Consider the following 144,179-nt stretch of genomic DNA (forward strand, 5'->3'; position numbering starts at 1 on the left):
CAGCAACAAGATTTCTTCATCAAATTTATTAAGAATTACATATGAATGCTTCTCTTCATTTCTCTTATGGCTATCTGAACAAATTAATTTCACTTTGTCTTCTGCTAAAATATAATGCTACAAATATCTCCTAGAAATTACCTTTTGTACATTCTCATGAGGACACATAGCCCTTGGAACATAAATAAAATTATGTTCATTCTCCTTCATCCTTGTGGCATTCTTCATTGGTTTTCTTTCTTTCTAACTATGCAACCTACAAACACACATAATTTTTTAGTTCCAAAATGACATGGCTTTGTAGCCTCATTTGATACTTCTTGCACCATTTTTTCATGTGTATCCTCATTCTCCAAATAATATATGAGACTCTCAGCGAGTCCTTCATCAACATCGTCTTCATCATTTTCATCCTCTCCAAGGATAGATTCTTGTTCTAGTGTACAAATGTACATTGTCTCTTTCTCACTTTCTTCTATCATCATTTCCTCATGAAGAACTAAAGTTTCCAAGTTTCCCATCAATATTCATCTACTGCATCCACTCTAAAAAATCCCTCATTAATATCCACACACATGTGTTCATCAACCTTGGGTTGTTCTTCCATGGTTGCGTTTATCCATGGCACATAGTCTTCACCTTGACTATCCCGTGTCTTCATTCCAACCGGTATAACAAAACTTAGTGATTGTTCCTCTTCTCTACATAGAACAAAATCAGTGCTCTTTCCTTAGTTTGGAACAAATTTTGTATTCATACACCGATTATTAAATTCAAAATCATCATGGCTTATATCCTCCATTAACATGTCGACCATCATATGTTGATTGTCCACACAACTTATGAGACTCTCAACTAGTCTCTCAACAACATTTTCTCCATGTTGGTCTTTAGTATCCAAATGGCCCATGATATTTTCAGCTAGTCTCCTTTCAAAATTATCACTCTTCCTCTCTCTTCAAGGTTTTCCCCTTGTTTAATTTCACAAAGAACTTCTTCTTCAACAATTGTCCTTTGTTGTACCTCAACTCCTTTGAGATTTTCCTCCAACTTAGCATTTATCTTCTATTAAAACTCCTTGAGTTTATTCATCAATTGAGCATTTAATATCTAGCTTAGCTTCACATACAACAAATTCCATTTTACTTTCTTCCAGAGACTCCATTTGTAACCCTGGTCTTCATCATCTCTTTGTAGTAGTTCTCTCAAAGTCTCTAGCTGTAATTTAATTTCAGCTACTTCTTTATCAATTTTTTCCTAACATGATCTACTATGGCTTCTTTGTGAACCTTTACTATGACTCCGAGTAGTAAAAAATCTCCTTCTTATATGAGCTTGTCCCTGCTCACTATGAACTTCACATAAGCCACCACAACAAGTTAACTCCATCAACTTGTTTGTAAATACCATACTAAGTTCTTCCATGCCTAGTTCTCTCCTGGTATTTCTACTGATGCCTTCCTTAGTAATCTTCATTTGAGCACTCTCTACTCTTATGTATTCTGCATGCAATTTACTCACCTTCTTCCTCTAAGAACTTTTCTTGTCCTCTTTCTCTATTGCAAGGTTCCTTACCATCATCATCAAGAACTCTCTCTATTCTTGGTTACATCCATTAACTGTAAACATCATCACAGCTACTTGTAATTAGTAATTAGTTAAAAAAAGACCATTACTTTACTATCTAAATCCCTGTTGGACATACATCATTGTTGTTTCAGTCTTATTGTTACCTCTACCTTAAATGTTATAGTATTCTAATGTCCTTTACTCAAAAAATTATGTTTTCTTCAAAACAAAGTTGATTTACTTCCTCCCAAAGTAGTTTTTCTTCCATACACTATATTCTTCATATTTCCATCATGCAATCATCGATATTCAAATTTAATAAGGATAAAATAAGTTACCTCAATTAGATTTTCAAATCTAATTCTGTTCCTTGCTCCTACTACAAACTGTGAAGTTTACTATCTTCCTTTCTTTCAGAATTCCATTTTGTAGTCACTCAATCATATTTATCAAATCCGATTCTACTCCATGCTCTAAATTTCATCTCCAAAATTTTTCTTGCTTGTTTAGTTGTTCTAATCTAATCACCAAAGAATGTTCACGCTCTGACAACCAAGGTCACTCCTGCAACAATATCTCCAATCCACTCCACACATAGTTTCATATTTACATCTAATTCAATAATATTTCAAGAAACATTTAACCTATTGATTCAATATTAGAATATTAATTTATTATGATAAATTATATGAGATACTTTTCTCTCACCCTCCCTTACAAATCTCACGTCATACACTGCACTTAACAAATAATGTATACAATAACGCTTTGACACTCTCATTTAAGCACTTGTTCTAGTGTTTTAATCCTTCATGTTTATACCCATATAACAATGGATTAGACCCTTAGTCACATTCAAAGCCCAACAATAAAAATACCCACACAACTAGACAATACAAAAGTAGACCAAAAGGGGATTTCAGATTGTCATGCAGTGTTTCAAAATTTAAACTTTTTTATCAGTCACTACAAAATTATTTCACAGTGCCCGTTTCTAATTCACTTTCCAGTCTCTACAAAATAATTTCGTAGCATTGTTCACTATGAAATAATTTCGTAGTGCTCGTTAAAATTATGTATAACAATTTGCAAGAAGATGAAACAACCCGACTCTTTTCCAAAATGATTCTTCGCTACCCAGATTTTCTACTCAACATTGTAAATACATTATTTTACCTTTCTTCATCGGATTTGCAACACCACAACAAATTTTCCAATTAGAAAAATGAGTCAAAGAGGATCTAACAATGTTCCCAAAACGAGGCTCTTTGTTCTATTGTAACAAAACTCGAATTATTGTAACAAACATGCATTCACTACGCTAGAACATAGTGAAAGTTCCTCCATAGGGTTTTAAAACCAATACAAAAAGAATTCCGAGGATATATGAAATGTCACATAGTGTTTGAAGCTACAGGGTTCAGATATTTAATGTCAATCGATTCAGCAACCTAGAGGTTTTCATAAACTGACCAATATCAATGCATAAGAGTAAAAATTATGAAAAACTAAGAATTCACAATAGGAAATGATTCAATGTAACTACAGAGCTTCAATTCATTTGGTAACCGCACAACGTACAACCCCAAATTGTTGTTTATTACACCATTCACACAAAAATACCTTCCATTCACACAGATTGAACGTACAGGCATCTGAAAAACCTCAAAACTATATTTACACAAAGAAACAATGAGTTCCTCTCTTCTCTTCATCTCTCCTCCCTTCTTCACCTCCACCTCTACAGCTTCTCCTCTCCTCACCCCTCATTTCAAACACTCTTTTTTCTTTCCTAAAAGGGGTGGACTATGAAAACCAAGAGTCACAAAGGGTGAATTGCTTCCCCTTCTCCATAAAATAGAGGAAACTAAAAATTATATTTACATTAGAAAATAACTTCTCCATCTTATTTCTAAAAATCAAAACTCACTTCCTAATGTAAATATTTACAATTTCTTCTGAAACATTTAAAATTACCTCTCAAAATTACCATGTGGCTATCCCATCACATTGGTAAGCTCTTGTCCAGACTCTCACATCTTATGCTCGTTCTATGCACCCACATCAAAATTTCCAAATGGGATTCTCAATGCCAGCTCAAGATAACTTGTAGAGTTTTTGACACATTTCTCCTGCTAAGAAAGTGTCTCAAGCTAGTTATGTTGCCTCATCTTGTCAACCTTCTCATCTTGTGAACCTTCTGACTGTGGGAAGGATTTCTATAATGAACTAGCCAAAGATTCACAAACAAGAGTCAATTTGAGGTTTGGTCATGTCTACAAATTGTTTGATGAAATCCTTCATCCAGCAAGCCTGTCAAAGGGTACGACGCTTGAGGGTCTTCAAATGTTATCAATTTTAGTCAGGTCATTGTCCAAGGATTCTTTGTGTTTTGAGGTAGAACATGAGGATCTAGTAGTTTTAGTAGCTTCCCACATCCACCAAATTACAAGTATTCTTGTGGGAGTTTTCAGGCTCCTCTATGAAGGGAGGTTGTTGAAGATGGAAATTGATCTCAAATATTTAGGCATTAAAAATGACGCTTCTATCTCCCTTGTTGTAGGTTTGCGAGGAAGTTCCAAGGGTGGAAAGGATTCTTCTTCTACAAGGATCATGTCTTTCAAAGAAGCCCTAAATCCTAGTCCTAGTCGTCAGACTCTAAAGGATCTCTTAGGTCAGGCTTTCATGGTTGAACATTCATCATATATCCAATGGTAGAGGTGAATGAGATTAGTAGTAAGAGAAGAACAACAAATTTCGAAATTTAGGAAACTATATGTCACTCCTAGCTTTTGGCATTTTCATTCTAGGAATGGGTCCACCAGAATTGGTCCCAAACCCAGATCTACTTTTTTGCTCAAAGGGATACTTTGTAGTTTTCTTTAAATATTTGGAAGAAATGAAGAAGTTTTTTGATCTGGGGCCCTAGTTTTGGGGTTAAGCTCGTCTTTAAATTTAGCCATGGTTCCTAGAGTTTAATCCTCTCACTATAAATTCCCTATGTGTTCTAGTTTGGGTTAGGCTACCAAACTTTCCTATTCAATAGATCATGCTAGAAATCATAGAGGATATTAGCGACTCTATAGGAAACTTTATCCAAGTAGATAGTGAACGATTGCCAAAATATTTTGCAAGTTATGTTTGGATATGCGTGGAAATTGACCTTAATGAAGTCTTTCAAGTCAAAATCATCCTTAAGAAGGAGGGAAAGGAGTATTTCCAACCATGGGACTACACAAATACTTCCTTTAGGTGTAGAGTTTGCCAAAATCCTTTTCACATCTAGAATGAATTTCCCTCCTCGGAAGAGGCTTATTGTAATAAAAAATTGAAGGGACACTATTGGGGCTAGAATGATCCAAAGGTAGCAATAGAGTCCAAGAATCATATTGCTTAAAGGAAGAAAAACTCTCAAAATCATAAGTCATCACCCAACACCTTAGTCTCTTAAGATTTCAGAAAGACCCTAGCTGCATCAACGTAACACCCATCAAGTGAAAATATTTTGAAAAAGGACAACAAGAAATCTTTAAACATAAATGCATTGACAATTTGTGTGCAGAAAGCATAACCACGAGTCTGATAACTCTGTTAGTGAGAAAGATCTATAGGATTTGTTTGATATTTTTGCTTTGTTTTTTTCTCAGAAAATTTAGGAAAAAAAATTATACTCCAATGTGCCAAATGACTTGTCTCCATGGATTAATGTTTATAAAAAATTTCATAAAAAGGAAAAATCCATGAATCTCCCTAGTTTTCAAATCCATACCTGTAGAAAATGTACTTTAAATTATTTGTTTTCCTAATGTAATATAGTTTTCTGGATTTAATAAAATCCAAAATATATATATATGATTTTATTAAATCCAAGAAATCATATTACATTAGGAAAACAAATAATCCAAAGTATTAGAAAGCACATCACATAATGTGTATATTAAAAAGTAAAAATGTACAGATCATAGATATAAGATTGAGGAAGTAAAAATGTACAGATAATTTGGGAAGGAATTTTTATTTGATCCACAGAAAAATTTAAAACAATAGTCATATGAACAAGTTTAGAATGGCACTATAATGGTTGATGTAGGATTGGTTGAATTATGTGGTTAATTTCTTTTATGTATTTGAAATTAACGTACTAGAATTATGGAAGTTAAATTGTATGTGGAAGTTTGAAACATGTTGGACACTTTACTCATTGCTAAAGAGTTTAGAAAAAGCTATTGCATTTTCCTTTGTGTAAATCGAAACAAGAGCATGTAAAACGTAAACCAATTGGTTACTCTTCATGTTTATATTCACTCAGTATGGGGATTTTATTCAGCTAGCTTTAGACATACTTTGTGTAAATCAGAAACAAAGACCTGTAAAACATAAATCAATTAGTTACTTTACATGCTTATATTCAGTCAGCATAGGGATTTTATTTAGCTAGCTTTAGACATACTCCATACTACTAATTCAAATAATTGTGAATAAAACATACCCAATCACAAATAAAATAAATATGGCATTGTCATTCTGATGTTCATTCATTAATTACATAATTATTATCTTGTTATAAACTATATTAAAAACCACTATTTTTCTTTTTCAATGTATCCAGTTTTTTATATTTTTAAACATTTTCCTTTTTCCAACTTCAAAGATATGTTAATTAAAATATAATAGAATACTTTTTTATAATTTCTAAATTTATTTATACATTGAAAAATTATAATTGAAATAATAAAAATTTTCAATAATGATGAAAAAAATATCATAGCTACATAGCTACATAATATCAAAGTACACCCTGAAAAGGTTAAACCCTTTAAAAGTGCTAGGTTAATAGACATTTCGAGAGTATATGCACTTTAAGAAATTCAGTCTGTCAATTGGATGATGAGCAAAGTGAGAAAATAACTTTCAATTATTAAATTACAAAGAATGGAGGTAAGTTTCAATTATTAAATTTATTTGTAACAAGAAGCTATAATGGACATGAAGGTTGTACAAGAAGAAGAAAAGTTTTCAGAAGAAAAAGCATCAATAGATTTATATTAAGATAATATAAAAAGTTTGATAAGATACAAAAGGGAGCAGCTCGAGAAGTTATAATAAAAAAATCATCCCAAAAAGATCATCTCAACAGCCATAAATATACAGGTGTGCAAAGAGAAACACCCAGCACATAAAACAAATAGCAGAAAAAAGAGATAAAGACTGAGAGGAACTAGTCACAGATTCAAAGGAGTGTACACATGATAGCAGATGCCGAAAGAAACTTGTTGCATTCTATATATGAGCCAAATAAAGAAAAAATGACAGATATACCAAGAACAAAAAAGACACAACTACCATAAGATTAACCCAAAACTTATTTGGGCGGATTTCTTGGGACTGAATCATAGATTGCATAAATATTATGCAGTATAGACTTGTAAGGGATCTTTGAGTCTTTGAAAATCTTGTAATTTCTCCATTTCCACGCACTCCATAACATAATGACTACCAGAATACGCGTAGGCTCCTTTTGCTTGCACCTCCACTCAAACGCTGCATGGATAGAAACAAAAATAATATGAGGAAAACCAAAAGAGGTGGCTAATTCATACCAGATTTGTTGGGAAGCCTTGCATTGGAAGAACATATGAAGATTTGTCTCCTCGTCAGCTTCACACATCGAGCACCTACTTGGTCCATGCCAACTCCTCCTCCTCAAGTTATTCCATGTCAGGTTCTTATTGTTATACACCAACCATGAGAAGAGAATCATCTTAAGAGGTCAACCCAATTTCTAGAAAGCCATCGGGAATATTGATCTTGAGGACGAGGCCTTTGCAGCAACAATATCAGAATAAATGTCTTTTACTTGAGTTGTCATATGAGTATTTGATAGTGACCATGTTAAGTGGTCTTTTAACCGTGAAAGTAGAATCCCACTCGATACTAAAGCGGCTTTGACATTATTCCAGGATGACCACAAATCAGTTGGAAAACCGATATCAGAGGCATCCTTCCATAAGGGCGAAAGGCCGCTCCAATCAGAAATGAGCTTGTCCCATGTAAAATAACCAATCCTATGAAAGGTAAAGATGAGATTGTCTAGAATGGATATGCTTCCCTGAGAGCATGCAATAAGATCCAAACCAATTAAGATATTTTTCCTAGAGAACATCCTCCATTTTAGATTCTTCAAAAAATATTTCTCGAACTTCCTGAAGCTGAGCCATATGGCAGATCCTTGTTTAGTTCCAATTGCACCTATTCTAAACCAATATTCTATTCCTTTGCCTTTCATATATTTTTGCTTTATCGTAATACTCCATGGACCATCCCCAAATATTCCTCTCCAAAGCGATTTGCAAACAAGGGCTTTCCCAAAAAGCCTCAGATCCATTAGTCCCCAACCCCCAAGATGCTTAGGCAATGAAATACTGTCCATTTTGGAGAGATGAAATTTTCTTGTTCAGATTTGGCTCCCCAAATAAAGTTAGCCATGATCTTGGTCATGTTTTGAATAATGCTAGCCGGAAGGATAAACAAATGTGCCCAGAAAACTGCCAGCTGCAACAAAACAGATTGAGAAAAGATGACTCTCCCTGCCAAGGATAAGCATCTATGTTTCCATGCTGATATCTTCTTAAAAAATCTATCAATCAGCCACTGCCAGTCATTCCTTGAGTAAGCTTTAGCTTTGAGATGAAAACCTAAATATATGAGGCCTTCCTTAAGCGATTTTGACTCTATACCAAAAAGCTGAGAAATCCAATTTACCATTTCCATATTGGTATCATTGTGGTATAGAAAAGATTTCGCTTTGTTTATAAAAAGCCCCGACGCTCTTTGGAATCTTTCGAGAATATCTTTTAAGCATATCCATGATGTTCTGCATAACTATCCATGATGTTCTGCATAACATTGCAAATAAGAGGACATCATCAACAAAGAGGTTGTGTGAAATCAAGTTGTGCCTGCAGATCTTAATAGGTTTTCACTTGTTTTCAACAACCACTTTGTTGATGTGGGTGCTCAGGGAATTCATGGCCAGAATGAACAAAAGAGGCAAGAGAGGGCATCCCTGACGCAAGCCTCTCTTCTTGAAAAAAATGAGAGAGAATACCGTTGATGATAACCGCATAGTTTATATTAACTATACAACCATGACCCATCGAATAGAATTGGATTTCAAGCCAATCTTTGCCAAAAGACTTTCAATAAACCCCAATCTAAGCAATTGTAAGCTTTTTGCAAATCAATTTTCATAATGGCAGCTTCTGTATTATGAAAGGACATAGAGTGCAGGCACTCCTAAGTATTGGCCACGGCATCCAAAATATTGCGTCCCGATACAGTTGCACTCCTCTCCATGGGGATAGATAGTCATCCCAGGTATCGGAATCCTCTTCGCAAAAGGCCCCACCCACAACCGAAACCAGGAAATTCCAGACCTGGTTGGATTCCCCACGCTACTCGTGTGGATTGGAGACGGTGGATATTTGTCTTAGTTTCGTGCAAAAATTTACGTCCATGGAAAGAAGAATCCTGGCGAACATTAATGCATTCGGATAAAGATTTCAACTCATTATAGCACCAAATCTGCTAGTACTGGCCTACTTGATTATCTACTTTGTTAAAAGGCATAATGAATCCAAGAAACGTCGAATGTTCCATTGGTATTGCATGACACATTGAATTTAGTTTATCTTATTTTGATTTGATTTACCGAATATTTGGTAATTTATATAGGTGCGGTCAGATGAACATAGGCGCAGTCAAATAATTGACGGTGGCCATACTCTCAATCTGATTACAGAATATTCCACGAATCAACAATCGAAATAAAGATGTCGTTCAATTTCTCCCTATCTGTGTCTGTGATATTAACTGAAATGGCCATAAATAAGCATAATGATCCTCGGCAAGTATCAAGTAAATACATGGTTTGATAAATTAGGATGCTCCAAAACTTCTATGATGTAGTTATCTTTAATTAAGATGTGAAATTTTGTGCCATGCACGTATATATTTCAACTCTAAGTGCAAGTGGGGTTGTGGATTTTATTTATTTATTTATTAATGAATGGCCACGATCAATTCTACTCTGTATATTTTTAGTCTAAAAATATAATGCACCATTGGCGTTAGTGAGAGTCGAAATAGCCGTAAGTTCTTTTAAATAGTGAGATGTGAAATTTTGTGCCATGCACGTATATATTTCAACTCTTAAGTGCAAGTGAGGTTGTGGATTTTATTTATTTATTTATTAATGAATGGCCAGGATCAACTCTGCTCTGAATATTTTTCGCCTAAAAATATAATGCACCATTGCGGTTAGTGAGAGTCGAAATAGCCGTAAGTTCTTTTAAATGGTGGGCATTATAGTTACCAAATCCGTCCGAATTGGAGTAAAAATTTCGGAAATTAGTCCATTGGAATCGATCAACGAAACTTCGTTGAAATTCGATTGGGTTCGTTCACAATTCTCTTCGTTTGAGCCCGCAAAGAAAGCAACACTTTAACGTAAGAGAATATTTCAACATAAGAGTGTTTTCTAAGAAGTTAAAAGGCCAGGCAAGTTAGGACACGTGACTTTTCTTTCAGTCTAAAATGAAGCGGCCAGATGTGCTTTGGCTTTATGAAGGAATCCCTTTGCTCAGCGGCCAGATGTGCTTTGGCTTTATGAAGGAATCCCTTTGCTCATGATAAATAGGTAGGTCTCAACGTATTGAAAATTGTGTCCATTTAAAATGAAAAATACAAATAATTGTGAAATTAGAAATTTTTTTTTCAATTTCATTTATGTTTTCGGAGGGTTGGAAGGCCAAGAAACCATGATTTGTAGTGCTGATTTTAAACCAAACCAAGAAAGCAGGGAAAAGGAATGGGTCAAAGTAAATGATTATTTATTTTGACAGAGTATATATAAAGAAATTTAAAATGGTGATTTTCTAAATATGTATTTATTTATTAAATGCGAATTTTGGACAAACAAGTTTTGATACTAAAAAGGCATGTTAGACTTCTTATATTTAAGTTTTTGGAGGGAAGAGTGTTGAAAAGGAAGAGAAGCTAAAACACAAATTCATCCAAAACACACGAGCTGCGTCTCTTTTATTGATCATACAAAACTTGATTCTTACAATGAACCGGGTGAAGAGTATTTAACATTTTCGACTAGTGACTTGCCTAAAATATCTTGACATGCAACCACACACTAAAAGCCTGTCACTTAACTTGACTTGAGTCAACGCTTCAACACTCAACACTCCTCACTCAGTTAACTGACTCTCTAAGTTTAGTCAACTCCTCATGTGGGAGTAATTAGCTTATTTTAACACTCCGCCTTAATTATGCCTGCTAAACTAAACATGACTCATGACAACTCAAACATGTGTTAAAAAGTGATGTTGGAATTAATAAAAAAACCCACTGGTCAGCTCTACGAAAAAGAGTCTGAACCAGGAGAGTCTGGCTCTACAGAACACTCTACATTGTTCATGTACATTACACATTATATAGCAATCATAGATGTAGGAAAGTTGGAACCATAACCTAAGAAATAGAAACTAATTCTTATCCTGAGGTCTCGTGAACCAACTCACTATTCTAAGATATTTTCCATTATCTCTAACACTCCCCCTTAATAGGGAAGGGATTCACAAATAGCCTAACATCTCCCTAAACATTTCAAATTTAATACTGCCAAGAGGCTTAGTGAAAATGTCTGCAACATAATCACATGTATTACAATATACCAAATGGATTTATTTTTATTGCACGCTCTCCCTAACAAAGTGGAATTGTGTATCAATGTGCTTAGTGTTTTTGTGAAACACTGAATTATTAGCAAGTTTGATTGAACTCTGATTGTTGCATCTAATTGTTGTTTCATCTTTCTCTTCTTCCCCAACATCTTGGAGAAGTCTCCTCAACCAAACTGCCTCATACGTTGTAACACACATAGCTTGATACTTTGCTTCCGCTGAAAATAAGGAAATTGTGTTCTGTTTCTTGCTACTCCATGTAATCACCCGAGATCCAATGCTGAATGCATAGCTTGTTATGGATCTGTAGTTGTCTACATTTCCAGCCTAGTCTGAATCTATAAATCTTGTCAATCTAACATCATAGGAATCAGTATAAATAATACCATAGTTTACAATACCTTGTAGATACCTCAAAACACATTTCGCTGCATGCCAATGACTCTCAAGTGGCTTTGACATGTATTGACTTAGCACACTGACTGCATAAGCCAAATCTGGTCTAGTAGTGGTCAGGTAGATTAGGCTCCCAACCAACTATCTATAAAGTGTTGCATCTACCTCTTTAGAGCCATCCTCACTTTGTAGTTTGATGTTCTGTTGTAATGGTATTGCTGTAGGCTTACACTGATCCACCCTGAATCTTTCCAGTAGACCTTTGACATACTTACCCTGGGACAAAACTGTTTGTCCTAAATCTCTCCAGATCTCAAGACCCAAACAATATCTTAATTCACCAGGGTCTTTCATCTCGAACACCTGTGACATTTTTTGCTTGATTTCTTTGATTACAGCAATAGCATCACCTGTAATAATTAAATCATCTACATACAGAGAAATCAACACTATGCACCCATTTTCATTTTTCATGGTATACAGATTAGGGTCATTTTTACTCTTGTTGCAGCCAAGTTGCAAAAAAAATGAATCAAACTTTTCATACCAGGACCTGGGTGCTTGATTTAATCCATAAAGATCTTTCTTTAATCTACAGACTAAATGTTTTTTCCCTTTCTGGTCAAACCCCTCAAGTTTCTCTAAATAAACTTCCTCTTTCTATTCTCTATTTAAAAATGCAGATTTTACATCTAGCTGGTGAATCATCCAATGTTTCTTAGTAGCTAAAGCAATCAACATTCTGATGGTATTTAGTTTAACTGTGGGGCCAAAGGTTTCTTCATAGTCAATGCTTTCTTTTTTTGAATACCCCTTTGCTATCAATCTAGCTTTTAATTTATCTACGGTTCCATCTACATTAATCTTGGGTTTATACAACCATTTACAACCTATGGTTTGTTTCCCTCTAGGAAGTTCAACCAGCTCCTAAGTGTTGTTCCTGATTATAGATTCATATTCTTGTTCTATAGTTGCTTTCCATTCACTACATTCATTTGCTTCCTTATAACTAGAAGGTTCAACAACATTCATCATACTAGTTATAAAAGCATTTTCCCTATATCTTGCAAGCAATTGAGCTTTCCTACATGATCTCCTGAGTGGTGGGTAGCTTCAAACCTTGTCTGATCATCATTTTCTTTTCCTTCATGCTGCTGCTACTACTACTGTATCTATTGATGTTGCTGTTGTATCTACTAGTGCTCATCATCTACCTTTGTCTACTGATCCTGATTGTTTCCTGTTTCTTCACTTTCTTCTTCCACCGAGAACGGAATATACCATTCCTCATTGTGCTTATCAGATTTTTCATGACCCTCCTCATGGAATATGACATCTCTACTAACAAAAATCTTGTGAGTAGAGGGATTAAATAATCTATAAGCTTTATATTGTGAACAATACCCTATAAAGGTACATCTAATGGCTTTTGAATCTAGTTTTATTTTGTCTTCCTTTGGAATATGGGAAAATGCTTTAGACCCAAATCCTCTTAATTGTTTTACTGTAGGCTTAAATCCATATAATTCTTCATAAGGAGTTTTAAACTCAAGACTCTTTGTAGGACTCCTATTTTTCAAATATCAATGCTTCAGCCCAAAAACCATTCGAAAAATCTTTACCTCTCAACATGCTCCTAGCACATTCCACCAATGTTCTGTTCTTTCTTTCTGTTACTCCATTCTGTTGGGGACTATGGGGTACTGTGAATTGCTGTAATATCCCATGGTATTTACAATACGTGATAATCTCATCCTTCCTGTATTCTCCCCCTTGATCGGAGTGAAGAATTTTTATATGCTTCCTTGTTTGCTTTTCAATCATGTTTCTGAACTGATTAAAGTATTCAAATGTGTGACTTTTATTATTCAAAAAATATACCCAAGAAAACTTTGTGCATTCATCAATAAACAGTAAAAAATACAGTGCACCTCCTAATGACTTTGTTTGCATGGGTCCACAACGATTTGTGTGCACTAATTCAAGTATATCTCTCTGTTTCTTCTCTACTCGAACAGGGAATTCTTCTCTATGCATATTTCCTAATGTACAAGCATCACAATCATTATGTACTTTTTTTAACATAGGAAGGTCTCTTACCATTTCCCTTTTCTGAAGTAATAACAAATCATTGTAGTTGATATGACCAAATCTGTGATGCCACAGCTCTTCTGTAGTCAAACTCGCTGCTATCAAGGCTCGAACTGGTGTTGGTGTTACATCCAATTTGTACAGATCTCCTGTTCGATTTCCTGTAGCAATAGTCTTTGTGCCATCTAACATATCTTTAATATAACATTTAGATTTAAAAAATTCAAATTTAAGATCTTGATCTGTAATCATGGATATAGAAATCAAGTTCTTTGTTACATCGGGCACATACATGACATTATGAATTTGCCTTACAATACCATTAGGTAAAATGGCAGAAATTTTCCCACACCCTTTGATTTTATGACCTCTATCATCACCTAGGTAGATTTGTGCTCCGTCGTTGATTTCTTTAAAATCTTCGAACCATTGCTTGTTCCCTATCATATGTGTTGATGCTCCTGAATCTACATATAAAATGTCTGCATCAACATTCTCACCAAAGTCTGCCATGAACAACCTGAAGTTCTGCTGATGATTACCATTCGCAAGATGACCTACATGTTCTTTCTACTTCTGCTCTTGTTCATGATATTGCTTATTCCTACACTCCTTAGCTATATGACCAAGTTTTCTCAAATAAAAAAATTTAATTTTAGAGTTGTTTCTATTCGGATGCATACCTTGAGTTTGATTTGGTCTTTTCTATGAGTTTCCTCTGTTTTGTTGTTGTGGACTTCCTTTTCCTTTGAAGAAGTTCTTCTTCGCCATCAATGCAAGATCTGCACTCTGGGTCTTCAGAGTCGATCTTGTTTCTTCTTCCTGCATCAGTGTTCCTGTTAGTTCTTCAAACTTCAGGATTTTCTCTCTAACATTTATCCTAGTGATGAACATTTGGTAGTCATCAGTCACACCATTCATGGTAATAGTTACAAGATCTATATTTGCAACTGTATCAGCAATGTTTGCCAATTTGTTCTTCAAATCTTTGATCCTTGCTATGAAGGCAAAAATTGTTTCATTCTCCTCCATCTTCAAGGATAAGATCTTGCTCTTCAGGAACAGAAGGCGATTTGTATTCCTGATCTCATACAGATCCTTCAAAATTCTCCAGATTTCGCTTGCTGATTTACATTCTCTGGTGTGTGGTCTAATGCAGTCTTTCACTGACATCTTCAACAGTGTCCTTGCTTTACCTTCTCACTTCTCCCAATCTGGGACTGATGCTAATCCAGCTGTTGGCTTCTACTCATCCCCATTTGCAATCTTCCAACCACTTTGCACATCTAGCAGACTCTGCATCTTGAATTTTCAATTCGCATAATTGGAGCCATCGAGCTTGTTATGCTCATTTAAGTATGCTTCAATCATTTAATTATTCATCTTGGCGATTAAAAAAAAATTTGATAGGTAAAAACAATATATGTTAAATTTACCCCAGATCTGTGTCAAAAATAGAAATCGTTGGTCTCCAATACTGTTTGATCCCACAGCACATACACAAACCACCGTGGCATCCTTCCCGGCCTTTACCACGGCCTCATCGGCAGATTGCGACCTCCAGGCAGCCTTCTGTCAGCAGCCACCGCCAAGACACAACCTTCTCTCAGCCTCCACGTAGCCCCTCTCTTGTTTGCACAGTCGGCATGATTTAGCACCACGGACTCGGGAAGTTCTTTGCGAGTGTACACGACAGATATGCGACGATCAGCAAAATAAAAACACGCAGAGTGTTACAGTGGGATCAGCGCAATTGGCCCTCCAAACCATGCGACGATTTCGCCTCAGGCGCGCCTTTCAAATCCTCCACTCAGCGTACAAGTTCCTTCGTCGTGTAGCTCTAATACCATGTTAAAAATTGATGTTGGAATTAATAAAAGGAACCCATTGGTCATCTCTACAAAAGAGAGTCTGAACCAGGAGAGTCTGGCTCTGCAGAACGCTCTACATTGTCCATGTACATCACACATTATATAGAAATCATAGATTTAGAGAAGTTAGAACCATAACCTAAGAAATAGAAAATAATTCCTATCCTGAGGTCTCGTGAACCAACTCACTATTCTAAGATATTCTCCATTATCTCTAACAACATGCCTATTGGTCTATGTCTCAGCTAGGCTTACAACACCCAAATTTCTTCTATGAAACTCAAACACATATTTTTCTAATGACTTAGTAAATATATCAGTCAATTGGTCACTAGTTTTACAAGGCTTCAAGTGAACATCTCCATTGCTCAAAAGTTCTCTATTAAAGCGATATCTAGTATCAATATGATTACTCTTTTGATGAAAAATACTATTCTTGGATAGTGCACTAGTTGAGGTGTTGTCACAGTATATTGTTGTTGATCCCTTTTGTTTCTGCTTGAGTCTATCAAATACTCTTCTTAACCATACTGCTTGACATGTCGTTGATGTTGCTGCTACATATTCTGCTTCTGCCAACAAAAGTGTCACAATGGGTTGCTTCTTAGATGCCCATGAATCACACCTGAACTAAGATGGAACACATAACCAGAAGTGCTCTTCCTATCATCTGAACTTCCCACAAAATCACTATCTATGTATACAATTCCTTTTTTTGCTTGCATACATTATGCCACAATCTCTAGTTCCTGCAATGTATCTTAGAATTCGTTTTCATGCTCTCCAATGTGTCTTTTGGAGTCTCGACAAATCTGGAAATCAAACTCACTCCTTGCATGATATCCAATCTTGTATCTATGAGATACATGAGGCTACCAACCAATCTTTTGAATAGAGTTGGACTGTCATTTTATCCTACATCATCCTTGCTTAACTTTGTACCTGTTGCAACTGGTGTAGGGATAGGTTTTCAATTTTCCATCCTGAATCTTTTCAACAAATCTTTGACATATTTATTTTGACAAATAAAAATTCATTTTTTCAGATTGCTCAACTTCTATGCCAAGAAAATATTTCATGAGACCAAGATCTTTCATCTCAAATTATTTCATCATGGCTACTTTAAATTCATATAACTCAAAATCACCTGTAAAAATAATGTCATCAACATATAAGAAAACACTCCAACTTTGTCCATGTTCATTTACCTTTATGTACAAGGTAGGCTCAATGTTGCTTCTACAAAATCCATTCTTAATCATGTAGTTGTCAATTCTGCTATACCAAGTTCTAGGCGCTTGCCTCAGTCCATAGAGCACTTCCTTCAACCTGTAATTTTTTTTTTTCGTTACCTTCAACTTCATAACCTGGAGGTTGCTGCACATAAATTTCTTCTTCTAGAATTCCATTCAAGAAGGCTGATTTCACATCCATCTGATATAATTTCCACTGGTTCTGAGATGTTGTGGCTAGAACTGCGCTTACTATATCCAATCTGGCTACTGGAGTAAATGCTTCTCCAAAGCCTATTTGTGGTCGCTGCGAGAATCCTTTTGCTACAAGTCTTGCTCTAAATCTATCAATTTCACCTTTCTCATTCAACTTTGTCTTCTACATGCACTTCACACCATGCAAATTTTGTCCTTTGGGAAATCAATCAAATCCCATATATCATTCTTTTCAATAGCTTCAATTTCTTCATCCATGGCTTGCGCCCAATTTTCATCTCTGGTTCCTTCTTCAAACGAAGAAGGTTGGAATGACAACAGTGCAAAATTTGAATTAACATCCAAATCATCATATATATCTTTAGGACTTCTCATATTTCTCTTACCATTGCTTGATTCATCAGCTGATTGATTGTTGGGAGAATCTCGATCTCTTGATCTACTTGAAGATCCATGCTCCTTAGAAAATCTTGGAGTCCTTGTTGGTGTGTCTATGTTTGGAGTCTTCACCTGTTATTCTTGTTGCTCCTTTTCTGCTACATCATCTTCTTCCATCAGTGGAACTTGAGCATAAACTATTTTGTCTATACTACCTTTCCATGACTCTTGTTCTTTGAACACAACATCTCTGCTAATTATGGTCTTCTTGGTGACAAGTTTATACAATTCGCAAGCTTTTGATTGCTCACTATAACCAATAGATATGCATTTTTCACTTTTATCATCCAATTTGCCTAATCTTTAGGCACATGTGCATAAGCTACACATTCAAATACTCTGAGATGAGATACGCTGCAAGACATACCTAGTCATGCTTGTTCTGGTACTTTGTTCATAACGCTCTTTGTAGGAGATCTGTTGATCACATAAATAGCACATGCAACTGCTTCTACTCAATACTCATTAGACAAGTTCCTTCTTTTCAACATGCTTCTTACCATGTTCATAATTGTCTTGTTCTTTCTCTCTCCTACACCATTCTGTTGCGGTGTGTACCTGGTTCTAAACTATCTTCTGATTCCATGTTGTTTGTAGTAATCATGGAATGCTTTTGAGTCATATTCTCCACTAAGATTTGACCTCAATACCTTGATCTGTCGATCACTTTGGTTCTCTGCTAAGGCTTTGAATTCTTTAAACCTTGCAAAAATTTCAAACTTCTACTTCAAGAAGTAAACCTAAGTCTTTTTTCTATAATCATCAATGAAAGTGAGGAAGTAACAACTTCCACCAATCAACCATGTCCTCATAGGTCCATAGAAGTCTGTATGCACTAGCTCAAGAGGTTGCTTTGCTCTGTATACAACTCCCTTTAGAAAAATTTCACAGTGTTTCTTTCCCGAGATGCAACACTCACAAGTACTAGCAGGTTCTTTGATGGGAGGTAATCCTTTGACCATCTGTTTCTGCTACAACAATCTTAAAACAGAAAAGTTCAAGTGCCCAAACAAAAGGTGCCATAACCAATAATCGTTAGAACATGCAACTGTAAAAGGACTGACTTGATCACTGTAATTCATAATCAGATGAAAGAGTTTGTTCCTCGTCATCTGCACCTTCGCTACTAGCTGCTTGCTTCGAGGCTTGTCATATATAACACATTCCTGAACTTGAAAGATAACTCTGTATCCTTTCTGTGTCAATTAACCAACCCTTATCAAATTATGTTTGAGACTAGGAATATAATATACCTCTGAGATTGTCTTTGGCTCCACTTGCTTGGTTAGAATGTTGACCACTCATTTTCCATCTACTTCAACAGTCTTATCAGTCCCCAAATTTACCTCTGTTTTCACAGATTGATCAAAATTTGCAACCAAATTCTTGTTGACTGTCATGTGGTTACTGCAACCACTATCTGATAGCCACACACTAGCAGAAGGTTCATGCATGGTATGGCAAGCTAAGAACATAGAGTTAGTACTCTATGGTTCCCTTGATCAACTATTTTCTTCCTGCAATCACGAGCATAGTGACCAAATTTATTGCAATAATAACATCTCACCTTTGATTTATCAACTCTTTGATTATTGTTGAAGCTTCTTTAGTTGTTTCCACTTTCATGTTCATGCTCATCTCGGCCATCTCTCTGACCACCATATCTTATGCCTCATCCTTTACCTCTCGATCTACTTTTTCCTGACCTCTATCTCTTGAAATAGAAACATGACTTTTGAAAGCAGTCTCTAAATTGGAATCCTTATCTTTTCCTATCCTTGCCTCATGCAATAGAACTGATCCCATCAGCTCATCAACTATTAATGACGTCAAATCCTTGGCTTCTTCTATGGTTGCTACCACAACATAAAACTTGGTAGACAAATATCTAAGGACCTTTTCAACCATTGTTTGATCTTTAGTTTCTTCACCATATATTTTAACTAATTTACTACAGTTATGACCCGACTCCTGAAAGAATCGATGTCCTATGTCTCCTTCATCTGCAAACTTTCAAAATCTTTGCTAGTGTTCTGCAACTTAACAATATTGACTTTGGCCATACCTTTATAGCTTGTTGCCAAAGTATCTCATGCTTCCTTAACTAAAGACGTGATCATAATCTTCTGGAACACTGCTCGTTCCACTCCATGCTGGATAAGTTGCAATGCTTGTGCATTCTTCTTCTTGTCTTTCTTCTATTGTTCCCTCTCTGCATAATTGAGAGCTTATTCGGTTGCTTCATCCTTAGGTTCTGAAAACCCAAGCTGGACATAATCACAAAGATCATGAGCCTGCAAAGTGGTCACCATATTAATGGCCCACACATCATAATATTTCCCCGTAAACGGTGGGAACTAGGGCTAGAAATTTGAGAAAGCCATCTTTCTTCAAATATCTCCTCTTAAAAAAGCCTAATTTTATCTTTTTTTATAATCTTGCAAAACTCCTCATATTCAAATCAATTCATCGCAGTAGACTAAAATAATAAATCCAAATATAATATTTCTAATAATGTAATCTCCATCTTTAATTAAATCAACCATTTTAAATTAATAAAAAATTAAATAAATATAAATTATAGTTCTACCCAAATATCAAATAAACTTGGCCGACTAAATCAATTCATATTGATCCTTTCCAGAAGCTATATGCATATATAAGTTTAGCTCTATGATACATCATTCATTTTCTCTTAAACAATTAGCATATCCGCTGAGGATGGACTCACTTGAAAGTCTAAAACGTTGGGTTAAATAAACTCTATAAACAATTTATTCCTCTCTTATTAAAAAAACTCTTGTTATACAAAAACCCATATATATATATATATATATATATAACTTTAATATAAAAATTTTTATTTTTTTTAATATAAAAATGATTTATATATAAAAAATCTTTATAAAAAAAAAACAGTGATTCTGCCTTTTCCTCGTACATGACAGGGCTTGGGCAACCCCAACACAAAATAAACTACGCACTTAACCCAAAATTTTGAAATTTTAGAGATTCAAATTTACACATAAATTGCGCGATTTATAATGTTCGACAAATTTGCAACGTAGTTTTTTTTTTTTTTAATTACTGATTTTCTTTTCTTGGCTCTCTTCTCACTGGGTCTGTAGTCATCACAGATCTTGTGATCCTTCCTTAGCTCTAATACTGCAGATCTTGTGATCCTTCCTTAGCTCTAATACAAATTTATTGGAAAGGCAGAAGTTGAAACACAAATTCACCCACAACACATGAGTTGTAGCTCCTCTATTGATCACACAAAACTTGATTCTTACAATGAACTCAGTGAAGAGTATCTAACGTTTTCGACTAGCAACTCACACAAAATATCTTGACATGCAACCACACACTAAAAGTTGTATATCACTTAACTCGACTTGACTCAACGCTTTAACACTAAATACTCATCACTCAATTAAGTGACCCTCTAAGTTTACCCAACTCCTCATGTGGGAGTAATTAGCTTATTTAACAAAAAGCAAGTTTTGATTTTTATTTCTTTGTGTGGGTAAATTGTATTTCTAAAACTGTTTTATATCATCTAGACCTATTAGAAATTATTCAAATTTTATTCAAATTTTAAAATGAATTAGGAAAAAAATAATTAAAATATGTATATTCAAGTCAATATATATTATCAATCTTTTTCTAATTTTTCTTTTTTTTTAATTCAAATTCAAACATGGTAGACAGGTTAAAGTGGCACTTGAAAACAACGAAATGATTAAAACCATTGAGCGGTTGAATCGATTACACGAGGAAACTTGGGCGGGAGTGGAAATAGTCGTATGTTACTTTTAAATGGTGGTGCATGTTAACATGGTTGTTTGGAATTCAATCAATTTCACCGTCCTTGTCTTTAAAAGATTAAAATAACAAGCTTGTTTGGTTTTGACTAAATTTGCTTATCTTGCATGTTTGTGAATTGTTCGGGTGTGCATCTCGCGTCGGTTAAGCACGGTCTGTCTCGCTTCTGTTGTAATGCGTAGGCTTGATCTGTGTTGGTTCCGTTGGTGTGTGCCGTGTTGAGTAAGACGACGGCCACCTTCATGTTTTCGTAATGATTTATTTGTCAATTTTTTTATATAATTATATAGTTATGGTTTTTATATATTTTAGGATGCAGGCATTTGTAATTCATAATTAAAAAAAAGACTGGATAAATCACATGGCTGTTTTAGGATTAACATGTTGAACTTCTATTGAGGTTCATCTTTTTTCTCCTAATAATGATTCTCAATAAGACTTTGAAATATGTGGATCCTAAAACAACAATAAAATTTATCTAGTAAAAAAAAAATCAGATAAATCACATAGTTGTTTTAGGATCAATTTATTTCAAACCCTTATTTCATTGTTTTAGATCAACCTGTTTCGAACTCTTATTGAGGTACATCTTTCTGCGGGTGATAAACTTCAATATCGATAAGAGTTCGAAACAAATCGATCCTAAAACAACAACGATAGTTATCCAGAAGAATTTTGTTATAGTTTTTATATAGTTGGATTAAATTTTAATAGTTGATTCATATACCGGAAAAAAATTATACTGTTGCAAGAGATTTATATAGTAATAGAAACCGAGAACAAAGAATATAAAAACTAATAAAACCTAATAACAGACAATATACCAACAATATAAAAACTAATATGTAGTAATAGAAACTGATAACGGCGAATATAAAACATCACAAAGTAAAACAGATACTTTCGCAACAGAATTATATATTCATTGTTCGCAGAATAATAGAAAATGATAACATAGAGGAGTAATAAGCTTTACAAAAAGTAAGTTATAAACAAAGGTCTGTAGCTGCCAAGTTCGACCATGTAACAATAACGAAATTTTGTCATCCACACAGGCTAGGTAACCATGAAACCAAAACCCTATTCTCATTCGAGCAGTCAACCAAAGGAGAGAGCGTGTTGTAAGCACAACCACACCTCCATTAAAAGGGGAACCCAAACAATATAAATAATAAATATAACTAAGAGTTAATAAAACCTAGAAAAGCTGAATTGAAAAGACAGGTCCGAATTGTTGCTATTGGGATTCTTTAGAGCGTGCACCGGGAACTGCAGAAGGATAGAAGTCAGGTTTTCAGCTAACCCGGCGACCGCAACAAAAACTATGAACCTTAGTGATCGTTGAGACAATTGTACCTGTCGGTAGGAAGAGGCTTGGGTTCACCTCTTGTCGACCAAGGTATACCTAGTTAGGGCAAGAAGAAAGGAAAAATAAATTTAGGAAAGGAACACAAAAGTGAAATAGGGAGAGTTTTTCATGATAAGGTTCGAAAAACTAATTATTGAAAAGTCTGACTTACTTGTAAACACCACAACTGGGCTCGATAGATGGTGAGTGACTATGATTGAAAAGAAGTAGTTGTTAGATTCTTTAGAGGGAGCGCCTGCCCTTGCCCTTGCAATGTTCTGCAAGAAGAAAAATGATTTTAGCACTTTTGTTTAATTATGCCTATTAAAATTTAAATTAATAGAAAACTGTAAACCTCATCGAAAGTTGACAGAAATTTACACATTTCTTCCTTATCTATTAAATTAAAATATGAATAAATTATTATATAGAAAAATTAAAATATTAAAAAATTAATAAATTGCAAAATTAAATAAAAATGAATACTTAAAAAAGGAAAAATTAGTGAAAGGTTAATAAATTAAATAAATAATAAAAAATATTAAAATTAAAATTAAAAGAAGATATTTATATGAAATAAAAAAAATAAATGAACAATTCTAAAATAATGATGATGATGATGATGGTTAAGGTCCATTGAGGCTAAACTTTGGTCTATCAAACCTAAAGAAACAAATTATTTAGTTTGATTTAAAATTTTATTCCTATGGTCAAAAAGCTTGGAGAGAAGCCTCCCAAGCTCACTATAATTTTGACATCTTAAAAGGCTAGGAAGGTCAGTATTGCAACAAAGATTATGAAACTGAGATCCAATGTGGTTGTAAGCGGGGCACTCTAAGACGAAGTGGTTTTCATCCCCAATGTTCATATTCTCACAGAGATGGCAAATCCTTTTTAGGAACTGCCCAACGACCTATTTCACTATGGAGCTCATGAGAGTTTGTTCTAATCTTCACTATATCAATTTTCTAATAAATATTATTAAATTAATAATAAAAAAGATTTTATTAATAATAGAAAACATTATATATTATCATAAATAAAAATTAATAATATATATAAACAAAAATATTGTTATTAAATAAATAATAAAACAATAAATTTAAATAAAATGAATTATCAATAAATGGAGTTGTCTTTAGTACGGTGGGTTTTTCGTTCAAATTTCTCTAAAATCCAGCATGAATTTATTGAAATCACAAGTTACTTGATGGGTAATTCTGTGCAATCAAAGTACCCTAGGGGTTTTCCATGGTGTTGATATATAGTGAAAAAACTATAACACAAATAAAAATTTCACCTTAAATTTTTCCACCAGATTCCGGCACCGGAAAGTCCAAAAAATCACACTAAAAACAACTCCTTAATAAATCAATCCATCAAGTACCAATGTTTTGAATTATTAATAAAATTAAAATTAATAATATTATATAAATTAAAATATTATTAATTAATAAATAATAAATATTAAAAATTAAATATAAATAAATTGAATTATTAATAAATCAATAATTAAAAAATGTATAATTTTTTTTATAAATTATAAATTAATAATATATTTTTTTTTCTACGTAAAACTGCACTAATTTATATTACAAAAATCAAAATTACATCCAAAATTACAAAGGGCCGAAGCCTTGCATCTCCAAAGAGAATTTCCCAAGATAGACCAATCTAAGCAGCAGGCAAAAAAGGACCTGTTTCTTTCCTCCAACATAACCAGCATATTGTAGACACATCGGGCGTTTGAGCCAACACAACGGACTTGTGACTTGACACGATGAACACATAACTGAACACATTTGACACGTAAACTAACATAGTGGACACGCAATCCTTCGCGACAGACATTGACTTCATACCAAACAAACAAACGCCGAGAACAGAAGGAACTGGATGGAGAGCAGCATTCCTGGCCATGGGGGCAGCGGCTTCAGAACTAATCCTCATCAGCGGGAGGGATGTCTTTGTGCACCAAAGCGATGCAGTCTTGTTTGAGTCTAGCATCTTCAACCATGTCTAGGGTGCCTGAGAAGTAATGTGTCGTATGTGACACTCCTTGATTTGCTAGCCGATCTGCTACCTGGTTAGCAGTTCTTCTTACATGATGGAAGGATAAGTTGTGGGGAGCGTGGAGTTTTTCCTCCAAGGATTCCATACGGCTTAGCAATCTCCAGCTTTTCGCTATCTTGACAGCCTTTGCTCCCGCCTGCATTCTTTTAGCTGCCTCTATTAGAATGAGAGAGTCACCTTCTACCTCCAGAGGGGAGAGGTGGTGCTGTTCAGCTAAACATATTCCTTTCCAAAGACCCTCTAGCTCCACTGCATTATTAGTATCTTTCCCTATTGTTCCATAGTATACAAGTTTCTCTTTTCCATTATGACCACGAATTACTCCTCCAAATCCTGCTGGGCCAGGATTGCCTTTGGCAGCGCCGTCGAAGTTCAGCTTGTATGCGTTGAGTGCCGGCGGGGACCAAGATGATGGTGAAGCGGATCTTGTGGACGGTTTAGTGGTGGTCTTGATTAGGGATTTGAGTTCTAAATTCCATTCCTTCAAAATGCGACGCTCCTGGGGGACTTCTGGCATATCATTATCATTCCATACTCTGATGGCCAGAGTTTCCTGAATGTTTTTTTTGAGTGTGAGCCAAAGATCATCGATGGATCTAGAAGTGCTATTGAAAATTCTGTGGTTGCGCTCCTTCCAGAGGGTCCAATACAGAAATCCCGGTATGATGCGCCATAAAGAGTTGAGGATCCTGCACTTGAAAGGGTGTTTTTCCCAGGTCCTTATGGTTGTCGTTATGTCCTCCATTCTGGGGTGAGCTCTCATGTTGCATTTTTCGACTTTCTCCCAGATTTGTTTTGCTAATGGGCATTCTTCCATTAAATGATGGATGGTTTCACAATTTATGTTGCAATTTGGGCATCTGGATGGCCCTACCATTCCTCTTTTTATCAGATTGTCCCAGGTAAGAATGCGCTTTCTGCTGAGTAGCCATAAAAAAGTTGAGATTTTGGGCCAATGCCCAGCTTGCCAGACTTGTTCCCATAGTTGATCTTTAGCTTCCTGGAGGTTGGAATATCGCAGGTGATGAGCTTCTTTGGTGGTGAAGGTGCCTTTGGTTGTGTAGCCCCATCTGAGTTTGTCTTGCTGATTGGAGAGGCGGATCTTCCTATTGTTGAGTTCCTGTTCAATGTCTGTATACTCTTCTCCCTGCCAATCTATTTGCCAAAGTCTCGCCGGTTTCCATGTTTGGAAGTCATGGTTCTGAGAGGGCTGCCAGAACTGGTGTACCAAAGGGATGCTTTCTTGGTTCATTTGAGCCTGCCAGAGAGGTTTGTGGAACAGATTGGCTAATTTGGGAAGTTGTTGCCACGAATCTTCCCAGAATCTAGCCGCCTTGCCTGAGTGGAGTTCCCAGAAGCTATGATCTTGGATGAAGCGACTTTGTGTTTTTGCATTGTTCCATATGAGTGATCCCGGCGCAGTTGGACTGATTCTAATGAGGTCATTCCATTGACTTCCTCTGGCATATTTAGCCTGCCAAAGTTGGGCCCAGGGGGTGCTTGGCTTGGAGACCCAGTTCCACCAAATTTTAGCTCCCATGGTGTTATTGCTTTGAAGCGGATCTCGAAGACCTAATCCTCCCTCAGATTTGATTTTGCATACCTCTGTCCATTTAACAAGTGCCCATTTCCTGTTCAGGCTTGTGGATCCCCAGAGAAAGTTTCGCTGAAGATTGCGTATTTCTTTTAGAACCCCTTTTGGAGCTGCTAAGATAGAGAATAAATAAAGCGGCATAGCTTGTAGAACTGATTTGATGAGAACTAACCTGCCGGCTAGATTTAGAGCTCTGAAGGTCCAGGATGAAAGCTTAGATTCTAATTTGTCCAGTAATGATCTCCAGGACACCTGCTTAATTGCTGAATCAGTAAGGGGGGCGCCCAGGTATTTAGAAGGCAGGTGTGAGATTGTGAAACCCAGAATCCGAGCAATAATCCTTTGCAAGGATGGGGGAGTATTGAAGAAAAAAAGCTGAGATTTCGCAGCATTAACAGAAGTGCCAGAGGCTTCGGAGAAAAGGGATAGAAGAGACTGAAAAGCGGAGGCTTCTTTTGCTGATGGATGCCCAAAGAGCATAGTATCATCAACAAATTGTTGATGCGTTTGAGGAGCACGACCATGAAGGGAAATACCTTTAAGATCCTTAGAAGAAACAGCCGATTTGAGGAGCCTGCTTAGGCCTTCCGCCATTAAAACAAAGAGAAAAGGTGATAGAGGGTCCCCCTGCCGGATACCACGAGAGGGTAGAAAGGGAGGTGAGGGGGATCCATTTAGAATGACAGAGAAACTGGGAGATGAGATAAGGTTCATGATCCATCTGGACCAGGTTGCATTAAAGCCAAAAGCTAAGAGCATTTTGTGAATGTACTGCCAGCTAAGCTTATCGAAGGCTTTAGATAGATCGAGTTTGAGAAGCATACCAGGTTTCTTGAGAATCTTTAAAGAGTGTATGACTTCATTTGATAGAATAATTCCATCCATGATCTGCCTACCTTCAATGTATCCTGTCTGTTCTGGAGAGATGAGCAAGGGCAGAAGCGGTTTGAGTCGGTTTGCAATAACCTTTGAAATGAGTTTATAAATCACATTACAGAGCGCTATTGGCCTGTACTTCTCAGGTTTATTTGAGGCAGCTTCTTTGGGAACCAATGCAATGAAAGTTGAATTGAGGGCAGGGAGGACCCAATGCATGCTGCGTGATTCTTCCACCAGATCCCAAACTTCAATTTTTATGAGATCCCAAAATTCATGAAAGAAGTTGGCTGTGAATCCGTCCGGTCCTGGCGCTTTTCCGTCTTTAAGCTGGGCCATGGCGTCTTCTACTTCCTTTAGTGTAACATGCTGGAGCAGTTGAGTATTGTGATCCTCAGTGATAATTCTAGGAATATGCTGTGTGATAGCTTGGATTGCCTCATCTCTATTATTGTTAGGCTCCTTTAGAATATTCTTGAAGTATCCTGTGAATTCTTTCTCCATTTCGTCATGAGCCTCCACTCGTTCACCCTGCGAATTGTTGACAAAGGTGATTTTGTTGTGCATGCGCCTTTGGATGGTAGTTTTGTGGAAAAATTTGGTGTTTCGCTCACCCTCTTTGAGCCAGCTTATACGCGACTTTTGCTTCCATAGAATTTCCTCTTGTTTTTGTCGCTCTTCTATTTGATTACAGAGGAATTGCTCCTGTTGAATTTGTTCTTCTGTGCGACCTTCCAGTATGAATCTTTGTTGTAATGCTTTCATCTGCTGTTCTAGTTTTTGTTTACTCTCCTGTATGTTGCCAAAATGATCTCGGTTCCATATTTTGAGAGTTTGCTTTAGATGTTTCAGTTTTTGAAGGAACTGATACATCTTAGCTCCTGCCGGCGGGATGAAGGAAGTCCAAGCTTGATTAACCACTGCCTTGAAATTGGAGTTAGTAAGCCAGAAGGCTTCGAATCTGAATGGTCGATTGTTGCGAGCACCTGGTCTGGACCATTGGAGAAGAATGGGCCAGTGATCTGAGCCTCCTTGTGGAATGATTTCGGCACTGAACTCTCCTCCCAGGTGAATTGCGTTGTCCGAAATTAAAAAACGATCTAGTCGTGAGGCAATTTGGTGAACCCCTTTTCGTTTATTCGACCAGGTGAAGATGCCATTGGAGGTGGAGATATCCATGAGTTGATTGCCTTGAATGAATTGCTTGAAGCTGCTACTATCACTATCGAGCCTAGTGCGGCCTCCTTGCTTCTCTTCCATAGACTTTATTATGTTAAAGTCGCCTCCTCCTATCCATAAAGGAAAGTATCTGTTTTGATTAAGGCGGGTGATCGTTTCCAGGAGGTCCAATTTTTGCTGTATAGCTTGCGGGAAGTAAACATTGGTAATATGCCCATGGATGTTGGTGCCAATGAGGTGGAAAGTAGCTTGAATGAGATGCAGAGTGGCATGAAAATTATCAAGTGATACGATCTGTGGGTTCCATAGAATGGCTAGGCCTCCAGAGGCTCCGGTGGCGTCCACTGCAATTGAGCTGCTGCCTGCCCAAACTTTGTTGCTGAGACTGTCTATTGTTGTGCTACTGCATTTTGTTTCTTGAAGAAAGACTATTGCTGGTTTTTCTTGCATTATCAGGTTTTTTATCATTCTGTGTTTAGAGGGACTATTGAGTCCTCTTACATTCCAAGAGATGAGCTTCATGGAGACGGAGATTTGGTCTTGTAGAACTTGGTCAACTTGGGGAATTGCCCCGAATCCATGAGTATTTCACCTACTGCTATTGTGCGCTGTAGATCTGTTTTTCTGCCCCTTTTCTTTGGTTCTTTGAGTATTTTCCTTCCATCCCAGTGACTGCCTCCTTGGATGCCTAGACTTTTATGATGTTGTACCCTTGTTAGGACTCCTTCAATTTTGTCTACTTGCCAGGGAGGGATTGAGTTGTATTCTTTTTGCTTACAAGCTGCCTCCAGTTTGGATATGTCAAGCTTGGATATGTCGAACTCTTCTAGATCTACATCTGCTCTATCTTCCTCCATGTCATTTGAGGCAATGAGGGCCTCCTCCATTGATTGTTCATGAAGACTCAGGGCTAGGGCTGCGTCAAGCTCCATGTCAGAAGCTTGTGGAGTCTCGTTCAGCCTGGATTTTCCTTTAGAAATGATTAGGGGTCCGCCCTCTGAAACAGAGATGGGATTTTCGGGGAGGGGAAGATCAGCAGATTTAGAAGTGGCTGGTTCGGAATGAATGAGGGAAGACTGGGTAGGGTTCTGCTGTTCTGGGTTATCAGCGGTGGGACTGAGTTGAATATCTTGTGAGGTGAGAACGGAAAAGCGGTTCTGAGGAGGCGCCTTGAGGGTATGAGCAGGATTAGCTTGGTTTCTTTTTGCATGTCGGCGACGGGTAGGGATCTTTGTGAAGCCATCTGGGTCCAAGTTAGTTTCACTGGAAGGAATTTTGGGCTGCACATTGGTGGGACAGTCGCGGAAGAGGTGACCATGCTCATGGCATTTTCGGCATCGAAAAGGGATGTGTTCATAATCTAGAGTCTGTTTCCATTCATAGTCATCGTGAAAGAGACTTACCGTGTCTGCTAGGGTCTTGGTTAGGTGCATCTTGACGCAGATCCTGGCATAGGAGGTGTATTTGCGCATCTTGGTTTCAGTAGCCACTTTGATGAAGGTTCCCAACTTGTTGCCTATGTCTGCCAATGTTTCTTCTCGCCAGTACTCCACAGGAAGGGAATACATTCGGATCCATACAGGGGCCCAGCTGAAGTCTTCTTTCTCAGGATTGAAACGGGGCTTCCATTCCGTTAGATATAAGCCTGAAGAGTTGAAGAAATACGGACCGCCCTCGAATATCCTTGTTTTGTCTTCTAGACAGTTAAAAATTGCTGTGAAGAAGCCCTTTGGGCCAAGCTGTAAAGTTACTTGTCCTTTGGGCTTCCATTTAGAGGCTATCCAACCTTGTAAGGCTTTCTCTGTGGGCCAGAATCCCAAGAACTTTCCAATGAGTGCATAATCTTGCATAAACTGGATTTCCCCATTAATGCGGTGGCTTGGCAGTTCGACCTTGATCGGATCTGCTGCTTTTGGTATACAGGTAGCTGAGGTCACTTTGGTTGGAGAGGCGCCAGTCGTGTTGTGCCGACCATTGCTTGCATCGTTCTCCACATTCTGATCTGAGTTCGTCTGTCCTTGCGTCCTTTGCTCTTCTTTTTCCGTTTCTGAGTCTGCATTTGCAGAGTGCTGTATTTCGGCCTTTTGTTTCTTGTCAGAGGAGGGAGTCCCCAGTGGAGGGGAGGCAGAGCTCTCCCCTCCAGCAGCAGAAGCCATAGGACTGTCAGTGGCGGAACCTGCTGCAACTGGCGCAGGTTCGAGCGGCGGCGTCTAGGGTTTCGAGTTTTGAACAGGGTAATCGCTTCAGCATCAGAGCGAATGCTTCAAACATTTAAAATTCTATAAATTAATAATATTATATAAACACAAATTTTATAAATTAATAAATAAAGAAATTAATAATAATTTATAAATTTAAATAAAGAAATTAATAATAATTTATAAATTTAAATTAAGAATTAAAGTACTATCAACTAAAAAATTAAACAAAGTTTTAAAAATTAAAATAAATAAATTATTAAAAAATTAAATTAACAAAGCTAAGGCATAGAACAAAACTAAATATCTTATTAAAATTTTAAAAAAAATTCGCAGAAAATTCCCAAAAAAATCATATATGGTTTGGATTTGTGCCCAAAGGGGTTTCTACGCAGATAAATTGGGCATAAGAAAAAATAGACAGTTTTACAATAGTCTTTACAGAAAAACAAGATTTTACAAGAGTCGAAACTGTAGAGCAGAAATTGAAAGCTTGAGCCGAAATTGAAACCCTAGAGCTGAAATTGAGAAACTGAGACTAAATTGACACCCTCAAGCCGAAATTGAAATTGTGAATTGAAAACTTGGAGCCCACTGGCTATTGCAATATTCTGCAGGAAAAAAAAAGATGATTTTAGATATAAGTGAGGGTTTCGCCTAACCCGGTGGTGATACCAAAAACTTTAAACAAAATAAAATTTCCTAGCGTCGAAATTAAAACCCTAGAGGCGAAGTAGAAACCCTAAATTGAAATCCAAGGGCACAATGGTGTTTGCGCTTTCTGCACAAGAAAAAGATGATTTTACAAGAGCGACAACCCTAGAGCCGAAATTGAAAAGCTGAGCCGAAACTGAAACCCTGGAACTGAAATTGAAAACCTCGGCTGAAATTGAAACCCTGGAGTCAAAATTGAAAACCTGGGCCGAAAGTGAAATCCTTTATTCGAAATTAAAACCCTGAATTGAAAACCTGCAGCGCATCGACCGTTGCAATATTCTGCACAAGGAAAAGACAATTTTAGAAGAGTCGAAACCGTAGAGCCAAAATTCAAAACCTGAGCAGAAATTGGAACCCTAGAGCTGAAACTGAAAACCAGAGCCAAATTTGAAACCCTAGAGCTGAAATTGAAACAGTGAGTTGAAAACCTAGAGCTTTTGAGAAAAGAAATTGTTTAAATTCTGCACTTACTTTTGAAGGCCACAACTGGGTTCGAAGTGCAAATAAGGAGTTCGGGAAGAAATCCTCCAAGAGCTGGAACCACCACCAACGGATAAGAAGTACAAATAAGCAGTTTGGGCGGAAACCCGATGGCCTGCAACGATATGCTAATATCTGTTGTGAAAACCCTGGAGTTGGGCAGATGAAACCGTGGAGTCGAAGCCCTTACGGGTGGATGAAAATTGCAAATGAAACCCCAGAGTGGAACCTCTCAACAACAGATTATATAGACAGTGACAAAATAGTTTAAATAACACAAATAAAGATTTCACTTCAAAATTTTCCACAGGATTCCAGGAAGTCTAAAAAGTCACACTAAAGGCAACTCTTTAACCAACAACATTGGATAGGTGAGATGTGGATATAAATTAGGCAACAAATATTTTGTATGGTTGCGGAAGGAGATCTCAGGAAGGTTCTAGATATTTATATGAATTTAAATAAACCTTAAATTTAACATATACCAATATCAAATATTATATATGTATATGTGTAGTCTAACTTATAGATGAAATGACTTGTTTTTAGAACAATTTTTTTGGTCAATTTTAATCAAATAAGACAAAGATTTTTAAAAACTTGAACTTAAATTTTTTAATATGTAAAATTCCAGTGCCAGGGTTTTTCAGGGTGTTGAATCTATTTATGCATTAAAAATGTATTTGGAACAACAAAAAATCACAACATTGTTTGAGATTGTAGAGTTGGATTTATATCATTTTATTTATAAGTTAGAATATATATATATATATATATATATATATATATATATTCAAACATTTGTGTATATTTCCAATAATTGAAATAGTCAACCACAAAATAATAAAATTATTTTAGTTTTGTTTAATAAAAAAAAATTGTAAGCTTGGTACTTCCTTTCTTTTTCATTAATTTTCATAAAAATGAGCAAGATATATTCATCACCATAATGGTTAGGTGGCCTCAACCTGCCCAGAGGGAAACCAGATTTGTTGACCACCACCTAACAATATGATAAGCAGTCCAACAACAATATAGAATCAGTTTAGCTATCCAAGCTATCAATGTCTGATTGTCTTTGAACTTCCTAACATTTAGATAACTATAAACATACTCGAAATACTGGACATACAAAAACTACTGCATATACTATAAAATAAAACAGAGGGGAACCATCACATTATTCATCTTGTACATAATCAAATGGGGTCAGATTTTTAGCAATCGATCTGGGGAGTTCATATTGTAGCATGCAAGATATCTGCCTCTAAATGCGACTGAGGCAGCCACTTTGCTACTGTAGCTGAAATTTTAACTACTGAAAATATTGACTGTAATCCGAAACTGTCGTGGCTTGCGTGACCAATCCTGAGGTGATATGTTCCAGTGCTTTCATTTGGAGGATTTTCATCATGCAATACAATTGCAATGTCTGCTTGTATTTAGAGGTGCGACCCCGGGAGTGGACTGGATTTGGAACCAAATCCTACCATTCTTCCAAATCTGGGTCGAGAGTACCTACTTTCTCATTAAGCTCAACTTCCCATTGAGCCATAAGTTGGTGGATTGCGGTCGAGCCTGCATGGTATGTTGTCACTATGTCTTCAATTATCTGAGAGGTGGGATTCTGTCCACAAGGTTTACTAGAGGAGGAGCCCCAATTATAAGGTTCTAATTTAACCTATTTCCCACAACCATTAGAGCCATGGGTGTCTCTACTTTTTCCAGCTACTGCACGAGTCATGCGGCTTACTACGAAATACCCAACTATCAACCTGCAAACACTTAACTGAAAGACCAACAAGCAACCTCGAGCAAGCCAAAGTCCAGGACCTGAGAGTGTCCAGGGAATGCCCTCTACCAGAGCACCTGTCAGGATAAAGATTGTTAAGAGCCACATCTTAAACAAAACTTAGAATCATTGCCAGTTACTTGTTAGGGCCCTAACAGAGAAGAAATTGTCGTAAGCATAGGTCATATAATATTTAGAACTATTGAAGAAAGAGAGAGACGTTAAACCAATCACATGCAAAGGCCTTAATAGGGTTCGGCCAAAACTGCGAACTTGCATATACAACCCATATTAGATATGTCAGTAGAAGAACCAGGTGAACCATGAACACCTCAAAATCCTAAGAACACCCATACGAATTAATAGAATTCCGTAAAGAATCATCACATGGGTAAGGAAAAAAAAACATTTATCATACAAAGCTGAGACAACTGAACCTATATCCTAGGACCAATCCTTCCTTATTTGCCTGAACATCTTAGATCTTCGATCCTCTAGAGCCCACAGACATGAGAAATTTTCCATGATGCAGAAAAGGAACAGAGAACTAAGTACATACCCGAGACAACCACGCAAAGCCAATAGAAGGTGAACTAAGGTTCTGCAAGGGGACGACACGGTCTCTTGTCGAGGATGGCTGAGCTCTCCGTCGCGTTGATACTGAACCAATTCACCAACAGACAACTTACCAGAATGAACACCACAAAGGCCGGGAGCATGCCGCATTGAAGCCTTATTGCCACTTTTCCTCCTCAAATTAATTACCTTTCTACGAACTGCTACCATACCATGCAAGTGGAGCATGTGGAGGGTGGTAGAAATCTATTGTGGGATCCAGACACAATCCATTATATATTGAGATTTTCAATATGTACCATCACGCACCTTGATCGAGAATTTAATAATAAAAAAATTGTAAACAAGAGATTATTTATTTATTTGTATTTTAAATAATAAAATTTTGTATTTTTTAAAACTTAGGAATATATGAAAAAGGGGAGCTTAGATTACATTCTTATGTTATTTATATGATTTTGATTTCATTGTTAAGTTATCCCATTTATGTTTTTAAGTTATTCTAGTTAAATTTTATTTGTAAGTTATGTTAATTACATTTTTTTTATATTCATATCAATTTTTTAGATAAATATATTTAAAACTTCATTGTTAGGTAAATTAAGGTTTTTTATTTTTATTTTTTAATAAATTTAAATTTAAATTATATAAATATTTTAAAAAATATTATCTGGCCAACATTAAACTATTGAGTTTGGATTGAGAACGTTGTATTGAATTTGCTAGTGGGGTTAGGTTAATAGTAATATAATAACGAAACTTTGATAGCAATAGTGTAATAAGTATAAATAAACCATACAAGTAACAAATTATATAGGAACATAATAATTTAATACACTATTATATATATATATATGAAATTGATGAATTTAATTTATAATAAATATAATTAAATTAAATTTATTGTATAAATTGTGTTATGTTCCACATTAAAGAATTTAGTAGTATTAATATAAAAAATTATTTTATTGTTATTGTTGTTAAGTTTTTTTAAATAGTATTTAAATTCTATAGAAATTTAAAAAATATAAATGAAACAACATCAAACAAATAAACCAACATTATACAATAAATTATTAAATATTATAAACAAAAGCCATACCAAATATTTAATATACAAAATCCAATATAATATAGTTAAATTTATTATATAAATAACGTTATGGAAGCTTTTTATGGACATTAAATAATAAGAAGGTCAAACATGGTCATGGTGAATATAAAAAGTTTAAATTTAATAATCAAAATTATAATTTTATTTATATTATGGTTAATAAAAAATAAATTATATAGAAATATTTTAAAAATATAAGTGAAATGAAATATCATTATATATTTTTATATATAACTGTGGTTGAATATTTAATGATGGTTTAATTTATGCCATTCAAAAATAAATTAAACTAAATATTTTATAAATAGTTCGATATTATGAATTTTAAAAGAAAATTAGTGTTGGACACCTAATTTGTTAAAGGTTATGATGTGGAATTTACAATCAAAGAGAGTTTAAGAGACCATTTGATATATGAAAAAAAATAGTCATAACCATATATTATAAATGTATATTTGTAAATAATAAATGAACCACATAATTATCTTATTTGTTGTCTATTCCACTTGTGTTTTTAACAAAGTATTAGAGCGGGAAAAGAGCGGGAAAAGTTTGACCCTGCTCTGATTTGAGCGGAAAGAAAATTGTGCCCTTTGTTAGACCTGCCCCTCTACTGCTCAGATTTGTGACTAAACCCGTTTTCAGCTAGATTTGAGTTGGGTTTCTATCTACAAGTTCCTTTTAACAGTTTTTTTCCTTTATAAATCCTACCATTAAAACTCTGTTCTACCCTTTGTCCGCTCAAATTTAATTTCATAAATCCTACCATTAAAACTCTGTTCTACCCTTTATCCGCTCAAATTTAGTTTCAGATTCCTTTTGAATCTTAAACCCGTGTGCACATTCTCCTTCTTGTATGTTGAATTAAACTCCAAGTGTTAGTGTTTTGTTGTTAAATGATGGTCAAATTTCTTTGATGCTTTAACATGTTGTGATGCTTCTCAGCCTTTGATTGAAGTCCAGTTCGATGTGTGGAGAGGCCGAAATGATGCGGGAGTGTTGACTTGAGTTGAAGACCATGATGGGTTGATTGTTAGAAATATGCTCAGTGCCTTTGATTTGGTCAGTCGTGCTATACATTGAAGACTGTGGGTTAGGTCGCTCCTACTGTGCGTTGAAAACCATTCTTTCTATATGCTGCATTGGTGCATTAAACTCTGGCACCATTGTTGAACACCGTGAACTTGTTGAATGGTATGACAACTATGCGTTAGAACCTACTATGTATCATATTCCAGATATGTGTACTAAAATAGTGTGAAGCACGTATAGCATATTGAATGCCCATATGAATTATGTGTGTTGGTCATTGTATTTGGTGTGTTGAATTATTATGGTTTGGTTAGAGTGTGCATATTCATGCTCTTTATATATATATATATATATTCTCTTTCATATGTATTTGAAATGTTATATGTTGGACAATGTGTTGAATGTTATATGAACTGTGTATGGTTGGTATGGGCATATGAAGCTTATATGTGTTGAGGGATAAGTTGGTATCATATTATATATTTATATAACAAGTTTCCTTTGCTTATATATTTTGGAACAATTGGTGTTGGTTGAAATTTTGAAATGAAACCAAACACAATGTTATTGAAATTGAGAGCTAATATTCTTTTTAAGACAATTGCAACATGTTGTATAATACAATTGTGATGACATTGTAGTGTGAGTGGGTGTCGTTTTTTCCTCATTGGTTCATAGTTGTGATCAATGTTTGAAGTGTAAGTTTGAATTGTTTATAAAAATGGCTAAAATTGATGATGCATTAGAGTTGTTAAATAACCTCATTCATTCCATTTTTCATGATATGGTAAATATAAGCAAGAATTCTCTCTCTAATATTCAAACTTGTTTGCAAGATGTATAAGACAAAATTGATTTCTTGTGGCTTGAGTCACAACTACAACAAGATGAGCTACAACAACGTAGTCATCATTATGAACTTTTTTTTGTTCAGAGAAATCCTCTCCTTGAGATTGAGACATAATCCCATCAACTACCAAAAACTAATCAAGTCATTGAAATAACAGAGTTGCATGCAAATGTAGAAATTCAGCCTGCACTTCGCAAACCCATCATCAAACCTTAGTAAGAGCTTGTCAGAAAAAATGACAAAAATTTATGTCTTGGATATTACAAGGAAGTATCCTTACATACTCCAAATTATTCAAAACCCATCAAATCTTAGAGTGTTGGATTTCTTCAGGATTGTTCTTCAACTGTTTCTGCTCCTCCTCCACATTCACAACAGATTGTCAAATGCCAAAATTGTAACAGAGTCGTCCATGTGAAATATCGTTGTTTTCATCTTCATCCGTGTGAACATTGTGATCAACAAACTCATCATTCAGACAAATGCATAAAAAATAAGCCTCCTTCAAGAATAAAGATTCACCTATGATGGACTGCTTCTTGGCAATGGGCTTCAACAACCAAGAAGATATTTTACTCATATCATAGAATTTGTTCATGAGTATTGAAAACTCTTGAAGTTGAGGTTTCTTCATCTTCTCACCTTATATCTTACATGGAAAGAATCGATGGTCATCTACAAGTTTCAAAGATAAAGCAAGCGAGCCTAAGCCACAACTTGAATCCAATGTCTGAGCCTAAATTTAGAGTTGTAGCCATAGGCACAGAATCCCATGAGCATGCCTTAGGCTGGCGGCCCTCCTTAAACCACAATAGGTTGAGGCCACCCTTTTCCAATTTGATGGTCTCCCACTTCAAAGCATTAAGGAGCACTTCCTCTAGTAGAAAACTTCATCTTCTTGCCAAATTTGGAATATTTCTGGGAACTAAACTAAGTGTTTGAGGTTGATACCTAGATGGTATCCCTTTTCAAAACAATAGGGAGCACTTCCTTTAGGAGAGGACTTCAACGAATTTCTAGATTTGGAAGAGTTCCAGGAATTTCACTAAGTGTTCTAGTGTTGGTGGTCATCCTTAAAACATCATCAGTTGAGACCTATAGTTCTCCCACCTTATGCCATAATCTTAGATAGCACATTCAACCTATTTTTGTCATGCATTATTGTATTTTTCCTATTATATCTCTCTTCTTCGACTCATATATAACCCTTCGGATTAAGGGGGGAATGTTGGACACCTAATCCACTAAGGTTTATAGTGTGGAATTTGAACAGTCAAAGGGAGTCCAAGACACCACTTGGTATATGAAAACCAAGGTTCATAACAATGTATTATAAATTTATATCTTGTGAATAGTAAATGAATCCATTCGATGTGTTTTTAACAATTATATATAAAAAAACTATAGAATAAACAAAATCTAAGACATATATAAAATCTAGGCAATATAAAAAAGTTTGGGCATAAAACTAAAGTATATATCTTATCAACATTGCAAATAATATAAAATTGTTGGATAATACTTTGGTTCAATATGCTTATTGTTCAATTTGTTTGATTGAGACATATTGGTTTTTATTAAACATATTTTGACATTTTTAATATGATAATAAAGAAATTTAATATGACAAATATTCTTTGACATTTGTTTTTTGTTATATAATATACAATATTTGATTTGAGAAAGTTATTCATTTTCCCATAGATCCAACTATTTGGAATTTTCTACCATTTGAGATTATTAAACTTATATTTTATTTTCTTCCTTTATCAGTGCTGATAAGATTTTGATTGGTTTGTAAACAATGGAGTGTTGTATTGAAAAACCTCATTTTCCTTGTTGATTGCAATCGATGTGCCAAGTAAGAATTTGGATTTATTTCCTTTCCAATTCAAACTGATCATAAATACCTTTTTGAATATTATCTTAATGAAAATCGAAACATAACTTCCTTTATTTTTTCTTTTCTTCATTTTGGATACAAAATTCAATATACATTTGGATCAATGATTGTGTTCACTATGCTTGGAATCTTTTCAGAGTCAAACAAACATTTTGTAGTGAACCCTTTTACAAAGACCTTTAGAAATCTTGGAAATGTTTCTCTTGGGGAGGGGGGATTCTTCTTTTTGTTGGAAAAATTGAGTTCACCAAAATATCATTTGGTTATGCTCATATATATCTACAAAAACATGCATTCACATTTTTTTGTTTCTAGCAACATAAACATGGTTTGGAAGAGGACAAAACTTCCTCTTGGTGGCATAACATCCTCAAAGGAGGTTATCTTCTATAAATGGACATTTTTTTCTGATTATATTTAGACCAAGATTATGATGATTCCATACATATCATTATACTATCTATTGGTTGGATGTTATAAAAAATCAGCGGGGCTTTTTGTTTGTTCCTATTGTTGACACACGATGTATGTCATTAACATTGTACAAGAACCAACTTCTTTGTATTGTTAATAATGGTTCTACGTCTATTTGATCACTTAAAGAAATTGAAAATTTTCAATTTGGCCGAAATTGCATTGAACGAAGCTTCAAGTATTTTAAAGATGATTGGGTGTTCAGATGGAGATTGTTGGATAGTATTTCTATGGATATTAATAAAAAATGCCCAGGGTACCTTCCTTTCTATGCAGTTGAAGGAAAAGTACTTATGTTTGATTAGGTGGAAGTTCGATTAAAGGTATATGATTTGTTGAGTGGATTATGCACACCTGCAATTATTGACAATGTATCTATCTTTGAAAAATCTAGGTTCTATGTGTGATCAATTTAACATTTATCTTATATAATTGAAAATGGAAATATTTTCTCACTTGTTCCAGATATCGATTCTATTGCTAACATCTCGCCATCACTTGTGGATATCATCCTTTATGCGTAGAGGCTTTAACATGTTTCCTATTCCACATTCTTAGATATCTTATCTTTTTATCATATTTTAAAACATATTTTGAAAGTTAGTTTCATACCAATTTGGATTGTATACTTAAAACATAGTCATGTAAATTTTGATGCGAAAAATACTGAGAGGTGGGAGTGGTGAATCAATATTTTAAAAATCACTTAAACCTTTCAATTTGTTATTCATATTTTGGTACGCTACTGTCATTAAGTAAACTAGCATATGTAAGCGATTATGATGAAGGAAAACTGTGTATATCTAGTTAGCATAGTTTTCATATATTTCATCATTTTTTCTAATTTAACAAGTATTTCATTACATCATTAGCCTTTGATTGAACATTATCCATGAGCAGTGAGAAAATAATAAATAATCACACATAAGAAACACATCAATACATGAGGACACCAGGATTTTTATGTGGAAACCTAATGTGGGAGAAAACCACCAATGTCGTCATCTATGTCTTCATCTTTTATTATAAAGTAAAACATCTTACAATATTTTACTGGTGCAGAATCATGCCAGTACACAGGTCTTCACCTACAGAAGGCTACAACCTTCACTCGTTCTCCAACACCCACTAGAAGGGAGCTCCAACCCCCTGATCATGTTTACCGACACCCACCAGAAGCGAGCTCAAACCCTCTGATCTGATTTACCAAATACGATTGGAAGGAAGCTTCGACTTACTCACTGAAGAATCCAACCCTCAACACCCTTTTAGACCACATTTCATAATATTTCATACTGGATTCACCTGATCCAAAGCATCAAACCTACAGGCCACTTTTTATCTTTAGACTAGGCCCACTACCATCATTTAAGCCCAATACGAGATAACAATACTAAAAACAATCACTGTATCAAATTACTTAATAATTGAACCAATAAAATCATAAAATCAATCACTAAGTCTCAATCAACTATTGTAACTGATCAAACTAAACCATAACATATCAAATCAATGCAAAAGTACTACAAACCATGATCAACCATATGCTAGAATATATATGCTATTGTTCTAAGTCATACTCATCTATGTACACACTTCTCCTTAAGAGGACCTGTGTACAAATCTCAAAATAATGACAATTGAATATGCATATCTGTACTACGTAATTCATTACTCAATCAGAGATAGAACCCATCACATATTAGTGAACCAAATATAGAGCATCACACAGTAGCATCACCGCTAGTCAACATATCATTCCATAAACAATTCAACCCAGCCAACAATATCAAACACAAATTATCATAACAGAGACTTCATCGATAAAAAACAAAAAACATAATAAAATTGATCTAACATCATTAACAACTCATACTGCAAAACCCTAGCATATGTATGTGACTCTTATAAATCATATCCGCATATGTACATTGTTATCATTCACCACACCTGCGTATAGATATGACCATACTACAGAATATATACATGAGTACCTAGTAGAAGATTCGTGTATGTACATGACTTCTCAGTGTTAAACCCACGTATATATCTATAATCACATAGACATGCCTTTGCTGCAACACACCATCTGTCAAACCCAAATCTCAACATGCAAACTATTACAAACACACATCATAATATCATAATCATAAATCTATCAAACCATAAACACATTTTTTTAATATATGGTCATTGCAAATTTATTAGATTTGATCCATCTCCATGCTCCTTGTTGTACTCCTATTTCAGATCAATTCATTCATAAATAATCAATTACATGCACACTCTAACACTTGATCTACATCTCCTTATATAGCATAAGCCTTTGCTAATACACTAGGCCAATCTTTTAGTAATGTTGGTGGTGTTCCTTGACGGGATCAAATATTCATTGCCGTACTCAATACTATGGGCCAATACCATGGTAAAGACCCCTAGTATTCATAACACCATGGTGCAAAAACTGTATGCGACTTCTCCTCATCATACTTGCATATGTATGTGGTCTTTGTTCACAAGGCCCATGTATATTTTCCAACACTTCACCTTTATCAATCATTTGTCCCTGAACTTATATTCCTTTGTCCAATCTCTTTGTCACACTGCATAATCATCATGTTGACATCTTTATCAAGTATTTTTCCATCGAGGACAACACATTAATCATAACTACAACAATATCCCCATTTGGACTTGATGGAAACCACTTTGGTGTTTGGTCACCACTACCTATAGAAACCTTTAGACACATTTGTAGACAAAACAAGCTTCTCTCCAAGAATTGTTCTCCATACACCTATATACTCTCCCCCTTTGACATCAAGGGAAAAGGGTTGATCGATGTTGAATGAAGACTTCTTGCTCCCTTTGTACAAAGGACCTCTGTAGGTATGATCTATTGAATATGAACATTGACCATGCTTCCCCTGAGCATATGCTGAATCTTCAGGAATATTTTCAAGAGAGTACATGACTCTATGAATCAACCACATATTACATTTCCTATCACCAAGGGCTCATGCTTATATCAATCACCCAACACAATGGGGTTACATTTTTTACTCAACATTAAATAAAATTCCCAAAATGGGATTACATACATAATTGACTTGACCCCCAATTGTCCAAACATGATTGAATTTTAAAATTATTACATCATGGTCCTTTACATCAAAAGATAGATATGGCATTTGTGATAAAAACCAAATACAAGTACCTCCACCATGTGGTAGAAAGACCATACTAGTCATCATAGGATCATGTAACAAAGATAGCAACAATATGAACAACCACATGCACATCCTCATCATCAAGATGCAAGATAATACCATGTAGCTTCAATATCATCAACATGTGTCCAAGTATGCAATATTATCAAATTGTAGCAAAACCATAAGATTGTTCCATAGAGATTTGTTATCAACTCATCCCCTTGACCTTATCAGGGTCAAATTTCTATTTCCCTTTGTAGAAGGATCCTCAATCCACATACATAATATACATATAGATATTTTACAACACAAAAACATATCTCTTCATGCATCAACAACATATGTGAGAACCAAGAATATCATCATAAAATAAGGTAAGGCAATATCACCATGTGACAAAATCTTTCAAGCATTAATATGTGACTAAATGTGAAAATTCGCCAAGCATCACCCAACAGTTTTAGCAGTAGTATATCAGTAACCATTCTTTTATATTCATGTAACCTGCGTTTTCCTCATAGGAATCAATACCATTCTTGGATCATTATGCCATCATATGCATCTATCAAAGATAAGTAGAACCTTCAACATCAATCAAGTGTATCAAGAAGAATCATCACACCATAGGAAACTAAAGTGATCATCCATAAGATTACTATTTGCAATTTATTGATATCCTATGACATAGCAATATCTAAGAATTCATCATCATCAAAGAATTCTTAGATATCAATATCCAAGAATTCATCATCATCAATGAATCATAAGACTATGCAATCAAGCTTTGTTAGTAATCCATCTCCTTGATCTTATATTATCAGTATCAACATGATCTATATATGAAGATCCACAATCCTCAAGAAACACACCATATATAGCATAACATCACCATGTAACATATGTGAGAACCCAGAACAACACTATATGCATCATCCATAACTACACCATATGAAATTGATGCATCATTGAAGATATAATGACAAAAACACATAATTAGTGAGTGAAACTAATCATCATCAATCAATGTCAATAAGTACCATGGTATGCATATCTTCTTCATACAAATATAACCAGCATCTAATACTTCATCATCATTAATGACAAAATAGCAGCATATGTCACCTCAACAACATCTACACGTCATCATGCAACAAGAAATTCTCAAGAAATCATAATGCCAACATTGCACCGCTAGAAGCATAGTAATGCCCCCCCTGAACCTGTGTCATCTATTCATTGCTAGATCTAATCATATCCATATTCATCAATCAATAAAGCCATCATAGGAACTAGAGCAAAAATGTCATATTGCATCAACTCATAAATCATCATAAGACAATACTACTTATAAGTAGCATATGAGCATCAAGAGATTGTAACCAACCAAAGCCAAAGAATAACTTACTGAATCATATCAGAACCTCTCCCTGAGTCTGTCCCATAGTTTCTTCATCTCAAATAAACATATGTGACTTTCTAGACCAAAATTCACGTATATACGTGACTCTCCTTTATGAGATTCACGTACAAAATGTAAGATGTTGAACCCTCGTAGCCAAAACTCCCCCTGAACCTGTATTATATGTTCCTATTTCAATGTTACTACATCAGATGCACTATCAGTAAGATACGAAACATGAATATTAAGTCAACATGGGAATATTGATGAGCCTAGGTATTGCAACAATAATGTTGCAACTCCTAGGGCTACTAACTTTACTTATCAACTAGGGGTTCGTAAAAACTTGGAGGTGAAAATGCTATATGCACAAGTAAAAGTGAAGGTCCTGCATGTTGTCACTGCTCATCTGGCAAGAGATCCTAGGGGTTCCAAGCTAGACTTCTATAGGGTCAGAAGAATCTTAATTCTTTGATGGAAGCAGAGGAAATCTATTCTAAGAGAGAGCTACTCTGCCGCAGTAATGAAGAACAACATGTAATGCTAAACCACACCATAACCTAACTAACCATCTAAATAACTATGCTAAACAGAATTTCTAAATCAACACTAACCTAATGCTGCTATCTAAGTTGTAGAGGTAAAGAGCATCAAACTATACTAAGGTGTAAGAAAAGAAACTAAGCTAAATCGGTTGTCAAGTGAAAGAGAAATCATAGGTCGAAATAAATGAAAGGAGGATGTGAGAAAGCAGCAGTGCATAAGAAACATTGCATCGATCAATGAGCAGAAAATGAATGGCGGAGATCTTATCTCGGGTGATTTAGTGAATAGGTGAACGAACAGGATAACAAAGAAGATGAATGGTGGAGATCTTATCGTGAGGAATTAAGTGGATGGATGGATGAACAAGGTAACGAAGCATATGAATGACGAAGATCTTATTGCGAGGAATAAAGTGAATAGATGGATGAACATGATTAATCGGCAGATGAATGCCAGAGATTGTATCGTGGGAAGAAAACATGTGGAAATGGTGGAGCGGGTTTCGAAGGCGGTAAGCAGTTTCTCGCGCACCCTCAAAGCTGTAAGATGTATTTATGAATTTCAAGCGATTAGCCTAATTAAGCAACACGTAGCACAAGAAAACCAATTTTCTCGTGCTCTTTTGGGTGGATAACAATCATGTAAGAATCCACACGAGATTGCACGATAGCTGTCGGAACAGGCTAAACAGATCAATAATGGAGATTAGGGCACATAAAGTATTGAGGTAACACAATAGCCATTGGATCAAGAGATAGATCGACGGTGGAGGTTAGAGTGCATAAAGTAGGTGGAAGACTTCACATGTGATGGTTGTTGCATAAATTAATGAATCAGACGGTGATTGGTCAGGTTTGTTGTGGATCGAACGGTGAGGAAATGATGCATGAAGAATTTGTTGAAGGAGGTTTCAAAAGTAAACGACATAAAAAACTAGTGAGGGTGAGGATGGACCGAGAGTAATGGAAAAAGATGACAGTGAAGCAAAACAAGTAACTGCATCAAACAGCAAACTCCAAAGCTCATGCGAGAACTAGAAACCCATGTTTTTGGGGTTGCTGAAGGGTCTCTTCCTCAAGTCATGGTCCCAGAGGGAGGAGGTGAGGCCGAGACACCTAGGGACAAACTTATGGTGATTTTTTCCTCGTAGATAAGTTTCTAACTAAAAGAAGACACAAATAGAAGTAAACTAAAGCACAACCGATCTACTCTACGCTACTGTATTGGCAATGCAGTTGCTTAAGCAAATGAACAGAACCAGGAATCTACTTAAGCAAATGAACAGAACCAAGAATCTAATTAAGCAAATGAACAGAACCAGAAATCTATGCTATCATACATGTATAATAAAGAGGATCTTTGGCTACTCAGATTGGGACCTAACCAAAGAGCTTCAGCCCTCTAAGTTAACTCAGTGCTGGCTCAAAACAAAACTCATCTTTATTATAAAAACCATGGATTACATAACAAAACGGTCACAAATCTTGTAGCTCATAAATAAAGTAGAGTTTTACAATAAAAATTTGAATCCTACTGAGGTCCTAAGCCTCTCTACTTATACATCTGAAGTCTCCAACGACTTCTTTCCTAATTAGGGAGGCTTGGCTCCCCACTCAAGATAAAATGGTTTTATGTCCTTCTCACTTGCTCGGTTGTCTTCTAGTCGTCATGATTTGGTTGTTTGCACTCCGAGCTGATGGGGGAATATTCGAATGGAGGGGTAGTAAATGAGGAGGATTTACCTCCTATAATTCCTCTCCCTTGTCCCGTTGTTTGACCAGGCTCTTTGCCATAGTTCCTTGCTTTTATCCTTTATTCCAACATTTTTCCTTTCTTTTATCCTTTATTCTTGCATTACATGCACATTAGACCACGAAGCAAAATATCCAACTCTAACTCATCTCGTAAACAAAATATAATCAAAAGTATGCAATAAGTTGTGAGAATAGTTGGTTTGACTAAGCTAGGAGTTGAATTAAAGCCAATTAAGGCCCATATAATTACCCAACGATGAGGCTCATCATCACCCCCCTACTAAAAATTTTGCTCATCCAATGAGAAACTTAGTAAATGTCCATGTCCTTCATGGCTCTTGTAGCCTCTCTGACATCCCATGAATCTGGTGTGGTCCCTTCTTCTTGTTTATATAAGCCTACTTTCCTTTCCACTTCTTCCCACTACTTCCTTTCCTCTTCTCCTTTTCTCCCTGCTAGCATCCCTAGGAGTAGTGGTGGACTAAGTTTTAGGCCTATCAAATTTGACCTTCAACCTTTACGTTGATTGCTTATACATAGGTGTCTTGTTGATCGCCTCTCTCAACCTTTGAGGGAAGTGATATATTTTGATCTTCAAGCTCTGTGTGTGTGCATTCCATCTCATTTACCACGCATGTATATTATCATCTCTTAGCAACCTAAACATATCCTCAAAATGTGAAATTGCTTGCTCCTGGGCAGCAAGATATCTAGGTTCCATCTGAGGATCATTTGTAATTAGATTATGGGTGTTGATTAGGGCCATGGGATTTGATTATTCAACTCTGATGAAAAGAGGTTCATTTTTCTCTCTGGCCAATATTCTTTTCATCTATGCAACCCTTGACTTCTCATGGTTCATCGATGATGCCAAAGCTATTAATTGTAGATCTCCTAGCTCTGCATTAGGATCCCAAATATTCATGTTTGTGAGGGCCATGTTGTGAAAGTAAAACTCAGCCATTTTGGCATACTTTGATCACAGAGATCAATAAACTGCCTGCAGTCCTAAAATGGCATGGTTCCCCTTTGTGCTAGAGTTTTAATCTGACATTGCAGCCATTTTTCTCTGAGGTAAAGAGCATAGGATTTAGCTGGCATCCTACACTGGATGGCCTCCAAGGAGAGGCTGGCCATATATGCTAGTTGGTTTTCCCTTTCCTACAGTTGTCCTCTCAGGGGCATCTTGAGACACCCTAGGTGACTCCTCGTGTTCTTCCCCTTCTGTTTCAATGCCTTCTTCCTCTTTGTTTCAGCATCATCCTCCTTCTCTTCTGCTTCATCATGTTCCTCTGTATTAGTTTCTTCTTCATCCATCTCATCCTCTGCTAGTAAGTCTCTGAAGACTGACAATTTTATAGGGATCCTAAGGTTTTTGGAGGGCATCCTCAGTGAGGATCCTAATCAACCCATGGTGAACTAACTGTTGGGAATTTCATTTCTTTAATTTTTTGCTAGAGTCCATCAGTGATTGCATCAAAAAATAGGGTATGCTGAGTCTTTGGTGAGCTGGTGTTTCTACCCCAAATCTTAATTCTTCAACCATCCTAAAATGGTAGCCATAAACAACACTATATCTACCCTCACATGAGATGTATTTGTTGAGTTGGTAGCCTACCTCACTCCATGGGTATGGCAGATTGTCCCTCTTTGCTCCATTTTTATCCTCTGTGGGTTCTTCACCTATTAAATCTTCCTGTCATATTGCTTGTGGGGCTTGAGGAGGAAATGAGAGGTGTGACATAAGAATTTTAAATTCAGGAGAAAACAGAGTTTCTTGTGTATGTAATCCACTAGCTTTTAGAGAACTTCTAGTTCATTTGCTTGTAAATGCGGATGGATTTTTAGATCCTACCTCTTTATAATGGTGATATTCCCTCTTGAACCCTTCTCTACCTATCCTATAGATTGCCTCTGTGGACTGTTTCTATAGGAATTCCTGTGCATGCTCCTGTAGAAATTCTCTTGCAGAACAATGGATCCTTGCTTCTGGTGGGTGGCCAAAGTTATGATAGCTACTCGAGTGAGGGAGTTTCAAGGAGGTATAATGCATTAATGCATGCAAAAAATTGTTTCCCTTTATACCACCTCATCATTCCCTCTCCTCAAAATCAGCTCCCACTGTTGTTAAATCTAGTTAACCACTTCTTGTCCTACTCCTCCTCTGTTCTTTGAGTTGACTGCAGCCACGTGTGAGAGGACACCCTACTTTGTATGTAATGACTGAATGAAGGTGGCCAAGTTAACTGGCCACCTTTTCACTTACAAACCAACTACCTCTTAACCTTTACAACTTTTGATCAAATGATGCATATGAGTGAATGAGTGGGATAGTTACCTATGGTCTTGATGCCATGCTACATTTTTCAAATACTAGAGGTGTTGCGTTGTATATTTGTTGCATGGTCATTCTTCTTCCTCCTCTACTGTCTGCTGATGGTTTCTTGGATTTTGGAGGTGTCTGTGACTGGAGATCTGATGTTGTTGCTGTTGTGTAGCTCCTAGATTACCACTTGGCAATGTTTGGTGTCTCCCTTAGAATTTCTTAACCATGTTGCTGGTTAGTGCTGTGAGTATGTTGTAATGCATGGACAGAGGGAGTATGAGTGTTTGTGGATGTAGGGATGATGGTAATGGATGAGGTGAGGGGTTATATCATGTCAAGAATGAATTTTGGGGACCTTACCAATCTACCATTCAGGGGATCCTGTGGAAAACACAATCTTCACCTAAATTGAAGCAATGAAGTGAAAACAATGGAATTGATGGAGGGATGCATCGTAAGGAGTGGAGGAGATGAATATATGTGAGGCAAGGTTCCCTTTGAATCTTCTCTTTGCTCCTTGATTGTCTGTCTCACCCACATGCAAATAACAATTATGTCTTTTTTTCTTATTTCTTTTATTATTATTATAATATATATATATATTTTAAAAACACCTAGGCTGCCTCAGAGAGGTTTTAACCCTAGATATCTACATTTGGTGCCTCAAGGAAGGTTTTCACCCAGGGATCTTCTTACTCTTTTTCATTTTTTCTCATCTTTGGGCCACCTCACAAGGTTTTCAACCCAAAAATGGGACTTAGGCGCCCCATGGAGGTTTTCACGTAAATCTTTATTTTTTTCTCTTTTTCAGTGTCCATTAACAAGCAATGGAATGGCTTCTTCATCTATAGTTCTGATTTTCACTGAACCATTATCATGGCATCTTTCCACCACATAAGGTCTGAGCCATGTTTTCCTTAGCTTGCCCTTGAAGTCTTTAAACCTAGAATCATATAACAATGCCTAGTCTCCCTCTTGAAATTTCTTCTCCTTAATATGTTTTTCATGCCAGATCTTCCTCTGAAGCTGAACTATCTCTGTATGTAGGAGGGCCTGCATTTTGAATTCATCCAAGCCATTCAAATGGATTAATCTTTCTTTTTGTGCATGAATGAGATCCAAATCTAGTTGGGCCACCATCCTCAATGTGTTATATTCAAACTCAATGGACAACAAAAGCCTTTTTCCCATAGACCAGCTCATGGGGTGTAAATCCAATGGTGGTCTTCCATGTTGTATTATAGGCCCAAGTGGCCTCAACTAGTCTCTCTACGCAATCCTTCTTGCTGCTTCTCACTACCTTGGTTAAGATGTTCTCCAATGCCCTTTTGGTCACCTCCACTTTCCCATTAGCTTGTGGATGATAAGGAGTGGAGGTCCTATGCTTGATTTTGTGATGGCTGAGCAGTTCTTCAATCATGTTGGAGATAAACCGGCTACCTTGGTCTGTGACTAGCTCTCTAGGGTACCCAAATTTGTAGAATACATTCTCCCTGAGGAACTCAACCACCTTCTCTTCTAATCACCTTGGTTTCAGCCGACTTAGTCAAATAATCAATGCACAAATAATGTGATTCTTTTGCTTTGAAGGAGGGTTGATAGGCCTAATGAATTCCATGCCACACTTGTCAAATGGCTTGAAAGTCACTTGAGATTGCAGGGGAATTCCATCTCTTGGAGTAGGCTTTCCCATCCTCTGGCAACGATCACACTGACTAATGTATTGTTTCACATCCTGATGAAGAGTAGGCCAATAATAACCTGCTTGCAACACTTTTAATGTTTTCCTCTTTGCTACAAAGTGACCTCCACAAGGCCCATCATGATAGGTCAGAGGGATGTCAAGGACTTCCTCTTCCCTCACACACCTTCTCAATATTTGATCTGGGCCAAGTTTGAAAAGATTTCCCCCAATCCAGGTGAAGGGGGCGCTCTTCCTTACTATCTTGCTCTTTTCTTTGGAGGGTAAGTTTGGTGGAAACTATGCTGATACCAAATAGTTTGCTATATCAACAAACCATGGGGAGAGAACTGAAATAGCAAACAAATGTTCATATGGTAACTGGTCATCCACCATTCCTTCTTCACCTGCAGACACATTCATCCTAGATTGAAAGTTTGCAACAACATTTTCCTTGCCAGGCTTATCAACAATAGTTAGATCAAACTGTTGTAATAAGAGAAACCATCTTATAATTCTAGCATTTACATCTGGTTTGTTCATTAAATATTTTATTACAGCATGATCAATATACACAAATGTTTGATAGCCAGTAATGTAATGCCTAAATTTGTTTAATGAATGCACAACAACAAGGAGTTCCTTTTTGGTCACAGTATAGTTTAGCTCAGCCTTTGACAGGTTATTACTGATAAAATAGATGGCATAGGGCAATTTCTCCTCTTCCTGACCTAAGGTTGCTCCTATGGCTTTGCATGAGGCATCAACATGAATATGAAAAGGGAGAGCCCAATTTGGGCCTCTAAGGAATGGTGCAGTGGTTAAATTACCCTTTAGAATGTCTAAGGCCTCTTGACAACTCTTTGACCATATAAACTCAGAATCTTTGGCCAACAACCCAAACAAAGTAAAGGCCAACTTGCTAAATTCCTTCATGAACCTCCGGTAGTATCCAGCTAACCCTAAGAAACTCCTGACATCTCTCTGCTTTTATGGAGGTGGGACCCTTTGGATGATTGTTATTTTGTTTGGGTCCACCTGTAGTCCTTGCTAAGATATTAAATGACCTAGCACGGTCCCTTCAGTCATTAAGAATTCACATTTTTCTAGACTAAGAGATAGGTTCATTTCAATGAATTTGTGCAATACGTTACCTAGGTTAGTCAGGGCTTCTTGAAAATCACAACCATAAGGTGTAAAGTCATGCATATAGATTTCCACAACATCATGTATTAATTCATCAAAAATACTTAAGACTTCTCTTTGGAACATGGCAGGAGCATTGCATAGGCCAAAAAGAAGGACCCTATAGGAAAAATTACCCCAAGGACAGGTGAATGTGGTCTTATCTTGGTCTTCTGGGCAGATTTGGATTTGGTTGTACCCACTGAATCCATCTAGGAAAGAAAAGAACTTCTTCCCTGCCAGGCCATCTAGCACTTGGTCAATGAAGGGTAGGGGAAAATGATCCTTCTTTGTGGCTTTTTTCAACTCCCTGTAATCTACACAAATCCTCCACTTACCATTTTTCTTGGGAACTAACACTAAAGGAGAGACCCACTCACTGTCTGAGATAGGGTAAATGAATCCTGCATCTAGCAGTTTTTGCAGTTCTTCTTTGACTATGTCTTTAAGAGCTGGATTCATCCTCCTTTGTGGTTTCCTGACTAGCTTGCAACCTTCTTTGATGTATATGTGGTGAGTACACACTAAGGGGTGTACTCCCTTCATTTCATTGTAATTCCAAGTGAAGGCTTCTAGATTCTCTCTCAACATGTTGCACAACTCTTCCTCTTCAAGAGCAGACAGAGATGAATTAATTTTCAAAGTTTTCTCTGCGCCAAATTCTACAGTTTTGAGATGGTGTGGGTTGGAATTTGCCAAGCATAAGTCAATTGGATGATTATTTTTGGTTTCCCTTACTTCTTCTTCTAATGGTAATAAACTAGGAGTTAGAATTTGGAGCAGGTGTTCAGTTAAGTCATCCTGATCTTGCTATCCTCCTCCTATGGCTTCTTCCAAAACATAAAGTTTGGCAGAATAAACCTCATCTTCTTCCTCCTCCTCCAACCATAAAGGTAAATCATGCTCTAGGGAAGGTTCAGAAGGAGGGTATAGGACTAACCGTTTGGAAATATGCCCATTCTTGATGGTCATATCCCCAGCTCTGCAGCTAATGTAAGCATCAATTATGGCCAACCATGGCCTCCCAAGGATGAGAGGGTAACCAGTAAGCTTAGCCTTAGGCTGGAGAACTAGAAAATCTACAGGGTACTTCGAGGAGTCAATGGCGACCATCACATCCTCCACAATTCCCTCAGGGGTGATAGTGTAATGGTCTACAAGTTGCAGAACTATTGTGGTCTTCGTCAATGACCCTTGGAGGTTGAGCTTGAGCATGGTGTCCTTGGTCATCACATTAATGGCAGCCCCAAGATCAATCAGAGTGTGTGGGACAATGGTGCCATTAATGTGCACATCTACTACAGGGCTTCCAAGGTCCAAATATTTTGGGCATATTACCTACCCCAGCATTAAGTCAAAAAACTGCCCAATGACATTAATGGTAGGGGAATCCCTTTTTCTTCTTCCTAGATGCTTGAAGCACTTCTCCTTAATCAGTGTATTGTAAATTAGAACATCTTTGATTTCTTGGAGAAGGGGGATCTTTACACATAGATTTTTCAATTCTCCCAGAAGTTTAGTTTCTTCTGGGGTAGGTTGGAGTGGTTGGGCTAATCTCTTAGGAAAGGGTGGATTTACTTTAAGGTTTCTTTCCTCTCTTTCTTCCTCAACCTCCCTATGTGGAGGGGGAGGTTGGTTATCAGGGATAATTCTCCCAGATATTAGGTTGATCTCCTGGATTTCTATAACATAAGCTGGGTATGATGTCTCTCCACTGTATACTTGTTGAGCCTACCTATATTTTGGGTTTGGATTTGGCTAGGCAGGCATATGGGGTTTCTTGGGTGGAGCAGAGTGCAGGAGTTGTGGTTGGGTAGGTGGTGGAGGCAATAGGGTTGGAAAATTCTTGAATTGGGGCCTCCACCCTTAGAGTGGGGTATTCCACTAATGTTGTGACTGAACATAAGGTTGAAATGACTGGCTAGCTAGCTGGGAATGATACTAAGATGCATAGGACCAAGGAAGGGGTGTAGACCAGGAAGGATGAGCAAGGGGCCCCCAAGAAGGTATAACTATGGTTTGGTTGGGGTTGTAATATGCATGGGGTGACCCTTGCATACCCTATTGGTATGGTCTAGGCCCAGGAGGTCTCCTTTGGTTGATGTAGCAAAGCTACGCAGTGACCCCTTCAACTCCTTGATATACAACTTTCAGTCCAGGTAAAGAAGGGCACTTGTCTGTGGAGTGGTTTTCTTCACAGATTGAGAAAATATTAATAAAGTTCAATGGAATTTCGTTCCTAGGATGTCTCTCTACTTCCTCTTGCTTCCTTTTGATGTTCATGGTGTCCAATTACAAGGCAAGGGTTTGCAACATATCAGTTTTGAAATCTTCCAGCATATTTCCAATTTCACCCTTGATGGATGAGTTGGAGGATGGTGTACTGGACATAGGTTGACTACCCCTACCCCTTTTCCCGGTTTCCCTAGCATAGTTTCTAAATACAATCTCCATGTCCTCATAGGGTAATTGGTAGATATATCATATGTAAGGTCTAGAAGATCCTCCCTTACTCCTCTAAGCAGAACCATATTCAATGAATCAAGGTCAAGTGTGCACCTGGCCCTTTTGTAATTGAGATGGAATCTTGTGACATAGGAAAGTTCCCTCTGTGGACAGAGGCAACCCCTCTAGACCTAGAGTGGGTCTAGTCATAGCAAAGACAATATCAAAGAAAATTTCCATAGAAAGTTGATGCCATGAAGGCTTACCTTCAAGTCGTCGTTTGATGATGTCCCTATTATGTTGCTCCAGACCACGTTCTTCTAATCACTTGTACCTGAAAACAACATGCAGAACGCAATAATGAACATGATAGAGTACGACAAAAACTATCTGCTTAAAAAGTCAAGGAGCTTCAAGCTATCATTATGCAATTCGACATATGATATACGAAATAAGTAGTTGATTTGTATTAATGTAAATTAAAGTAGAACTTACAACCAAGCCTTGACATCGTAAGCCTCCTTGAAGTGTCGTGTCAGCATGTCTTCACAACAATTCACTCAAAGACTGCCTCCCAAAAGAAGAATAACTCTCTCTCCAACCCAAAAGGCTAATGCTAGAACATTCTTACAATGAAGAAAACTCCTCTCAAAACCATCCCAAGCTAAGTTATATGAGAGGCTACTTCCAAACTCTAGCAAAAACTCTCTACTCTTACTATTGAAATCTTGAACTCTGAAGCTAGCTGATCTCAGTCATGGAGGAAGTATTTATAAGAGGAGAAGCTTCCATAAAGGATGGGAGAAAGAGCTTATCTCTTTGATAGGTGTTAAGAAATTCACTGCATAACATAAATAATTACTAAGAGGAATAAATATAAAAATAACCAGCAACAACCATAAACTCATAAACACAAATGTTTATCCCAGAAAAACCCAACCTAATAAGATCTCATTAGCATTGGCCAAAACCTTGGCCAATTCGACCAAGTGAGCCTTCATCGCTCACCTCCAGGTCTTGCCTTACAATGAAGTCTTCCCAACCTTTTATAGGCTCCATTACATGAAATACCATAGGCAAAAAACCATGGGTGCACAATACCATGTGCCCCAAAACCATCACTATTTAACCTGGTCAACTTTGACTCTATCCCGAGTCAAGTTTACCTAACAAGAGGTTGCACAAAAGGTGGAAAAACCATCTCAAAGGAGAGAGGCAAGCTCATCTGATCCAACAACCAACCCTAGGACCGCCCATGAAGCTGATACACTTCGAAGCTTCGACAAGTTGTTTAAAAAACTTGCCAAAAGTAGTTTGTCGTGAGTGCAACACAGAGACAGAGTGAAGACTTCTCTAGGGCTAGTGCAATCTTGGCCATCTTTGTAAGTGGAACAACTGTTGTCCCGTGACGACCCAAAAATATAGGTAAAAAAGGGTCTGCTCCAGGAGTACTGAACTGAAGTATTCTTCCTGAGGTGACAAGGAATACATTGACACATAATTTGCAACATGACAGAAGGCAATTGTCAATAACATAGACCGGCAGTGTCCAGAATTAGGGAATACGGGGTCAGTGACAAATTACTGTGTAATAGATGTCTCCTAAAGCATGAAGGCTGAGAGAGTGGGAGGGGTGAAATTCTTTACGAATCCATAACTGAAACAGAAAACCATTGCGGAGAACCTACAAACACAAGTACAACTGATATCTTTGATACAAGAGTACATAGTGAAAAGAAATACAGGTGCATAAGGCATGGGCGCAAACATCTATAAGATAAACATAAATGACCTGTGGTATGGATGCAGCCATCCAATCAACAGGACCATATGAAAGACTCAGGTATGGTCGCAGCCATCCAATCAAAAGAGTCATGTAGAAAAGCATGAACCAATCCATGTAACCTGGACTTGTGTAATCTAAGCCCAGGGTCTTGAATCCAAACCCAATCATGGTACAAGTTCTAATATTTGAATAGATGTGCTGAAGTCGAGCATACTAGAAAATTGCTTGATTACTGGTCAATGATGTAAACCGTTAACAAGCGCGAGAGAGACCACCAGTAATGGAAATGGTTCTCAAGGCACTGCTAGTACAATCAACAAAGTGTGAATAATGATCTGAAGTCAAACACTCATGAAATCACTCGATCGAAGGCCAATGATGAAAGCTTATCATCAAATGCGAAGAACTTTCCATTAATGCATGCAAGCTCCAAGGTACCAAAAAGGAGTCTCTAGATCAACTTCCCGGATAATGAGCTGAAGTCGACAGGAAGAAATCGATCGAAGGAGGGCCATATTGTTCCCCACATCATCGAATTGAGACAAAGGAACAAGATGAATGTGGATGAGATAGAAATTTTGAGGAATCTGTGTAAGGATACAAATTTCAGAAGGATTATGCTCTTGAACATATTGGCGACACGACTCTGGAGTTTGGCAGATCAAAGGTCATGATGATGTGAAAAGGATCAGAAGGAATGAGGAAAAATGGATAATCCAAATCCCGGAAGGCCAATGATAAAGTGAGGATATCCCAACCCGAAAGGAAGGAGAAAGAGTGTCAATGTTCAAGAGCGACAAGCTGCCGTAATAATTAATACAACCAACAGAATACTTCCAAATTTTCCCCCACCATTTCTGGTGAGTACCCCAATTATTTTTAAAACACAAGCTTGAAGGGGATAGCATATGCTTGTAATGTAAGTTTTTCCTTCGGACAAATCTGACCTAGTCAGTTTTAACGAGCCCTAGTGTTGTGGGGAAAAATGCCTATGCAGGACGATCCTATCCACCGAAGGTGTGACAGTGCCTTAGCAACAAATAGAGACAGCTATTCTAGTATTCTTCCTTTATGAATTAAGAATGAAGAGAGATGGATGGACTAACCGGTGTCTTCCGTTTGTCCCTCGATCCAGTTTCTCTTCTCTTTGGGAGTTCCCAGCTACTTGCCTTCTCGCTCGCCCAGCTTCAACAAGTTTCTGCAAGATCACAAGAAGAGAACACTACACAAAGACATAGATTCATATTCATAACTAGTTCAGGATTAGAAATAAACTAAACATACTAATGCAATCATACATCAAAGATACACCAGTATATAGGAGAAACCAAGATAGCTTTATTGATGAATAACAAGGTTCAGGAAGAGATACAACCCAGAGGGCTCCAATCTAGCATCTCCTTCCCAGCAAATGAAATTCCTATCTTCACCTTCCTTCAAAGCATTAAGCACCCAATGATTCTAGTCTCAAACCAATAGCAATTCTTTGCAATAACAAAATTCCAGCCCCTCTAGATCTCATGGAGGAGAGATCCATATATAGATGTTTGGAGAGAGGATGAGTCAGCTTGAGATCTGACTAGTGTCCTCTCCCTCTGTCAGTTCTTGCTTCCACTTGGAGGTTCTTGCTTCCACTTGGAGATTGAGAACCTCTTACTCATCACTAGTCGAATTCACTGAGGCAAGTGTCATTGAGGAAGATTCTGGAAGTTTCCAGGGTCTTGACACCTTGTTGAATGAACTTTCCATTTGTCAATTCCCACTCAGCGCACCCTGGTAGTGCTTCTACCTGCGTTGCAGTGCAGGCAGCCAGTGCAGACTTTGCATTTCAGCGCAGATAGCTAGTGGAGCCTCTGAATTGATCTTGAATTGACTTGTTTTTGAGCAGTTTCTGGTGGAGAACTTCTGTGAATTTCTATGGTTTGTTAGCATTGTTCCTCTAGGGGTAGGAACAACATGTTTAGGGACTTTGGATCCCTTAGATTATGGACATTTCATGCTTATAGCTGTAAGGCACAAAAATGTCTATAACAGTTGCCCCCTAAAGTATGAGGCTGTTTATCAGGTGAAATGCTTTATCAGGAGGATCCGAAGTTCATTCATTGCTGGGAGGAGACCTGTAATACAATACAATACAATACATTATTTTTCATACTGCTTTCATGATCTAGCTGAGGCGGGCATTCTCATGCTCAGCTTTATAAATTCATTTTTCTGTACATAGAACAGACAACCGTCTAATGGTAGACTGATAATTTTGATGAAATTATCATCCTTTGGGTAGGATGATTATCTACTGCAATGATGTACATGTCAATGTCTTTATCTTTCCTGAATATATATCGCGGCCCGGATGGATGAAACTAGATCTGGGGTCTTCAAACTCGTTCGATCTTCACTCTAAGTACAAGTCGATCCATGTGAGAAATTTTCTGAAATCGAACATGGAAAGACATCGCTTGATTACCGGTCAATGAGGTAAACCGTTAACAAGCGCGAGAGGAATCACCGATAATGATAATGACCCTCAAGGTACTGCAGTACAATTCACGTGATGTGAATAAAGGACTTGGCGTCGAACACCACACAAAATCTTTCGGTCGAAGGTCATTGATGTATACATGTCACCGGAAGTGAGAAACTTGCCATTGAGGCATGCAAGCTTCAAAGTACTGAAGGGGTTGTTCCTAGATCAACTTCTTGGATAATGAGCTGATGTTGACAAGAAGTGATTCGTCAAAGGAGGGCCTTAATGAATCCCACATCAATGACACGGAACGGAGCTAATGATTTTGATGGAGGTGAAAACGATCTGATGACATATGATTCAGGGTGGCGGTCATGAAAGGATGAAGGATAATGTACGGCAGTGGATGGGACACGGTTGACTTCTTTGAACAACTTCTCTTGAACATATGGCGACACTTATGTGATGGATCGGTAGCATTACCCCAAATGTGGATGGTATGGCGAGACCATGGTGATGTGACCAGTGAATGAAACAACCCAACCCGACTGTGGTATGGAGGAAAAGTGTCATGTTCAAGAGCGACTTGCTACCATCAAAGTTTTCTTGAGTTTCTCCCAATTTTTCCCCAGTCATTGCTGACCAATACCTCTTTATTTTTGTCAAGCTTGAGGAGGATAACATATGCTTGTTCTATAACTTGCCCTTCGGGCAAGCCCATCGCTATGTTTTAACGAACCTAGCGATATTGAAACTCGTTCTCGTCTAAAGACAAGTTTGTCGCTATTTAATGCTTTTAACGAGTCTAACGACAAAGATAACTCGGTCCTTTTCATTTTTAGAGAGTCTGAAAAGGTACGTAAAGTCAACTCCGAAAGTCCTTTTTCGTCATCTAATCCCTTAAGTCCGAAAAAGTATAAAACAATACAGAAGGGATGAGCTTTCGATAGTTTTAACGAGCCGAACAAAACAAGCGCTCGATCTTTTTGTGCAATAATCCCTCAGGTCGAAAAAGATTAAAATCTAGAGGAGGGATAGCTCTTCCGGTCGCTTTAACGAGCTGGAAGGCAAAAACTCGGCAATCTTTTCATATTTTACGAGTCAGATGAAAAGAGCTTAAAGAAGACTCGTCTTTTGAGGAAAGAGTTATAAAACGGGTTAGCAGCTGATTCCAGGTAAGGCTTGGAATTTTCCAATCACGGCAGTGTCACAAGGATGGCTAGTGAAATCACTCTTCGCAGCTGTTCCTCAAAATGGGTAAACAATCATATGGAGGTGAACGATCGGCCAATGGACAAGTGGAGGTGACGGTGCAAACACGACCAAGGTTTTAATGGCTGATGATATTACATTCACTGTGGTTATTTACCAGGATAGTTCATTTTTTAACGAGCTTAAATGCAGGTGGAAACATTTGCTCGGTCTTATGTTTATTTTTTAACGAGCATGAACTATGTTCTAAAACCGCTCGGATCTTGCATTTATTTTTTAACGAGCATGAACTGTGTGCTAAAACTGCTCGATTAACCCAGTCATATGATAAGAATGTCTCATTAAGATTCTATTTTTTATGGAGATTCATCTCACAAAGCTTTGCTCTGGATCCTTTCATTATGCAAGTTCGGAAACGACTAATCCTACAAGTTTAAAGGGTTAGACCTACAGGTTTAAAGGGAGGACCTAAAAATTTTAAAAAATAAATAGCCACCCCTTGCTTGCACTCCAAAAGGTTTGCATGCCCCCAGGTATAAATTACGATTTCAAGGTTACCCCTTCTTAGTCCAATAAAACATTTGTTTTACCGGGAGAGGCCTACCTCTTTCAGGTTACCCAAAGATTGTCTCGTTAGTATTTCAAACAAAACACTTCTTCGGCGGTATCTACCGAGATAGACAAAGGTGAGTGACAACGTCTGTCAACTCACATAACTTTGAAAAAAGAATCTTATTCTAAAATAACCCCTCTTCCTAGACGGATGGGGTACAGACTAGTCATATTCTCCCGCGGAAACCTACCTTATACCCAAAGTTTTCCTGCCGAAGCAGAGCAGGATGCATGCCCCCTGGGTTCCAGTCATATCTTCCTGGATTACTCGCGCTCATCAAGAGGACGGACCGTGGGTTGAGACATTTCTTGCGTGAAGAGACCATTTAGGGATGGTAGATGACTATTTGCGATGCGTGATCTGGGAAATGAAATTTGGTCCATGAGCTTGACCACTCTTCCTTCATGCGGAAAACACATTACTCTAAAGAGTGAGGAGACGATGGCTCCCATGAAATATATATAGTCTCATCCAAGGAGTAGGTTATAATCCAAGGGTCCTTGAACGACCATCACGTTCATTTGAACAGTCTTCCCTTTCAATGTGATAGGCACATTGGGGAGGATCCCTAAAGGTCGACTGGTTCCTTTATCAAAGCCCGTCAGATTTCTCATTTCAGGCAAAAGCGCTGGCGAACCAAGCGCTTTCCAAGCAATAGAGGAAAGGATACTCACAGATGCCCCCTCATCAACGATGGTGCCAGTCATTACCATTTTGTATATTTGAACGATAATCCTGAATGGTATGCTTGATGGCAAACGGGGTCTGCCTAGTTGGTTCCAGTCGAACGAGACAACTAGGTTGCTTGGTGGTGGGACCGAATAGACGACCAGGTATGACTCTGACGAAGTTCCTTCCTGCGATAAAGGAATGGGCAAATTTCCCCCTTGTTCGTCGGAGTCTGTGTTGATGAAGAGAATTTGGACGGTGTCGTCTTTGCTCTCCTCTGTGATGGTATCATTCGAAGATAGAGCCTTTGAAGGCAAAACCGGGTCAATTGCCGCCTCAAGCTTTTGACTTTCGTCAGGTATGGATTCAGACAGTTCATCTTCAATGATAGGTGCTTCGGCTGACCACCTGAGCGGGCCAGCCGGGTTCTCAACTACTGAAGGACTTGGCAGGAGTTTTTGATATCCAGGAGGAAGTTGTGCTCGTAAAATTGGGTGGTCTTCCAAAACTCTTTTAGCCTCGTCTAAGAAGGGAGAACAGTGAATGGCATGGTCGCCTTCACACAGTTTGCAGGGAAATCTAGCTTTCCCTCTCTGTCCTGTGACTTCACTTTCACTAGTTAACGGTGAGCTGTCAACATGGCTATCAGAGGTTGACGCCACCGAATTGTGCAAACGGGGAGACCAGTCCCTTAGTATCCGAGGGATGTAGGGACAATCTCTGTGGAAGTGGTCTCCCTTGCATATGACACATGGCGATTTAGGCCTAGTCAGTGCTGTGTGTGGATTTTTGCCAGACGAAACTTGTTTGCACCCAGTCGCTTTTGGCTCCTTCTTCTTCTTCTCTTTCTTCTTCTTTTCCTTCTTCTCCTTACGAACTTGGTTTTTTGTTTTACCAGCTCTGTCAAGCGAAGAGGAAGGAGGAGAGGAAGAATTAGATGAAGTAGAAGGCTGGTGGGCAACTCTAGTCTGGTCTAACTGTTGATTCGACTGTTCAGGAATAGTGGTGTTCTGAATGACATTGGTTGAGAAGAGCCAGACCGGAAAGCCAATTGTCAGTCCTGGAAGTGACAATGTGGCCATGTGGGGCGCACCAACATCTCCCCAAGAGGAGAAGGGACTAGGATTTCCACCAAGGGGAATTCCTTGGTTGGTGTGCTCCATTTTCTCAACCTAAAGATCAACGCAGGAAGAAGGGGTGATTGTTCCGTTTAAAATAAATTTTAACGACGCTTTAGACACAACTTGCTTTTTCAATTTTAAAGAGTCGAGAAAAAGCTAAAGATGACTCTAGTCTCCTTCGATGTTTTAACGAGCCCGAAGTGACAAATGCTCGGATGGACTTTTTCTGTTACAGAGTCTGAAAAAGGCCAAAAGGAACTGCTCTGGAGTTCTAGGTAGAGGGTGTGCCAAACTTTTCGCAAAACCGCAGAATACTTTTTAAGGTACGGGCGGTCAATCTTCCTGAATGCTGTGTTTAGTGCATTGCGATCAGTAGGGTGGCCGACACGACTTCCTAAGGATAAAGGTTTTATGCCTATAGGGGTCTCCCAATATATACTCGACGGTACATGGGAGCACAATCCATACTGGCGCTATCGTCCCTCAGGAGGAATCACCCACCATCAGCAAGATCGACAGTCACCAGGCTTTACGACGCCGGAACACGTCTCTAGCCTAGACCTCTATGTTGTGCGTTAAGTTACAAAGCGTTGTTAAGTTCATTCAATTTATTTTAGGTTGATCTTTTTAGAAGTTTGCCTTTTGAGGTTCACCACGAGATGTATGATACAATTCCTAGATGCAGTCTAAAGATGATAAGCAAGCTTTATATCTTTTCAACTATGAAAATCCTAGCTACAAAGGGAAAAGAAAGACATCATCTTTTCTCAAAGAGAAATCAGCACACTCTAATGCACTTTTCCTAAATCAAGCATGCAAACTATCAAGATGCAAATGCACAATGCAGGTGTTTGTTTTCCGCTTTCTTAATATTGATGCCTAAAAAGAAAGCTTTTTGTACAACTTTGAATTTGCTTTTAAATGACAAATACAAACAAGTTTACTTTTTCGAAATCAGAAAGGGTAGAAGAGATTACAACATTTTACGACTTTCGAAATGAACACTTGTTTCGACACTTAAAAGAGACAAATTCAAACCAAAAGCAACAGTAAATGTATAATCAACTGCAAACAGCCAATGAACTCTCTCCTAAGATCACAATCGACAGATCTGAATCAAGGGTTACAGGATGATTATTTCACTCTTGCAAAGGAAAACTGTAAATGACGCCACAAACACATAAAAACACTCACAGTATTTTTGTACAAAAGGAGGCGGAATTTAAGCAGGGAAAAGGAGTTATCAGATAGGTATCTATGTTGGTTACAGGCTGCAAAAAACAGAGATCAAAACAAGGCAAAACAGAGTAGAGAACCCCAGCTTCACAAGGCCTAACTGTATCAATGCACCCTCAACACAGGGGTTTTGACATTCAGCGCAGGTAGCCTTCACGGGACCTGCGTTGAAATGCAGAACCTCTTCACAGGGTCTGCGCTGAAGGAGAAATGAGAGTTTCTCACTGGGTTCTGGGTCACAGTTTGCTATTTAATCTATAGTTTCAGGCCAAATCGAAGCAACAAGCAAGGTACAATCAAAGGGATGCTTTGAGGGAGGATTAAGATCTATCACAAAGGATCATCAAATAATTTGTGAGTCCATTGTTCAGATCATAGACAAATCCAGTGATTGGATCAAAGCAGCAACTGTCTACTTTGCATCTGAGAATAGCAGATGCAGTTCGATTGTTGCTGTTGAGTCTATGAAACAAACAATGATAGAGACACAAATAAAATGACTAAACAGATCTCCCCAGCGGAGTCGCCAATTTTTTGTGGGGAAAAATGCCTATGCATGACGATCCTATCCACCTAAGGTGTGACAGTGCCTTAGCAACAAATAGAGACAGCTATTCTAGTATTCTTCCTTTATGAATTAAGAATGAAGAGAGATGGATGGACTAACCGGTGTCTTCCGTGTGTCCCTCGATCCAGTTTCTCTTCTCTTTGGGAGTTCCCACCTACTTGCCTTCTCGCTCGCCTAGCTTCAACAGGTTTCTGCAAGATCACAAGAAGAGAACACTACACAAAGACATAGATTCATATTCATAACTAGTTCAGGATTAGAAATAAACTAAACATACTAATGCAATCATACATCAAATATACACCAGTATATAGGAGAAACCAAGATAGCTTTATTGATGAATAACAAGGTTCAGGAAGAGATACAACCCATAGGGCTCCAATCTAGCATCTCCTTCCCAACAAATGAAATTCCTATCTTCACCTTCCTTCAAAGCATTAAGCACCCAATGATTCTACTCTCAAACCAACAAGAATTCTTTGCAATAACAAAATTCCAGCCCCTCTAGATCTCATGGAGGAGAGATCCATATATAGATGTTTGGAGAGAGGATGAGTCAGCTTGAGATCTGACTAGTGTCCTCTCCCTCTGTTAGTTCTTGCTTCCACTTGGAGATTGAGAACCTCTTACTCATCACTAGTCGAATTCACTGAGGCAAGTGTCATTGAGGAAGATTCTGGAAGTTTCCAGGGTCTTGACACCTTGTTGAATGAACTTGCCATTTGTCAATTCCCGCTCAGCGCACCCTGGTAGTGCTTCTACCTGCATTGCAGTGTAGGTAGCCAGTGCAGACTTTGCATTTCAGCGCAGACAACTAGTGGAGCCTCTGAATTGATCCTGAATTGACTTGTTTTTGAGTAGTTTCTGGTGGAGAACTTATGTGAATTGCTGTGGTTTGTTAGCCTTGTTCCTCTAGGAGTAGGAACAACATGTTTAGGGACTTTGGATCCCTTAAATTATGGACATTTCATGCTTATAGCTATAAGGCACAAAAATGTCTATAACACCTAGGAAGGAGAAGCTTGGTTGCGTCATGATGACAAGTCCAATGTCGTCAAGTTTTAACGAGTCCAACATAGGTAAAACTGCAAGTCTTTTTCATATTTAGAGAGTGTGAAAAAGACACGGAAAAGAAAACTCAAAAGGTCCCTTTTCATAAAATTTTCCCTAGAATTCGAAAAGGTAGAAAACAATACTCAAGGGAACCTATTGACCATGATAGATCAACGTATACTTTTTTCGTAAGTAATCTATCCAAGTCTGTAAAAGGGGTAAACTTACACTGGGTAGATGACACTTCACATCTTTAACGAGTTCAAAGAAATAAGAGCTCGACAATATTTTCATGTTTCGAGAGTCAGAAAAGAGCTTAAAGATGACTCCAAAAGGGACTTTTCTATGTTTTTACCGAGTCCGAAAAAGTATAAAATACAACTTGTAAACCACCTTCACCAGAGCATTTGGAACCTGTTGCTGCACAAAAAGCAAGTGTAAGGTCTATTTTCGATGTAAATAAGCATAAAATATCGAAAAATAGACTTAAAACCCTAGTTGGCTAAGCAAAGCTTATAAAATGCCCAAGTGGTAAAAGAACAAATTACTTTTCACTTTTACCTTGGAGTAGAAAAAATTTACCCTTGTGCACTACAATTTCAACAACTGATTGGAGGAGTTCCAGAAGCTTGTTGGCGAATCCATCCAGTCCAGGTAGGAACCACACCCTTTTCCTACATTTTCTGATAGAATGTATCTCATTTTTGAAGTGTTTAGCTATGATTTAGAGGAGGTTTGTGGACGAGAGTGTCCGCAACGGTCGGTGCAAGTTCCCAACTCGGGACCGCGGAGAAGTAGATTTTCCAACAGAACGAAAATGAGCTCTTCACAACTATACACAAAATAGTTGCGAAGAGCCCTAATTTTCCAAACTGTGGATTATAGGTTGGTGCACCTGTTTGAAAAATAGGCGTGACAAGCACTGAGAACCAAAATTCATCGAATTTTAAGCAATTTCTATAGATTTTAAACACAATTATGGCATCAATAATTAAATATTTGTGGGTTTGTAGGGAGAAAAGCATGGTGATCGAATGGAAAGAGCGAGAACATAGAAATGATGATGTATTGGCCATGGGGGATCCAAATTGCCTAGACGTGCTCAGGAATTGTGGGCTTCTGAAATTCTTCATGGTACTGTGCCTGAGAGCACAACCCAATCTACTTCAGTACCTGGTTGGAGCATGGGATCCTAATGAAGGTAGATTCAACATTCGGGGGTAGGAAATAGAAATCGATGCCAGCGACATCTATTTCTTGACAGGGTTATCACGGAGGGGGGAAAGGACCCGAATGACAAGTACCTGGATCACAGGAGAGACAATGGATATGCTCATCGGGAGAATGTGTCCAAAGGCCCAGAAATCGGACAAGGGAGGTAGACTAAAAATCACAACAGTAGCTGACTTGTCCATGAGATTCCTCCTTTCCACCATCACTAGAGCAACTAGTTTGCAGGCCCCGCATGAGGCCACCAACACTCAACTCTGGTTGGCTGCCAACTGCCTAAACCCCACTATATTCAACTAGGTAGAGGCGGTAGCAGAAAACCTCAAATGGCAGCTGAAAAAATGTCGGTGAGGGGATACCAAAAAGTTTGGATATGGCTCGATCCTCATACTGTTCATCCTGGAACGACTTCGCATCTTCTAGAGACAGGAAGTGACCATGGCAAGGCCACCACCACGAGAGCTGCGGATGACTCGCTGGGCCATTTTGATGCCTCGAGGAGGCGGCGGCCAATAGATGTCATGGAGACCAGAGTTCTTTGAGTGGCTAGATCACCAACTCGTTGTTGCAGAGGACTGGCCATATGCTGGGACAAACTTCAGAGGTGATCCAGACCTAGTACTCCCTCCTGGGGAACACTAGGATGATAGAGGTAACAAACTCATTTTTGGATTTCGAAAGAGTTTTATAATTTTTAATATGTTTTATATATATGTCCTGATTATTATGTTTCAATATTTCATATGTTGGACGCAAAAGACCTGTAGGTTTATCTCCCATTGCTCGCAAAGTCAATAGGGAGTTCGAGCTACCTCCTCCTAGGGGAGATGTAGAGGATGAGATTGCCTGAGACCTGGAGGACATGATGGAGGGGATCCCAGACTACGCGGGATTCTAGGATGTCCCTCGATGGTACCAACAACACATAGCAGGAGTGTCGAACAAGATCTATTGATTGCTTAGACATGTCATCCAAGCAATGATGTGCTATAGAGAACATCACGCAGATTAGACCCCTAGGTTTATTTGCTGCAATTTTGAGAGACATGTTGTCTCATGATGTAACCTTAACACATACATGATATATATTACATAACTATGTTTTTTTTATGTACATATTATGTCTCAATGTTTACTTTTGCAAATGTCGCAAATGTCTACCTAATACATGATTTTCTACTGCATCTGTTAATGTATTTAGTCTTGTAGGAATATACTGATATGTAATGAAATGAAAATTCCTCTCCAGTAAATGAACACGTAAATACAACCTTAAAATCTAAGGGTTTCTAACAGAATAATGCCTATTGAGCTGGAGAACAACAAGTTGTGAATCTAGATTTACGATCAAAGTGTGAATATTGAAGGCAGTAGCCTCAGTCAATAACTCAATAACTCAATAACTGCACTATATTCAATGACATTGTTCGTAGTACATCCTAGACAAACACCTTGAAGATCCACCAACTCACCGTGAGAATCATAGATAACCCACACCGTGGAGGAAAGATTCTGAGTACTGCGACAGGCACCATTAGCAAAACCAACATAAGGTGTGACAGATATCTACATAAGAAGAAAAAGGACACAATAAGAAAAGAACGCTTACATACCAAGCCAAACATGTACAAAAATGAAAACACACTTATGTACATAGAAATGCATGAAAGACTCATGCATAATACTTCTTAAGATAAAGCATGTTTCCGAGCTTATCTAAAGGATTGCCTTCATAATCAATCAGCTCATAGGCACCTTTTTGCAAAACATGTTTTACAATGTAGGGCCCATGCCACATAGGTTAAAATTTTCCTGCCCCTAGCTTTTCATGAGCTTAATCATACAACAGGACTAAATCCCCTTCAATGAAGGAATGTGGGTTGACCATCTGATCGAAGTGAGCTTTCACTCGCTTCTTTTGTGCCTCAATGACCAATGAAGCAAGTCGACGAGTCTCATCAAGCTAAGTAAAGAAGACGCTCCTCCACTAGAGTGGTATTCGGAAGTAATTCCATAGCTAATTTTAGAGAAGGGATTTCACATTCAATCAGAAGGGTAGCTTCCAGACCATAAACTAGCTGAAATGTTGTAAATCGATAGCATCCTTAACTGAGGTTTGGTAGGCCCATAGAGCTGAAAACAACATCAAATTCCAATTGGACTTATGCATTCCAATGGTATGCTGAAGCATGGTAACCAACACTTTTTTTACTGCTTTGACTTGGCCATTGGACTGAGGGTAATATGGCGTCGAACTGTCGTGATGCAAGCCCAACTGGGATGTCAACCCGTCCATCATGTAACTACAGAAATGAGAGCCATGATCTATGACGATGGCTTGAGGGACTCCGAACCTAGCAATCACATGATTGAATAGAAATTGAGCAGTTTTCTTACTGTCATTAGTCAATGTAGGAATTTCTGTGGCCCACTTCGTAAAGTAATCAACGACAACGATGATATACCCCATTCTCCCGGGCCAAGCGAGGGTTATAGGTCATAAAATCAATGCCCCACTTTGAAAAAGGGCCAACGATAATGACAGGATGTAAAAGAGAAGGCGACACATGCATTGTGTGCTGGAAAATTTGACACGCATGACATGAACGGACGGTAAGAATGTAATCCTTGAAAATGGATGGCCAAAAATAACCAGCAAGAAGAATCTTCTAAGCAGTGGCATAACTAGACATGTGACCACCACAGGTGCCAGAGTGACAATCATTTAAGACTTTCCCAGCTTCCTCGAGGGCTAAATAGCGACGGAGGATAGAATCAACTCTAACACGGTATAACGTGTCTTCAATAATACGATATGGTTGAGAATTTTGGCGAATGCGTCATCGATCATTCTTAGACAAGTCAAAGCGAAATGAAGACATCTAGAGGTAAACGATGATGTCACCGTACTTGGGATTAAGGGTACTAATCAAGAATAGTGTATCGTCTGGAATGCAGTCCTCTATTCAAGAGGGAGCAGAAGCAGATGGCAAAGAACAAATCAACTCAGCGAAAACTAGTGACTTCTTGGATTTGGCAGTAGTGAATTCCAAATCAAACTACTGGAGGATGAATATCCACTTGAAGTATCTGTCCCCCAGCAATTGATGTGACAAAATATATGTCATCGAGTTGCAATCAAAATCACGGTCGTTGTATGCAACAAAATGCAATGATGAAAACGTTGAACAACTTGAACGGTTTCCAAGGCCAACTTCTCAACATAAGAATAGCAAGTCTCAATGTTAAGAAGGTTGCGGCTAAGATAATATATGACATGCTCTTAACCATCATCGTCGTTTTTTACTAGAACGATGCCAATGGTACTATCAGCGGCAGCTAGATAAAGTGAATAATCACGGTGATAGTTAGGTGGACGCAACAAAGGAGCAGAAACAAGAAGGCCATTGAGTTGCTCAAATGACTTTTGGGTGATGTCATCCTAAATGAATGGAATGTCATGCTCAAGCCAATGCGTATAACCTTTAGCGACCTTGGCATAGTTAGGGATGAAACGACGTAAGAAATTAGCCTTTCCTTGCTAACTCTAAAACTAGTGCAAAGTGGCAGGAGGAGGGAGATTCAAAATAGCTTTGACCTTGAGTGGATCAAGACGAATACCCTCCTAAGAAATGACAAACCCAAGGAGTCTGCTGGACTCAACGCAGAAGACACATTTGTGCCGATTGAGACGAATATTATAATGTCTACAACGAAGAAAAATCGGACGGAGGTGGTATGTATGGTCTACGCGTTTAGCTGAATGAGCAGGAAGATCATCCAGATAAGGCTGAAAAATGTTTCTAATATCATGAAAGTCATAGGAAATTTCTCTTTGAAAATTTGCACCGTCATTCCTCATACCAAAAGGAAGCTTTTTATAAGAAAAAGTACCCCATGGACAAATAAAGGCAGTCTTGTGCTGATCAGTAAATAAAATATTGATCTCGTTATAACCAGAGAAGTTGTCCATAAAAAAAAATATTTCACTCCCAGCACAGTCATCAATAAGTTGTTCAATAAAGGGAGTGGGGTAGTTATCTTTTAGACATGCACGATTAATATCACAATAATCAACACAAACTTGAATATTGCCCTACTTTTTAGTCACAGGGACAATGTTAGAGACCCAGTTTGTCAATGGAATAAGGTAAATGAACCTAGCCTTGAGAAGTTTTTCAACCTCTCCTTTAATGGCAGCTACCTTTCTTGGGTGTCCATCAACTCCCATAGACTTGACCAAAACTTCCCAACAAATCGGGAATCTTAATCAGATACAATGGAATTGGGTAACCCAAAATAAACCCATACATGCTGAAAGAACAACTTTGCTATTTGTTCAACTGTAATCTGCTTGTTACAAGGTATTAACATACACATTTTGCTGAACCTGTCCACAATAACATATAAATAATCATGACCTTTTCTAGATTTTGGCAGTCCCCCAACAAAGTCGATGGAAACACTTTCACAAGGATGAGAAGGAACGTGAAGTGGAGTGTACAAACCTAGTTCTTTATTGCTGGGCTTGCTTTTAGCACACATGGTACACCCTTTAATATATCTAGAAATTGTTTCATGCATTCTTGGCCAATATCAGATCTTTGCAGTTGTGCAACTATTTTACTTACACCAAAATGACCTGATATTAGAGAAGTGTGTGCTTCTCGGATTATGTTAACTTTTTCAGTTTGAGGAATGCATAACTTTCCCAAATGATATAAGAGTTGGTCCTTAATATGATAATCCAATTCTTTTACTTCTTTTCCACGACTTAAAGTTGCATATACATCTTTAAAATCTACATCTTGAGCATATTGTTCAATGTAGCTTTCATGCAACACTGAGTTATGCTTAAGTATAGTAGATGCATTTATGATTGGTCTGGACAACATATGTACAACTTTATTATGTATGCCTTTCTTATATCTGATGACAATATGAAACTGTTGTAGAAATCCCATCCACCTATAGTGTCTTGATTAGTGTAGTTTAGTTTGTGAGTGCAAATATTGAAGTGGTTGATGATCAGTATGTATGACTATTTCTTTGCCCAATAGGTAATGTTTCCACTTTTTCACACTCTGTACTAATGCATACAATTCTTTATCATGTGTGGGATAATTAACTACTGCAAAATTAAATGTCTCGGAATGATAACATATGGGTTTACCATGTTGCATCAACACTGCTCCCATGGCATAGTCACTAGCATTTGTTTCAATCTCAAATGGTCTTTGAAGATCTGGCAATGCTAGCACTGGTGTTGTACTAATTTTTTCTTTCAAGGTGTTGAAGGCTTTCTGTTGTTTGCCTCCCCACTGAAACACCTTGTTCAATCCTATCAAAGCATGTAAGGGCACTGCAATCAAGAAAAAGTTAGCAATAAACTTTCTCCAATATTGTGCTGCTCCTAGGAAGCTTCTAACTTCTGTAGCAGATTTGGGTTTAGGCCAGTTCACAATGACTTCAACCTTAGAGGGATCTATATTCAATTCACCACCCCCTACAATATGACCCAAATAATTTAAAGATGTTTTGCCAAATTCACATTTTGACAACTTCACATAGAGATTTTCATTTTTGAAAACATCTAGAGTCTGCTTTACATGCTTCAATTGTTCTTCCCATGTTTTACTAAAAACAATAATGTCATCTAAATATAAAATTACAAAATCATCAATAAAAGGCCTGAGTACATCATTCACTACTCTCATGAAAGTGGCAGGAGCATTAGTTAAGCCAAAAGGCATAACTAGCCATTCATACAACCCTTTCTTTGTTTTGAAAGCAGTCTTCCATGCATCTTGTTGTGCTACTATGACCTGATGGTAGCCACTACGTAAGTCTAACATGGAAAAGTAAACAACGTATTTCAACTGATCTAATAGATCATCAATGTGAGGAAGAGAATAATGATTTTTTATCGTTATTATATTCAGTGCTCTGTAATCAATGCACATCCTCCACAAACCATCCTTCTTTCTCACCAACACGATTGGAGATCCACATGGTGATGTGCTTGGTCTTATGAACCCTTTTTCGAGTAGCTCCTGTACCTGCTTCTTGATCTCTGCATTCTCTAAAGCAGATAACCTATACATTCCAATGTTAGGCAATGGAGCATCTTGCTACAAATGAATATCATGTACAATTTCCCTTTTGAGTGGTGGACCTTTAGGCTCTTGAAATAAGATATCATATTATGAAACAACTTTTTCTAAATCAGCTTTCTGTTTAGCATCACAACCCTCAAATACATTGGTTTTATCAGTGGTCTTTTCCTTTACAACCAATAATAAAAATTACTTGCGTGAATTTACAATTCTTTTCATCTACCTTGAGTTAATGAGAGTGTAATTATTTTTAAGCTGGTGAGCTCTTAAAATATATTCTATTCCATGTTTTGTGAGTTAATACTTATTTTCAGCTCTATAGAAAATTTCATTTCTATCATACAAGTAAGGACTTCCTAAAACAATACCACATATAACCAAGGGAAATATATCTAACTCAACCTCATCTACAAATGTTGACCCAAATGCAAACCTAAGTTTACATTGTCTAGTAACTTGTAGCCTTGCTTTATCACATACCCAACCTAATGGATATGGCTTCTTGTGAGGTGTGGTTAGTAGTACGAACTTCTTTACAATTGCTTCAAAAATCAAGTTTACATGTGAACCACTATCAAATAAAGTATCAATCTTTTGATGCTTGTAAATAACTCTAATATGAAAAAGCTCATGTCTTTTCCTCTCATTTTCTTCATTATCAATAGATTGTGCAGAATTACTACTAGATGCTTTAGAATTTTTACCTTTGATACCTGTAGTTGTGACTGTTGTTTCATCACCTAAGTCTGACCCCAAATCTTTCTGAATGGCAGCAACAGTCTTCTTCTTCTTGCCATAGAACTTCTTGGGTTTCAGCTTCGGATGCAAAGACCAGCAGTGTTCATCATCGTGTCCACCCTTCTTGCAGTGAGTGCATGAAGGTTTGTCTTTCTGTACAACGTTTGCCTTCCTCTCTTTCCATTTTTGCTTCTTCTTTTCCTTGTTCTTGCTTGCAGTGGGTTTTGATGATCCCCCAATCTCTGGGTTCACATTCTTGCCTCTAGCCTCTAGATGTGTAGCCTGAATTGATACCTCATCTATGCTAGTAGGGTTAAACATGAGAATGGTGTGCCTCAAATAACTATGCAGCTCACCTATATACTTCAACAAAGTTTTAGGTGAGTCTAGAGAAACTCCTAGAATTAAATCTCTTTTACTAGAGTTGGCGAAGAGTTTTCCAACTCTTCATGGCTTGCTGCATATAATCTAGTGGATAGAACTATTTTTAAGGGCAGAAACAAATTCACTCCAGGTAGAAAAAATTTTACCATGATTCTTCAAATCAGCTTGGGTCCTACCTTCCCACCACACTAAGGCAGTTCCTCCAAGGCAAAGGCTGGCCAGCTAAATTTTACTATTTTCTGAATCAATGTTCTACACCCTGCAATACAAATCAATCTGTCTAATCTAGTTATCTAGTTTTTTTGCATTTAATTCTCCGTCATATATTGGCAAATCAAATTTTACATCTAATTTAATCAAAGATGTTTTCTTCTTTTTATTTTCAGGGCTAGTAGGAGGGGTTGATGGAGGAGGCTTTTCTCCTTTCCATTTTCCTTCTGAATGGGCATCTAGAAGAGGTTCCTCTGCTCCTTTTCTTCGTTTGGGTGTTGAGGTTCTTGCACCTCGATCCTTCTTAAATTCCCGATACATTTCTTCCACTATGGCTCTCATGGTCATGAAATTGTCCATGAACTAAGAGTCTGATTCCAAGTGAATTTCTTCTGCTACTTTCCTCCTAGGATAAACTCTTCCAATTTCTGGGTTAGCTTCAACCAGTTCTCCTTCTCCTAATTTGAGCTTTGACCTAGTTAGCATTCAACAATCCAGCACAAGCTTGTCTAACCTTAGCAAACCTAATGCTCTGATACCACTTGACTTGAAAAGAGATCTAAGACAATTATTAATGTATTATAGACTCATGTGGCTGGATTTTTCCTATGTTACTTTATGCAATGGATCGATAAGATTGTGAAATACATAGACAATGAAGCAGTTAAAGAACATAATAGACAACACACATAAACACAACAATTTTAATAAGTAGTTCACCCAACACTCCTGGGCTACATCTCATGGTCTAGCCTTCAGTGGTGACCTCTCCATTATGTCTTCAGAAGCAGAGTTTTTACAAAAGTGAGCTCAATTTGAGTCTAACACAACAGATACAGAACAACAAGGCTTCACTTCGATCCCCCAAGTCTTTCTGAGTACACAGACTCTCCTCAATGACTCTTTGCCTCTGTTTTCTCTCTATCTCAGCACTGTTTGTCTCTGTCTCATGTCTTCTGTGGTTTTAAAGCCAATTGCTGTTGCCAGTTCGTTTCCTCTTCTCAGGCTTTCTGGCTTCCAACCTCTATCCACTCAGATCCCCCTCTGAGCGTTAGCAATCATTGCTAAACGCCTTCAGGGATGGTGGCAACCTATTCTGTAATGGAATGGGTCATCAAGCCTTTGAAATCCATAGACACAGCATTTTCTGTTTACACAAAGAAACACTACAAAACATGGGAAAATCCGCCAAAACACTGTTCATCAGACTTCAAATACTCATAAATCCGCACTATATTCCTATCGGGTCCGCCTTTATGTTGCTTATCACATCTCCACCATCGATTTGGGAGATTTGGATCCAACGGCTATGGTTCATTTCGGGCGGCTCTTTCGTATGGAGGCTAACCGCACAATAAGGGTGGTTTTCTATCTCCTTAGCCTAGACATGTGGCAGCTAGTGTACGGCATCGGGCGGAGCCCTGCCCAAACCACTTACCACCTTTGGTGCGCCCGAAATTCCACTTGTATTGTGATTTCCCTTTTATATTTAAAATACATTAAAACATGAAAAATCTCATAAAATGGCTTTAGACGGACTTGAAATAATGTACAACAACATTAATAAACCCTGTCAGGTCCGGTTTCATCACCTTGGTGCTTTATCCTTTATATTTCGTTTACTTAACGAAAACGCGAAATACAAAGTAAACCCTATTTTCTGGATCTCAAAATATATCGATTATCGTTTATAATTTGATTGGTCCGACTATCACATTGTATATATATATAGTCTCTCTCTTCTGTGTAGCTCTGATGCGATATTGTGATGCGATTGATCGTAATCATACATCGCATGTACCCCCAAGCTGTTTGCAAGTGCTCCATTGTATTTGCCAATCGCGATCAGTGCGGGTCAACATGGGCCTTCGATCTGTCTGCTTGATCGACGGTCCTTGTTGACTTGCGCTGATCACGATCGTAACTATCATGTGATAGCCCCCAATTGCCTCTACTTGACATCACCGATTGCAATGTGCTTATCAGATCTAGACCGTTGATTGGCCAGATCCAACGGCTCTCATGCATCACTGCCGATAACTTGTTTCTCCATTGTTTCTTACTATTTTTCACTGCCGATAGTGTTATCTGCATTTTTCAAAGGTTTTCTTTATGTGATAGTTTTGATCTTTTTAGAAGATTTTGAAGACTTTAGAGAATTTTTGGATCCATTTTGGATTAAATCTAGAACTTGATCAAACGGTGATGCCTTCTCCATTCATGAATATGATCAAAGATGTGAGTAGACATATCCTGTTTTAGATAGGTAATAAGATGAGTTCCCATTTCATAGCGAATCGATAACTAAAAATTTGTAAGGAATGCCATCGCAAGAGAGTTAAAATCTTGGAAAGTCCCATGAGCGAGTTCAATGTACCACTTTGCGGAGGAACCAATAAGAGTCCTTTGGAAAAGACGGAGACGAATAGAATCGTCAAGCCAAGAATTGGATGAACACCAAAGGTGACAAGTCATGACATGTGCCTGGGGATCTTCTCCGAACTTGCCTTCAAACTTAGGATAGTCACCAGAGATCTTGGTCAGAACAGGTGGCCAATATGGATTATGAAGTATAGGATCATTTGTCAATTTCGACAAATCGGGCAGTTCCAAAGTCACAAGAAATGGTAACTAAGGATTGAAAGACATCATGGGTCTTTAATAAGGACTAGCGTTAGGGTTACAACCAGGTCCTGGTTGTCCCCATGGATCTTGTCCCAGAGGATTTTGTCCATAAGGGTTATAGTTGAGTGGATTGAAACCATACCCTAGTTATTGACCTAGATTTTGACCACCAACAAACCATTGATTACTAGCTTGACCAACAGGGGCGGCATACAATTGTTGAAAATTCTGATAAGGATTAACTTGATGTTGCTGATAGTTCTAATATGGATTACCCTGAAGTTTCCTTTGGGGTCATTGAGGTATTTGAGGGCCGTATTGAAACTGAGGCCAAAACTTTGCTTGGGGCCTAGGTTGTATCTAATAAACAAGTTGAGCTTGGAATCCAAACTGAGCCTGGGGACCGGGTTGACTTTGTGGACCAGCTTGAGCTTGAGGTCCAGGTTGCATTTGAATACCAAGTTGACTAATAGCTATATTGACCTCACCAAAAGGTTTTCCTTGCTGAGAAATAGGTTGGCCTTGTTGGAACTGGGGTTTACCTAACTAACCAGAAGGTTGTCCTTGCTGAGCAAGAGGTTGGCCTTGATGGAACTGAGGCTGACCTAACTGACTAGAAGGAGGTCCTTGAGGTAAAGGAGGTTGTCCTGAATAAGCAAAGGATGAACCCGTTTGGGCTAAAGGTTGTCCCTGAATGGGTTGTCCTTGTGAGCCCAAAGGTTGTCCCTGCTGATTATAAGACTGACCTACTGAGGCATAAGGTTCTCCCCGAATGGGTTGTCCTTGTGAGCCGTGGTAAGTAGTGTGATTCCAGGAAACCGAAGGTGGAATTTGATTTTCAACTGGAGCTGTATAAGGAATAGTTCCAGTATAATAGAGATGGGCTCCACGGTGATCGTAATAGTGTAGAACGGAAATTTGCCAAGAGCCTAGAGGGTTGTAAGTTGGATTTTGAAGAGAAAATATATATTGACCATATGAAAATCCCCTCGGAATGGAATTCGAGGAGATAGGCACATTACCATAGGTTGACTGACTCTGAATGCCAGAGGTGAAGGACCACCATCAGCGGGTTCCAAATATATCCCAGTAATAGGGGTAACCACCAAGGATGTAGTAACCACACTAAAAGTAGGAGCTGAAGATGCCACACAAATAGTGGGAATCAATGGAACAGATGTAACCAATGTAACTTGCATCTGAGGAATGGAGGTCGAAGCCGACTGAGTAGACATGAATAGTCCTGAAGTTGGAACCGTTGTATGAGACCATATAAAGCTCTGGTGCAGAGATGTAGAACCAAGTATATCAGCCAGAGCGCAATAGCAAAGCTGTAATGAAACATCCAGAGAGGTGTGAAAAGAGAAACCTTCCAGAGGAAACTGATATTCGCATGTCCACACAAGGCTCTCTTGACTACTAATAGGATTTGATTCATCCATGTCGGAAGAGGCCATAGGAACCGAAACACCAGGGGGAGTAGACGGAGGATCCTCATCTAAAAATTCCAAAACTTTTGAAGGAGTCTAATTGATATCACACCTAGAGCTCGAGAGGCAAGAGGATGAACACTTGGAACAATAGAAAGAGATCCACTAACAGATGATACCTCAAAAGAGACAGGGGAAGAGGGCTCTCCGTCACTTGGTAAAGACGACGGAACAGATGATTCCACCAAGATGGACTAAACTCAAAATACCAGGAGAGAAGATGTAATTAAGAGGGATTCAAATTATTTTCAAGGGTATTACTCATGATGTGGTCAAAATTAATAGGTAGGATGTTATCATGGGAAAATAAATTTTATGACATTGGAACAAAACTTTTCCTTTTCATGTTTATAGAGTCGAGAAAAAGGACAAAAGATGACTCTAGTCTCCTTCGAATTTTAATGAACCTGAAAGGAAAAGTGCTCAGATGATCCTTTTAATTTTAAAGAGTTGAAAATGAATACCTCCCAACGAACCAAGAAGTACGAGTAGGCTATCTCCCCGAATGCTGTGTTCAATGTATCACGTCTGCAAGGCGGCCGACTCGGTTTCCTATGGATAATAAGATTGTAACCTAGTGGGGTCTCCCATCATATACACGATAATATAGGGAGCACAAGTCCATACTAGTACTTATCGAATCAAAAAAGGAGGAATCACCCAACCTTAGTGAAAACAAGAGCCACTAGGTTTAAATATGTCAGAACACGTCTCTAGCCTAGAACTCTAGATATAAGCGTTAAGTTCAAATGCTTTTTTAGATTAATTCAATGAATTTTAGTTTTTAATGTTGAATTTTTGTTTTAATGTTGAATTAAATTTCAGTTTCAAGGCCCCACCAAATGTATCGTCAAAAGCTCCTAGAATGCAACTAAATGAGTGAAGAAACCATTTATTTTCAATGAACAACTAACTAAAGCAAAGTGAGAAGTTCATTTCAAAGCAAGCAAAGTGACAAGCAAGCAAATGCAAGCAAACCAACCAAGAGGAGAGAGAAATGCAAGCAACCTAATTAAGAAAATGAGCAACACATCCTTCACTTTTCAATTTCTAAATGGAAAGAACTTACTAATGCAAAAGATTGTTCATATTTCCTAACAAAAGATGAATGCAATATTTTGATTTTTCAAATAAATGACAAGAAACAAAATGAAAAACTCAAAACCATACTAGTTTTAAGCCTTTTTCAAATGAAATCACTCAATAAATGTAGAGAAACATTCTACTCTAAAACGAATAAAAGACTCAAAACCAAGAAGATGTTTCTTTTGCAAAACTGGGAAGCTTTCTCACTAACTTGGAAGTAATGTGATCTATGCCAAGTGAAGGAAGGAAACCAAACGAAAAAGACTTGAAAAAATTGGTAACCAAATGTAACATACTAATCAGGAAGATGAAAAGCAATTAATAAAGAGAATACTCAAACAAAGCAAGGGATTGTGCCAAACATAACCCAAAGATCCAAACGAACAAGTAACCCAAGAAAAACTAATGTTTCAAGAAACCCTAAGGTAAACAGGTCACACAGTTCAAAAGGAGAAATTCTAAGAGAATGAGACTTGAAATCAGATATTCTAGCAATCCACAATTTGACACACAATAAAAGGCAGAAGAGAAGCTCAAAAGGATAGGAAAAATTGGCCAATCAGCAAGAAAAACCTCAAAATTCAAGCCTACAGGAATCTTCGTGAGTGTAAAGCTAATAACATGCACCGACAATGAAACATCGCACCTCCTTAACTAGCAACTTTGCAACGTCGTCGCTAAAGTACACTAGTTAACAACGTCGAGCTGATTTCGGGGCTCTTCGCGACTGTGAGGCGATTTAATCGCCCCAAACAAGATAAATCGAAACTAAGCAGATACCACAGGTGCGACTATCTTTGCAAATGTCATAAAATAAACTGCGACAACCCTAATTCAAAGGAGAAAATTCAAAATCCAGCTGATGGAAGGCTAGATCTATCACCTATGATAGAGGGAAGACTACCAGGAGTAGTCAAACAACCCATAACATGAATAAATCATCCAAAAAGTAAAGGAGACAATAAATAAGTAAAACAAAATCGAATCAAGAGGAAAAAACAAAAAGGCCCCATGGGAGTTTCCAACCTGTAACACATGCAAGTTCCCTTTGCAGACAGAGGCAGCCCCTCTAGCCCTAGAGTGGGTCTAGTCACAAAAAAGACAATACCAAAGAAAATTTCCTTAGAAAGTTGATGCCATGAAGGCTTACCTTCAAGTCGTTGTTCAATGACGTCGCTGTTGTGTTGCTCTAGCCCACGTTCCTCTAATCACTTGTACCTGAAAACAACATACAAAACACAACAATGAACATAATAGAGTACAAAAAAACTATGTACTTAAAGATTCAAGGAGCTTCAAGCTATCACTACACAATTCAACATACAATATAGGAAATAATCTGTTGATTTGTATTAATGTAAATTAAAGTAGAACTTACAACCAATCCTTGACGTTGTAAGACTCCTTGAAGGGTCCTGTCAGCATGTCTCTGCAAGCATTCACTCATATATTGTCTCCCAAAAGATGAATAACTCTCCCTCCTACCCAAAAGGCTAATGCTAGAACATTCTTACAATCAAGGAAACTCCACTCAAAACCATCCCAATCTAAGTTATATGAAAGGTTACTTCCACACTCTAGCAAAAACTCTCTACCTATTGAATTCTTGAACTCTGAAGCTAGCTGATCTCAATCATGCAGGAGGTATTTATAGGAGGAGGAGGTTATATAGAAGATGGGAGATAGAGCTTATCTCTTTGAGAGGTTGCACAAAAGGTGGAACAACCATCCCAAAGGAGAGAGGCGAGCTTATCTGATCCAACAACCAACCCTAGGACTTCCCATGAAGCTGTTACACTTCAAAGCTTCGACGAGTTGTTTAAAAAACTTGCCAAAAGTAGTTCATCACGAGTGCAACATAGAGATAAAGTGAAGACTTTGCTAGGGCTAGTGCAATCTAGGCCATCTTCGTGGGTGGAACAACTGCTGTCCTGTGACGACCTAAAAATATAGGTAAAAAAGTGTCTGCTCCAGGAGTAGTGAGCTGAAGTATTCTTCCTCAGGTGACAAGAAATACATTGACACATAATTTGAAACATGACACAAGGAAAATGTCAATAACATGGACCACTAGTGTCCGAAATCAGGGAATGTAGGGTCGGTGATAAATTACTGTGTAACAAATCCTTCTTCATAGTCTTCTAAGGATTCATCCTGACCTATGGTCATCCTGAAAATTTCTTTAGTATCCTTCGATGTATAGTAGTCCCTATATTTTTTGTTAAAAGCCTGTTGCATCTAAGCCCAATTTGTAATGTTATCTCTAGGTAAACCCATGAACCAATGCAATGCTGCCTCCTTAAGGGTAGACGGAAACAATTTTAACTTTTTCTCATCATCTGTATAGTAATAGCTTCGGCACATAACATCAAACTCAAATAGGAAATTGGCAGGGTCCTCTGTGGTCAGGCCATGGAAATGAGGTAGAGCAAAGGGGCTTATATTCTTCATCTTAGTGTCCCCATTGTTATCCCTGATAGGGAAGGCACCCTCAATTCTCTCTCTATTCCCTCTATCATTTCGATTTTTAGCCATTGGTTTAGTAAGAATGGGTTCTTTCTCTTCTTCTTTCCCTGTAGGTTCTTCAAATATGTAAGGTTGTTCACCTAAAGGTTCTTCCAATTCACAGTCACCGAAGAAGAGAGAAGGTTGATTGTTGGATGCAGTGGGGGTATTTGATAAGAGTTTCCCTAAATTGTCCCTATTCCTACGAGGCATTAAAGGAAATGTTTTTCGGTGGGTTTTTGTAAGATTTTGTTAAAGCTAGAAAGTACTTTGCAGAAATGAACTTGCTGATTGAATGAAAACCGCTAACCAAAAAAACTACTTGCGAATTGAAATTATACTTGTAGAATGGAAAGGAAAGCACATAATGAAAAAAGAAAGAAAGGAAGCTACTATACTACTTATGTAGAAATAAATTAATGGAAGAAAAGTGAGGATAAGAAGTATAAGAAAAGAAAGTTGGAGACTAGAAATAGAAGAAAGCAGTAATCACATTCTACTTTGGCACCTCCTCGACGACTACACCAAAAAGTGATGAGCCTAGGTATTGCAACAAGAATGTTGCAACTCCTAGGGCTACCAGCTTTACTTATCAACCCAGGGTTTGTACAAACTTGGAGGTGAGAGTGCTATATGCACAAGTAAAAGTGAAGGTCCTACCTGTTGTCACTACTCGTTTGGAAAGAGACCCTAGGGGTTCCAAGCCAGACTTCTATAGGGTCAAAAGAAGCTTAATTCTTTGATGGAAGAAGAGAAAATATTTTCTAAGAGAGAGCTAATCTACTACAGTAATGAAGAAAACAACATGTAATGTTAAACCACACCATAACCTAACTAACCATCTAAACAGCTATGCTAAACAGAATTGCTAAATCAACACTAACCTAATCCTGCTATCTAAGTTGCAGAGGTAAAGAGAATCAAACTATACTAAGGTGTAAGCAAAGAAACTAGGTTAAATTGGCTATCAGGAAGAAGATCAATCAGAGGCCGAAATCAATTAAAGGAGGACGTAAGGAAGCAGTAGTGCATAAGAACCGTTGGATCAATCAACGAGCATAAGATGAACGACAGAGATCTTATCGTGGGGGCTTAAGTGAATAGATGGATGAACAGGGTTAATGAATAGTATGAACAACGGAGACCTTATCGCGGGCGATTTAGTGAATAGGTGAACGAACAGGGTAACAAAGCAGATGAATGGCGAAGATCTGATTGTGAGGAATTAAGTGAATGGATGGATGAATAGGGTAATGAAGCAGATGAACGACAAAGATATGATCGTGAGGAATTAAGTGAATGGATGGATGAACATGATTAATCAACATATGAACGACAGAGATCATATCGTAGGAAGAAAATGCATGGAAATGATGTAGCGGGTTTCAAAGACGGTAAACAGTTTCTCACACGCCCTCAAAGATGCAAGATGTATTTCTGAATGTCACGTGATTAGCCTAACTGAGTGACATGTAGCACGAGAAAACCACTTTTCTTGCATGCTCTATGGCAGATAACAGTCATACAAGAATCCGCGTGAGATTGCGTGGTAGCCGTCGGATTAGGCTAGAAAAATAGACGATGGAGATCGGGGCACATAAAGTATTGAGGTAATGCAATATCCATTGGATCAAGAGACAAATTGACGGTGGAGGTTAGAGTGCAGAAAGTAGGTGGAAGACTTCACGCACAATGGTTGTTGGGTAAAATAATCAATCAGACAGTGATTGGTCAGGTTTGTTGTAGATCGGATGGTGAGGAAATGATGCATGAAGAACGTGCTGAAGGAGTTTTCAAATGAAAACGACAAAAAAAAACATTTAGGGTGAGGGTGGACCGAGAGTAATGGAAAAAGACAACAATGAAGCAAAATGAGTAACTGCATCAAACAACAAACTCCAAAGCTCATGCGAGAACTAGAAACCTGTGTTTTTGGGACTTCTCAAGGGTCTCTTCCTCAAGTCATGGTACCATAGGGAGGAGGTTACGCCAAGACACCTGTAGACAACCTTACGGTGATCTTTTCCTTCTAGCTAACTTGCTAATTGAAAGAAGGCACAAATAGAAGTAAAATAAAGCACAACCGATCTACTCTACGCTACTATACTGGGAATGTAGCTGCTTGAGATAATGAACAGTTAAACCATAAATATATGCTATACTGCTGTAATGAAAATGAAACTACTTAAGCAAATGAATAGAACGAGAAATCTATGATATCATACATGTACAATAAAGAGGAGCTTTGGCTGCTCGGGTTGGGCCCTAATCCAAGAGTTTTAGCCCTTTGAGTTAACTCAGTGCTGGCTCAAAACAGAACTAATCTTTATTATAAAAACCACAGATTACATAACAAAATTGTCACAAGTCTTAAAGCTCGGAAATTAAGTAGAGTTTTACAATAAAAATATGAATCCTAATGAGGTCATAAGCCTCTCTACTTATACATCTGAAGTCTCCAATGAATTCCTTCCTAATTATGGAGGCTTGGCTCCCCATTCAAGAGTTTTATGTCCTTTTCACTTGCTCAGTTGTCTTCTAGTCCTCATGATTTGGTTGTTTGCACTCTGAGCTGATGGAGGAATATTCGAATGGAGGGGTAGTAAACGAGGAGGATTTACCTCCTATAATTCCTCTCCCTTGTCCAATTCGAGTTTTGACCAAGGTCTTTGCCATAGTTCCTTGATTTTATCCTTTGTTCTTGCATTTTTCCTTGGTTTTATCCTTTATTCCTATATTACATGCACATTAGACCACAAAGCAAAATATCCAACTCTAACTCATCTCATAAACAAAATATAATCAAAAGTATGCAATAAGTTGTGAGAATAGTTGGTTTGACTAAGCTAGGAGGTGAATTAATGCCAATTAATGCCCATATAATTACCCAATGATGAGGCTCATCAAATATCACTGATCCTAAGGACCTGAGAATCATCTTCTGCTCCTCATGAGTTCATGTACCTCACATCACTTCTGAAGTCATTGTGAGAAGTATCCTTTTAAGAACAATGTACTGGAGTAGAGATCATCTTATTTTACTCTGATTTTTAATCCTCCTCATTCCTGTGAAAATTCAGTTCTTTAAACATGTATAATTTATCTGGATTTGTGTATCCTCTTGATATGAATTTTCTAGTTTCTTCATCCATAACCTTGCATTTCGTTGATGTAAAAAAAATTATATTTCATTTATCGACCATTTGACCTACACTTAGAATATTCTTCTTTATCCCTTGAACTAATAAAGTATCAACTGCTCCTCTATGTTTACTAATTTTGGCTATACCTTTTCCCATAAATTTTGTTGGATTACTATTTCCAAGAATAACCTTACCATCTTGACTTTTCCTTAGAGACTTCATCTTAATCTTATCTCCAGTCATGTGATGAGAGAATATGTTGTCTATGTAGCATTCATATTCATCTTCAAATGAGGAGAGAGAAATACCACACCTTACCTTTTCTTCTTCTTTCTACTTATTAAATAAACATTGTTGGATCCATCTTTCTAAGGTATTTTGACATTATCTGATTGCTTGCCATGTTGTCTTTGGCAATTCATTAGTTCATTCTTTTGCTACATGGCCAAATTTATTACAAGAATAACATCTTATATGACCAGAAAAGGGAGTAGAGGAATCATAATATTTTTTTCTCATGTTCCTTCTATTGCATCAATAGCTTTGTGACCATATATGTTGCAAGGAAAACAATGTCCCTTAAAAAAACGTGAGTACCCGGGAGTTGATGATATTCTAGTGAAGCAATTATTTTCTTGAGATCGAAACAGTCTAATTTTGCAATTGGTCACAACATGTCCATGATTATGACATATAAAACATTCAACATTATTGATCAAAGGAAAAAATCGATTAAACTCTCTATTATTGGGAGAAACTGATTTATTTTGAAAATTCATCTTCTTTGGACATTGATCTCATTGACTTCTTACCTCTTTGATAGGAATTTCAGATTTCATAATGTTATCTTTCAAGATCCTTGTAAAACCTTGTGAACTAGATTCTACTTTTACAGTTTCATGAAAACCAAGAGCGGATTTAATGGAGGGAGACCTTTGACTGCTAAGAATATTATTAAAAATCTTAGTACTATCTTGAAATATCAAATATTTATCCTTTTCTTCTAATTTACCTTTTAGAATGTTTAACTCAACCTCTATTATTTGGTATTTCTCTTCCTTTTCTAGGCACTGCTTCTTCATACCTTCTTCAACATGTCTTCCTTCCACCTCTTGGTCCTTTAATTTGACAATCTCTTCCTTCATCGCATTCCCTTCTTCTTCTTCAAATTATTGAAGTATCTCTTCATTTCACTTGCCTGATTTTTCAAAATCTTCCTTTAGAGAGATGATCTCAACTTCAAGACCTTCATAATATTGTTTAGATTCTGTTAGGTTCCTATACCAATAGGAGACATAATTTTGAATGATTAAGGTTAAGCCTTGTAATATTGTACATACATTTTATTTCTGCAAATGTTTTCCATATTATACGTATGTCCTAAAAGAAAAATCAAAGGACGAAAGAATAAGAGAAGGTCAAAAAGGATGAAAATATATGAATTCCCAAAACAAAGAGACCATGAAAGTGCGCAAGTCCAAATGCCACTACTATTTATTTTTCTGCATAATAATGATTGTGTGCAACTTATTATTCATGCCAAAATCCATGTTAATCAAACTATTTAATCTTGGTCATTTCATGTTTTAAATTTTATGTCTATACTTAGAGAATCAAATCTAACCAAACAGTGTAATCTTGGCAAATCACTAGATAGGTAGAATGAATAAAAGGAGCTCATCAGTTTAATATGAGCCCTTCAATGATATAAGATTAGAATTAGATAGTTTACTTTGTAAAGAAAAGAAAAAGATTGATAAGGCTTTGCTAGCCTAAATTCACCCTAATAAAGTGAAGAAAAAATGGTAGGATGAGTAAGTGGGTAAGTAGTAGAAAGGTTGCAGAATTATCACATGATTACATAAAAGCACTTATGTCATTGTTTTGAATGAACCTTTCCAATATGCATAAGTAGAGGACAAAGCAAAAACAATGGTTTACAATATGATTTAATTAACACCCCCTCATTCATTTTAACCCCTATGACACTTAATAATTTCCCTTTCACAATTAAAATATTAATACCTATAGTTCTTTAAGTCAAAGAGGCTCAGAGCATTTCTCTGACTTCTGGTGGGACCGGACCCTCGGCTTGATGACTTAAGAAGGAAGGTGTTAAATTCCCTTATAAATAATTCACCCCCCTCACAAAACCCCTTTTCCTAAGGTTAAGTTCTCTTGCCTGGGAAAACCCCTTTATAAACATGTTTTATGTGCAAAACCAACCAAATAAATTTATCCTAAGTACTAAGTATGTGGAAAGCACACAAAATTTCATATACCTAAGTACAAATACCCCTTCTGCTCATTTCACCACATATTAACTTTTAATTAAATATATAAAAATCCTGAAAAACCCATTTTCCCATATATATATAACCCCCCTTATATAAATTAACCCCACCCCTTAGTTTATTTATAAACTATATTACTACCACATAATCCCACAAATATATTAAATCCCACCCTCAGTCTTTAATCCCATGTTAAAGATTCCCTGACGAGATTAAGCTCCAAGTTAAACTCATACCACCGGTGATTAAACCCATGGCCCCCCCAAAATCTTTATGTTTAAATCGTCGCGCAAGTTCACCTCCCGACCACCATACGATCTCCCTCCCCCTCATCCAATGGCTCACATCCATATCAGGCCAACCCATGTCCACCATTTAACTACCTGTGACACAAGTAAGTTCCCTCTATGGATAGAGACAACCCCTCTAGCCCTAGAGTGGGTCTAGTCACTGCACAGACAATACCAAAGCAAATCTCCTTAGAAATTTGGTGTTATGAAGGCCTACCTTCAATTCAACGTTCGATGAAGTCCTCATCGTGTTGCTCTAGCTCCTGTTCTTCTAGTCGCTCATACCTGAAAAAAACATGTAGAGAAACCCCACAAACACAATAGAAAATGACCAAACAATCTACTTGAAGAGTCAAGGAACCTGAAGCCATCCACATACAATTTAACGCATGATATAGGAAACAAGCTATTGATTTGTATTAATATAAATCAAATTAAAACTTACAACCAAGCCTTGACATCGTAAGACTCCTTGAAGGGTCCTGTCGGCATGTCTCCGTAAGCATTCACTTGTGAACCTTCTCCCAAGGGAACATATGACTCTCTCTTCTGTCCAAAAGGGTTAATTATAGAATGCTCTCAAGCCAACTCTACTCAAACATCTCTCAAATCAAAATACAAATGAATTTGATTTAACACTCTAATAACACTCTCTACATCTACTCCTCTCTTAGAAACTTGGAACTATCAAATTAGAACTAACTATCATCCAGTTACATCCAAGCTAGCTAATATCATTCATGGAGGAGATATTTATAGGAGGGAGAGGTCCAATTATAGAAGGAAGGAAGAGCTTATCTCTTAGGAGAGAGGTGAGCTCAACTGACCCAACAACCAGCCCTAGGACTGCCCATGAAGCAATTTCATCTCGAAGTTTTGATGAGTTGTTGAAAAACTTGCCAAATCTAGCTCGTCGAGGGTGCAACATAGGGACAGAGAAAAGACTTTGCTAGGGCTAGTTTTCACTTGACCATCTTCACGAGAGGGACAACTTCTGACTCGTGACGACCTAGAAAATTTGGTAAAAAGGGTCTTCTTCAGGGATAATGAATTGAGACACTCTTTCTGAGATTGCAAGGAAGGTAATGACACATAATTGGCAACATGACACAACACAGATGTCAGTAACATGGAATGATAGTATTCTGGATCAGGGAATGCAGATTCGGTGACAAATTATTGTCTAACATATGCCCCCTAAAGAATGAAGGCCGAGAGAGTGGGTGGGGTGAAATGTTGTATGAATCCATAACCGAAACAGAATGTCCTTGCAGAGAACTTATAGATGCAAGTACAACTGATATCTCTAATACATGAGTACATAGTGAAAGGAAACACATGTGCATAAGGCATGGGCACATCCATCTAGAAGATAAACATAAATAGTCTATGGCATGGATGCAACCATCCAATCATAAAGACCACAAAAGAGACTCAGGTATGGTCACAGCCATCCAATCAAAGGAGTCATGTATAAATCAATCCACGCAACCTAGACTTGTGTAATCTGAGCCCATGGTCTTGAATCCCAACCTGACCATTGGACAATTTCTAATATGCGAATAGATGTGTTGAAGTCAAGCACACCAGAAAATCACTTGATTACCGACCAATGATGTGAACCGTTAACAAGTGCAAGAGAGACCACCAGTAATGTCAATGGTTCTCAAGGTACTGCTAGTACAATCCACAAAGTGTGAAAAATTATCTGGAGTCAAACACTTTTGAAATCACTCGATCGAAGACCAATGATGCAAGTCTTTCGTCGAATGCGAAGAACTTGCCATTGAGGCATGAAAGCTCCAAGGTGTCAAAAAGGAGTCTCTAGGTCAACTTCCCGGATAATGAGCTGAAGTTGACAAGAAGCGGCCAGTCAAAGGAGGGCCATAATGTTTCCCACATCATCAATGTGATACGAAGGAACAAGATGTTGTGAATGAGACAGAGAATCTGAGGAAGGTGTGTAAGGCTACAAACTACAGAAGGATTTAAGATCTTGAACATATCGGCAACACGAATCCGAAATTTGGCAGCATTTTGGTACCAAGGGATCAAATTCATGATGATGCAACAGGGATCAGATGGAATGAGGCAAAAATGAATAACCCAAAACCTGGGAAGGCCAATGATAGAATAAGGATATCCCAACCTGACACCAAGCAGAAAGAGTGTCGATGTACAAGAGTGACAAGCTGTCGTAATAACTAATACAATCAACAAAACGTTTCCAAATTTTCCCCCACCATTTCTCGCAAGTACCCCAATTATTTTTGAAACACAAGATTTAAGGGGATAACATATACTTGTAATGTAAGTTCATCCTTCAGACGAATCTGACCTAGTGGTTTTTAATGAGTCCTATGAAGGAAAAGCTCGATCTTTTCATGGTGACAAGTCAAATGTCGTTAGGGTTTAATGAGTCTGACATAGGTAAAACTCAGAGCCTTTTTCATGTTTATAGAGTTTGAAAAAGACACAGAAAAGAAAAATCCAAAGGTTCCTTTTCGTAAATTTGTCTCTTGAACCCGAAAAGGTAGAAAACAATATCCAAGGGAACCTACTAACCACAAAAGATCAATGTATACCTTTTTCGTAAATAATCTATCCCAACCCGAAAAAGGGGTAAACATATATTGGGTAGATGACGCTTCGCAACCTTTAATGAGTTCAAAGCGACAAGAGCTCGACGATGTTTTCAAATTTCGAGATTCAGAAAAAGAACTTAAAGATGACTCTGAGAGGGATTTTTTCGTGCTTTTAATGAGTCTGAAAAAGTATAAAACATAACTCGCAGGGTAGTCGCCAAGGTTCGCGAAACTTGTTACTGCACAAAAACAAGCATAAGATCCATATTTGATATAAATATATGTGAAATAGACAAAAACCCTAATTTGACCAAAAAGACTTATAAAAGTGTCATTTGGTAAAAATAAAATTACTTTTCACCATTTTACCTCAGAGTGAAAAATTTACCCTTGTGCATTCGAAATTTCAACGGTCGATTAGAGAAATATCAGTAGCCTATCAACAAATTCGTCCGATCTAGGTAGGATCTAATTGATTTCCTACATATTTACATAGATAATACTTCATTTTTTGATGGTTTAGCCACCTCCAAGGAAAGATTTAGGGCCGTCATATGCATAGTGGTCATCGCAAGTCACCAGCTCGGGACAGCGACAACCCAAAATCTTCTACAGGGAAAAAACAAGGTCTTCGTGACTGTACACGGAAAAGTCGTGAAGATCCTGATTTTTCTAAATGGTTGATTTTGGCTCAGCGCACCTATTTGAAAAACAGGCGCGCCAAGCACCGATTCTTAATATTTCTCAAAACTAAAGCCATTTCTTTGGATTTTAAATACAAGCAAAGTACTTATAATCCTTTATGTGTGTGTAGGAAGAAAAATGGTGATTGAGTGGAAAGAACGAGAGCACACTGGTGATGATGAACTAGCCATGGGAGACCAAAACTACCTGGATGTGCTCCGGAACTGTGGTCTGCTGAAAATTTTCATGGTGCCTAGTCTGAGGGCACAACCAGACTTACTCCAATATTTGGTTGGAGCATGGGATCTGAATGAGGCTAAGTTCAACATCTGAGGGCAAGAGCTGGAGATTGAGGCAGCAGACATCTACTTCTTGACAGGTTTGTCATGGAGGGGGGAAAGGCCCCACATGATCAGGACTTGGATCACTGGACAAGCTATGAACATGATGATGGGAATACTATGTCCAGAGGCAAAGAAGTCAGATAAGGGCGGAAAGCTCAATATTGCTACTATCAGAGACTTGTCTCTCCATGTCCTCCTCTCGACCATCACTAGAGCAGCTAGCTCACAGGCCCCACATGAGGCCACCAAAACCCAACTTCGGCTGGCAACCGACTGTATGGATCCCACCATCTTCAACTAGGCCGAGGCCATGGCTGATATCATGAAACAACAATTAAAAAGGTTCCAATGAGGGGATGTAAAATAGTTCAACTATTGATCCATCCTAGTATCATGCATCCTTGAGCGCCTTCCTATCTTTCAGAGACAGGAAGTAGTTGTAGCATGGTCGACTCCACGGGAGCCACGGATGACTCGGTGGGCACTGTTGATGCCCAGAGGAGGCAAGGGTCAACATATGTCATGGAGACCCGAGTTTTTCCAATGGTTGGATCACCAGCTTGTCATTGTCGAGGATTGGGCATACACTGGGATAGATTTTAGGGGTGATCCGGAGTTAGTACTCCCCCCTGGGGAACACTGGGACCACAGAGGTAACAAATTTTGATTTTTTAAATATTTTGTAATTTTTTATCATTTTTTATATATGTTCTGATCACTATGTTTCAATCTTGTAGATGTTGGGCCAGAAAGGCCTGCAGGTTTGTCTCTGATTGCTCAGAGAGTTGAGCGAGAGTTTGAGATTCCTCCTCCTGGTGGATATGTAGAGGACGAGATCACTCGTGACCTGGAGCGATTGATGGAGGGGATCCATAACTACGCAAGATTTGAGGATGTCCCTCGATAGTACCAACGACACACAACAGGTGTGCCGGGCAGGATTCACCGACTTCTCAAACGTGTGGTCTGAGCAGTCGTGTGCTATAGAGAGCACCACACAGATTAGACTCCTAAGTTTAATTTCTACCATTTTTTAAAGACATGTTGTCTTGTGATGTAACCGAACACATATTTTTTGAGCACTGCGATGTGCAACACTTATATATATATATATATATATATATATATATATATATATATATATATATATATATATATATATATATATATATATATATATATATATATATATATATATATATATATATATATATATATATATATACCTATGTTTTTTGCTATATTGACTTATTATGTCTTTAATGATTTACTTTCATAAATGTCTCAAATGTTTATCTAATACATGATTTTCCAATGCATCAGTTAATGTATTTTGTCTTCTAGGAATGTGTTGATAGTAATATAATCAAAATTCGTTTCCAATAAATGAACACATAAATACAACCTTGAAATTTGAGGATTTCTAATGGAATAGCGCCTATTGAGTTGAAGAACAACAAACTAGGAATATTGAGGACAATAGCCTTAGCCAGTAATTCAATGACTGCACTATATTCAGTGACATTGTTTGTGGTACATCCTAGAAAACACCTTGAAGATTCACCAACTCACCGTGATTTTCATAGATAACCCATGTCGCGAAGGAAAGAAACCAGGTACTACGATAGGCACCATCAGCGAAACCGACATAAGGTGTGACAGACATCTACATAAGAATGAAAAAGGACATAATAAGCAAAAAATGCTTACACACATGCCAAACACGTACAAAATGAAAAACACACTTATGTACATAGCAATGCACAAAAGACTCATGCATAGCATTTCTTAAGATAAAGCCCATTTTGGGGCTTATCTAAAGGGTTGCCTTCGTAATCAAGTAGCTCATAAGCCCCTTTTTGGAACACATGTTTGACAATATAGGGCCCATGTCACATGGGTTAAAATTTGCCTACCCCCATCTTGTCATTAGCTTGATCATACAGCAGGACTAAATCTCCCTCTATGAAGGAATGTGGGTTGCCCGTCTGATTGAAGTGAGTTTTCACTCTCTTCTTTTGTGCCTCAATGACTAAAGAAGCAAGTTGAGGAGTCTCGTCAAGCCGTTCTAGATAAATAAGGCGTTCTTCCACTGGAGTAGTATTCGGGAGAAATTCAATAGCTAATTTGAGAGAAGGGATTTCACATTCAGTCGGAAGGGTAGCTTCCAGACCATAAACAAGTATGGTCACCAACTTGTGACACAAGTAACTTCCCTCTGCGGACAGAGGCAACCCTTCCGTCCCTAGAGTGGGTCTAGCCACTACACAGATAATACCGAAGCAAATTTCCTTAAAAAGTTGGTGTTATGAAGGCCTACCTTCAATCTGACGTTCGATGAAGTCCTCGTCGTGTTGCTCCAGCTCCTGTTCTTCTAGTCACTCATACCTGAAAACAACATGTAGAGAAACACCACAAACACAATAGAAAATGACCAAACAATCTACTTGAAGAGTCAAGGAACCTCAAGCTATCGACATACAATTTAACGCACGATATAGGAAACAAGCTATTGATTTGTATTAATATAAATCAAATTAAAACTTACAACCGAGCCTTGACGTCGTAAGCCTCCTTGAAGGGTCCTATCAGTATGTTTCCATAGGAATTCACTTGTGAACCGTCTCCCAAGGGAACATATGACTCTCTCTTCTGTCCAAAAGGGTTGATGCTAGAAAGCTCTCAAGCCAACTCTACTCAAACATCTCTCAAATCAAAATACAAATGAGGCTACTTCCACACTCTAATAACACTCTCTACCTCTACTCCTCTCTTAGAAACTTGGAACTATCAAATTACATCTAGCTATCATCCAGTTACATCCAAGCTAGCTGATATCATTCATGGAGGAGATATTTATAGGAGGGAGAGGTCCCATAAGAGAAGGAAGGAAGAGCTTATCTCTTAGGGAGGTTGCACAAAAGGTGGAACAACTATCCCAGAGGAGAGAGGCAAGCTCAACTGACCCAACAACCAACCCTAGGACTGCCCATGAAGCAATTTCATCTCGAAGTTTCGACGAGTTGTTGAAAAACTTGCCAAATCTGGCTTGTCGTGGGTCTAACATAGGGACAGAGTGAAGAATTTGCTAGGGCTACTGTTAACTTGACCATCTTCACGAGAGGGACAAATTTTGACTCACGACGACTCAGAAACTTAGGTAAAAAGGGTCTTATTTAGGGATAATGAATTGAGACACTCTTCCTGAGATTGCAAGGAAGGTAATGACACATAATTGGCAACATGACACAACAAAGATGTCAGTAACATGGACCGACAGTATCTATGATCAGGGAATCCAAAGTCGGTGACAAATTATTGTGTAACACCACCCAATAAGGTGGTTTTCCTCCCAGGCCCCGATGCTACGTGGCAAATGCTGAATGGAATCGGGCGACCCCTCCCGAATACCGCCTGCACCACAAAAGCGGTGCAATGTCCCTTCTAAACCACTTCCCCTTTTAACCAAAAAAACTGCCACTATTCATCAATCAGTGAACCCACCAAAAATAACATTTTTTATATAAAAGCCCCATTATCCCTCTTTTCGCTCTTTCCACGCATTCACTTTGAAAATTTAAAAAAGCCGTTACGACTCCTGCAACCAGCTAATTCGCTCACAGACCTCTGATATTGCTCTAAAGACATTGCAGACAACCCAACTTATTCATCAGTCCATACCAGAACCGCACGAACCGCTGCAGCCTCCATCAACTACAAGTAACAGTCAATTTCGCCAAATTCCAGGAGAATGATGAATGTAAAATTACCTAATGCAAAATGGTGGGAGACAATGATTGATTTACTATGATATCTTTACAACAAAAAGTTACTGCAAAATAAAAACAGAGCAGCCAGGTAAACAGGTGAAAACAAAACATCAAGGTCAAAGTGTATCAAATGAAAGAGTGTTAGTAAAAGTGTATCAGATTGAAAAATCAAAGTGAAGATAGATGAAAAACCTGAGCAGAAATGGTACATTTTCTAGAATTTCCTGTTTAAGTCATAATTTTACAAAAACTATTGTGGTGAATCCAAGGTGCATTTTGAGAAATTGGAGGAGTTGTGTGTTCCTAGAAGGCCAATCTACAAAAACCTATCTCAATTTTTACACAAGCATTACAAAAAGGGAGATAAATGCATCTCTTCATAGCCTATTTTTCGGATTGTGCAAAGCCCTGTTTTTGACATCTTTTTGCATATAATATTGTGAACAGATGGAGCTGAATTTTGGGAAATGGAGAGAGGTTTATCTCCAAAACATACTTATATACAATAACCGCTTTTATTTTTTACACATCTATCTCGGATTGAGATACACAAGGGTATCCTTGGACCTTAATTTCGTCTAATTTTTGGGGTAGAATGCACAAAGGAAGGAGGCAATTAGTGACTTGGAAGCCTCATCGTCAATTAAGAGTTTCTATCAAAATCGAATTTCTCTTCTTTGTCACCCTCAATCCATAAATATAGTGCCAAATAGATTCATTAGTTTTGAGTTTCCTTTATTTAAGTTCTATTAATGTAAAATAGTTTGAGATATTTGTAAAACCAATCTTGATATTTTTTCAAGATAGTTCAGTTTAAAATTTGTATAAATACTTCTTCATTTGAAGTATTTTGGGGTGGATTCCAAGAATTTCTGTAGAATTATTGTTCTTAAGTTTGAAATTCTATTGTGTCAATGATTGAATCAGCTAGCTAGATCAAGGAATAAAGATTAGATATTTCACTGGATTCTTGTGCAAAGCAAAGTTCAAATAAGTATTCTCTCACGTTCAATGTTATTTTTCTTTAAGTTTTTCACAGTCTTATTTGTATCTCTAAAAATATAAAAGCTATAACATGGAATGATATTTCAGAAATTGCTTAACTTCACTCTGTATTGACTGTTATGCATATTGAATGTTTTCTTCACAAATCTAAGTTAAGGAATTCTTTATTGCTCCTTAGTTTAGCTTATTCCTTGTGATCTATAGCAAAGGATTCTTAATTGCCTTTTTTATCTAGGTTGATGTTGGTGGCCAGCCACCTATCCCATTTGGACCCCCACAACTGTCTCTTTCAGTCTTTCAGTTTCCTAAATTGCAGCACAGTTTACTATTTTTAGCAGTTTTTTGGGTCCTGAACTTCCGGAGCCATTTTGAGGCCCTAAACAACATTTTTTGGGAAATCTAGGGCAACATGGGTCCATGGATTGATGTTTCCTCCCAAAGTGGTATTACTTGGATAGATCTTTCTAACGAGCTATTGTACGCGTCAAACGGAGATCGTATGCCAAAGTTACGACCCTGGGAAATTGATGTACCAATTTACCCAAACGAGGCCCACAATTTGGCGTTTCATCTTCTAGGGTTAGGTTTCGGGATGTGAAGGTTTTCCATTGTTTCTCAACAATAAATAGGCCTTCGAGCCTCATTGTAACACATTTTTTAGAATAGTTCAGAGGCATGTAGTTGCTACATCTCTTCTCAGAGATAAGCTACCATCGCCCTAGCTGATTTATTTCCATTTCTGTTCGTAAGCACATTTCAGTATTTTACAGTAATGAAATGAAGTATTATTTCCGCTGCATCTCAGTATTTATGGTTATCTCTATAATTTGTTGCGTTCCTGTTTAAATCCAGATCAGTGGTATCAGAGCGGTCTGATTTTTCTCTGTTTTTCTTTGCATGTCCCCAACGAGGTCGAGATATAAGGAGTTAGGGCTTGAACTGGTCGAACCTTTGCAATACCATCCTCGCAAATCCCGATGGTCTCCCATGGCGGATGCGAAGAAAGACAAGGGGGCAGGAGATCCTATCAAAATCTTGCTCGAAGAAGCACTCGAGCGGCAAAGGAACGTGATGATGGATAGCTTTGCGCAGATCCTTCAGCGGCTACCCAGAGGCGACGCATCGGCTTCCAACAGCGACTCTGGAAATGCCACACCGTTTAAGGTACAAGTTAATTTTGAAATCCCCATCTTCGAGGGTCAAATAAACGCAGATGCCATAGATAAATGGTTAAATCTGCTAGATGGGTATTTTTCTGTCCACGAATTTTCAAGTCGGGAAAAGATTGTTTTCGCTCTTCTCAAAGCAGCCCCCCGCGTCAAGGACTGGTGGGAAACCTACTGCGAACAGAAGGATGAAAGTACAGGCTCACTATTTTCAGCCGCACCCACTTGGAATGACTTCCGGGATGCCATCAAGGAGCAGTACTACCCTGTCGAAAGCTATGAGGACAAATACATCAAATGGACCACACTGCGGCAGGGACGAGACAAAGATGTGCCGGAGTTCACAAACATTTTTCATACCCTTCACACACAATTGGGTATAAAAGATTTTGAGCTGCATCTGGTACTCAAATACCGTGGCTGCCTACACAGATACATCCAAGAAGAGATGGGGTTCTTGAACATCTCCTCACTCAGCACAGCATACCGATACGCTGTCAAAATCGAGCAAAAGTTCAAACAGAAGAAGCGAGACTTTGGATCTGCAAATCCGAAGCCCAAAGGACAAAGCCAAGGTGGGGTGACCCAAGACAACCCGTCGAAGCCGCAAGAAAAGAAAAATACCATGAAGCCGAAGAAGGACATAGGAAAGTGGTGTGAGTTCCACAAGAGTCCCACTCATAACACAAGTGAGTGTCGGACCAAGTAGTCGCTGGTGGCCGAGTTGAAGGCTTCCGAATCAGATGCATGTTCTGACCCTGAGCCAGAACCTGACAAGGGGAATGGCAAAGGGAAGCAGATCATTGATGCGGATCCCAGCGCCACTATTGCCACTGCAAAGATCCAGAAGAATGAACCTACAAATCCAGAAGAGGGGGAGCATCTTTTCCACTCACAGATGTGGGTGAAGGGTTCGTCGCTGCAATTCATTGTCGACAGTGGCAGCCAAAAGAACCTCATTTCAGCAGAGGTCGTGAAGCGGTTGGGCCTACCGACTACACCGCACCCGCAGCCGTACAGTATCAGGTGGCTTCACGAAGGACGAGATCTGAAAGTTCGCCAGCAGTGCCACCTTCCCTACAGCATCAAACCCTTCACATACGAGGTATTGTGTGATATTACACCTCTGGATGTTTGTGATGTATTATTAGGCCAGCTATACTTGTGGAGGCGACATGCTGTGTATGAGTCCAGGCCTCGTGCTGTCATTATTTCTTTGAATAATTCATTATACAGGATACCAGAGGTAGCCCCACCTACCGCCACATCTTTGATCACTGCTAAGAAAGGCAGCAAGCTCATCTCCCAGACCAGGAAATTTATCTGTCTGGTTCACTCCCAAAGTAAGGGGAAGATCGTTGCTACATCCATGACCCCTGCAAAGGGTTCCTCCATGCAGCAGCAGCAGCAAAGGGATACAGTCATGACAAGACACAGGAACAACTTCTCCTCACCCACAGGGGTACCACACAAGTTTCAGGTGGGCGACAAAGTTTGGTTACATCTGCAGAGAGAACGCCTTACCAGAACCCATCAGAAACATAGGCGGCTTCGACATGGTCCTCACACCAGCACCAAGGCTACAGGAAACAATGCTTTGAAGCACAGCGTTCCTCCATTCCTTCGCTTGCACCGAGTGTTCAACGTGGACCATTGTCGACCATGCTTCCCACCATTTCTGGTCACATCAAAGATTATAAAACAGCTCACCAGAGACCCAGCTCAGCAGAAGCTTCCTCATCTCAGGGAGGAACTCAACGCAATGGGGACCATTGCTTCCTAAGGGGGAGGAATGATCCAGGTGGATGTTGGTGGCCACCCACCTATCCCATTTGGACCCCCACAACTGTCTCTTTCAGTCTTTTCAGTTTCCTAAATTGTAGCACAATTTACTATTTTTAGCAGTTTTTCGGGTCCTGAACTTCCGGAGCCATTTTGAGGCCCTAAACGATGTTTTTCGGAAATCTAGGGCAGCATGGGTCCATGGACCGATGTTGCCTCCCAAAGTGGTAGTACTCGAATAGATCTTTCTAACGAGCTATTGTACGCGTCAAACGGAGATTGTATGCCAAAGTTACGACCCTGGGAAATTGATGTACCAATTTACCCAAACGGGGACCACAATTTGGTGTTTCATCTTCTAGCGTTAGGTTTCGGGATGTGAAAGGTTTTCCATTGTTTCTCAACAATAAATAGGCCTTCGAGCCTCATTGTAACACAGTTTTTAGAATAGTTCAGAGGTATGTAGTCGCTACATCTCTTCTCATAGATAAGCTACCATCGCCCTAGCTGATTTATTTCCATTTCTGTTCGTAAGCACATTTCAGTATTTTACAGTAATGAAATGAAGTATTATTTCCGCTGCATCTCAGTATTTATGGTTATCTCTATAATTTGTTGCATTCCTGTTTAAATCCATATCACCTTTGTTCATGATTATCCCATGTTTTTCATTTTAACCCCGGTCTGAGGATTCATAAGTGCTCTCTCACCCTAGTTAGGATAGTTTCACCCATTCAGCCTACATATTTTCTCTTTACTTTGCTAGCCTGCCATCTGAACATTCCCTTTAATGAATTGATCTAGTTCAGCTATCCATTTGTTGACTTCATAACCCAATGGATTAAATACCTTGCTCTATCCATCTATTCTAAGAATTCCACCACCCAACCTTAAATTCAAAACCAAAACCCCAATGAACATTAAGAACTAGCCTAAAATCCCAGTAAAACAAAGCTAAATTATATAGAGAGAGCCCTCTCTGAGTCATAGGTTGGCTAGAGCCTATACTTAAAAGATTGGTTTGTGGTTACCTCGGTTGCTTCCTTTTTTTGATAACTTCTAGGGAAAATTCTGGGTGATAACAAATTCTACAAAAACATTTTACTAATTTAATATGATCCCCATTATCTTATGCCTACAACTTATATTTAAGATTAATAATCTTTTTTAAAGAAAGATCAAGTTTTCTTCTAAGATCAAAAATTTCTTTTAACCTATCTTCTTCTGAATCAGTAACTCCATGTAACATAGAAAAGGTTGTTTTATCATCATTTTCATCTTTAGACACATTAGAAATAAGATTAAATAATAGTTCTTTTGATGAACAATCTTCCTTTAGTTTTTCTTCATGGATTTCTTGTGGACTATGCCATACATCCTTTGCAGTTACATAATGCATAACCTTATTTAATGTTGAATTAGGTATCCTATTAATGATGTCACTTAATTCCTTATTGTTCTTTTGCACTTCTTCAACTGATGGAGGAATTTTGGTGAAGCCATTGCATACTAAATACCAAACATCAAGGTTCATTAGATTAGATTTCATATTTTCTTTCCATTGTTGATACTCATCATTTCTTAGAATAGGTACACCTTCCTTTTCCATTGTTTTTTACTTACCTTATTCTTCTTTTATTAGGGCCATCATTTTTTAATCTATTTTCTCTTTGGAATGCTTACTTTCACTTTTACTCATGAGTGAAACTTCAGTTGATTCACTGTCAGTATCATCATTATGACATAGAAAAAGAAATGGACCACAATCAGAACAACAACCCATACCTAATAATTCTTTGTTACCATCTTCTTCATTCTTGATCAATGAAAAGTCGGGTGCTCCCAAATCTGAATATTTGCTAACATCTATAACTGTTACTGCATTTGATATATCACTGTCACTACCACAATTTTCTGACTCCTTCCTTCGAGCTATATTCTTCTTTCCCATCATTCTTGATCCACTCCAAGCAGTTAATCTTCAACTTAAGTGACCTTGTCTTATACCAATTGTTGGGAAAAATAGTTGACGGGGGGTGGTGTGAATCAGTATTTTTAAACTCACTTAATCCTTTCCATTTCTTATTCATATTTAAACCAACATATGTACATGACCATGATGAAGGAAAACTATGTATATCCAGCTAGATAACTTTTCATATATTTCATCATTTATTCTACTTTAACCAATATTTCATTACTTCATTAACATTTAATTGAACAAAAACCTTGACCAGTAAGAATATAATAAACCATCACACATAAGAAACACATTAACACATGAGGACACTAGGATTTTTAGGTGGAAATCCAATGTGGGAGAAAACCATCGTTGTCATCATCTTTGTCTTCATATTTTATTATAAAGGAAAACATATTACAATCTTGTACTGACACAAACTCATACCAATATGCAGGGATCCTCCTCCAAAGGGCTAAAACCTTCACACCTTCTCTAGAACCATTGGAAGGGAGCTCCAACCCTCTGATCTTGTTTACTGGAACCCACCAGAAGGAAGCTCCAACCCCCTGATCTGATTCACCAGCTACCACTGGAAGGAAGCTTCGACTTCCTCACTGAAGGTTCCAACCATCAACGCTTTTGTGGACCACGCTTCATAATATTTCATATTGGATCCACCTGATCCAAAACATCAAACCTCTAAGCCACTTTTCATCATATTTTCATACCAGACCCACTACCATTATTTAACCCCAATACCATATAATAATATTAAAACCAATCACTATATCAAATTACTTAATCACTAAACCAATCAAATCATCAAATAAATCATTAGTCTCAATCAACTATTGTAACCAATCAAACTAAACTAGAACATGTCATATCAATGCACAACTACTCATCAATATACCAATCCAAACATTGTTACTCATCACAGAAACCAGCTGCTACTACTACAAACCTTGATCAACCATATGCTAGAATATATACACTACTGTTTTGAGTCATACCCACGTATGTATGCGCTTATCCCTAAGGGGACGTGCGTACAAATCTCAAAATACAAATAACTAAATTTTCATCTCTATACTACTAAATTAATTACTCAATCACAAATTAAACCCATCACAAATCACTAAACGAAATACAAATCATCATGTACTAGCATCACCCCTAGTCAACATATCATTCCATAAGCAAGTTAACCCAGCCAGCACTATCAAACACATATTTTCATAAGAGAGACTTCATCGACAGACAATAGAAAAAATAACAGAACTAATCAGACATCATTAACAACTCATACTTCAAAACCCTAGCAAATGTATGTGACTCCTATATATCATACTCGCATATGTATGTGGTTATCGTTCACCACACCTATGTATAGATATGACCATACTACAAAATATATATGAGACTACCCAATAGAATAGTTGCATATATATGCGACTTCTCACTGTTAAACATGTATACAAATTTGTAATCAATGAGAAATACCTTCGCTGCAACACAAAATCTATCAAACCCAAATATTGACATGCAAATTATTATAGACACACATCATAATATCATCATCATAGATCTATCAAACCATAAACATATTATTCAATATATAGCCATTTCATATCTATTATATCTAATCAATGTCCATGTTCCCTTGTGCATTGCTATTTTAGATCAACTCATTCATAAATAATTCATTACATGCACACTCTAACACTTACCCTCCATCTCCTTATATAGTATAATCCTTAGCCAATACCTTACGCCAATCACTTAGTAATGTTGATTGTATTCTTTTATGCGATCAAATATACATTGTCGCGCTCAATACTATGGGCCAATACCATTGTAAACACCCTTGATGTTCATAATACCATGATGCAGAAACTATAAGTGATTTCTCTTCAACATACCTGCGTATGTACGCAATTTTTGTTCACAGGACCCGCATATATTTTCCTAAACTTTACCTTTATCATTCCTCTGTATCTACACTTATATTCCTTTGTCCAATCTCTTTGTCACACTGAATAATCATCATGTTGACATCTTTATCAAGTATTTTTCCAAGAAGGATAACAGATTAGTCATAATTCCAAGAAATTTTGTATATTTTTATTGGAGATTAGTTGCATTATTCTACTATTCGGCAGATGGAACAATGCACTTCATGTTTCTTTCTATATTTTGATTTTCAAAATGGAAATGTTTTGTTTCTTATTCGAAATAAATTTTGTTTTTAACAGGCCATGATTGTCTGTGTATGTCATGGGTTTACCTTTAAGGGTTCAAAATATTTGGTTATATACAATCCCATATATGTTTTCGTTGTTTCATATTTATCAACCTATATTGAAGATGTTTCTCATGCCAATTTTAACTATGAACTCAAAAACAATGTCATACCAATCTTTCTTATGTTTTCATATCATTACATATATTCTTTTGTTATTTGGTACATCAAATAATGCACTTGATGTTTCATTTTGTATTATGATATTCCAAAAATTGTTTACATATGAATATATTAGTAACTCAAAAGGGTGATTATAATTATTTAAAGTTATTTACTATGAAAATTTAGTCGATGTTATATTTAGATAGATGAACATAACTTGCTTTAGAATTAAGATTAGATTTGAACCTGTTTGATAATTAAAAAATAAAATTTCATTAGTATTTAATTTTTTTATAGAAATTTCAAGTTAAGGAACAAGCAAGCACACATTGAAAAAAAATCACTCCCCTAGATCACATGAGAAAGTGAATGAATATTAACAATAATGGTATCAACATATAGATATGTCATAAATGTGTGAAGAAGTGTTGCATATTAGCAAAAAAAGAAAGAAATTTAATAAATCATCAAAATGATGAAATCGTTAATGGTTAGTATCAAAACTTGGCCAGTGTGATCAGAAAGCATTTCCTTAAAATGTTTATTTCCTTGGATATTGTGCATCTTGAAATTTTCTTGTTGTTAAAAAATTTACGAACAATAATCTTATTTGTGAACATTGTCTTTACAAAGAGAGCATTCATTGATGCGAGAACCATGTGTTGGGCCCCTATAATACTAGTGATTACCCCATTACTATTGTAGTTATACCCCTTATTTATATTTTTGTGCCCCTATTACCCCCATATTGTTATTTTTGTGCCCCATAGAATCCCTCTATAGTTATTTTTGTGGCTTTATATTATTATTGTTAGGTCGGGTGGATTATATTGTGACTCCTTAGACTCCTATATATAGAAAGGAGGTTTTGTCATTTGTATCATTCAAGAATTGTTCATTTATGTAATGTAAAGGAGGTTGCCCCCTCGAAGAGGCTGAATTCTAAGGCGTTGATCTATCTTTTCTATCTTTTCTTGAGCTAGTTTCATAACATTTGGTATCAGAGCTAGGTTCTAGGGTTTCTCTGCTCCAAACAGGTCATCTTGGAATTTTCACTATAAATTTGTTTCTGGGACATTTCAGAAGTCGCAAAAAAAACCCATTTGAGAAGAAATCGCACTGAACCTGGGGTCCAAATTTCAGAGCTTTTCGGGCGATATTTACGGAGATATGATTTGAGGAAGTTGGTCTTTTTGCAGACTCCCGAATTACATTCAAAACAGGTGACCTGGGGAAAATCGTCATAAATTCATCTTTGGGGATCGGATTGAAATTTAGTAAGAAGGTATAGAAAGAGGACAGACTATAGTTTCTTGTATGTGTGTTTTAGATTCAAAGGTTGAAACAGTGACTCTTGGCAGGTCGTACAAGTTCGCTCTACTGAACCAGTCTAAAAGCAAGTCACTGTGGGAGATTTCACACAACGCTTCCTTGGAGAATCCAATTTGGCTTAGACTTGTGGCATTGGAAAGAGGACGCGGAAGGCTACTACAGGTAGCAATTTCAGAATTGGATGATCCGAAATCACAGAGATACATCAGATTCAATATCAGGCTTCTATAAAGTGAAAAAAGGTGTGTAGTTTTTTTTTTAATTTTTGTGTAAGCTTGGTTTAATGGAATTCAAAGGGCATAGTAAAGCATTATTATTGGTAACTAATGCCCCGAGGAAAGAAAATTCAAACACCTAGTAAGGAACCTGAAAGCTCTAGCATGACTCATGAAGAAGAGGAAGAAATGCTACATGATATATCAAAATTACAAGAACAAGTGCAACAAATGTCACGCTCACAAAAGCTAATAGAAGCTAAGATAAGTGGCGTGGAATCTAAGATAAAGGGCATGGAAGCTAAGATGGATGATTCGAAGACAGATTGAAGAGAGACATGGCAGATTTGAAGATAGAATTGAAGACAGACATGGAAGAATTGAAGAAGTTGCTACAAGAAAGGGTCACTAATGGTGAAAAGGTAGTAAAGGAAACTCATGATGAGAACAAAAGAAATATTAATCATGATTCCATAGACGCTAATGTTGGATCGAAGAATCACCATATTCCAAAAATCGATATGAGGAAGTTTGATGGCAAGGATCCCGCCACATGGATATTACAGATGGAGCAATTCTTCGATCTTAATAATGTGCAAAACGCACAAAAGTACGTATGAAAACTGTATATTTGGAACCAAATCAGTTTGTATGGTATCATTGGCTTTGCTCTCGTAAACAATTTATCACTTGGGCAATTTTTACGGAAGAATTGATAGCACATTATGAAGATACAAAAAGCAACACTTTTTTTAGCCAATTGATAAGTCTCAAACAAAAGGGTTCAGTAATGGAGCACATTGAGGAGTTCCAAAAATTGAACATAAGGGTAAAAGATATTCCAAAGGAGCATAGGATTGATGTGTTCATAGGGTATTTAAAGGATAATATCCAACATGATGTTCGCCTTTGGGAACCTGATTCATTAGAGAAGGCATTCAGGTTAGCAAGAAAAATGGAAAGCAAAATTATGGCAACCAGGAAGCATACCACTCACAACTATAAAGACGGAAGTGTTGTTGCCCCTAGTCTTCCACAACCTATAAGGTTGACACCACAACAATTGGAAGAAAAAAGAGCCAAAGGGCTTTGTTACAGTTGTGATAGCAAATACACTAAAGGTCATAAGTGTGTTGAGAAGAAATTATTCTACATAGATTGTGAAGAGGAAGAAGAAAAGGAGCAAGAAAGGTCAAAAGAAGAAGATATACTCCAGGAACAAAGCCTAGATGAAGAACAAATAAATCCAACCATATCTTGTAATGCATTGGCGGGAATTACCACTCCTCAAACCATCAAGATAGAAGGACAAATCAAGAAGAAAAAGGTAATAGTGTTGATTGATTCAGGAAGCACCCACAATTTTATTCATTGTAGGGTAGCAAAAGAATTGAATTGCTTCCTATATCCAGCACCAGAGTGTCAAGTGATGATTGCAAATGGAGGAACAATAAATTTCTTTGGAAAGTGCCATAATATCAAGCTATCCATGGGAGAATATGTATTGACTAGCCCAATGTTTTCCATTCCAATGGGAGGTGTAAATGTTGTACTAGGAGTCCAATGGCTAAAATCCTTGGGTACAATAGCTTTTAATTTTCAAGAACTTTTCATCAAATTCTGTACGGAAGGAGAGGAAGTTGAATTAAGGGGTATTGCAGGGAAACCAAGAAAGAAAATCAGCTCTAATGGCATGACAAAGCTTCTAAAAAAGGAGCAAAGAGCTGTAATTGCACAATTATGTTCGCTAGATGTTTCCACATTGGAGTCATCTATTTCTCCAGATCTCCAGAAAGTCCTGGACAATCATTTCAAGTATTTGAGACTCCAAAAGGTCTCCCACCTATGCGTGATCATGATCATGCTATTCATCTGATTCCAGGAAGTGTTCCTCCAAACATCAGGCCGTACAGATATCCCTATGTCCAAAAAAGTGAAATTGAACGTATGGTTGCAGAAATGCTAGAGGCTGGTATAATTCAACCGAGTCAAAGTTCTTTCTCAGCTCCAGTAGTATTGGTGCACAAGAAGGATGGATCATGGTGCATGTGTCTGGATTATAGGGAGCTCAACAAGCTCACTATTAAAGATAAGTTCCCCATTCCTGTTATTGATGAATTACTGGATGAATTGCATGGATCAATTTACTTCACCAAGTTGGATCTTCGTTCGGGATATCATCAAATCAGAATGAAGATTGAAGACATTCCGAAAACGGCATTTAGAACTCATGAGGGTCATTATGAATTTTTGGTCATGCCTTTTGGCCTTACCAATGCACCTTCAACATTTCAAGGTTTGATGAATTCAATTTTCAAACCATTCCTTAGAAAATTTGTGTTAGTATTTTTTGATGATATACTAATCTACAACAAGTCTTGGAAGGATCATGTTGAACATGTTGACAGAGTGCTACAACTATTGGAGGAGAAACAATTATATGCAAAAAGATCCAAATGTTTCTTTGGAGTCCAGGAGGTGGAATATTTGGGTCATATTGTATCTCATGAAGGAGTTAAGGTAGACCCTAGAAAAATTAAAGCCATTAAGGAATGGAAAATCCCCACATCCATAAAGCATCTGCGAGGATTTCTTGGGTTGACAGGGTATTATCGCAAGTTTGTTAAGAATTATGGGAGAATAGCAGCACCTCTAACAACATTATTGAAGAAAGATTCATTTTCATGGACTCCGGAAGCAACAAAGGCCTTTGAACATCTTAAAGAGGCAATGTGCCAAGCACCGGTCTTAGCTACACCGGACTTCACAAAAACCTTTATTGTGGAATGTGATGCTTCAGGAAATGGAATTGGTGCTGTTTTAATGCAAGATAAAAGACCCATTGCTTTTGAAAGTCGTCCAATCAAGGGAAAGTTTTTAAGCAAAGCTATTTATGAGAAGGAAATGTTGGCAATACTCCATGCACTTAAGAAATGGCGACCCTACCTAATGGGAAGACACTTCAAGGTAAAAACAGATCATGATAGCCTTAAATACTTTTTAGAACAAAGATTATCCTCTGAAGAGCAACAAAAGTGGGTCACAAAGATGTTGGGTTATGACTTTGAAATCATCTACAAAAAAGGGAAGCAAAATGTGGTGGCAGATGCACTCTCAAGAAAGGATGAGGATGTGGAAGCATTGTTGTGTGCCATTTCTATTATCCAACCAGATTGGATAAACTAAGCAAGGGAGGAATGGAAGAATGACGAAGAAGTGTGGGCACTTATTCGAAAGCTACAACAAGATTCCAGTACTTCTGATACATTTAGCTGGCAAAATGATTCGTTATGGTACAAAGATCGCTTATACCTCTGTAAGAATTCCCAGCTAAAACAAAAGATTCTTATGGAATTGCACACTTCTCCCTTAGGAGGGCACTCAGGATTTTTAAAAACTTACCACAGGGTTAAGAAGGAATTTTTTTGGGATGGCCTTAAATCAGATATTCAAAAGTTTGTGGCGGAATGTTTGGTTTGCCAGCAAAATAAAGTTGAAACAATTAAGACACCGGGTCTATTACAACCTTTATCCATTCCAAGCCAACGTTGGGAGGAGGTTTCAATGGATTTTATCACAGGTTTACCCAAGTCTGAGGGAAAGAGTGTCATCATGGTGGTAGTTGACAGACTTACCAAGTATGCACACTTTTGTGCATTATCACATCCATTTAAAGCCAGTACAGTTTCTACTGCATCTATGGAAATAGTTCAAAAGCTACATGGAAACCCAAAGATTATTGTAAGTGACAGAGATCCCATTTTCACTGGAAATTTTTGGACACAATTATTTTCTTGTCTTGGTACTCAGTTAGCTCATAGCTCATCTTATCATCCTCAATCTGATGGGCAAACTGAGATAGTAAAAAAATGTTTGGAAGGATATCTTCGTTGCTTTGTGTCTGATAAATAGACACAATGGGTCAAATGGTTGCCTCTGGCTTAATGGTGGTATAACACTTCCTTCCATACAATAACAAAAATGACCCCATTTATGGCACTTTATGGATATCAACCACCATCCATCACATCATATTTAAGAGAAAATTATAAGGTTCAGGCAATGGAACATCACATCGAACATCAACAACAAGTCCTCCAACTCTTAAAGGATAACCTCGTGTTGGCACAAAATAGAATGAAACAAGAGGCAGATCAACATTGCAGTGAAAGAAGTTTTGATGTAGGTGATTGGGTATTCCTACGGCTACAACCATATAAGCAAATGTCCCTAAAGCAAGCTAAGAAGGATAATAAATTATCACCAAAGTATTATGGTTCGTACAAGGTGTTGCAAAAGATTGGTACTATGGCATACAAATTGGAGCTTCATGAAGCTTCTCGATTGCACCTAGTTTTCCATGTTTCATGTTTAAAGAAGGTTATAGGTGACAAGCTCCCAATTCAAACAATATTGCCAGAACTTGACGAGGAAGGAAAAATTATATTTGAACCGGAAGCAGTCACAGAAACAAGAACTCGACAGCTACGAAATCGATCAATTTCAGAGTATCTTATCAAGTGGAAGAACTTATCCACTGAAGATTCCACATGGGAGGATGAGAATTTTATGCAAAAGTATCCAAAACTACTCAAACGTTGAGGACAACACTTTTTTGAAGGAGAGGGGCATGTTGGGTCCCTATAATTCTAGTGATTACCCCATTACTATTGTAGTTATACCCCTTATTTATATTGTTGTGCCCCTATTACCCCCATATTGTTATTTCTGTGCCCCATAGAATCCCTCTATTGTTATTTTTGTGGCTTTATATTATTATTGTTAGGTCGGTTGGATTATATTGTGACTCCTTAGACTCCTATATATGGAAAGGAGGTTTTGTCATTTGTATCATTCAAGAATTGTTCATTTATGTAATGTAAAGGAGGTTGCCCCCTCGAAGAGGCTGAATTCTAAGGCGTTGATCTATCTTTTCTATCTTTTCTTGAGCTGGTTTCATAACACCATGACTCCTATGCAAATGATGGAACAACTGGAATATTAGAAGATAGACACAATCATGCCATTCTAGAACTAGCAGCATATGCTTTTTCTAGTAATAGTAATATGCATGTTGAGATAGTTAATAGTTTTCACCATTCTATTGCCAATACCGGGTCTAGTGTTCCTCAACACAATTATATAGCCATTATCATCAGTCCTCCAGAATCCACACATACTTATTCTCTTGGAAAAACATGAGTAGTTAAAGTATATTTCTTTCCATAAGCTTCATACATTTGAAAGAATTATATGTATTATTTTATACTTCTTTTATTTTATCCCTTTTTGTAGAACAATGTTCCAATGAATATTGCTCGAGAAATTTTTTTACAAGAAATATAACCTTAATCCCTTCCTTAGGTTCAACCTAGACCATATAACTAGAAAACTTCAATAAATCGTGGGAATGATGAATTCATTAACCGTAAGTATCAAAACTTGGGTGGTTCATGGGGGGAACATTTCATTCCAATGTTTGTTTCCTTGGATGTTGTACATTTCCAATGTTTTTGACTATTTCAAACACTCATAACAATAAAATTGTTTGGGAATGTTGTGTTTATATAGAGAACCTTCATAGAAGAAAAAATAATGATTTGTTTAGAAATGATGGAAGAGATGCAATAATGGAAGATATGCACAATGATTCCATTCGACAATTAGAAGTATCAGATTTATTTACTGATAGTAATATATGCTTGTTGATATGGTTGAAAATTTGAAAAATTATATTTCCAATGTGTGAACTAGAATTTATCAAAGTAACTCTTTAGACAATATTGTCAGTTGTAGAGAATCTATGTACCCTTTCTCTATTGGGAGAATGGAGAAACTTCAAGTAAATATATTTTCATATGCTTTGTACATTTTAATGTTTTATATTTATTATTTTATGCATATTTTATTTTATCATTTTTTCCATAACAATATTCTAGTGAATATTGGTCAACAAATAAATTCACAACCAAGACAACCTTTATATGTTCCTCAAGTTGAATCTACACTGTTCAACTCGCAAAAAAATGTATGTGTTTTTTTGTCTTTGATTTACTATTCACTTCAAGAATTTAGCATGTCTTTTTTAATGTGTGTGATTTTAACATTGCCATTTTTATTTTCTGTAAGCAGAACATAGTTTGAGGCAACCAATTTAGAAAAAGGAATTCCCATCATTTAATGGAAGAAAATGTGTTGGAAAGTTAGCATTTCTTGGATGGCTAGTGGCAACAAGTGTGTTGACATTGATGTAAATAGTCATGCTAGGAGATGCATTGCAAAAATGGTAGTGGTTGATTGCTAGTGATAACGAGATTGTTGGCATTGATGTCAACCAAAATGGCATGGGTGTTTGTGGTAGTAGATGTTGGATTTGATGTCCACTAGCCTAGTTGTGATGGTAGCTAGGCGAGCATTTATGTACTTAACATGTTAAGCTCAGGGGGAGTTTGCATGGTTGTTGTAGTCTCTTGTATAGAATCATCATAATAGCAAAATTATTGGAGAAGCCAAAAAATAATGACTATGATGGTTGGGAGTCCCAGGATTTGGAGGCAATTCTCCATGAGGAGACTTTCTCAAATGCTCTTAGGAATGCCATGGTTGGAAAGTTCTTGGAAAGATCCTTCCAAAGGTATGTTGACTTGAAAATCACTCTCAACAAAAATTTATGGTCAGAGAAAGTTAGAACCTGGAGTCCTTATGAGCAGTACCTAGAACCCTAAAATCTTGGAAGGTTAGAAGCCTAGAAGCCTGAAAGCTCAAAAGCATGGAATTATGATAGTAGAGACTAAAATACCAGAAACCAAGAAACATGGAATTATGGTAGCATAGTCCAGAACCCAGAAACCCAAGAATATCAAAGCTCAGAGGTTTATTTAAAAGGGGTTATGGGATGGAAAGGAGTCAAGCTAGCAAGGGACAAATAATTGAAGGTCCATCAACTAACATAACTCGTAATAGAAATAGCTCAAAATAATTTGTAATGAAGATTTTGGCATTGCAGTAAGGTCGACAAATGAAGGTCTTCAAAGGAGGATAGGTGGAAGGTGGGCCAAGACTGAAACCTTAAAGAAAGAGGAGCATAAGTGGGCATTGATTGTAACACCATATTGGGCCAAGGTCAGAGGGTCGAAATCACAAAAGGTTAGAACCCAATAAATTTTGTTAAATGTATTTTTTAAAAGTGTTTGGAGATGACATCAGCATGGCAAGTGGCATCATATTATTGGTTAGAGATTACGTCAGCTTGACATAATGTTGGACATGTAGCAAGAAGTTTTGGTGTTTTTGGGTTCCAAAAACGCCCATATATGGGTGACACATGGACCTATCACAGGTTGACATGTGGCATGGATGACATCAACATGATGTCAACCTAGAAGTGAGCATACCCTAGAGGTCAAAAATCTTGTAACCGTTTGTTAAAATAAGTTTTTGGAAGCGTCGAAATAGGGAGCTTAGGACCTTAGTGCCAAGACATGGTTCTTGGAATTAATAAAGACCAGGGGCATGAAGTTTTATAAAGGAAACTAAGCTCTCATAGACTTTAGAAGCAGTGATGACACATGTTATCCTAGTCGTTTTTCATTGGCCAATGCATATAATGGCAGCTCCACCTTGACATGTAATCTTGAAGGAGAAATTTGAGGGCTACAAGCTAAATCATTGGCACAAAGTTATATCGACAACATAGAACCAAAGGTGCAAAGAGTTATAACGAATCGAATTTAGCCCTTGTAGGGTAGCTGAGAGGTCTAGCGCCTAGAGGCCCAGCCGTACGTCACACCAACCAATCCTATGAAGAAAAAAACTAGAGGAGCCAAGGGAGAGGTACTAAGGCATAAGTGGGCCAGGCTAAAAGCCTAGAAGCCTATAAGGTGAATGCAATTCATTATACAATAAGTTACGTGCTTGCGAGGATCCGAGATTTCAACTCAATGGTAGCGTACAATATATATATATATATATATATATATATATATATATATATATATATATATATATATATTGGAAAAACACTATAGGCAAGTGTTGGGCATATGTTTAAAGGCATGGGTTAGTCAAAAAAGGGACCATGAATGCACAAGCTAGGATAATGAAGTCAATAACTACTGCAGATATAGCTCAATCAAGGTAACGGGGACCACAATTTTGTATAGAGAATTAATGGATATCATACCAGGATTAGACAAGCCATGTCGGAGTACATTTTGATCCCTATGGGAAATTAATAAACATGGAGAGCCTCCTTGAGTGTGCAAGTTGATTGATATTTAATTCAAAGTATGGAGAATCACACATATTCCCATTCTCTGAATTGATTATGTTACAATTATAGTTATTAAGTAGTTGAGTGGACAAAAAATTTTAGGAGCCCATTATTCATTTAATATGGTTCCAGGGTCCTTTCACTATGATGGAACATTAGGATGGAGTGCCATGCGGAAGTACGCACTCAAGAATTAGAGTGGGAAATGTGAATTGTAGACTGATGGCTAACAAAGACAACATCGTTCCCTGTGTTGCGGAGGAAACAAAACCTAGAATTGCAGTTGTTCAAGGGGGGGGAAGAAACATTTTTATTAAAGAATTGTGAGGTGAGCTCTGAGAGGGTGTGTGTTTTTGTGAAGGGTCCAAGTGTGCCTATACTACTAATAGGAGGCCGAGAGTGCCTGTGCAAAAGTAGAGGACCAAGAGTTGCAATCTCTTTGTGAGAATGTGTGATGTTGTAGACTAGACAAAGTGTTGTGGGGTTGTGTATTATTGAATGTTGTTGAGAAGAACAGTGGGTTGATGGAGAGTGAAAAAAGAATAGATAATGTTTTATGGGACAAAGGAAAAGGTGAATAGACAACTGAAATTAGGTAAAGTGGATGCCAAGTACAAAGAAAATGAGTTCCCTGTTGAGTTTGGGTTGGAGCTTGCATATAGGAAGTTGGTGATTCCATCTATAATGGGCGTCTGAAGAAATATTGGGGGTTGGTGCCTCCTACAATTTGGTTCTTGCATAAATCCAAGGAGTTGCAAGTTGGTGTTTGTAATAAATCTATGAACTTGGTGCTTCACATGGTGCTTCTGGTAAGCTAATCAAGTGTCTACAAAAGGAGGGAGTTTGTGCTTCCTTCTAGTGGATGCTAGAAAACAATCTAAGCGAGTTGGTGCTTCTTGTGGGTGGTGGATCACAAAAAAATTATGTAATAGAGTAGGTGCTCTTATTTACATCAAATAATAAACAAACTTTGGTGGTTTTTCTCCCGAAACAATTTCCACATTAAACCTCTGTGCCATGTGTGTTTTTCTCATGGTGTGTGTTGATATGTTAACTTATGCATGTGTTGATTTTATAATTGGTTTTTAATTACTCACATGAATGATTTCCAAGTTTGAATGAAAAGAAAAATTGGCGTAAAATTTTAAATTATCCTTAATATTGATTCACCCCCCCTCTTAGTATTAACATTGTTTCCAGCAAAATATTCAAAGTTATGTTACCATTGAAATTCATAAAAAAATTTGATCCATGATTGATAATCTGTCTATTGTGAAAATGTGCCAAGTATGTAATGAATGTTATTCTAGTATACAAGTTGTTATATGGAATGAAGGGTCGATTTGTAAAATATGTAAGAGTGAGAGAGGCTCCCACCATTTCTCTCATTTGAACATCCTGGTGAACAACCTGATGTTCTAAGAGTTCTAACCTAGGTTGAAGAGATGTTAATAGCAAAGGTTAATCCAATATTGCAAGTGACACATAAAACATGGTGGGCGGTATAAATACAATGGGCATACAATTATTTTGCCAAAAGATATATCTTTGATCACAAAGAAGCTTTCACGATGTGCTGAATAACTTGATTTTTCAATTGTGAGCATACATGGTGTGGAGTCAAAATATTATGAATGTTATGTCAAAAGACAATGCATGATGGATGCATTTCTTTATAAAATTCAGATGGATAAATATTACATGGATGTTGAAATTGATTTGGATTCAGTACTCTTCCATAAAGGGAAATTGATGTGTCTAGCAAGATAAAATATCTTGATAGTGATATCTATGAAATGGAGAGAGTTGGTGAAGATATTGAGAGATTCAGGAGTAATAGTTTTCACTCCCATCCATCATCCTTTGTTTTTCACTTTCCCAATGAATGAAGGGAGGCGGATCAAATAAGAAGAGTCATTGAAACTGGAGATTCTATATAGGATGAACCATTGGATTGGCTAGATATTGGTTCATATCCTATTAAAAAATATAATATTGAAGGGTTGTTTGCCATAACATTCTCCACTCTATTCCCAACCAGTGATATTGATTGGTTGCATCCATGTATTTGTAATGTTGAAATGCATTAATACGACTTACATCTACTTAGATATTTTGATCAAATATTAGGAATCCATCCTTCGTTTCTATATTTATTGTTGAACATAATTATGCAGCATCATGAACAAGGCATAGCTTCATTATTTTTGAAGAATAATATTCATGAAAGCACACATGTAACTATTCAATACTTGCGCCAACAACTTATTGATTTACCTAGCAATAATTTAGTTGATAAATTAATGTAGTTTGGTTCTCTCCTCAGGGGTATAATGGCACATTGGAAAAAGTTTCATTATAAACTCACTGACATGATTACCTAGTTGGGTTTCCCAACTTTGTTTTTTATGTTAAGTGAAGTTGACAAAAAGTGGCATGATTTACATACTGTTATGCCTTCAAACATGCATTTTAATCTAGGAAATCAACATCAATGTTATTCAGTATCCACATATAGTTGCTATGTATATGCACCAAATATTCAATATATTCCGTGAATTAGTTCTTTAGAAATATCTTGGAGCTAAATATTTTTGGCATAGGATTGTGTTCGTTCCTTTTCTCACATTTTTTATGAATTTGGAACAACATTTTATTCTTTTTATTGCTTTATATATCTTAAAAATATCTTTATTTTTTTGAGATATGAGTGGAAACATAGAGGTTCAAAACACATCCACTATCTCCTACAGTTTCCAGGTGCTCCAAATATGGAAGCATTGGTTGGTTAAACCATCTAGATGTCCATGAAACAAAGTGATACTTTGACAAGTATGTAACAACTTGGAATCCACATGACATCCATCACCAAAACATGATGGTTCCTCGAAGTCTAAATGATGATCCACACCTTTTGAGAAATTCAAATATTTTTTCTTGCAATCCTCATGAATATTATGAGAATTTGGTTAATAGATTCCAAATACATACAAAATGTAGTGTTGATTATTCTTTAAGAAAAAGGGGTCTATCTTTTCATGTCCCTACAATGCTCCATGGCAGGTTCGTGATGAGTATATATTGTCCATGATCAAAAAGGGAATAAAAAATGAACCAGCACATAATGATGACTATATGAATGTTCCCAATGTTGATCTCCTAGCAATATGGAAAGCAAATGTTGATTGCCAACCAATTGTTTCACGACATCCAGTTTTGAAATATATTACAAAATATGATTCTAGGGTAGAAATAATATTTCAAAGTTACCATGAAATGTTGACAATGGTTGCTAATGGAAGTGGACATGAAGCTCTTGTGTTGTCTGCATACAGAAGGTTTCTTGAAAAAACCCTTTTTAATCATGACATTGGAGCACACGAAACTTGCCATATGATACCAAAGCTCCCTCTTGTTGTCTGTGGTCACAAATTTTTTCCGTTGAATGTTGGGAAGAAATTGTTCAAAGAGTATCAATGCATTCAGATTAAATTTCATTCCAAAACAGTTTTGTTCAAATTTATGAAACCCATCCCCATTTTTTTGAAAGTTTTTGTTTGAAGAAAGAATAAGGTCATGGATATTTGATGCCTATCGCAAGAAAGAGAAATAGATACAAGGAGATGTGCATGCCATTATTCAATTGTGGAGAAATCTTTATGTTATTCACAATGAGGATTTAGAAGAGTTTGAGACATTTTACTAGAGTGAATTTCTTTTGTACAATCCATTTCACGACATTGCTTCAGATATAGGAATTTCAAGTGAAATTATTCTTGAGAATTGGAAGAATTTAAGATATTGCGCATGGAATTTAGATTGAGGTGCTTTGTCATATGAAATTAATGAAGAATATGTTGAATCATACATTCATGAAGATAATGTTGATCAAGATTCTGAAGAGTGGTAGCTTCTTTCCCAAATAATTCCTCTAAAAATGTTAACATTTATGACCTTGGAAATATTAGTCGAAGGGACTTTGATATTCATTATAATTGGTAGGAAAAAATGGTTTTAGATGAAATTATAGAGTAGGCTATCCATTTTATAAAATATGACCAATCTGCAAGTATTGTTAGTTCCAATTCAATTGGGGAGACAATTGTGTCACCATAATATTTATCAGAGAAACAATGAGTTTCTTTTGAAATCATATTGTGCCACTCTATTGAAAATGGAAACAATGATCCTTTGAAAATGATTATTCAAGGAACAACTAGAACTGACAAGTCTCCTCTTATTCATTGTATTTCTCATGCTCTTTTTGCTTTAGCACCTAATTATAGAAGTCCATTGTTATTTTTGGTTCCAACTGATATAACTTCTTTTAATATACATGAAAAAACAACAAACTTTGTTTTGAATATTCCTATCAAAGATTTGAAACCACTCAATTGTCAGGCTCTAGCAATATTTCATGAAGAAATGATGCACATTCGATATATATTGATTGATGAAATGAGCTTTATAGGTCGAAGGTAATTCATGCAAGTAGATTCTCATTTTCGAGAATCCTTCCCTAAAATCAAGTCTTCTCCTTTTGATAGTTGGTCCGTGAGTCTTGTTGGTGACCTTTGGAAACTACCTCTTATTAAGGATAAACCTTTGTATGCAGGTAAAATAGTAGGGAAATTGTGGTGGCAAAGGTTTAACATTGTTGTGACTTTGGATAAAAAATTTAGGCAAAAAGGAGATGATCTGAGACAATCCTCTTTTCATAATCTTTTAACTAATATTAGAAATGAAGAACTAGTTTTGCATGAATGGGATATTCTCATGTCACATGTTGACAGTTGCTTACGTCCAATGGGAAAGTGTTTATTTTATTCTTCCGTACACTTGTCTGAAATGAATTAGATTCTCCTTTTACAGTTTCATGAAAACCATGACTGGATTTAATGGAGGGAGACCTTTGACTACTAGAATATTATTCAAAATCTTAGTACTATCTTGAAATCTCAAATATTTATCCTTTTCTTCTAATTTACCTTTTAGAATGTTTACCTCAGCCTCCATTCTTTGGTATTAATATTCCTTTTCTAGATATTGCTTCCTCATGCCTTCTTCAACTTGTCTTCATTCTTCTACTTGGTCCTTTAATTTGAGAATCTCTTCCTTTATCCCATTCTCTTCTTCTTCAAATTCTTGAAGTAGCTCTTCATTTCGCTTGCATGATTTTTCAAGATCTTCCTTTAGAGAGATGATCTCAGCTTCAAGACCTTCACAATATTATTTAGATTATACAACAACATTTACTCATTTAATATGATCCCTAGTATCATATTCCTACAAATTATCTTTAAGAATAATAATCTTTTTCAAAGCAAGATCAAGTTTTCTTCTAAATTCAAAAATTTCTTCTAACCTAACTTCTTCTAAATCAGTAACTTCATCTAACATAGAAAAGTTTGTTCTATCATCATTTTCATCTTTAGACACATTAGAAATAAGATTACCTAATACTTATTTTGATGAACAATCTTGCTTTGGTTTTTCTTCATAGATTTCATGTAGACTATCACATACTTCCTTTGCAGTTTCATAATGCTTAACCCGATTTAATGTTAAATTAGGCATGCTATTAATGATGTCACTTAATGCCTTATTTTTATTTTTCTCTTCTTCGATTGATGGAGGAATTTTGGGGAAGCAATTGCATACTAAATACCAAAATTCAAGTTTCATTAGATTAAACTTCATATTTTCTTTTCATTGTTGATACTTCTCGTTACTTAGAATAGGTACACTAGCATTGTCCATTGTTTTTTACTTACCTTCTTCTTATGCTATTAGGGTCATCATTTTTTTTATCTATTTTCTCTTTATAATTCTTACTTTCACTTTTACCCATGAGTGAAAGTTCAGTTGATTCAATGTCGCTATCATCATTATTACATAGACAAGGAAATGGACCACAATCAGAACAAAAAACCATACCTAATAATTCTTTGTTACCATCTTCTTCATTCTTAATCAATGAAACGTGGGGTGCTCCCGAATATGAAATTTTCTAACACCTGTAATTGTGACTGCATTTGATATATGTCACTAAAACAATTTTCTGACTCCTTCCTTCGAGCTATCTTCTTCTTTCCCATCATCCTTGATCCACTCCAAGTGGTTAAGCTTCAACTGATGTGACCTTCTCTGATATCAATTATTAGGAAAAATACTTTGGGGGGTGGGTTTGGGGGCGGTGCGGGGGTGGTGGTGGGGGGGGGTAGGGTGGGGTGTGAATCATTATTTTAAAACTCAGTTAATACTTTCAATTTCTTATTCATATTTATGTATGCTACTATCACTAACTAAACCAACATATGTACGCGACTATGATGAAGGAAAACGATGCATATCCATCTAGCTAACGTTTCATATATTTCATCATTTGTTCTACTTTAACCAATATGCCATTACTTCATTAACCTTTAATTAAACAAAAACCATGAGTAGTAAGAACAACATAAACCATCACACATAAGAAAAACATCAACACATGAGGACACCAGGATTTTTAGGTGGAAAACCAATGTGGGAGAAAACCAGTGTTGTTGTCATCTCTGTATTCATCTTTTATTATAAATGAAAACATATTACAATCTAGTATTGGCACAAACTCATACTAGTGCGTAGGCATACTCCTCTAGAAGGCTACAACCTTCACTTGTTCTCATGCACCCATTGGAAGGGAGCTCCAACCCTCTGATATTGTTTACTGGCACACACCGAAAGGGAGCTCCAACCCCCTGATCTGATTCACCAGCTACCACTGGAAGGAAGCTTCGACTTCCTCACTAAAGGATCGAACCCTCAACACCTTTGTGAACCATGTTTCATAATATTTCATACTGGATCCACCTGATCCAAACCATCAAACATGTAGGCCAGTTTTCATTATATTTTCATACTCGACCCACTACCATCATTTAAGCCCAATACTAGTTAACAATATTGAAACCAATCACTGTATCAAATTACTTAATCATTGAACCAATCAAATCATCAAATCAATCACTGAGTCTCAATCAACTATTGTAAGCAATCACACTAAACTAGAACATATCATACCAATGCACAAATACTCATCAATATACCAATCCAAACATTGTTACCCATCGCAGAAACCAACTGCTACTATGACAAACATTGATCAACAATATGCTAGAATATATACACTATTGTTCTGAGTCATACCCGCATATACGCACTTCTTCCTAAGAGGACCTGCGTACAAATCTCAAAATATTGATAACTAGATTTTCATCTTTGTACTACTAAATTAATTACTCAATCACAGATTGAACCCATCAAAAATCACTTAATGAAATACAGAGCATCACACAGTAGCATCACCCCTAGTCAACATATCATTCCATAAACAAGTCAAGCCAACCAGCACTATAAAACACATATTTTCATAAGAGAGACTTCATCGACAGACAATAGTAAACATAACATAACTGATCAGACATTGTTAACAACTCATACTGCAAAACCCTAGTAAATTTATGTGACTCCTATAAATCATACTCGTGTATGTACGTGTTTATCCTTCACCACACCTGCATATAGATATGACCACACTACAAAATATATACACGACTACCCAGTAGAATACTTGCATATGTATATGACTTCTCAGTGTTAAACCCACATACAGATTTGTAATCATTGAGACATACCTTTGGTGAAACACAAAATATGTCAAACCCAAATCTTGACATGCAAACTATTACAAACGCACATCATAATATCATCATCACAGATCTATAAAACCATAAACAAATTATTCAACATATGGCCATTTCATATCTATTATATCTAATCCATCTCCGTTCTCCCTAGTTCACTCCTATTTTAGATCAACTCATCCATAAATAATCCATTACATGCACACTCTAACACGTTTTTCCATCTCCTTATATAGTATAATCCTTAGCCAATACCTTATGCCAATCCCTTAGTAATGCCAATTGTATTCTTTTATGGGATCAAATATACATTCTGGCACTCAATACTATGGACCAATACCATGGTAAAGACCCCTGGTATTCATAATACCATGGTGCAGAAACTGTACATGATTTCTCTTCAACATACCTACGTATGTACGTGGTCTTTGTTCACAGGACCCGCATATATTTTCCTAAACTTTAACTTTATCATTCCACTATATCTAAATAGATATTCCTTTGTCCAATCTCTTTGTCACACTGCATCATTGTCATGTTGACATATTTATCAAGTAGGTTTTTGGACACAGATTGTCATTGATGTCAATATGGAAATATTCGAGGAGCAGATAGAGATGAGAGGAGCACACAGAGCCGAAGAAGAGGAGCACACACAGCCATCAGAGTAGATGGGGACGAGAGGAGCAAATATACCACATATAACGCTATCAGGAGCCATCGGTAGCTGTATAGGCCAAAAAATCTTATCGGATGCTAGCGATTACACTATCGGAAGCTTATCGGGCCTGTAAAGCCCATATATGCGTTTAATACATTATCGGAGCAGAAACCATATAAATATGCATTAACATAAACGGAGGTGGAATACTATGAATCCCTGGAAAATACACTATCAGAGTTGCGCAGATGGATGGCAGATACAACACGACGGGCAGATCCAACGGTCGCGGGCGATAAAGATGCACACAGGTTAACAAGTGGGAGGGCCATACTAAAAGGCGGTAAGCGGTTTCCCCGCACCGCTCACAGGAAAAGGTGGCTTACGTACAAGATGGCAAGATCCTATAATAAAGAGCTGCGTGGCAGATAGGACAGCGGGGAAACAGCTTTCCCCGTAGGTTATCGCGTGCGCAAGTTCGCAGGGTGGGAGCTGCAAACGCTGTCAGATCTTATGGCAGATGATCGAATGGCTAGGATAATCACGCACATTTTGAGATTAATGTGACAGGATAATGGCAGAGAAGTTTTGAAAACTGTCGGATTGTGATGCGATGATTGAATGGTGAGGGTTCAATCGCATGGGTTTCTGACTGTTATGATAGGGAAACAGTGAATTTGAGGATTTGGCGAGGAACGGTGACTTTTCACGGAGTTATAGAGTAAAAATGGAGGTAGCAGGGTTTATTTGATCCTCAAATTGTTTGATTATAGCAGAGCTAAGAATTGTAATTCGGCCTCTCTTCCGCATTAACGTGACCTGTAAGAATTTGATGAATCCGAATAGACAGAGGAAGCCATGGATCGGGAAGCTGAAAGATCAAGCGAGTCAGAGGAAATGACAGCGACTGAGGAGGAAGCCAAAGAGGTGGTGGAAAGCGGAAACGAAGGGTCAAAGAGGTTGGAGCTCAAGAGGTTGGAGCCTCAGAATTGAATAGGACTAAAGTCATTAGGGGTAGGTTCTCCTAAGTACAGAACCACTGCTAAATAGAGTTGGTGCTCTGGAGGTTGGAGCCTCACTGAAGTCGAAGTTGGAGCTTGGAAACTATTCACAGTCATATATATACTTATATTGTATTTACTTCATTGTACTTCTTGAGTTTTTTAATAAAAGCATTTATTCCAGCTGCTAGTTTTTGTGTTCTATGTATACATATACATATCTATATATGCTTTTGGCAATCACTAGAACAAAAAAAGTAAGAAATACTGATTCACCCCCCCCCCCTCTTAGTATTTCCAACAATTGGTATCCGAGTAGGCTTCTTCATACTATCCTAACAACTTGAAGAAGGATCTGTAGCCATGATGAGAAATCACGAAGCATCAGGAAGACCTCCCTTGTTCAATGGCACTACCTTTGGTTTCTGGAAGAAAAGAATGACCTACTACTTAATGTCCCTTGGACCTGAAGTCTGGCATTTTGTTCAAAATGAATACAAAACTACTTCCACTCTTCCAATAGACCAAGATGAGAGGAAAGCCTACATCGCAAATGCAAAGGCCATGAACTCCATCACTAGTGGAATCACTGATTCCGAGTTTACAAAAATCATGCAATGTACCTCTGCCAAAGAAATGTGGGAGAAGCTAGTTGGCTTGTACGATGGAGACTCAAAGGTCAAAAAGGAAAAGCTTCAAACTCACATAAGACAATCTGAAAGTTTGAGGATGGAAGATGAAGAAGATATTGGAACATACCTCCTCCGAGTAGCTGAAGTGGTAAACTCCCTGAAAGGATTGGACGAGAAAGTTGAAGAAAGTACAATTGTTCAAAAGGTATTAAGGTCTCTTCCAGAAATATTTGACTCCAAAATAAGCGCTATAGAAGAAGCAAAGGATCTAGATACCCTCAAAATGGATGAACTCCATGGAATTCTCACTGCCTATGAAATGAGGAAAGGTGGCCCAAGCTCCAAAGATGTAGCATTCAAGGCCTCAAAGTCAAAGAATGGGAAAGAAAGGAATGACTGTAGTGATGAGTCAGATGTGGAATCCGAATTAGCTCAATTTGTATGAAAGCTGAAGAGAGGATCTAAGCTTAAAGGCAAGTATCCTCTTATCTGTTTTAAATTTGGAAAAATTGGTCATTATGCAGCAAAATGTCCTCATAAACATGACAGTGATGATGAAGGAAATTATAAAAGAATGGCACATAAAAAGAAAGGGTTCAATAAGAAAACCTTATTCTCCAAGAAAGATGAATCTGATGAGGATGATTTTATGGTCATCAAAAGGAAATAAGATGAGGAAAGTGATCATGATGAAAGCCAAGAAGCATTATTCATGGCACTCGTAGATGATCATGACTCAGGGCTGGAAGGAAATGTAGATGAACTATTAATAAATTCCATTGAAGAAAATGAGAAACTACGGAACAAAATCATTTCTCTCAAAGTGGAAAATGAGGAAATAAGGAGAGAAGATCTCTTGGAATAAAAGCTTAAAGAAAAGGAAGAGACTTGTGAAGAACGTGAGGCCGAAATAGTGTCTCTGAGAAAGGAGTTGGAGTAAATTAAAAAGGGCTGTAAAAGCTCTCAAATACTTGAGACTATTCTGAAAAATCAAAAACCTCAACATGACAAGTCTGGAATAGTTTTCAAAGGAGAATCCTCAAGCACTGAGAATAATGCGAAAAGCTATGCCGATGCACTTTCTTGCAATCCAAAAGATGAAAAAGTATGTTATCAAAAGTGCATCCCAGATCCCAAGAGTGAAGAGAGAGTTGCTTCAAAGAAGAATGTGAAGTCGAATCATGGACACTACAGCAAATACAAACCTGTACTCCACCAAAGGCCCATCGCAAATCCGAAGAACGAGGGAGGAGTAATTCCCAGGATGGAAATCGACTCAAATCGTGGTTGCTTCAACAAGTACAAAACCATCTTTCTTAGACATTACTTTCACTATAAAAACTTCGGTCATCAAGCCAGACATTGTATGGCTCGCAGAAGTGAAAATACAAATCTAAAGGACCGAATAATCAACTCATATGCCACCAAAAGGCAGGGACAAATCAAAACGTTCAATTCATTTGATCCCTTGACCAAATTTGATATGATTTGCTCCTTCTGCTACAATAATGGACACTATGAACAAGACTACCCACTCAAAGGAAGAAAGACGAGTAGCAAGAACTCCAGCATGGACAAATGCAGCCTGGCTCTATATGCTCAAAATAATGAAAACTAGTGGTTTGTAGATAGTGGGTGCTCCAGACACATGACAGGAGACAGAAGGAAGTTTGTATCACTGAGAAAAAAGGAAGGGAATGTGTCTTTTGGAAGTGGATTAGGTAGAATTATAGGGAAAGGAACAGTTACTCTAATCAATGGAAATGGAAAAGCTCAAGATGCTCTGCTAGTTGATGGGCTCAAACACAACCTCCTGAGTGTCATCCAAATATGTGATTAAGGACATAAGGTCATTTTCAGCACCAAAGACTGTGAAAATAGGTACTCTGCCTCAGGGAAACTTGTGGCAAAAGGGGTGAGAACATCAGACAACATTTACATTCTGAACAAGATTCAAGAAAATAAATGCTACTTATGTCAGACAGATGAGAGTTGGATGTGGCACAAGCGAGTTGGACATACAAGCTTCGAAAACCTGATCAATATCAACAAGATCAAAGCTGTATGAGACATCCCAAGGCTATCCAAACCAAATCAAGCAGTGTGTGGTCCATGTCAACATGGAAAGTAGACCAGAACCAGCCACAAGAAAAAGGAGCTCTATACATCAAAGCCCTTGGAGATCATCCATGTTGATGTGTGTGGGCCAAATAGAAATCAAGCACTCCAAGGAGAAAGGTACTTTGTGTTAGTTGTTGATGATTATACTAGAATGATGTGGATATATTTCATAAAGTATAAATCTGAAACTTTTGAGTGTTTTAAGAATCTAAAAGCCCTTGTGGAAAATGAAAAAGATTCAAAAACTAAGTGCCTTAGAACAGACAAAGGAGGATAATTCACATCAAACGAGTTTAGTGAGTTCTGTAATATTCATGGAATTAAAAGGGAATTCTCGGCTACCAGAACACCTCAGCAAAATGGGGTAGTTGAAAGAAGAACCGAACAGTCCAAGAAATGGCAATAACTATGCAATTAGCAGCAGACTTACAACCTAAATTCTGGAGAGAAGCAGTAGGAATAGTTGTCTATACACTGAATCGAACTCAATTAAGACCAAATTTTGGAAAAACTCCTTATGAGCTATGGAAAGGAAGACATGCTTCGGTGAAGCACTTCAAGATCTTTGGAAGCAAGTGCTTCATAAAAATAAATGATGGCTCACCCGGAAAGTTTGATTCTTGGGTTGATGAAGGAATATTTCTTGGATACTCTACATGGAGCAAGGCTTACAAGTGCTACAATTATCGACTAAAGAAAATAGTGGAAAGCATTGATGTAAAGGTTGATGAAGATCTTCCAGAAAGGGAAATTGAAGAACATGAAGATGACTCTCTCATTGAAGAAGAAGAACCTAAAGAAGAAGTAATAGATGAAGAAGAAGAAGAAGAGGAAAGAGAACCACCTAATACCCCTTCAAAGATGAAGTATGTCCAAAGACATCATCCAGAAGAGCAGATCATTGCCGATAGAGATGAAGGTGTGCAGACACGAAGAAGGATATCAATCACACCAAGAGAAAATTCATTGCCCTCCTATCCATGATAGAACTAGAAACATTTGAAGAAGCAAGTAAGGATTTTCATTGGGTAAAAGCCATGGAAGAAGAAATGTCCCAAATTGAGAAGAACAAGACATGGGAGCTGGTACCTCGTCCAAAGGACAAAAACATAATAGGAACCAAATGGGTGTTCAAAAATAAAATGAATGAGGAAGGACAGGTTATCAGAAACAAGGCAAGACTTGTTTGCAAAGGATATTCACAAATTGAAGGAGTTGACTTTGAAAAGACATTTGCACCAGTGGCCCATATGGAAGCTATTAGGATGTTCTTGGCATTGTATTGCTCGAGAGGATTCAAATTCTATCAAATGGACGTGAAATCAGCATTTCTAAATGGGGAACTCAAGGAGGAAGTCTACATGGAGTGGCCAGAAGGTTTTGATCTAGCAGCAGGGAAGGACTTAGTTTGTAAGTTGAAAAAGGCCTTATATGGGTTGAAACAAGCTCCTAGAGCTTGGTATGCAAGACTGGATTACTATTTACAACAACAAGCCTTCAAAAAGGGAGTGGCTGGAAGTAATCTATACATAAAGACAGATCAAGGTAAGTTAATAGTTGCTCTTGTTTATGTCGATGATCTGATTTTTGCTAGTAATAATGATGAAATGAGCCATGAATTTTCTCAAAACATGTCAAAAGAGTTTGAGATGTCAATGATAGGAGAGCTGTCCCACTTCCTTGGACTTCAAATATCTCAAACCAAAGCAAGGTTATGTATATCTCAAACCAAATATCTAAAAGAAATGCTCAAAAAATATGGAATGGAGGATTGTGCACCCATGAGCACACCTATGACCACAAACTACAAACTAAGAAAAGATGATGACTCGTCTCTAGTAGATGCAACTCATTACAGGTCAATGATTGGAGCTCTTCTATACTTGACAGCTACACGACTAGACATAATGCCAGCAGTAGGAATGGTGGGAAGATTTCAATCTGCTCCCAAACAATCCCATTTATTAGTTGTAAAAAGAATTCTCAGATATCTGAAGGGAACTTCTGACTTCGGTCTTTGGTACCCAAAGAACTCAACTCTAACTGTAACTGCATACACCGACGCTGATTGGGCTGGAAGTATAGATGATCAGAAAAGTACTGGTGGAAATGCATTATTCCTAGGAGACTGTTTGGTATCCTGGCTCAGCAAAAACAGTCATCCATATCAATATCCACAGCCGAAGCCGAGTATATTGCTGCAGCAGACTGTTGTACTTAGATATTATGGATGAAGGAAGCTCTAAAAGATCTCGACATATGTACAGATCAACCAATTATTGTCTGTTGTGACAACACAAGTGCTATCAGTCTCGGCAATCATCTTGTGATGCACTCAAGAACCAAACACATAACAATCAAGTATCATTTCCTTCGTGAACAAGTAGATGAACAAAACATCGTCCTGGAATATATCAGTACTAAGGAGAAGATAGCTGATTTTTTCACAAACCTCTTCCTCAAGAAGCATTCGAACATCTGCGTCAAAAGATGGGGGTTATTTCTTTATCATCACTCAAGTTCATTCATAAAGATGCAACAGGACAGGGGGAGCAGTTTGACAGGGGGAGTCCATATGCATCCCTTTGCCATTGATGCCAAAGGGGGAGAAAGCAGAAGAATATTGCCATCAATAACAAGGGGAGATTGTTGGACACAGATTGTCATTGATGTCAATATGGCAATATTCGAGGAGCAGATAGAGACGAGAGGAGCAGACAGAGCCGAAGAAGAGGAGCACAGAGAGCTATCGGAGCAGATGGAGACGAGAGGAGCAAATATACCACAGATAATGCTATCAGGAGCCATCGGGAGCTGTATAGGACACAAAAGCTTATCAGATGCTAGCGATTACACTATCGGAAGCCTATTGGGCCTGTAAAGCCCATATACGCGTTTAATACATTATTGGAGCAGAAACCATATAAATATGCATTAACGTAAACGAAGGTGGAATACTATGAATCCCCAGCAAATACACTATCATAGTTGTGCAGATGGACGGCAAATACAGCACGACGGGAAGATCCAACGGTCATGGGCGATAAAGATGCACGCAAGTTAATGAGCGGGAGGGCCGTACTAAAAGGCGGTAAGCGGTTTCCCCGCACTGCTCACAGGAAAAGGTGGCTTACGTACGAGATGGCGCAATCCTGTAAAAAAGCGCCACGTGGCAGATGGGACGGCGGGGAACCAGCTTTCCCCGCAAGCTATCGCGTGCGCAAGTTCACGAGGCAAGTGTTGTGAACGCTATCAGATCTTGTGGCGGATGATCGAATAGCTGGGATAATTGCGCACGTTTTGGGACTAATGTGACAGGAGAACAGTGGAGAAGTTTAACGACCGTCAGATCATGATGCAATGATCGAAAAGTGAGGGTTCAATCACATGGGTTTCCGACTATTATGAAAAGGAAACGGTGAATTTGAGGATTGGCGAGGAATGGTGACTTTTCACGAAGTTATAGAGTAAAAATGGAGGTAGCAGGGTATATTTGATCCTCGAATTGTTGGATTATAGCAGAGCTAACAATTGTGATTCGGTCTCTCTTATGCATTAATGTGACCTGTAAGAATTTGATGAATCCAAATAGACAGAGGAAGCCATGGATAGAGAAGTTGAAAGATCAAGCGAGTCAGAGGAAACGACAGTGACCGAGGAGGAAGCCAAAGAGGCGGTGCAAAGTGGAAACGAAGAGTCAGAGACATCTGAGATACATAAAAACAAAAAACAAAACAAAACAAAACAAAAAAAACAAAGTAAGATGGTGATTTTGGATACATAGATAATCAATGAGAGAGGAAGCTGAAGAATAGGAAAGAAGAAGGAAAGGCTAGAAAAGCAAGAGAACAGGAGAATAGCAGAAGCTCAGCAAGCTTGTGAGTAGAGAACAACAACGAAACTGTTTATATCAAGGTTGGGTTGGAGCCTAAGAGGTTGGAGCCTCAGAACTGAACAAGACTAATGTCATTAGGGGTAGGTGCTCCTAAGTACAGAACCACTGCTAAACAGAGTTGGTGCTTTGGAGGTTGGAGCCTCACTGAAGTCCAAGTTGGAGCTTGGCAACTATTCACAGTCAGATAAATACTTATATTGTATTTAATTCATTGTACATCTTGAGTTTTTTAATAAAATCATTTATTCCAGCTGTTGGTTTCTGTGTTCTGTGTATACATATACATATCTATATATGCTTTTGGAAATCACTAAAACAAAAAAGTAAGAAACATTGATTCACCCCCCCCCCCCCTCTTAGTATTTCCAACATAGGTTTCCATTCAGGATAACACATTAGTCATAATTCCAACAGATTTTGTATATGTTTATTGGAGATTAGTTGCATTCTTTTGTTATTTGGAAAATGGAACAATGCACTTCATGTTTCTTTCTATATTGTGGTGTTTCAAAATGGAAATGTTTTGTTGCTTATTTGAAACAAAATTTTGTTTTTAACATGCCATGATTGTCTGTGTATGTCATGGGTTTACCTTTAAGGGCTCGAAATATTTGGTTATATACAATCTCATATATGTTTTCGGTGTTTCATGTTTATCAACCTATATTGAAGATGGTTCTCATGCCAATTTTAACTATGAACTTAAAAACACAGTTATATCAATCTTTCTTATGTTTGCATGTCATTACATATATTCTTTTGTTATTTCGTACATCAAATAATGCACTTGATGTTTCATTTTATATTATGATATTCCAAATATTGTTTACATAGTAACTAAAAAGGGAGATTATTATTATTTAAATTTATTTACTATGAAAATTTAGTCGATGTAATATTTAGAATGATGAAGATTTTAACTTGGTTTAGAATTAAGATTAGATTTTAACCTGTTTAAGAATTAGAAATTAAAATTTCACTAGTATTTAAATTATTTTTTTTAGAAATTAAAATTTCACTATTTTAGAAATTTCAAATGAAGGAACAAGCAAGCACACATTCAAAAAAAAATTCACTCTCCTAGATAACATGAGAGAGTGAATGAATATTAACGACAATGGTATCAACATAATAGATATGCAATAAATGCGTGAAGAAGAGTTGAATATCAGAAAAAGAAAATAACTTTAATAAACCATCAAAATCATGAACTCATTAATGGCTAGCATTAAAACTTGGGTGGTGTGATGGGGAAGAATTTCCTTAAAATGTTCATTTCCTTGGATGTTGTGCATCTTGAAAATGTTCTGTTGTTCCAAAATTTATGAACAATAATATTATTTGGGAACACTGTCTTTACAAAGAGATTATTCATAGAAGCGAGAACCATGACTCCTATGTAAATGACGGAACAAATGGAATATTAGAATATAGACACAATCATGCCATTCAAGAATTAGCAGCATATGCTTTTTCTAGTAATAGTAATATGCATGCTGAGATGGTTGATAGTTTGCACCATTCTATTGCCAATCTCAGGTCTAGTTTTCTTCAATGCAACTATATAGCCGATATCATCAGTCATCCAGAATCTACACATACTTATTCTCTTGGAAAAAAACGAGTTAGTTAAAATTTATTTCTTTTCATAGGATTGATACATATGAATGAATTATATGTAATATTTTATACTTATTTTATTTTATCCCTTTTTGCATAAGAATGTTCCAATGAATATTTCTCGAGAAGTAAATTTAGAAGAAATATAGCCTTTATCCCTTCCTTAGGTTCAACCTAGACCATATAACTGGAAAACGTCAATAAATCATGGGAATGATGAATTCGTTAACCATAAGTATCAAAACTTGGGTGTTTCATGGGAGTACATTTCATTCCCATGTTTGTTTCCTTGGATGTTGTACATCTCCAAATTTTTTAGTATTCCAAACATTCATAACAATAACATTGTTCGGGAATGTTGTGTTTATATAGAGAGCCTTTATAGAATAAAAAATTGTGAGTAGTCTAGAAATCATGGAAGAGATACAATTGGAAGATAGGTGAAATGGAACAATAATGGAAGATAGGTGAAATGATTCTATTGGACAATTAGGAGAATCAGATTTATTTATTGATAGTAATATGCTGGTTGAGATGGTTGACAATTTGAAAAATTATGTTGCAAATGTGTGAACTAGAATTTATCAATGTAACTCTCTATACAATATTGTCGGCTGTAGAGAATCTATGTACCCTTGCTCTATTGGGAGAATGGAGAAACTTCAATTAAATATGTTTGACATTGCATCTCCACATTAAGATATTAGGGTTTATTGATCCCTTAGGTTTATAATGTTAATATGTTGGGTTTATTAATAATACCTTGTGTTTATAATATTAATCCCTTGGATTTTTTATCCATATGGTTTATAATATTAATTCCTTGGGATTATTGAGCACTTATCTTTTTAATATGCAAAACTTATACTATTAATCCCTTGCATTTACAATATTATTGATTCTATCAATTTATTATTCCCTTTAGTTTGTAATATTGATTTGTTTTTTTTATTGATTGCTTGGGCTGATAATATTCAACCCTCGAGTTAATTGATCTATTATGTTTATAATATTGATTGATTGTATTAATAATATTGATCCCTTTGTGAAAAATAAAATTAATTGGGTTTAAAATTTCTTGGGTTTATAATAAAATTGGGTTTAATGTCAAGGTTTATAATATTTCCTTAACAATGTTAGGGTTTATAAAATTCTAATACATCATTACGGTTTCATGTTGTGGAATTTGAATGGTTTATATATCCCTTTGGTTTATTATGTTTTGGTTTATATACCTTGTTTTTATAATATTATTCCTTTTTTAGTCATAACAGAAACTTTATATTACTTTAATCAAGTCAAAATATAGATAGGCAGTTTCTCTACCATATTGGAAACTAGACCAACTGCAAAATAAAATTGTTTTGATACCATCCTGGGTTAATATTCCCATCCATTTATTCTTTCTAATGCTTAAGATAAAAAACAACAAAAATAACCTATCACTAATGATATTCAAGTTTTGTCTCCTATATTTCAGATTGCTAGACCTTGACAAACAACTCTCAGAAGGACCTAACTTATTATAGCTAACTACTATATCTATATTATCTAGAAACATATAAGACAAGTGAACGTAAAAAAAGTCAACCAAGGCCTTGTGCATTTTCTCCCTGATTATGTGCCACATCCGGACCAGTCTTGACTAGATCCTAAATAGCATAAAGATTAGGTGCCACTTGTTGTGGGGAAAAATGCCTATTTAGGACGATCCTATCCACCTAAGGTGTGACAGCGCCTTAGCAACAAACGAATACAGCTATTATGATTTCTTCTTTTATGAAATGTGAAAGAGGGGAGATTGGCAGACTTACCGTTGTCTTCCAGTTGTCCCTCGATCTAGATCCTCTTCTCTTTCCGTGTCTACAGCTACTTGTCTCCTCGCTTGCTCAAGAGAATAGCTACTTGAATCCCACGAGATCACAAGAGAACAGCTACCTGTGACAAGAGAACAGCTACTTGCAACAAGAGAAGAACACAAAACAAAGGCAAATATACATATTCATAAATGATTCAGGATTAGAAGTAAATCAAATACACTAATGCAATCATACAAAATACATCAGCATATAGGAAAGAATCAAGATAGCTTTATTGATAAGTAACAGGGTTCAGGAAGAGATACAACCCCTAGGGCTCCAATCCAACATCTCGTTCCCAGCAGAATGGAATTCCTTCTTCAGCTCCCTTCAAAGCATTAAGCACCCAATGTTTCCAGCCACAAACCAACAGCAATTCTTTGCATTCACAAAATTCCAGCCTTTTTTGATCCCATGGAGGAGAGATCCATATATAGATGTTTGGAGAGAGGATGAGTCAGCTTGAGATCTGACTAGTGTCCTCTCCCTCTCTCAGTTCTTGAGTCCACTTGGAGGTTCTTGCTTCCACTTGGAGATTTGGAACCTCTTACTCATCACCAGTCGAATTCCTTGATGCAAGTGTCATTTTGGAAGCTTCCTGGGAATTGACACATTGAGGAATGAGCCTGCCACTTGTCCAATTACGCTCAGCGCAGGTAGCCTTTGTTGGAGTTGACATTCAACGTAGGTAGACAGTGGAGCAGTTGACATTCAGCGCAGATGCTCAGTGGAGCAGTCGACATGATCCAGAATTGGCTTGTTTTTGAGTGTTTGCAGGTGGAGAACTTCTGTGAATTGTTGTGGTTAGTTGGCCTTGTTCCTCTAGGGGTAGGAACAACATGTTTAGGGACTTTGGATCCCTTAGATTATGGACATTTCATGCTCGAGGCTGTAAGGCACAAAAATGTCTATAACAGTTGCCCCCTAAAGTATGAGGCCGTTTATCGAGTGAAATGCTTTATCCAGGAGGGTCCGAAGTTCATCCATCTGCCGGAGGAGACCTGTAATAAAATACAATACAATGCATTATGATTCATACTGCTTTCATGATCTAGCTGAGGCGGGCATTCCCATGCTCAGCTTTATAAATTCATTTTTGTACATAGAACAGACGATCGTCTGGTGGTAGACTGATAATTTTGGCAAAATTATCATCCTTTGAGTAGGATGATCATCTGCTGCAATGATGTACATGTCAAATGTCTTTATCTTTCCTGAATATATATCGCAACCCGGATGGATGAAAATAGATCCGTGGTCTTCAAACTCGTTCAATCTTCACTCTAAGTACAAAGTCGATCCATGTGAGAATTGCGCTGAAGTCGAACATGGAAAGACATCGCTTGATTACCGGTCAATGATGTAAACCGTTAACAAGCGCGAGAGGAATCACCGATAATGATAATGACCCTCAAGGTACTGCAGTACAATTCACGTGGTGTGAATAAAGGACTTGGCGTCGAACACCACGCAAAATCTTCTGGTCGAAGGTCATTGATGTATACCTGTCGCCGAAAGTGAGAAACTTGCCATTGAGGCATGCAAGCTTCAAAGTACTGAAGGGGTTGTTCCTAGATCAACTTCTTGGATAATGAGCTGATGTCGACAAGAAGCGATCCGTCAAAGGAGGGCCTTGATGAATCCCACATCAGTGACACGGAACGGAGCTAATGATTTTAATGGAGGTGAAAACGATCTGTGGCATATGATTCAGGGTGGCGGTCATGAATGGATGAAGGATAATGTATGGCAGTGGATGGGACCCGGTTGACTCTTTCTGAACGACTTCTCTTGAACATATGGCGACACTGATGCGATGGATCGGTAGCATTACCCCAAATATGGATGGTATGGCGAGACCATGGTGATGTGACCTGTGAATGAAACAACCCAACCTGATTGTGATACTGAGGAAAAGTGTCATGTTCAAGAGCGACCTGCTACCATCAAAGTTTTCTTGATTTTTTCCCAATTTTTCCCCAGTCATTGCTGACCAGTACCTCTTTATTTTTGTCAAGCTTGAGGAGGATAACATATGCTTGTTCTATAACCTGCCCTTTGGGCAAGCCCATCGCTATGTTTTAACGAGCCTAGCGATAGGGAAACTCGTTCTCATCTAAAGACAAGTTTGTCGCTATTTAACAATTTTAACGAGTCTAACGCCAAGGATAACTCGGCCCTTTTCATTTTTAGAGAGTCTGAAAAGACACATAAAGTCAACTCCAAAATTCCTTTTTCGTCATCTAATCCTTTAAGTCCGAAAAAGTATAAAACAATACAGAAGGGATGAGTTTTCGATATCTTTAACGAGCCGAACAAAACAAGCGCTCGATCTTTTTGTGCAATAATCCCTCAGGTCCAAAAAGATTAAAATCTAGAGGAGGGATAGCACTTCCTGTCCTTTAACGAGCTGGAAGGACAAAACTCGGCAATCTTTTCATATTTTACGAGTCAGTTGAAAAAGAGCTTAAAGAAGACTCGTCTTTTGAGGAACGAGTGATGAACAGGGTTAGCAGCTGATTCCAGGTACAGGTTGGAATTTTCCAATCACGGCAGTGTCACAAGGATGGCTAGGTGAAATCACTCTTCGCAGCTGTTCCTCAAAATGGGTAAACAATCAGATGGAGGTAAACGATCGACCAAATGAAAAGTGGAGGTGATGGTGCAAACACGACCAAGGCTTTTATGCCAGATAAGGTTACATACACAATGGTTATTTACCGGAATAGGTTCATTTTTTAACGAGCTTGAATGCGCCAAAACACTGCTCGGACTTATGTTTATTTTTTAACGAGCATGAACTATGTGCTAAAACTGCTCGGATCTTGCGTTTATTTTTTAACGAGCATGAACTGTGTGCTAAAACTGCTCGATAAGTTTGCATGCCCCCAGCATAACAACGCAAATCGAGGTGCATGCCCCCCAAGCTTCATTGCATTCAACTTGGTGGTTGGAATGAAGGTTTACCTTCGAGACTTGAAAAGGGGATTTGTTTCATTTTCTAATGAGGTTGACACTGTAAAAGAACTATCCTCATGACTCCTTGTTTCATTTTTTAACGAGGTTGACACGAGATTAGAACCGTCCTCAGAGTCTAAATCCATTAGACGTAGAAGGTTTCATATTCCACTGTGGCCACTTCCGCCAGATTACTTGGAGGCGGTAGGGCAAAAGTACCCATTAAAGCAGGGTCTTTTAGGAGACCTACTCCAATATTTTGGAGCGAATGATTGCTTCCATGGATCATTGGAATGCTTTCTGTAATTTGTGAACTGTTAGGGAGAAACGTTTTTTGGTCGACGATTGTAATTCCTCCTTGGAAGGGAAATGCAATCTTCCTGAAGTAGGTCGACACAACTGCGGCCATGGCATAGATCCATGGTCTTCCTAGTAGGATGTTGTAATCAAGATTCCCATCGATGACTTCAACATCTATTTCTACTGTTTTCCATCCTAGTTCAACTTTCAAGTTATTTAGGATACCATATGGGGTATATGTCCTTCCGTCGAATGCTTTTAATGTCGTCGAAGATCGCGAAAAGGTTGGAGATCCTAAAGTTTTCCAGCAACTCATCGACATAATGCATGTAGATGCCCCCTCATCAATAATTGTTCGATGAACAGTTTTGTTGAGGGCTTTCACTTGAATAAGGAAAGCTAGTTGAGCTGGTAACTGAGGGTCATATCCTTTATGACTAAAGGCCACAAGATTGGAATCCATTGGGTCAATCCCACCTATTGGTGATAATAAAGCTTGCTCCTGGGAGAGGCAATTTTGCGGTACCTCAAGCGTCGACATAGCGGACGGCGATTGGGCCAGGTCCTCTATTATATTATAATTTTGTGCTATTTTTGCACGAGGATTAAATGTCGACTTGTGTACTACTCCCTTTGGCAACTTTATCATTGGCTCAGGAACGAAGGGTGGCACAACTTCGGTCAAAGTTGTTGTCGAACTACTAGGTTGTTCATTAGCCTTGTTGTTTGACAGCTTTGGATTCCTGTAATCTTTATTCCTCGTCAAAGCATCATTTTGCTACTTTGATACAGACAACATAAGCACTTGGGATCGGGAAGCTTTTTGATTAGCAACAATTCAGTTCCCGGGCTTGGAAACGGATCAGTCAACACAGCTGAGCTTAAAATATTCTGGGGAAAAATTCCTATTTAGGACGATCTATCCACCTAAGGTGTGACAGCGCCTTAGCAACAAACGAATACAGCTATTATGATTTCTTCCTTTATGAAATGTGAAAGAGGGGAGATTGGCAGACTTACCGTTGTCTTCTGGTTGTTCCTCGATCTAGATCCTCTTCTCTTTGCATGTCTACAGCTACTTGTCTCCTCGCTTGCTCAAGAGAACAGCTACTTGAATCCCACGAGATCACAAGAGAACAGCTACCTGTGACAAGAGAACATCTACTTGCGACAAGAGAAGAACACAAAGCAAAGGCAAATATACATATTCATAAATGATTCAGGATTAGATGTAAATCAAATACACTAATGCAATCATACAAAATACATCAGCATATAGGAAAGAATCAAGATAGCTTTATTGATAAGTAACAGGGTTCAGGAAGAGATACAACCCATAGGACTCCAATCCAGCATCTCCTTCCCAGCAGAATGGAATTCCTTCTTCAGCTCCCTTCAAAGCATTAAGCACCCAATGTTTCCAGCCACAAACCAACAGAAATTCTTTGCATTCACAAAATTCCAACCTTTTTTGATCCCATGGAGGAGAGATCCATATATAGATGTTTGGAGAGAGGTTGAGTCGGCTTGAGATCTGACTAGTGTCCTCTCCCTCTCTCAGTTCTTGAGTCCACTTGGAGGTTCTTGCTTCCACTTGGAGATTTGGAACCTCTTACTCATCACCAGTCGAATTCCTTGATGCAAGTGTCATTTTGGAAGCTTCCTGGGCATTGACACATTGAGGAATGAGCCTGCCACTTGTCCAATTACGCTCAGCGCAGGTAGCCTTTGTTGGAGTTGACATTCAACGCATGTAGACAGTGGACCAGTTGACATTCAGCGCAGATGCTCAGTGGAGCAGTCGACATGATCCAGAATTGGCTTGTTTTTGAGTGTTTTCAGGTGGAGAACTTCTGTGAATTGCTGTGGTTAGTTGGCCTTGTTCCTCTAGGGGTAGGAACAACACGTTTAGGGACTTTGGATCCCTTAGATTATGGACATTTCATGCTCGAGGCTGTAAGGCACAAAAATGTCTATAACAGTTGCCCGCTAAAGTATGAGGTCGTTTATCGGGTGAAATGCTTTATCCAGGAGGGTCCGAAGTTCATCCATCTGCCGGGAGGAGACCTGTAATAAAATACAATACAATGCATTATGATTCATACTGCTTTCATGATCTAGCTGAGGCGGGAATTCCCATGCTCAGCTTTATAAATTCATTTTTGTACATAGAACAGACGATCGTCTGGTGGTAGACTGATAATTTTTGCGAAATTATCATCCTTTGAGTAGGATGATCATCTGCTGCAATGAGGTACATGTCAAATGTCTTTATCTTTCCTGAATATATATCGCAGCCCGGATGGATGAAACTAGATTCGGGGTCTTCAAACTCGTTCGATCTTCACTCTAAGTACAAGTCGATTCATGTGAGAATTGCGCTGAAGTCGAACATGGAAAGACATCGCTTGATTACCGGTCAATGATGTAAACCGTTAACAAGCGCGAGAGGAATCACCAATAATGATAATGACCCTCAAGGTACTGCAGTACAATTCACGTGGTGTGAATAAAGGACTTGGCGTCGAACACCACGCAAAATCTTCTGGTCGAAGGTCATTGATGTATACCTGTCGCTGGAAGTGAGAAACTTGCCATTGAGGCATGCAAGCTTCAAAGTACTGAAGGGGTTGTTCCTAGATCAACTTCTTGGATAATGAGCTGATGTCGACAAGAAGAGATCCGTCAAAGGAGGGCCTTGATGAATCCCACATCAGTGACACGGAACGGAGCTAATGATTTTAATGGAGGTGAAAACGATCTGTGGCATATGATTCAGGGTGGCGGTCATGAATGGATGAAGGATAATGTATGGCAGTGGATGGGACCCGGTTGACTCTTTCTGAACGACTTCTCTTGAACATATGGCGACACTGATGCGATGGATCGGTAGCATTACCCCAAATATGGATGGTATGGCGAGACCATGGTGATGTGACCTGTGAATGAAACAACCCAACCCGATTGTGATACTGAGGAAAAGTGTCATGTTCAAGAGCGACCTGCTACCATCAAAGTTTTCTTGATTTTTTCCCAATTTTTCCCCAGTCATTGCTGACCAGTACCTCTTTATTTTTGTCAAGCTTGACGAGGATAACATATGCTTGTTCTATAACCTGCCCTTCGGGCAAGCCCATCGCTATGTTTTAACGAGCCTAGCGATAGGGAAACTCGTTCTCGTCTAAAGACAAGTTTGTCGCTATTTAACAATTTTAACGAGTCTAACGACAAGGATAACTCGGCCCTTTTCATTTTTAGAGAGTCTGAAAAGACACATAAAGTCAACTCCAAATTCCTTTTTCGTCATCTAATCCCTTAAGTCCGAAAAAGTATAAAACAATACAGAAGGGATGAGTTTTCGATATCTTTAACGAGCCGAACAAAACAAGCGCTTGATCTTTTTGTGCAATAATCCCACAGGTCCAAAAAGATTAAAATCTAGAGGAGGGATAGCACTTCCTGTCCTTTAACGAGCTGGAAGGACAAAACTCGGCAATCTTTTCATATTTTACGAGTCAGTTGAAAAAGAGCTTAAAGAAGACTCGTCTTTTGAGGAACGAGTGATGAACAGGGTTAGCAGCTGATTCCAGGTACAGGTTGGAATTTTCCAATCACGGCAGTGTCACAAGGATGGCTAGGTGAAATCACTCTTCGCAGCTGTTCCTCAAAATGGGTAAACAATCAGATGGAGGTAAACGATCGACCAAATGAAAAGTGGAGGTGACGGTGCAAACACGACCAAGGCTTTTATGCCAGATAAGGTTACATACACAATGGTTATTTACCGGAATAGGTTCATTTTTTAACGAGCTTGAATGCGCCAAAACACTGCTCGGACTTATGTTTATTTTTTAACGAGCATGAACTATGTGCTAAAACTGCTTGGATCTTGCGTTTATTTTTTAACGAGCATGAACTGTGTGCTAAAACTTCTCGATAAGTTTGCATGCCCCCTGCATAACAACGCAAATCGAGGTGCATGCCCCCCAAGCTTCATTGCATTCAACTTGGTGGTTGGAATGAAGGTTTACCTTCGAGACTTGAAAAGGGGATTTGTTTCATTTTCTAATGAGGTTGACACTGTAAAAGAACTATCCTCATGACTCCTTGTTTCATTTTTTAACGAGGTTGACACGAGATTAGAACCGTCCTCGGAGTCCAAATCCATTAGATGTAGAAGGTTTCATATTCCACTGTGGCCACTTCCGCCAGATTACTTGGAGGCGGTAGGGCAAAAGTACCCATTAAAGCAGGGTCTTTTAGGAGACCTACTCCAATATTTTGGAGCGAATGATTGCTTCCATGGATCATTGGAATGCTTTCTGTAATTTGTGAACTGTTAGGGAGAAACGTTTGTTGGTCGACGATTGTAATTCCTCCTTGGAAGGGAAATGCAATCTTCCTGAAGTAGGTCGACACAACTGTGGCCATGGCATAGATCCATGGTCTTCCTAGTAGGATGTTGTAATCAAGATTCCCATCGATGACTTCAACATCTATTTCTACTGTTTTCCCTCCTAGTTCAACTTTCAAGTTATTTAGGATACCATATGGGGTATATGTCCTTCTGTCGAATGCTTTTAATGTCGTCGAAGATCGCGACAAGGTTGGAGATCCTAAAGTTTTCCAGCAACTCATCGACATAATGCATGTAGATGCCCCCTCATCAATAATTGTTCGATGAACAGTTTTGTTGAGGGCTTTCACTTGAATAAGGAAAGCTAGTTGAGCTGGTAACTGAGGGTCATATCCTTTATGACTAAAGGCCACAAGATTGGAATCCATTGGGTCAATCCCACCTATTGGTGATAATAAAGCTTGCTCCTGGGAGAGGCAATTTTGTGGTACCTCAAGCGTCGACATAGCGGACGGCGATTGGGCCAGGTCCTCTATTATATTATAATTCTGTGCTATTTTTGCACGACGATTAAATGTCGACTTGTGTACTACTCCCTTTGGCGACTTTATCATTGGCTCAGGAACGAAGGGTGGCACAACTTCGGTCAAAGTTGTTGTCGAACTACTAGGTTGTTCATTAGCCTTGTTGTTTGACAGCTTTGGATTCCTGTAATCTTTATTCCTCGTCAAAGCATCATTTTGCTGCTTTGATACAGACAACATAAGCACTTGGGATCGGGAAGCATTTTGATTAGCAACCAGTTCAGTTCCCGGGCTTGGAAACGGATCAGTCAACACAGCTGAGCTTAAAAGATTCTGGGGAAAAATGCCTATTTAGGACGATCTATCCACCTAAGGTGTGACAGCGCCTTAGCAACAAATGAATACAGCTATTATGATTTCTTCCTTTATGAAATGTGAAAGAGGGGAGATTGGCAGACTTACCGTTGTCTTCCAGTTGTCCCTCGATCTAGATCCTCTTCTCTTTGCGTGTCTACAACTACTTGTCTCCTCGCTTGCTCAAGAGAACAGCTACTTGAATCCCACGAGATCACAAGAGAACAGCTACCTGTGACAAGAGAACAGCTACTTGCGACAAGAGAAGAACACAAAGCAAAGGCAAATATACATATTCATAAATGATTCAGGATTAGATGTAAATCAAATACACTAATGCAATCATACAAAATACATCAGCATATAGGAAAGAATCAAGATAGCTTTATTGATAAGTAATAGGGTTCAGGAAGAGATACAACCCATAGGGCTCCAATCCAGCATCTCCTTCCCAGCAGAATGGAATTCCTTCTTCAGCTCCCTTCAAAGAATTAAGCGCCCAATGTTTCCAGCCACAAACCAACAACAATTCTTTGCATTCACAAACTTCCAGCCTTTTTTGATCCCATGGAGGAGAGATCCATATATAGATGTTTGGAGAGAGGATGAGTCAGCTTGAGATCTGACTAGTGTCCTCTCCCTCTCTCAGTTCTTGAGTCCACTTGGAGGTTCTTGCTTCCACTTGGAGATTTGGAACCTCTTACTCATCACCAGTCGAATTCCTTGATGCAAGTGTCATTTTGGAAGCTTCTTGGGCATTGACACATTGAGGAATGAGCCTGCCACTTGTCCAATTACGCTCAGCGCAGGTAGCCTTTGTTGGAGTTGACATTCAATGCATGTAGACAGTGGACCAGTTGACATTCAGCGCAGATGCTCAGTGGAGCAGTCGACATGATCCAGAATTGGCTTGTTTTTGAGTGTTTTCAGGTGGAGAACTTCTGTGAATTGCTGTGGTTAGTTGGCCTTGTTCCTCTAGGGGTAGGAACAACATGTTTAGAGACTTTGGATCCCTTAGATTATGGACATTTCATGCTCGAGGCTGTAAGGCACAAAAATGTCTATAACAGTTGCCCCCTAAAGTATGAGGCCGTTTATCGGGTGAAATGCTTTATCCAGGAGGGTCCGAAGTTCATCCATCTGTCGGGAGGAGACCTGTAATAAAATACAATACAATGCATTATGATTCATACTGCTTTCATGATCTAGCTGAGGCGGGCATTCCCATGCTCAGCTTTATAAATTCATTTTTTTACATAGATCAGACGATCGTCTGGTGGTAGACTGATAATTTTGGCGAAATTATCATCCTTTGAGTAGGATGATCATCTGCTGCAACGATGTACATGTCAAATGTCTTTATCTTTCCTGAATATATATCGCAGCCCAGATGGATGAAACTAGATCCGGGGTCTTCAAACTCGTTCGATCTTCACTCTAAGTACAAGTCGATCCATGTGAGAATTGCACTGAAGTCGAACATGGAAAGACATCGCTTGATTACCGGTCAATGATGTAAACCGTTAACAAGCGCGAGAGGAATCACCGATAATGATAATGACCCTCAAGGTACTGCAGTACAATTCACATGGTGTGAATAAAGGACTTGGCGTCGAACACCACGCAAAATCTTCTGGTCGAAGGTCATTGATGTATACCTGTCGCTGGAAGTGAGAAACTTGCCATTGAGGCATGCAAGCTTCAAAGTACTGAAGGGGTTGTTCCTAGATCAACTTCTTGGATAATGAGCTGATGTCGACAAGAAGTGATCCGTCAAAGGAGGGCCTTGATGAATCCCACATCAGTGACATGGAACGGAGATAATGATTTTAATGGAGGTGAAAACGATCTGTGGCATATGATTCGAGGTGGCGGTAATGAATGGATGAAGGATAATGTATGGCAGTGGATGGGACACGGTTGACTCTTTCTGAACGACTTCTCTTGAACATATGGCGACACTGATGTGATGGATCGGTAGCATTACCCCAAATATGGATGGTAAGGCGAGACCATGGTGATGTGACCTGTGAATGAAACAACCCAACCCGATTGTGATACTGAGGAAAAGTGTCATGTTCAAGAGCGACCTGCTACCATCAAAGTTTTCTTGATTTTTTCCCAATTTTTCCCCAGTCATTGCTGACCAGTACCTCTTTATTTTTGTCAAGCTTGACGAGGATAACATATGCTTGTTCTATAACCTGCCCTTCGGGCAAGCCCATCGCTATGTTTTAACGAGCCTAGCGATAGGGAAACTCGTTCTCGTCTAAAGACAAGTTTGTCGCTATTTAACAATTTTAACGAGTCTAACGACAAGGATAACTCGGCCCTTTTCATTTTTAGAGAGTCTGAAAAGACACATAAAGTCAACTCCAAAATTCCTTTTTCGTCATCTAATCCCTTAAGTCCGAAAAAGTATAAAACAATATAGAAGGGATGAGTTTTCGATATCTTTAACGAGCCGAACAAAACAAGCGCTCGATCTTTTTGTGCAATAATCCCTCAGGTCCAAAAAGATTAAAATCTAGAGGAGGGATAGCACTTCCTGTCCTTTAACGAGCTGGAAGGACAAAACTCGGCAATCTTTTCATATTTTACGAGTCAGTTGAAAAAGAGCTTAAAGAAGACTCGTCTTTTGAGGAACGAGTGATGAACAGGGTTAGCAGCTGATTCCAGGTACAGGTTGGAATTTTCCAATCACGGCAGTGTCACAAGGATGGCTAGGTGAAATCACTCTTCGCAGCTGTTCCTCAAAATGGGTAAACAATCAGATGGAGGTAAACGATCGACCAAATGAAAAGTGGAGGTGACGGTGCAAACACGACCAAGGCTTTTATGCCAGATAAGGTTACATACACAATGGTTATTTACCGGAATAAGTTCATTTTTTAACGAGCTTGAATGCGCCAAAACACTGCTCGGACTTATGTTTATTTTTTAACGAGCATGAACTATGTGCTAAAACTGCTCGGATCTTGCGTTTATTTTTTAACGAGCATGAACTGTGTGCTAAAACTGCTCGATAAGTTTGCATGCCCCCAGCATAACAACGCGAATCGAGGTGCATGCCCCCCAAGCTTCATTGCATTCAACTTGGTGGTTGGAATGAAGGTTTACCTTCGAGACTTGAAAAGGGGATTTGTTTCATTTTCTAATGAGGTTGACACTGTAAAAGAACTATCCTCATGACTCCTTGTTTCATTTTTTAACGAGGTTGACACGAGATTAGAACCATCCTCGGAGTCCAAATCCATTAGACGTAGAAGGTTTCATATTCCACTGTGGCCACTTCCGCCAGATTACTTGGAGGCGGTAGGGCAAAAGTACCCATTAAAGCAGGGTCTTTTAGGAGACCTACTCCAATATTTTGGAGCGAATGATTGCTTCCATGGATCATTGGAATGCTTTCCGTAATTTGTGAACTGTTAGGGAGAAACGTTTGTTGGTCGACGATTGTAATTCCTCCTTGGAAGGGAAATGCAATCTTCCTGAAGTAGGTCGACACAACTGCGGCCATGGCATAGATCCATGGTCTTCCTAGTAGGATGTTGTAATCAAGATTCCCATCGATGACTTCAACATCTATTTCTATTGTTTTCCCTCCTAGTTCAACTTTCAAGTTATTTAGGATACCATATGGGGTATATGTCCTTCCGTCGAATGCTTTTAATGTTGTCGAAGATCGCGACAAGGTTGGAGAT

This window comes from Pinus tabuliformis, chromosome X (assembly GCF_031772625.1).
Source record: "Pinus tabuliformis cultivar Carrire ecotype Pingquan chromosome X, CPIR1, whole genome shotgun sequence".
Lineage (NCBI taxonomy): Eukaryota > Viridiplantae > Streptophyta > Pinopsida > Pinales > Pinaceae > Pinus > Pinus tabuliformis.